The sequence below is a fragment of the Molothrus ater genome, chromosome 6 (assembly GCF_012460135.2).
Source record: "Molothrus ater isolate BHLD 08-10-18 breed brown headed cowbird chromosome 6, BPBGC_Mater_1.1, whole genome shotgun sequence".
In the NCBI taxonomy this organism is placed as follows: domain Eukaryota; kingdom Metazoa; phylum Chordata; class Aves; order Passeriformes; family Icteridae; genus Molothrus; species Molothrus ater.
In genome coordinates, this window is record NC_050483.2 from 1,177,986 (window position 1) to 1,321,272 (window position 143,287).

The 143,287-nt window shown below is 44.6% G+C and overlaps 3 protein-coding genes across 13 annotated transcripts; 1 reads left to right on the top strand and 2 right to left on the bottom strand.

Annotated features, from left to right (window-relative positions):
- Positions 1-22,718: 22,718 nt before the first annotated feature.
- On the top strand, positions 22,719-73,662 carry BMAL1 (basic helix-loop-helix ARNT like 1). 6 transcript variants are annotated; one of them, XM_036383165.2, is made up of 19 exons: positions 22,719-22,804; positions 48,298-48,421; positions 49,114-49,261; positions 52,049-52,069; positions 52,968-53,006; positions 53,354-53,395; positions 54,545-54,702; positions 56,481-56,560; positions 57,553-57,645; positions 58,631-58,748; positions 61,271-61,420; positions 63,155-63,401; positions 67,476-67,582; positions 67,924-68,074; positions 68,662-68,750; positions 69,576-69,684; positions 71,375-71,468; positions 72,435-72,537; positions 72,965-73,662. In XM_036383165.2, exons 3-19 carry the CDS (start codon positions 49,122-49,124, stop codon positions 73,123-73,125), a joined length of 1,902 nt encoding a protein of 633 aa, XP_036239058.1. In that variant the 5' UTR covers positions 22,719-22,804; positions 48,298-48,421; positions 49,114-49,121; the 3' UTR covers positions 73,126-73,662. The 6 variants fall into 6 exon arrangements, with proteins under 6 accessions (XP_036239058.1, XP_036239060.1, XP_036239059.1 ...); XM_036383167.2 differs by having other exon boundaries at positions 63,158-63,401; XM_036383166.2 differs by having other exon boundaries at positions 49,118-49,261.
- Positions 73,663-73,940: 278 nt separating this feature from the next.
- BTBD10 (BTB domain containing 10) lies at positions 73,941-103,439 on the bottom strand. Of its 6 annotated transcripts, XM_036383174.1 has the most exons (10): positions 103,218-103,382; positions 102,668-102,701; positions 96,269-96,427; positions 82,133-82,326; positions 81,181-81,466; positions 79,465-79,567; positions 78,623-78,743; positions 77,439-77,636; positions 76,746-76,856; positions 73,941-75,003 (listed from the first exon to the last, which is right to left on the bottom strand). In XM_036383174.1, the coding sequence occupies exons 3-10, from the start codon at positions 96,367-96,369 to the stop codon at positions 74,693-74,695; spliced, it is 1,425 nt and encodes a 474-aa protein (XP_036239067.1). In that variant the 5' UTR covers positions 96,370-96,427; positions 102,668-102,701; positions 103,218-103,382; the 3' UTR covers positions 73,941-74,692. The 6 variants fall into 6 exon arrangements, with proteins under 6 accessions (XP_036239067.1, XP_036239068.1, XP_036239066.1 ...); XM_036383175.1 differs by lacking the exon at positions 102,668-102,701 and having other exon boundaries at positions 96,269-96,393; XM_036383173.1 differs by lacking the exon at positions 102,668-102,701.
- A 4,350-nt stretch (positions 103,440-107,789) lies between these two features.
- Positions 107,790-109,971, bottom strand: PTH (parathyroid hormone). Its single transcript, XM_036385053.1, has 2 exons — positions 109,886-109,971; positions 107,790-108,056 (listed from the first exon to the last, which is right to left on the bottom strand). The coding sequence occupies exons 1-2, from the start codon at positions 109,969-109,971 to the stop codon at positions 107,795-107,797; spliced, it is 348 nt and encodes a 115-aa protein (XP_036240946.1). The 3' UTR covers positions 107,790-107,794.
- Between the last annotated feature and the right edge of the window lie 33,316 nt (positions 109,972-143,287).

Below are 143,287 nucleotides of genomic sequence, written 5' to 3' on the forward strand. Positions count from 1 at the left end.
TTAAAAAATATTCAGATTTCAAATTGGAAATACTGAAAATAGTCAACCAAGGAACATAAGATATGAACGGATCTCAAGCATGAGACATATAGATAATTATTATGGCAAAACCTAAATAATTTTATTATTATTAATATTTTTAACTTTATGTAAAAAAAAAGAGCTTATGTAAAAAAAAACGGAATAATACCCGTTTAAATGTTTTAAAATATTGCCATAGAACTGTTTTTCAGTAAATATTACTAATCAGGAATATGTGTGCCAATATTCAAGATCTGCATCTGGCAGTAAAATCAGATGTAGAGGCTGACTACGAAACTTGTGATTTCACAAATCCAATGAAGAATGCTGCTGTCCACATTTCTCAAGATAAAATCAGACATTAAAAAAATGCAAACACAGAGCCTTCAGCATAACAAAGTTTCATATAAAATGCTTATATTCACAATGTATTAGAAGCAATTCAATACTTCCCTCCAATTACTAGACTAGAAAAGACTGAACATTCCCAAGGAGTTAAAAGATTTCACATTATTCTGATTATCACAGATACATCTTTAAAAATTACAATGTAAATAATACTCATTCAACTTTTAAAATAAAGATCATCAAAAAGCAAAATCAAGGTCAATAATTTTAAAATCATATTTGAATAAGTATGAAAAGCAGAGACATGGGAACAACTTCAGCAGTTTGCCATCCAGCATCCATAAAATACACAGTCCATACTTACAGCAATGATTATATTTGGCTTTTTTAAAGTAGATAGCACTTGGTATAAAAGAGAGAATCCAGATGAAAATTTAATTATAAAAAAGTAATGGAATCATTTATCTTTAAAGAAACATCAAACTCAGAAAAGTGGTTTGGATATTAAATTAGTGTACATTCTATATAATTGAGTTTCAGTTTTTATTTTATTCATAGCCTTTAAAAACGTTTCAATATTACAGTAAATACAAACTGTATGATTCATAGGGAATTATTGAAATAATTAAAAAATATTGTGTAACTATTTCTAAGGTTTGGCCACTCCCAATCAGATGACAACACAACTTCATTCTATTATTTCACCCTTAGTTTGAATGCCTGTACTTTCAAAGATGAAGAACTGGCTGAAGGAAGTTACCCCAAAATTCAGACAAGAACAACGTGAAGGCAGTTTTATGAGACTATCAATTCTTCAAATACTGGTTCATGGGGATTTTCAGAACAAATTCAGCGACTTAGGAGCAAAAATCTCCACAACTGAAGAGGTAAGTTAGATTTGAAAGGTAGAAACTTACTGTACAATTTCATGCAACTCCACAATAGCATCTCATGCAGCTTAGAGGGGAATTTAAATTCTAACTGTTGTCTCTGTGTAAAACATAAAGATCACATTTTATTTTGGTTTATCACTCTGTAAATGGACTCCACCATCAAGACAGTGAACAACTTTCTGAGTACTACCATTTTTTTTCCCAGTAAAGACAGTATAAAATTCAGCAGTGGAGAAATTAATATGCAATGCTCCAGTACCAATTCCAGATAGATTTCACTTTCTACTCAGTGCTTGAGTACAAAAGTATCTCCCCGGCATCCAGGTGGGCAGAGGCCAAAATAAGACATACTGCTGGTAAACAGCTAACATAAACATTAATCACAGAAACAACTAGACTAAAACAAAAAAACATTTAGCATCTGTCTGTTGCTTACAAAAAGAACAACAGTTCATGGCTTTAAAAAATAGAAATCAACATTTCATTTATAAGTACTTGCACACAGTTCTAAATTGAGCACATTAACCAGATTGCAGAGTCCTAAGTTACTTCTCCAGTGAATAAACAATGGAATTAGTCAAACTGCCAATCCTTTTCCCTAAAACAGGAATATCACAAATAAGGCCCTACACTCCCTGTAAGCTCTCAGTTCTCTCGTGCCAGCTCCATTTTGTTGTTGTCTCTTGTGTCAACTTGCTTCATGCAGTGTTGTGGATGGAGCAGCAGCAGAAGAGAGAATGTCAAAGTAGAATTGACCCACCTAAGTTTCACCTTGTTTTCCAGCAAAAAATAGAAAGTGCAGCTTAGCAGAATTGGTCCATTTTTGGTTGATATCCATCCCATCCATAAGCTCCAGCCCAGCAGAAACTGATGGGTCTGCCCAAAAATGGACAAACACTGCAGAGCAGGGCAGTGTGAACACACAAACAATGAGACAGAGGGAATCAACAAGAAGGAAGAAAGTGCAAACAAAGGCTAAATGAAGAAGGAAAGAGAATTAACTGCTTTCCTCTACCATGGCAGGCCAGCAGGATTCTCCATCATGGGCTTCACCTCCTCCATGCACACTAACCTGGCAACTCCAAAAACCTCTTGGATAATTTTTTTGTAGCTGGTAAAGCATTGCCAATTGGGCACAATCATTTCCTTTTGTTTCATAACAAACATCACAGGATCAGCATCCTCACAAAAACTTGAAATTTTGACCTTAACATCCACAAAACCAGAGCTGTCCTAAACCAGCAAACCTCTTGCCCCTCAGAAATGCATGCCATGAAATACAATCTCAAGAAGGAAACAATGCCAGCTTGGAAATCAAAACATCTGATCCCAGCTGGAGAGATGGTGTGGCTGAGCATAAATTGTGAGAGGTGATATTATTCAGGAGGCAGAATTACAGATAGTCGTGGGCAAATGATGACAGAAGGTGCAGCACCCTTTGAGCTCATTTAAACTCTTGGAAATTTTTTATCCTTGCAACACTTAAGGAGTTGGGAGCTGAACAGGCATCTTGCTTTTGAAAATTAAAGGCTAAGAACTGTCCACAAAATTAAAACAAAAATAATTCCCCACTTCATGTAAAAAATGATTAATTAATTAATTAAAACAAAAATAACTTCCCACTTCATGTAAAAAATTATTAATTAATTAATTAATTTTAATTAAAACAAAAATAACTTCCCACTTCATGTCCCACTTCAAGAAGTAACACAAGTTATATCTAACCCACAGCTTCAGAAATTCAACCCTAGTAAAATTCAATAAGCCAAAAAAAAAAAGAAGCTCTCAGAGGAAACTTTTCTGGACAGATAGATACAGATTCTTTGTTTAGCTACAGAATAACACAGATATTTCCTAAAACACCAGGGGAACCAACTATTCTTTTTAGAAGTAGCAGAAATTTGTAGGTAGAATTCTGCTCTTTCTTGCTAGAAGTTCATAAACAGGGAGATGCAAACATTTTGATCTCTAGCAATAGGACATCTGTTTGTTTTCAAGATACAGAAATAAAGAGTCCTATTATCTAAATAATTAAAAAATATTGCATAACTATTTCTAAGGTTTGGCCACCCCCAATCAGATGACAACACAACTTGGTTCTATTATTTTACCTTAGTTTGAATGCCTGTACTTTCAAAGATGAAGAACTGGCTGAAGGAAGTTACCCCAAAATTCAGACAAGAACAACTTGAAGGCAGTTTTATGAAACTATCAGTTCTTCAGATACTGGTTCATGGGGATTTTCAGAACAAAAAAAACCTCTTATCTTCCCAAATAAGAAAATAATCAACATTTTCATGTGACAATGGACAACGCCAGCTTTTGTCTATCGACCACTTATTTGAACCAGCTCTTGAGATACTGATTCAGAAAGAAAAATCCACTCTAAATATAATCTGCATTAGGTTTGAAGCAGTATTCAATGTGATTGATGTATTTGAGAATAAACCCTGCAATTTCCACCCAGTCAAGAAGCATTTCCAGGCTGTTTTGGAAGAAGTGACTGAAAATTGGCTAGGGAATTGATAGTCACTAGTAATGAACTTTTTCCCTTGTGGAGAGACCAATGAGTTTTATAATTCATTGTAGTACAAATCTTGAGAATTTTGAAAGAAACATGGTCTCAGCAAGTTAATTTCTCTAAACTTTATTAGTTTACATGGCAATTTACCTGACAAAGGACAGCATGAGAAGAAATGCTTGAGGCTGTTCATAAAATGGCAAAATTCCAAGCAGGTAATGTAAAATATTCCAGATTACAGGTGAAAGTAAATTGAATAATCGACCATAATTCTTAATGGCTTCAAACATTGTTCATTCACTAACCATAAGTAGTAGAAGGGCATTTTGAATGAGAAGTCATGAATGAAAAGATTTACATAGGAATATCTTTACTTGTATGCTACTAAAATTATAGTCAGACTGAAGGAGACTAAAAAGACAAGAGAAACTTCTACCTTGTGTTTTTTTCTCTAAGAAAAGTGAAACAGTATGTAGAAGATAAGACTAAAAAATTCATCAGATTCAATTCTCAAACCAATATTTTTAGGCAATTACAGCCTTGGCTTCATCTGTTGATCCAAATCATCCAGCAAGTTCATCCTGACAAGTAAAGCTTGTATTTATTTGCCTTTCAAACAGCTAAAAATTAGCTCAAGATGCTCTATTTATCTGGATCCTTACACACAGATTTTAGTACAGGGCTATTTTGGCCTTCAGAGCACAACTCCCGTTGAAAATGTTACACAGGAAGTTGGAAGTTCTGTCAGATGAATTTGCCAAGGAACAGAGTTAATATTAGAAGCACTTTTAGACTTTAGCTTGATGTTTTTGTTCAAGTGAGTTAAGTGAAAATGAATGTGGGCACAAGAATAGTGAGGTTTGGGTTGCCAAGTTCTCCTGCTGAGAACCAGGGGAGGATGTCCTTTCAAAATGTTTGGCTTGCAGATGCAGAAACACAAATCGCATCAGTTACACTCAGGTTTTCAAGATTTGTCTCCCACATAGGAACACTGCTGGGCCGAGCAGCTGGATCCTGAGGCATGGTGCTACAGGAAAATGGGCATTCTGTGCCTGCAATATAGGAAATATCTGAACTGCTTCACATCACACAAGTGCTGGGTTTGTGCTTCATAGCCACACATGTTCTTCAACGGGGCTGGTATAAAAATACTGCACAACTATATGAGTTTATCACGTGAATTCCAACAACAGAGGTCACATAACTCATCAAAAGTCAATTTATATCAGGAAGATGTAAGTCACAATGCTAGCAATAATTTTATACGTGGGAATTATGGCACTCCTCTAACTCCAAATTATTAGATGGTATCTAATAAAACAGCAAGGCAGTCAGAATTGCTCATATTGCTCATACAGATGGCACAGTACTGGTCCAAGAGCCCAGATGACAGGGTCTGAACTGAGAACGCTTTGGGGACAGAGATTCTGGGATCAAACTTCCTTGCAGCTGGATGAGGAGACAGCTCTTGGGCTGAGACAGCCCCTTGTGATCTGCAAAGTGTGCTTCATGTCAAAGAGTGCACTCCTGAGCCACAGCTTTAAACAAACACCAATCCTCTCTTAGTTCACACAGAGGTCAATATTGATTATAGTTCCTAAAACAGCACTTCTGCAATAATATTGGTACTTTTTTTGCCTGCAAAAAAATAGTTTTGCTTTTACTGTGAGTGATTTAAGCATCCCCCAAATCCTTCTGCCTGCTTACCTCCAGACTATGATGACACCATTTTAGCCATTTCATTTTGATGATATATTGAGCCAATTACACTTTATAAATCTCAAGAACTTGCTTAAGCACACTCCAGTCATTTTTTAAATAAACAAAAGAAGGCTCAAACACAACCCTAGTAGATTAATTATAAAATAAGGTTTATTACAGCTACTTATCATTAGCATGAATAATTTTATTGCAGCACAAATATTAGGATTCTTTGATTATATCTTTGATTCTTTAATTGCATCTTGGAAAAAAAAAGTAGCCACAGAAAAGCTAGCAAAAGACTCTACAATAATAAAGCAAAAACTGTATCAAAACAGTGAGGGTCCCTGTCACCTCAGTTGTCCTTTGCCCCTCATTGTCCTCTTCCCCAAGTCCTGCTCTGGTTCTGTCACCCCTTGTCTTTACTCACCTGTAAACCATTGGGTAAGAAGATTGGCTTTTGTTCTAAAAAAACCCCACAATATCCACAGCCCAGTTTACCCAAAGTACATTGATTGGTTTAAATCACTCCGACTGAGTGGCCTTTAAATCAGGTTCTCTACAGAAAATAGAATTAATTCTCTCATTCCATTCAGGTTTTCAAGAGAAACATTGATTTTAATCTGTTTTACACCTAATATGGCCAATATTTTACAGTAGATATTAAAAATAGGCACTTTGGTTTAGAACATTTTATTCTAAACCTAAAGAAAGGAAAAAAATATAATCAAATGATAAACCAAACTATAGTTAGGGGAAAAAAAGCGGGGGGGGGGGGTGTGGAAGGAAAATAAACTGTATTTACAGTAACAACAGTGAAAATGATAACTCTGTTTCAAGTGGACTCTGAATAACCCAGTTAAATGCTGCAGCTCCCCCTCACAGTGCTATTAATCCCAGAAATTTTTTTCCTTCAGAAACATTCCTTGGCATCAGAGCAGCAATGAAACACTTATGTAGAAAATACATAATTTCTGAATATCCCAGTAATTGATTTTAGGTGAACATTAAATAACAACTGCCTGCAAAGCCGTTCATGAACTGATTTCTCTCCTTTAACCAAAGACCTGTGTAGTTCTGCCCTCTCCTGGTGCACCCAGCCCATGCAGCAGACACGGCAAACACACAGAAAAAACAACTTATTGTGCAGCAGCACCAAGCCAGGCAGACTGAGCACAGGAGGAGGTTACCTGCACTGAACTGTCCTACAATCCCTCCCCTGCGTTCTGATCCATCACTTGTTACGTGTTTATGGATAGAAAAGGATCTTTCCAAACACAAGAGAAATGAAATAATTTATTTACACAATAAAATATAATGCAAATTTGGTTTTGCTCTCACTTCATTTGTAGAAAGATCTTAATTAATGCTTTACTTTAGAATTGTTAAATATTTTTTCTCTTGAACCAAACGAAGTTTCTCTGTGTTAACAGCTATAAATATTTAGATAATGAGATAGTTTTGAGAGACATGCTCAGGTCTGACTGGTATCTCCTGATTAGGTGAGTTAAAAATCTGAAGTTCCATTTAATTTGATATTTTCTTTTATCCCAGCACTATGATACTGCCTTGTCATGTTCTTTCTTTTAACACACTTCTTGTACACCCTTGACAAACTCTAGGCTTGCTACCCAAAACTGCAAACATTCAAATATAAAAATGTTCCTCATGAGTTAAAAATCTTAAGAAAATTTGCCAAAAATCTCCCTTGTGGCTTCTGTGATAGCTTTTCCACCTTCAGCACCAGAAATGAAACTCTTGGATAAGCACTTCAGGCATTTTTAGGACATTTGTGCAGAGTGAACAATGATAAGGGAAACTTGTCAAAACGTTGTAGAATAACAAGAAAGCTCTTTTTTTTTTTTTTTTTTTTTTTTTTTGGTAAGAAAAGAATTCCTTATTTTCTGCTCCTGCTTCCCTGAAAGTAACCCTACAAAGGGATCATTTTTGGGCCTTGGCCTCTCACAGTGCTCCAAATGTTGCAGCTGAATTTAGAACCTTAACAAGATTTTACAATAAAATACACATCTGACTCCCCCTAAAAAGTTTGCTTTCCAAACAATAATAGCTGGAAAAGTGAAGAGAGATTAGAACAAACAAATGTTCTTGTGGGCACCAAAGAACAAATTTCTTCCAATTTGTAATGCAGGTACTCTAGAAAAAGGCTCATAAACAACTAAACAGCTCTTCACAGAGGGACTTGGCCCAAAGTGTTGGTAGAATCAAAAACTGCAAGTCTGTAGAACCCAGGGAAGGATCAGCTCTAATCTCCCATCCCTATCTTTGTTTTTCTATGAAATACTTTCAGTCTTATCCTTGCCAGAACTATGCTAGCATAGTCTAGAAAGTAGAATTTTCTTAAAACCAATTTTTATCATATAGATGGGTCAAGGATCTTTCCCAGGCAAATAGCAAAACTCGTGCTCTGAGAGGAAAATGTATATTTATACATACACATCCACAAGCCACACACAAGTTCTACTGCAGTCAGTAACAGTTTTAGAAGCACTGATGTAACAATGTAAATACCAGAATAAAATAAAATAAATTTTAAAATATATATAATAATATTATAATATTAATAATATATAATACATAATATATTATATATTATAATGTATATAATATATTATATAAATAATTATATATTATATAATAATATAATATAATGTATTATTTATTATACAAATTATAATATATAATATATTATATAAATAATTATATATTATATAATTATATATTTTATATATTATATATAATTATTATATAATTATTATTGTATATATTATATAATAATTATATATATTATAGAAAATAAATAAAAAATAAAATCAATAAAATACCAGAACACTGTAACCAAACATGAGGATATTCTAGTTTCCTGATAGTAAGTTTACAATGACTTCATTTCTGATTGAAATTCCAAAGGGTCGTTTTATTTTTCTGGAGACAGAAGAATTGGTTTGACATATAATTTGTATTTATCATGCCAATTTACAGGATCCCAGAACGATTCCACACTGATTATGCATCTACCTAATATTTTCCTTTTCTAACTTTGTTACCTTGGCAGTGACTGCCTGAACACTCTGAGTATCCTGTTCTGCTGTTCCTACAGACACACTGCCCAAGAGTTTGAACCAAACCACTCTGTTTCAATAAAAACACAGGCACAGAAAAAGTGAGAGGACATTCTCATCTCTTTGTGACTGCACTGCTAGGAGGAAACTCTGTGATGAAGGGAGCAGCAGCCACCAAACTTAAATTGGAAATTTAAATTGAATTATTACTTGAAAAAGGCCCAAACATACCTTGGGAACAAGGAAGCTCCTAAGAATTTTAAACCTGGCAGAAAGAAAATCCTGAGGTCCAAGAGCTGCCATCTCCTGGCACCTGATCCACCTGGAAAAGTCACAGGTGGGTCAGAAATGTGCTGTCAAAATTCTCAGCAGCAAACCCTGTTCTTTGTGCTGTCATGCTCCTTTCCTGCTGCTTGGTGGCACTTGTGGCACCCTGCCACAGGCCCTGTCAGGCAGGTTCACGTCCCCAGTCCCTGCTCCCTGGGCTCCCAGCTGGCCTGGCTGCCAGGCTGGAAGCAGGATCTTGGTGCTTGTTCTGCAGAATTGCTGTTTCACACCTGTGTGAAATGGTCATTGGCACCCAAAACATCCCAGACACAGACACTGCCTGACCATCTAACCTAAAAGCCACCACTGTGAGGTACCAGTGGGGAGTAGCCAGCTCCAACACCACTCCAGAGGGTTTCCATTTCCCAGTACTTCATACATGGATCATGTTTCTGCTCAGAAGTGTTTAAATCTGTTTTATAATAAAATATTCAGCATTTCTGACACTTTATGTCTGAATATAACCTGTGTGCCAATGCACTCCGCTGCCATTCTGAACACTCATTACCATTCATCATTCACTTTGAGGATAAAAACTGTTCTCTTGTACTATTGTCCATCTTCCACGTGAGTAGATAGAATATAATGGGTGTCTTTTGGTCCATTTCCCCCAGTAATACACTTCTTTCTCCTACACCTGTACTAATTAAACATCATTTTACTGCGTTACCTGCTACTTTACCATAGAATCAGCTTATGCCTCTCCTGGCTTGGAGATTTGGTAAATGTAGTACCTCCAGCTAAAAAGAAACCTGCCAAAAAGAAAGAAAAGAAAGGAAAAGGAGGCATTTTCTCCTCTTCAATTAGGAAGATTCTTTTGCTGTGTGCATTGAAGCAGTAACTCTGTAAAGGTGGTAAGAGAGTCTCAGAGCTTTCTTTCACTCTTTCTCCAGTTCCAGTCAATGCTTCTATCACTGTACAAAACCTTTTCAGTAGACAAGATATTCTCTTGCCATTAGAGACTTTTCTCCAGCTTTCCTTTATCACTCCCTCTCACTTCCCTGCCCTCAGCAGCTCACTGCCTGTTCTGTCCAGGGAAGATGCAGAAACCTCCCTTTGATTTGGAGCTCTTCAGCACAGGATACCACAACAATTCACAGCTACCTGAGTCTATTCCACAGAGAAAAACCTGCTATTGCTTCAGTCTGGGAAAGCCTCTCAGAAAAACTGCTGTTCCTTGCAGCTGCCTTCTCCTATTAAGGGTCTCTCACAGCTCTTTTCCACTCACAGAAGGTGCAGCTCTCTGCACTTGATTTTCTGGGAAGAATCTAGGCTTTAACAAGAGGTGAGATCTGAAAGTCAGAGGGACTTTCTGCCAGTCTCTTGTTAGAAAGAAATGCAGCAATTTGAGATCTGAAAATCTGATGTGATGTGGCTACATCTGTTGGATAATGCTCTTTGCCTGACCCAGAGATGGGGCAACTGAGAGACATTTTAAAAACTTTTACTCCATTTTCAGTCTCATGAGAAGGGTGAGAGAGGATACAGATGAGACAATACAGATGTTCTAATTCTATGTTACAATCTCTCATGAGACAATACAGATGTTATAATTCACTCCATCACAATCAGAAGCTAATTATTTCCTAATTACAGTACACTATAAGTGTCTCTTGGCCTGTCAGCTTTAGCCACACCATGCTGTAAATGCCTTAAAGCCAATCACCTAAAATTGCTCCTCGTGGGTCCCACTACAATGCATCTTTCACAGTTCCATTTCTCCAAAGTATCCAGTCTTATTTGCAAGGCCATCTTTTGAAACTTGTTTCTAGCTCCATTTCTCTCTCAACAATATCTCTCCTATTCCATGGCATTTCTAAGTCAGCATTTCTTGTCTCAAAGTTTGCACACAGATGCACACTGTGTGAGCCTTCTCTCAGGCCCTGACAACTCTCTACAAATCCATTTCCCACATTTCCCCCTCTCTCTTGAACTGAAGAACCTTCTTTGATAGCCTTGATCATCATTCCCTGTGCACAGTGAAGGCACTATCACTAACAATGCCACAGTAACTATCAATGCATATAAACCTATTTTGCAAAGCTCCTTTAGCCAAGGTGCAAAACTCCATCCTTCAAACAAGTCATCTAACCATGATCCATCGTTTGTTTTAATTTGATTTGTCAGATCTCTCAGTTTTTGATGTTGTTTGTGGATGGACACTGCATGGTCAGACAAGTTCATACAACACAGCTCTTTTCCACTCACAGAAGGTGCAGCTCTCTGCACTTGACTTTCTGGGAAGAATCTAGGCTTTAACAAGAGGTGAGATCTGAAAGTCAGAAGGGACTTTCTGCCAGTCTTTTGTTAGAAAGAAATGCAGCAATTTGAGATTTGAAAATCTGATGTGATGTGGCTGCATCCATGCTCTTCAGCAAGCTGAAGTGCTTCTTACCTCCACTTGTTCTGTTTTTAACAATAAGCAATAGTACACACACTGATGGCTAGTGGTCAGTGGTCACTGCTGATTATTTAATCACAGCATAGCTCTGAACCTGCATTGTTTGCCCTAAACCCGCTGCTGTAAAATCAAAATGGGCTATAAATCCAATCAGATTTAAAAGGGAAAGAAAAAAGAGCCTTCAGGTTTTCAGGTAAAAACTCACGTGTACAAAAAGTGTGACATAGCCATAATTGTGGCAAAAGGCTCCAACACTTCTTGAGTGAGTGAAAATTAAAAGTTTTTATTGAAGTGTTTCAAACAATCTTTTCATAACTACAGTCTAATTTGTTCATTTTATGCTTATGACAAAAAAAAAAAAGAGACATAATCACTCTGCCTTTGGGGGTTAACAGAACCCCTGTGACTACTTGTAACCATGGAAATATGAAGAGCTACTCAGAGCGCAACATCAAACTCACAGAGGTGCTGGGAGACAGAAAATAGATATATGATGAATTTGCTACACATGAAAGCCCATTGAATCTGTACCACCTGCATTAACAACATAAAAAACAAAGTCACAAAGCCTTTTAATTGCTTAAAAGCATATGGCATTTACCATGGCTTCTCACAGGAAATGAAGGGAAAGACCTTTAAAGGTTTGTTTTTCAAGCACCGAGTGCTCTGAACTAGTTTAAAAGCAGAGACAAGAGGTAAAAATGGTTACTATGTGAATAGCAAGAGTAACAATATGCATGAAAAGACTGGAAAAGGCCCCTTTGAAGAAGCAGGGTTTTCATGGATTGCAGTTGTGGAGATTACGCAACACGTGGCCAGTGACATCTGAGTTAGTCTGCACCAAGCACCATCAGAGTGTTTGCTCATCCTCTGCTGGCAGCCCCAGTTTAACACACACTGAAACACCTCACACAAGGAAACACTCACCTGATGATTTACTGACCTATCTGCTGCCCTATAATAATAAGGCATGTGCATATTTAACTGCCTTGCCTGGGACAAGCCACAAAACACTGTTTAACCAAGCACAGCTGCAGTCCCCAAACACAGCCATCCTCAGAAAGAGACACCCTTGAGTAAAAAGGAAAACACAGGCATTCCTTGAGGTAATCAGCAAAACAGGACCAACAACAGGAAAAAATCTCTTCAATAATTTGTCTCAGCAAATTACATTACTTGGAAGACATAATAATGAATATAATAGGAAAAAACTCTACAACCTATGTGCACACTGTGTGCATTACCCAGGTGCAGGGTGACTCAAAGAGTCAAAATTTGCCAGCACAATCAGACAGATACTGTCTCACTCCTGTAGCTTTGGCACCATCAGACAAACTGCTCAGACCTCACTGTGTGACCACTTTCTTTCCTTTAGCTCACTTCTTTTCTTTATCATCACTGATAACTGCAGAATCAGAACTGCCTTCCAGGACTAATTTTAGGTCAAAAGTGAGACATTCTGGGTCCATGTTAGCTGAATGAAATACAGACTTACTGTCTCTCGCAGCTCTGATTTGTTCATCATGCCATCATCTATTTTCCCCATTTGCCACAATTGTTTTTCAGGTCTTCACTAAATTTTAAATTCAATTTTTAAAACTAAATTTAAATTTCAGGATCAGGTCAATGCCATGAAAAATGAAGATACCACCTGGACAACATTTTCTTGCAATTTTTTGGTCATTTTATTTGTACTTTCATTTTCAGAGCTACCTTGCATGCCTTTGCAGATATGCTGAGTTAGGGTACATTCATTACACAAACCCTCAGATTATTACAAAATCCAAATGGATTCCACAGGGTTACACGAGATATGCAGAATGCATTTCAAGTGTGCCAAGAGAAGCTTGGCTACCCCTCATATTTCCAATAAGTGTGTGATTTCTTTTTTTAGTCATATTTGGGAACTCAATACTCGTGAGAAATACCAAATGCAACAGGTAGAAATGTCTGAATACAGGCCAAGTATTAGAAGTCTGTGGTTTTTTATTAATGCAAAATCTTCACATTGGCCAATTAATATAATTACTGATTAATTTACATTGCTATTTGTGGTGTTTTAGCCTTTTACTCTCTGAACCTCAAGCTAGTACCTAAAATCACAAACAAAAAGATAATGTGAAAAAAGAATTAGGTGTACCACAACAGAACTGGCAAAAAGAGCAATGATTTTCATTTTTATCTTGTATTGCAGTGGAGAATCCTGAGAGACTTTAAAAATATTTAAAAGGATGCTTTATGTTGTTTTATGCCACTGACACGATTCAGCATGACACAGCATAAGGGTTATGGAAGGAAACCTAAGGAAACTCAAAATAATTGGCTACTCCAAGCTGCTACTTCCACCTTGGAGTTAGAATTAATTAAAAGATCAAGCATAAAACAACAGTAGAAAGCCACATACCTAAAAGGATTACCCTCCTGAGAAGGCAGGAAAGAATTTTAACATAGAATTTCTTTCCATAGGTGGAAGAGAGCTGTGGGTATCACACCAAGGCTGGGCTCTCTGGCTGAGGAGCCAGCAGGAGGAGTGGGTGAGGAAGCACAGAACAGGGTTTTATTTTGTTGGGTGTTGCATGTTTGTCTGTCATTAAGTTGTTGAGACTCCTCTGTAATCTCATGCATCACTTCTCCATCTCTGTTTCAAACATTGGTTTGTAGGACATAAAGCTTATAAATACACAACCTCCAAGGAAGCAAAGAAATGGACAGGGAAACAAACAGGCTAAGTGCATACACAGAGGATCTTAAATTTCACTGGCATCACGTGAAAATCACTGAAGTAATACTGGACAAGAAGTGAAACTGCCCACTGGCATTTCTTATTGAAAAAAAAATTGCATTGTTTTGGTCATTAGAATGTTCTGATTAACATATTCTAGAGAAATCTGTAGCACTCAGAGCAAGACATAACCATCTGCTTAGAGTGTACCCCCTGCCCTGCCCTGGACTCCCTCACAGCCCCTCACTTCTCTGGCAGCAGTGAATGCTTTATGATGCTCCCTCCACTCCCTCTGACTCCATGGTCAAGCTGCTGGGTCACACTTTGAAGAAACATCAGCAGAACTGACTTAAGAGCAGTCTGCCTATGTTCCAGACTAGTCCTTCCATGCCCTTCTTGTCTCCAAACACATGGTGAGGGCACAGGTCTGTGTCATGTTTAAGATAAACAGTGTATGTAACAGGTTGCTTTGATGATCATCTTTTTGCTCACCATGCTGAGAACTACTGGGATTTTTCTCTGAAGTAAAAAGAAAAAAATAATTGCTCACAAAGCACAGAATAATACGTTATAAAAGTCAAAATCATTGTATAAAGGCCTTAATTTTCATTGTTGCGGTCACATATGGAAATATAAACATCCCCTTGATATCAAAGAAGTGCAAGAACAGTTCACACTTGTGCCACGCCCAGCGATGCGTATGTAATTAATGAGCAGATTCATGAAGCCATGGGGTGGGTATGGAGAGGGTGGGACCTGGGTCAGACGTTGGAGGGAGCTTTGTAGCTTTACTTTGAGCTCAAACTGTTTGGGCAACTGCAGGAGGAACGAGTGGTGGCTGCAAGTCCAGCACAAAAGCAAAGCTGAAGGACTCCAGTGGTGCAGAACCTCCTGGCCACCATTCATGGGGAACAAGGAGTGGTTAAATCTTTTCCTTTGTTAAATCCCTCCCTTCAAACCCAAGGGACTGTAGCAGCAGTCTGGGTGAGAATACATCTAGTGTGACATCGGTGCTTAAGATTTCAAGAAGCAATTGAAATCTTTAGTTGGCTAAACACACAGAACACAATGGATGCCAGGCTGCTCACGTGGGAAAGAAAATGTGCGAAGAAAAGCAGCTTTCCACCTTTCCTAGGCAAGTTTTGCTGCTGAGAAGAGTCAAATCACCCTTCCAGCACCTGAAGTCATCTGTGGGACATCCTGACACCTCCCAGCTGCAGTTTGCAGTTGACAACCCCAGAGCACAGCTCCTGAGCAGGCAGGTCAGGTGATGGCAGCAGGGTCCAGGGGCTGGGGGGCCAAGGGAGGGTGTAAAAGGTGTGGGATTCAGGGAAAAACATCACAAGGGAACCCCACTGGACCAGGGTCCAGTGCCTGCCACCCCTCAACAGTGCCTTATTTTGTCCTTTCTCCTCATCAGTCTTGTTCCCAAGCATCTCCAGGAACAGGTAACTTCAGCTTCTCTTAGGACTATTTTGTCATCTGTTTAGAGCTGACTGGGATTTAAAATCCACAAAGATGGAAAAGAGTTTTCTTTTTGCATGGACAGATAGATGAAGTCCTAGGACTTCATGGCAAGAGGCAAACTACTTGATAATTGTTGGATTTTGGAATTAGGTTGCAACTTGGCATTCATTTCATCCTTCACGATGTAAATATTTCCAAGTGAATCTAAATCATGCATGTAGCTCATCTTTGTATATAATTATTAATACATACAATCTTTTTTGTTATTTGTGCTAGTTGCTGGAATTTATCCCTAACATATGTTACTATGGATTCCTTTTCATTGCCTTTTGCAGTCATCAAAATGGCACATCCATTTTATGACATATGCTGTATATATATATATTTTTGATCACATCACCACAAAACATCCCTTTAATGCTGTTGATACATCGACCATTTTTTAACCTGAAATGGACAGAAAATGTCCATGGGGAAAGAGAAGACATTAAGGTGAAATATGAGTGACTGAGCACAAGTATGAGAATAGGTTTTACAGGATTATGTTAAGTATCATTTAGACTGTAAAGATGTCAGCTAATGTAAAACTCTAATGTACCAGCTGCCGTCCAAATAGATCACAAAATGAAAGCCCTCATGCTGAGCAGGGCTTAAAATAGAGCAGCTGATGAGTAAGACACTCTGTCTTATATAAACTTCACATTTCATGCACTAAGACATTTCATTGTCAGATATTCGTGGGGTTGCTATTTTCCATGAAAAATCTGCAGTGGAACAAAAGCATCAAACTGTTTCACTTCTCAGGCTCCAAGATTGTTATTTTCATGCCACACAGAAACTCCCATCTAGTCTGCTTTGTGATTCATGTGTTTGGCTGAATAACTTTCCTGGAACTCAGAACAAGAGGGAAACCTTCCCTAAGTACTTCCTGTCTTTCTACATGTACTAATAACAAGACAGAGTCCTCCCACCTTTCCCATTTACAACACTCCAGGCACACCTACTGGTTGATATACTCATAAGTCTCAGAATTAGTTTGCTTTTGCTCTGGTTTTTAAATAGCAGCTTTTTCTCTAGCAACAAAACTGGTTTTTTGTCTAACATTAGTATGTACCAAAGCACTATTAATAGATTGCTTAATTAATAGACAACGGAGAAGTTGTAGCTTAGCATCAAACATGAAAGATTCATTGCTGTTTCCCTTTTGTCCTGGCTACAGCCACTCATGGCTTTGAAGGCATCTTAACCTTAGAGCCCTGGACAGAAAGGTGTCATGCTGAGGGGAAGAGCAGCCTGTGCCATGTGTTTAACCCTGAGAGCTTGCAGGCCTCACTGCAAGCATGAAACCAACACTGAATTTCGACTGTGTAAGAATGAAGTAAAAACTCCAGAATAAGGTCTAGAATATTTGCAAGATGAAACACCAAAAAAATCAAGTCACTGTCCCACTGTCCTCTTACAGCCTGTGAATCTGGAAATCCATCCTCCCACCATGGATTGTTAAGCTCCTATTAGAGTTATTAGAGCTCCTATCACCACTAACTGAAAAGAGAATCAGGCCCCTAACTTTTATAGTTTGCAAAGCTTCTTTACAAAATATGCCCTAAGCCTCAAAATTTCATTGTGAAAGTAAAATGTTTTGTGTAACTGATATGGAAAACCAAGTGGAGGTGCTGAGTGACTCCCCAAACTGTTTAGAAGGCTGCCATGAGTTGCTCCAGTTCTAATTGTGGTTTAATATGTGGGTGTAATCCTGACCAACTCATTAATCTCCAGGCCTGTTTTCCCAATCTGCAAAAGGGAGGATACTATACTTATTTAATTAATACAGTGTGTGACTGTTTAGTTAAAAAATACTATTTAAATGACATTTATAATCCCAGCTATACTTTTCTGTTCAACTGTTTCTGCTTCTTATTTACCCTTTAGAACAAGCAAATTGAGGCTGGTTGAAATCCATTCTCTGTTCATTTCAGTACCAAAAGGAAAAGTTTTGGTGTTTAATGGAACTTAGAAAATTTTAAGACCCCTACAAAGAAAAGACAGCAAAACTCTACCCTGAATGTCCTCAGTAAACCCTGAAGAAACACTGTCAGCAATTTTTAAGTGTGTCTTTGGCCCAATTCTCTTCTAACAAAAAAGCTTCTGGAATTCTTTATTATTTTTGTGGAGGGAGGGAAGAATCTCACACCAGCCAACTCTAGGTTTGTATGTGATGCATTAAAAAAATCTAAGCAATAAATATGGTGTTGACTCAAAATTACTCCATGAATGAACTCTAGGAAACATTTTAACAAAATCCCAGGAAAAACAAAACAAAACAAAAAGCTGCCATATGAAAAGGCTGTAGCCTTCTAGAATTTTCAACTTAATATTTTATATTCACTAAAATTTTCTTAACATATTTACAGTTTACCATGTCTTCTTCCAGTTCAGCCTTCCAGACTTTGAGATACAAACTCAATTCCATATATGTTTAATAAAGTAGAAACTCTGAAGTGCTTTAACCTTCATTAGGGTCAAATCCACATAAAGATAGAAATTTTTTGTCCTGAACCTTCTGTAAAGATCGAAAATATATTGCAAAGAAGTACTTAAGAGTTTCTTAATTCCCTGGCTTTAGCCTCATTTTCCTCCTCAGATTCTTTTTCCTGTTCCTGCTATGCTGCCAGGCAGTGGATTGCCAACTCCTGGGAATTCCCATGGAGTCTCTGGATATTAATTGGTGCTCTCAGAGACCACAGGGCTGAAATCAATGGATTGGATAAGAATCTTCTCTTTTTGCCTGAAACAAGCTTTTAGCCCTTTAAATTATGATGAAGGCCAGGAGGAAGAGGGATGAGTTTAAAAAAGCTCAGAAGGAAGCAGGCACATGAAAAAGTCAATATTTATTGCTTTATATTTATGAAATTAATGCTCAAATGTGGAAACATTGTGGTAGGATGTACACCCTTTAAAGCAGCAAGTGTTTATACAAACAAAAGCAGGAAAACCTAATATTTCCCTAGCTTAGGTTTTGTAATAAGTCAAGAATCTGATGAACTGGGAAAAGAATGGGTCTGGAAGAGCTTATTTTGATAAAGACTTTATTTTGAAGAGGTCTGAGCCAGCCACACAGGAGCTGTGACAGACCACAGTCAACAGGTCACCACTGCGTGATTTTTTGCATCAGTCTGCAAACAATTCAAGCCAAAGTTTGCAGCTTCTTCTGCCCTCACAACTGGGTTGAAGCAAGGCACCAACTCTGTGTAACAGGGTCAGAAATAACCCAAATAATCTCTGGAGTTTTTAATGTACAGACAGAACAAGAGGTCCAGAGAGTCAAATTAAGTCTTGATAATTTTCCGTGAACGTTGACTTCTCAAAGAAGATACAAGATCATAGCTTGTATGTCTAGAGAGAAATGGAGGAAGAGGTTGGATAAAAGGGTAAGACAGGTTAATTAATCAGTACTAATCAGTATTTCCAGTAATTAGTCAGTATTTCCATGGCTGAAAACTGATAAACAAAGAGCAGCTGGTTAAAACGCTCTGAAGCAGTTGGATCCACAGCTAGGTGCTAAAATAGATATCCTATCTTGCACATATTTTGGAAGATATTAAAAAACAAGCACACATAATTGTATCTTCAAGCCATTTCACAAAAATTCACCCTCCAAAGACTCAGAGATCTGTGTCCTCTGTGCCATGAACTGGGGTCACGAATCAAGCTTGAGAGAAAACAAAATGAAAACATCAAAGAACTAATTTGGCTGGTTACTTCTGAACATCTGTGGCTGTTCCAGAGATATATCAAGACTGCTTGAAGGCAACCCAAAAAAATCCAAACAAACAAACAAAAAAAAAACAACCCCAAAAACTATCAGTTTTTGGGTTATCAGCCGAGAAACCAGAATCCTTTTTCTGCAGGGAAAGAGTTACCTGGATTTAAAACCTTGCAGATTCTAAAGTGAAATCACTGATATGGCCTTAGCATACCTTAGGTAGGCTGCATTTAATGGAGATCATATCTGCCACTCTTCTTGACACAAAATCAAAATCCTAAGACATGGAAAGTTTTTACTGTAGCATTCCAATGTGAATACAGTAATCAGTTGGAACATGAGCTACATTTTCCAATATTCTATTAATAAACCACAATTTGCAGTACAACTGCCACATAGCACACCCTTTTCCTGCTTTTAAATTGTCATTGTAAGCCAAACATGAGTGTAAATGTTGGTGTTTAAACATGGTGTAACCATTAACACATTAACATAGCTAAGCAGGCAGCTCTGCCCAAGATGTAATTTACTACATTCTTAGAAAGAAAAAGCATAAATTCTGAAAATGAATCAGGTGAGAGCGGCATGGGTGAGGAAATGCTTCAGCTCTTGTATCAGACACACCAGCTGAGCACAACTGAGCTGGTCTGCCCAGCAGCTCCCACGATTTGTGGGGTGCTCTACTTCAAGTACCTTGCAAGGAGAAAATACTCTGCCTTTGGTCAAGCCTCACCTCTCCTGTTGGCCTTTTGTCTCTTGAAACGTGTGGTAGAAGGGTGGTGCAAACTTTTTTGGTGTCAGGAGCTTTTTTTGGTGTCAGGAGCTGTCAAATTTAAAATTGTTGTTTCTTAGCTCCTCACCTTTAAAATTTCAAGGTATAAGATGTCTGATTCACCTGCAGATAGAAACTGCCTGCATTCACCTGTCAATCTGTTTCAAGGGAAGTCACAGAACACAGGACTGATATACATCATTATATGGTGAAATTGGGAATTTGATTAACCAGATGCTGTTATTTCCTTTAATATCTCACGAATAGAAACTACGGTGTTGAAAACAACTCAAAACAATGTCTCACTGGGAAATCTGACATATGGCCTGCTAAGCTGCTCTCCTACAGAAATAGCAAAAGATCATTACTCTTGGCATCATTCCCTACAACAGGCACTGGGCTCATTAAAACAGACACTATGTGACTGACTCCATAAGGAAGATTATTTCTATAGATGGGTGGAAACAATGGGCAAAACTACAAAGGCTGAGTTGAAAGAAGTAGTCAAGGAGACTTCTCCACCTCCATAACTTCTGTGTGCTAAAACAAATCAAAGCAGCACCATTTTGCTGGAAATAAAAGGATGCATCTTCTCCTCTCTCTTCACGGTACACATTTCCATCCTGCTCATCTACGGTGTTTCACTTCGTTCTGCTGGAGGGTTTCTCCCGAGTAGGAGTACCCTGGTGTGAACAGAGAGTTTGTATCCAGCAGGGGCCACTTGTTGCCTGTGTTTAGTCCACACTCAATGAGGTGGAAAGGAGCTGCCGATGCTGTCCCGGGCTGAGCCCACGTCCTGCGCCAGTGGATTGGGATAACCACAACCACGCCGTGCTGCAATCCACTCTGCCCCGGTGATGTTACCCTGGGAAACGTAAACCAAACCTCTGGGACGTGGCATCACAGGGCAGGAAATGTTAAGACAATGAGGATGTGGCAATGATAATCTGATGCAGCGATCACGCAATCACGTTTAGCAAATATTTGCATTTGAAAGCAGCACCGCTGTGATTATGCTCTTGCAACACATCTCCTGTACGCTGCTGCGTGGATTGTCTAAATTTAGACCGGAACATGGTGCAGGGGATAGCTTTTCACACTCACTGCTGGCTTTTTGCACACCCGAACAGAACGGATGCCCTGAGCAGCTCCGGTGTTGTGCCCCATCAGTGACAGGGACGCTGTGCCAGCATCGCACACCAAGCCCAGCTGGAGGCCGAGGGCTCGAGGCTGCGGTGTGTGAATGCCCTAGGGTGACATTGTGATGCTTGTATCCCCATTCCTGTGTTCTGTTCATGCTGGATATCATGTTCTGTGCCTTCAAGGCTGGCTCTGAAGAGCCAATGTTTTGTTTCGGTTTTGCTACCAGCCACTCCCCCACGGCTGGCGGGACACACAGACAGGGCAGTACATGGGTGCTGCTTTTGCTTTTTGCTTGGCTTTTGCTTCTGCTTTGCTCTTGCTCTTCGCTTCTGCTGGTTAGTTTAGCTAAGCAGTTCAAATTTTTCCCTGGACTGTTTCTCCTTTCCCTTTTTTTGGAGCCACTCAAGCCTGCTCCGGACTGGGACCTGGAAACACCGAGAGTTTGCACCTTGTGGCTGCAGCAGCTGCCCCAGCACAGGAGGGACTGAGAACAGAGCGATCACCCCCAAGAGAGACTTTCTGATTTTGTTATCTATTTCAGAGCAGTGACAGAGTGGTGTCATCTGGTATTGTTCATTTTGTGTGCTGGGGGTGCTGTGCCTGTTAAATAAACAGGTTCTTTCCACTTGTCTCTGAGGAATCCTTCCCGACCTGGTTGGGGGAAGGGGCCGTGTGGGTTTGCTTTCTGGAGGGGCCCCTTTTGGAGGTTTTCTCCCAGATTTGCCCTAAGCCAGGACAGTGACGCAGCACAGCCTCCCCGGCAGGGAGCTGTGACCCCCGCACACCCCAGGCGGGGCTCCGCGGCACGGGGGACCGGCGGCTGGGCTGAAGGGCACCATGGCCGCCCTCAGGCAGGGCGGCTCGAGGGCGAAGGGCCCGTGCGCTGAGGGGACAGAAGCTGACTCTAAAGGCGGACGGCGGCTCCCAGCACGGCACCGCTCCCCAAGGCACCGGGGCGGTGTCCAGGCGACGTTCCACCGCCGAGGGAAGGAGAGGGACGAGGCGCGGGGCCGGCGGCCACGCTGGGGCAGCGCCGCCATGACCTTCACACCTCGCCGCGTGACGTCACGGCCGCGGATGACGTCACGCGGCGGTGACGCAGCGGCACGGGCGAGCCCCAGCAGAGGGGCGGGCAGCGGGCGGTACCGCGGGCGGCGGCGCCGCCGGGGCAAGCAGCGCGGGCGAGGCCGAGACCTCCCCGCCGCCCCGGGCACCCCCGCCGCCCGCCACCGCCACATCCGGGTCCCGGCGTCGCCCCCCCGCCGCCCCTCAGCCCCGCCCCCGGCTGGGGGGCGGGACCAGGGCCGGGAGCCGCGCTTCCGATTGGCCGCGGTCGCGGGGCCGCCCGGGGATTTGCCGGCGCTCGGGGGGGCGGGCGTTGCCCGCTCGGCGGCCGCCCATTGGGCGAGGCGGGCGCGGAGCCGCTCTGCCGTTGGCGGGCGGGCGCGTCCGGTGCGGGGCCGGGGGAGGGTGCCATTGGCTGGAAAGTAGGTTAGTGGTGCGCCGTCGGGTGGCAAGCCAGGCGGAAAGTAGGTCAGGGACGGGGGCTGCCTGCGCCGGGCGTGCGGCGCTGCCGGGGGGCCGCGACCCCCGCCCGCCCTCCCTTCGGCCGGGCGCGGCGCGGCGAGGGGCGCGCGGAGCCGCGGTGAGCGCCAGGGGCGGCGGGCGGGGGGCGCCGGGGTCGGGGGGGGGTCGCGGGCAGCGCGGCCCCGGCGGAGCCGCCGCCCCCCGGGGCCAGGGGGAATCCCGGGAGGGGCCGGGGGCGGTGCGAGAGGACCCGGCCCGGGAGATGGCGGCGCTAGGACCCCCCCGGCGGTGGTGCCGGGCTGTGTCTCCGGGAGCAGGGACCGCGGCGGGGGCCCCGTTACGGAGCGGCCCCGGGGCGGGCTGGCCCGGCGATGTGGCGGCACCGGGGGCACGGGGCCGGCAGGCGGGCCCGGGCCCGCACCCGCGGAGGGCAGAGCCGGGCCGGGGTCCCGCTCGGGCAGGGGCGGTCGGGGGGCTGGGGGGGCGTGCCGGGCTGTGCCCCCTCCCTGGTGCGAGTCGCCCCCAGGCGCGGGGAGGCTCGGGCGGCCCTCACGGAGGGGACGGAGCCCCTTCCCCGGCCCTGGCCGAGCGGGGCCCCGGGGTCTCCGCCGGCCGCTCCGGGATGGGGGAGGCCCCGTGTGGAAGGCAGGAGGATGGCGGTATTTGGGAATTCCCCGCTCGTGTGGCGCCCTGGCCCGTCCCGCCCGCGGGCAGGTGCCGGCCCGGGGCCGCACGGAGCATCCCGGGCACTGCCGGGGCTGTTCCCTGGGGATCCCCCTCGGCCCCCGGCGCTCCCGCTGCCCTGGCGGACACCTGTGTGCCCCTGCCTGTGGCAAGGGAAGGAAGGTTTTCCTCCAGCAGAGAACGAAGCACAGCGGGAACACCGAGGCGGCTTCCCGAGATCAGGATTTTGCGCTTGGGGAGGCAAGGGAATCACTTTGCATTTTGAATCGCTGAGGTTTCTGTTACTCCAGTGCCTCGATGATAACAGTTTTGGGAAGATTTTCGTGCTTGAAAAACAACGGTGAAGGAACAAGTGGGTGTGTTTTCTTGCCTTGGAAGCAAATATGCCTACTGAATTTTAAAGTATTTCCTTAGTGTGTGAGGTAGAAAGGGTCAGCTGCAGAGTGTGATCTAATCTCTTCAGAATTCAGTCTTTAAGTAGATTAATTTTTTAAATTCTGGAACTTCAACATTCAAAATACTACATTTCTTTTTAAACATACTCGTATAAACCTGTCCTGCCTGTTTATATCTTCTTTTATCAAAAGGGCTTTTTAAATGTGAGTGACTGATAATACACAGGCTGCAGCTAAGTCTGTAAGGGAGAAAAGAAAGCGTGTTTGTTCCAATTAAGTATTAATTCTAGCTAACTGTGTCTGTAAACGGTCTTGCAGAAGGCTGAGGTTAAACTCTGCCCTCTCCATAATGTATGTTCTGTATCCTCCAGGAATATGCAAATGTAAATAGCTCTTTGAAGCATCAGGAACTACAGACCTCTCTCCAGTTACTCTAAACCACAGCTGCTTATTAAGGAGAAAGGCTTTACTCCTCCTGACTTCTGTGGGTTTGTGCTTCTCATGACCATTCCTGGGTTTTTATCCCTGCTTGTAGAAATTTAGCGTGTAAAATAATCTACAGCCACAGCATTTCATTGGGGTTTTATGCTGTTTTATCCCATATTCTCTTCCACACGTGCATTTCCATTGTCTCTTTCGGATGCCAGCTGTGGTGTGTGGGGCTGTGAAGGATCAAGCTCCGTGAAAGTTCCTTGGGAGAGCAGACAAGCGAGAAGCACCACAGAGAACACGAAGAAAGCTGCTTGGTTTGGTGTCAGGAAGCTGAGGTGGCTGGAGCTGGGATTCCACAAAGCCACAGCTGGAATTAGGGGCTGGTACCACGTCCCTGTCACCACGTGCTCCTGAGAGACCTGCTGTGTTTGGGGACCCTTGCTAGGGATGTATTAGGAAGGTGATGTTTGTAGAGGGGCTTTAAAGGAGACTTGTTTTTCTCCTTCATATACCTGCTCTCAAGGATTGTTTTGGGCAACCAGGAGTGAGAACAGAGAGCGTTTATTGGGTTTATTTGGTGGAGCTTAGAGTTGCACAGAGTCCTTTGAAGCTGTGCAGGACTGATGGCAAATCTGAGACTGTGAGAGCTGCAGGTGAGGAAGGCAGGCTTTCCAAGGGAATTGATATCCAGGATGCTGGAAATCCCAGGAGACATGTAGGTTATGTAGTTTACATGAGTACAGAAGTGCTCTTTCCATGCTCAAATGTAACATTTTAAGCTGTTTTCAGCATGGGGCCCATTGCCTGAGTTGTTATACTTTGACAGGAGCTACAGGAAAACCTCAAGGAATACATTATTGTTAAATGAAACAAAGTAAATTTGGTGTGCATCCTGTAGTGACTTTCAGTTCTGTAACCTGCATGCTTTTCATTCTTAACCTTTACGCTCAGTTGTATCCATAGTTCTGTTTCTAAAAAAGGGAAGAAAAGTAGTGAAAGGCAGCTGCTTGTATCCCCAAGTGTAAGGAAGTTCTCTGAAGTTAGTCTTCAATAAAAGCTGTATAAAGGCATATCATGTGCAAATGACTGCAAAGAGAAGCCCAAAATAACTACATATTTTTAATCTTGTGTAGCTTTTTGGTTCTCACTAAGTTTACAGAATGCAATATTTAAGCTTTCTCTATTTACTTTGATACAGTAAACATGTTTTGAAACTTTAACTTTTGGCTGTCATCATATTTTGAGAGCTTCAGCCTGAAATAATTGATTTTGATAAATGCAGTTGCTGACTGGATGATGCTGACTGGAACTCAGTTACCAACTTTTGAAATTTGGTTATTGAACATTCTGCTTATGAACCCACAGAAATTCACAATCTGTGTTTTGGAGGTGCTTGAAGATGCAAATGAGGTGGTTGATGGCATCTTCAAACCTGGTGAAAAAGCTTTCAGTGTCTCTAAGAGTTGCTGTAGGTAGGTTTAGGGCCGTAGATTGATGATGGATGAAGCAAAGCAAAGGAGTGCTCTGCCTGTGGGGTGTGTGTATGTCTATATGGGTGTGGTGGTCTTGCACTGCAGTAGGAAATGTGTTCCAGCTTTAGTCACATCAAATCCAGACTGGTGTTACATAGTTGAAACTCAAGACATTGAAGCAGAAAAATTATGCACTTGAAAAATCAGAAGGCTTTTCTCTCTAAGAGTTGGTTTATTGGGTTATTTAGAAAGCCTATTTAAAGTTTTGAGGGTTTTTTTTTTGTGTGAGGAAGAAATCTCAGTTGTGATTATCCAATTAGTTTTATTTGTATTTAATGACTCTGAACCTTGTCAGATAACCTGTGATGTCTGTTAAATTGAGCTGCACACTGAAGGGGGGGGGGTATCAGGGTAACTCACTGCCATTAACTGCATATGGCACCTGCCTTTTTTACCTCAGTTTGTTGGAAATATGCAGTAAGGCTACTTATCCAAGGCCCAGACTCCATCTCCTTGGAAACCTGATCTTTCACCAGATGTTGAGAAATGTAATTTCTTTTTTAATCCATTCTGCAGAAGAATACAGATCAAAACAGTATCTTCAGGCTTTGTTAGTCTGGAATATTAATTACCTAAAAAAATAGTCTGACATTTCAGTCTCTGCCCCAAAGAAGATTGATAGTTTCTGTTGTGTTTGGTATTATTTCAAATTTATTTTAGCTGATGCTCAAGTTCCTGGTTTATAGTTCAATTTGATTCAAGAGCTGCCTGATAGCAGGTTCTTCATGAGTAAAGTACAGGATTGTTTGAGGACCCATGCCTGCAAGGATTTGTCTTTCTCCCCTCTCTGTTCAGGTCACACTTTCTCTTTTGCACTTGCAAAAAGATATTTCTTAGGCAGCGCATTGAGAATTTGTAACCTTTTCAGCCTGCTGCCATTTGAGAAGCTGTTATTCAATGTCTGCTGTGTCAGATGCACTTGTGGGTCAGCTGCTGATGTCAGAGCAGCTCGTGGCCCTGTGCTGGAGTTTACTAGGTTGGCCTTGTGCAGGAATGGTGCCAGTAGGCTGCTCAGAGAGCAGGAGATCTCCTTGGGAGGGGAGAACTCACAAGCCAGTCTCTTGGGGCCCAAGGCGCTGACGTTCTCTGCTGCCTTTCAAGGGGCCCATTCATGAGTCCAAGCAGCTGAGGCAGATGGTTGTAGTGTTTGGGGTGGGTTTGGCTGGGATTTCCTTGCAGATGCTGGTGGGCTCTGTTTTCCACAGGTACAAGCTCAGTGCAGCAGGCACATTGCTAAATCCTGAGCAGTTGTTCCCTGTGTGGCTGGGATGGAAATCCATCTTCCCATGGGCAGTTGCTGTAGCACCGGGAGGGATGTTGGGTGATTCCCAGGCAGCATCTTTTGGCACCATGTCTCTGAAATCACTTTCCTAGGGAGGTACTTTATAGCAATTCTGAAGTGCTCATTCAGTTGAAGCCTTTTGCCTTAATTCCTTTCTGTGTCAGCTAAAAAATAAGTGAATGGAATCCCTGTATTTTAAAGATTGGATGTGTTCTTGATACAGGGCTACTCAGAAAACTCTAAAATTTTTATTACCCATTTGGGATTGATGCAGGATTTCAAGGGTGAATGAAATAAGACTACCAGAGAACTCAGAAATCACTATTATTCTTGATCTCAAGTTCTTTTTAGCTTGGAAACTTCCTTCAAGTGCCTTTACCTTTTATAATTTGCCTGACCAAAATGGACAAAATCAAAAAGACTGGTAGAAATTTTTAAATAATACTGTACTGCAGAATATTTATCAGGTGAGGTGAGAAGGAAAAGTTACTTCCTAGAAAAAACAGGAAAAAATAAAGCTAATAAACTTTTATTTTAACTTTTTTCCTTTTTTTTTTCTTTTGTAAGAATGTTTTTTCTGTCTTCAAAGCTGTTATTTTATAGTTTCCTTGAACTGGTTTGGTTAGTTTTTTTTTCCTTAACTTGTTGTGAATGGATTTCTTTGTCATCTGTGGATTTTTCTTGGAGCATTACACAATTTAGGAGTTCAGTTCCAATTTGAAGCAAAATCATGTATTAAAATATCAAAACTTTCATCCTTTATGTTGTGCATACGTATTGTATCTTTGAGAGTGGCAGCAAGTTGGCTTTGGTTTGAGTGCTACTGATATTTTTATCTTTCATTCAAGGACCTCTGATAATTGTATTTTAAATCTCCTTGAGTTTTGGGCTTTCTGCTGCACTTTGGCTACTGGCTTATTAGTTTTTATATAACCTTGGAAAATAATATTTATTTTGCCCACAGACTTGAATGGCCTGGTCATTTTTCAGGGATAGAATCTGTGGTCTAGAATAGATTGCAAAAAAAAAAAAAAAAAAAATCAGGTGTTTGTTTTGGAGGTTCATATTTTTTTAACCTGGTCTTGACCAGGTTGCAGTTTCCAGTTTGAAGTTCTAGAATTGTTGACTAAGAAACAGGAGGCCCATTTATTCCTCTGTTTCCTTTCCCAATGTGTATTGTTGCCAAGGCATTTCATGTAATCTTGGCATTTGCAAATTGCTTTTTTTAATTGATGAAATTAATTCCATGAGTTAAATGGAAAAAACTCAGTATCAACACTGTGCCCTCAACATACTTAAGAATATTTTGGTGTTATAGTCAGGACATGGCCCAAATTAATAAATCCAGAAATTTACACATGTTTGTGATCTTAGAAGCCTCTGATAACTGGAATAGCTTTTTTCCTTATCAATCTGATAAAGTCCCAGAATATTAGGCAAATTTGCTGCCCTACAGTAACATTTTCCTGTGTTTTTAATCTATACCAAATTTACTATGGCTTGGAAGTTTCTATTACAAAGAGTGTTGTTTTCTTCCTGTTTTTATAGAGTTTCTTCTTTATTTTTTCTTATTTTAAAATATATTTTCACTACAATGACCAAACCAGCCTCTGAATATTGTAGTTTATTTTAGAAACCTGTCAAGTCAGGTTCAGTGACTTCTTAGAGGGGCTTGTCACATAAAACATTAGAATTGCTGGAAATATGCTGTAATTAAAGAACAATCTGTTCAAAATGTTGTCAAACGCTTTCTATGCAGTTTGGGTCCAAATTCTAGAAGGACTAGAAGTGATTTATGATTTAGAAATACAAGGCCAGCAATTAGATATTCCTATTTTAAGTAGAAAGATAAAGAGTTTGTGCTAGTTTGGGTTCGTGTTGGGATTTTCTGTTTCGCTTCTGTTAGAAAATTTAGGAGTACTCACTTTGTGAGAAATAGAAACGTATTTATGTAAATACATTTTTCTCCCTCTGAGACATGTGCAACTTGGTCAGCTTGTCTGGCCAGGAGACAGTCTGAAGAAAGATGGGTATTTCCCTGTTAGGGCATTTTAAAATCTAGTTCAGTCTGTTTAAACTATCCCAGCTGGCAATAATGAGATCTCAATTACTGTACTTGGCATTATTTGTTGAATGAGGTAATTCCTGTCCTCATTTATCTGACTTGACCATGAGACTCTTCCTTAGCAAATGCCTACTTTATTTTCTTAGCTGGAGTGGCTCTTTATTTGTCTTACTCAAACGCTTTTGTCATTATCAAGAGTAAGATGATGAGGGGAAAAAAGCCCAGCAGAGGAGAAGATTACTGCAGTCAACTATTGGAGAAACTGTTTCTACATTTCCATTCCTGGTGGGGATTATCAACTCACCATTTTAGAGCAAATTTTAATAATTGGATACAGCTGATGCGATTGTGCAGCTTTTCTGACTGTCCTTTCTCTGTGTGTTTCTCCCAAGAATTCTGCTCTGACTGATGGATTTTTGCAGGTTTTCAAGGAACACGTAGGAAACGGGCACTGTTCAGGGCAGGATCATCAGGGCTCTGCTCTGGTACCTTGACAGGACAAAATGCTGGGTTTGGTGCCCAGCAGTTTGGTTTATAATGACACATGAGTCCTTTGCATCATCTGTGGACAGCTGGATGAGTTTGGACAGCAGTTTTGATGATCATTGGAACTGGGTTGCCATGGTCAGTGCTCCAGGCCTTTCCTGGCTGACAGTTTCCATCTGTGTAACCTGTCCCTCTGCTCTATGGTGGCATTTTATGTTGGGGCAAAGATCCAGGCCTGGGGAATCTGCTGTGTCTGAAAGCTGAGTATTTGCCCCAGAAGAGTGATTTGGGATTGCTGATGCCATACAACTTGTGGCTTCATAAACATTTCTGCTTTTGTGGGTTAGGAAGCAGCTCACAAAGTGAGTATTCCTGAAGGAGAGGTGGGAGAGGCAGGAAGTGTGAAGAGTGCTGTTTTCAATGTGTTACACTGCAACCTTCATGTGGAAGAAGAGACTTTGTGACAGAGTATTTTTGGATTAAGCTGTGTTGGGTCATTTCTTTCATAAATCTACATAAAAACTTGATGAAAAAATCTGGCTTTGGCACTGAAACCCAGAAGCCAGAAAAATAAGCAACTTCTTACTTTCATCTCTGGAGCTATACAGTGGAGCTTTTCAGTATTTATTGTGCCATTAAAAAAATCTCTTTTATAACAAAGAAGAGTAACTCAGGCAGACCTCTGACTCTTTTCCCTTTCCCCTTGCTGGCCCATGTGCTCTGGGTTTCCAGATGGACAAATATAGAAGTGTTTCAGATACAGAAATCTCTCAGGAACTCATTCACCACTATCACCTGACTTTGCCAGAGCTGAACACTTACGTGTCCAAGTTGTTGTCAAACTGATAATTTATGTAAAATTGGCAGAGACCCAGCAATGTCTCCAGTTAAACTTGCCAGGAAGTGGAATATAGGAAAGAGACTGAGGAGAAGAAGAAGATTTTTTTTCCAAGACAATACATGGTTTGAACTCCATTAATTGTGCACACCTCTGCTGCCTTTGAGGAGGGCACATGTTTGTGTTAAAAAAAAAATAAATTGCTGTTTAAGAATGATTCTCAAACTTGGCGTAGATCTCATCTTGCTGCCAGTTGGTTTAAATGTTCTGTTTTCAAGAAGCAAAGCTTTCTAAAGCCTACCCAGGCTTCCATTCAGAGAAATATTGGCACCATAGTTTGTTCTTGATGTTCTTATCAAATAGCTGTTCAGGAGAATTGTTCTTGTGTTCAGTGGCATGAAAAACTTTCTAAGACTGTAATGTGCCCTTATTAAAGAGATTTACTAAAATTTTTGAACTTTATTTGGAATATAAATGGAACATAAGACAAAGTCTAACTCAGCAGATAACAGGATAATTCATGCCTTCTACTTGAAGTGATTCTAGTTTTTCTTTCCCTAGAGCATATGAACACTAATAAAGACCAAATAGTTGCACACCTTGGAAAGAAGCAGAACAAAAAAAGTCTTCCATGTAACAAAAAAGTGAGCAAAAAGTGCCCTATTGGTATCTCATTAGAGACCCAGGTAGTGTTGTAGCATATTGATGATCATTATTCCATATTTTAAGATTCTTAAAGTTCCTTTAAGTGCTCAAATTAAGTGCTCAAGCAGAGGTCTTGCTGCTTTTTAGACAAAATGAACGTGCCTTTTAGAGCAGGATTTGCTCAGGCAAGTGCTTAAGCCTCCATGGATTCATTCATGGTGTGCTGTAACACTTGTGTAATCTACTTTCTTTGGCACACATTTCGGGTGCATACTTCTTATTTTTTAAAACAAATATTTGGTCACTTGTCCAACTTGTCCTCTACTTTTAGGATATTTCTGTGGCTTGCTGTTTTCCTGTAGCCCCAAACCCACTGGAATGGTGGTGTCCCTTGACAAACCTGGAAAAGTACTGCTTTCTGTTATTTGTCAATGGAACCCATTTTTCCATTTTTCTGTTGAATTTTGTTTGGTGACTTTGGAAAGCCTGCTAACTGGTGTCTCAGCTGGCCTCTGACTTTATTTACAGATGCAGGCACTCAAGAATTCACCCTTGGAATTGGCTGTGTGTGGCTCTGTCCTTTTGTCTCAGTTCTGTGAGCTCTTTGTTTGCTGTTTCGTGCGTGTGTGTTTCGTGGTGGTGACGATGTTTTGGAGTGATGCTGTGTTGGCAACCTGGTCACAGAATAACACTGGGGCAGGTTCTCACGTTTCCTGGGGGAGTGGCTGGCAAGTGGATTTCAAAGACTTGCAGGAAGCAGAAAAAGAAACTTCCCTGCCCTTTCAACACCTGGAAGACTCTTGATGCACTAGCTTAAAGGAAAAACATTAGGGATAAGTACAGCTAACTTTGATTGCCCTTTCTAGCAGACCTCATTGCATGTGGCAGTGAAGGATTAGATTTTCACCTCCAAATACAGCCCAGCATATCCCCTGTAGCTCCTCCCTGTGACGGAATTTGGCCAAGTCTTTGTTTGGCAGCAGTGGATGAGTTTCTCTTCAATCATCCCTCACGGTGTAGTTCTGTATTTTCCACACATCCTTCCAGAAGTGGACTCATCCCAATCATTTCCACATGTGAGCTTTTCCTTGTTTTCCACCCTTCAAAGGGCTGGATACTTTGTTCCTGGTGGCTCCTTTTGCTGTGCTCTGCTTTTATCTTCATAGTTTTCACATTCCCACTGCTCAGGCTGTAGGCATCAGTCATCTCAGTGCAGTTAGATTTGACTGTTCCATGTGCCATCCCAACCCAGAGCAATGTTTCTTAATCCTAACTAGAGTAGTAACATTCATCCAGATTCTTTCTTGACTTGCTGTTGGTGGGAGATGGATTTCGCTTGGGTGTTGATTAAACAGCTTTCTACAAAAGGAGCAAATTTATCCAAAGCAGTAGCTCACAAACAAAATAAATACATTTCAGAGTGTTTCTTGAATGCTTCTATTACCCTGGAGGCTTTGTAGGGCTATTTGAGCTGTAATCTGCCTTTGAGAGTTGACCTGTGTGCTCCCACGTTGAGGTGTGTGTTTGCAAGGGAAGTTAACTGGACACTCAGTGGTGAGCTCATCATCTCTCCCCTCCACTGTACAGTGCTGGTTTCTGTTTGACTTCTGAATCACCAAGCTGTCATTACTCAGACTTGTAGCTTTTTTAAAAATTACTTCTTTACAAATTAGGTTTCATCTATTTTGTATCTCTGAACAGTTCAGTGTGGGGTTAGGTAAGCACCAGTGCTGTATGGGAGTACCCAGCTGAATGCTGAAGCCAGGAGGTTAAAAGCCCTAGCAGTTAGAAAGGATTAAAAGGTTAGATTTCCAATTTCTCAACTAATGAAATAGTGTCAATTCTGTCTACTGAATCTCCCAAAGAGGAGTGTGTGTAAAAACCTGTAAAAACTGCACTGTAAAAACCCACCTAGCCCTGTATTAAATAAACTGTTGGACTGATTCATGGTTACTGTGTGTGAGCTGAGTAAGGATTAGTCAGGAGCGTTGATTCTGGCAATTTCCACTTGGCTTGCTTGGGAAATATATGTGACCTTTCTAACTACAGCTGAGTCCTGTTCTGCATGTCACCCTTGCAAGAGGAAGTGACTGAGGGTGGAAGGACTTTATTGACTGGCAGTTCCCAGGGCAACATTAGAGAGGTGCACAAAAGAATCCGTGCCTTGGTAAACAAGGATATCAAGCTGGACTCAAAGGGAGGTTGATCTATGTAGGATGTTAATTATGTCATGGCTTTAATACTTTCTCAGACTTGATAAAGTGTGACTAGAAAACTGAAAGGAGTTCAAGGAATGAACTGTTTTGCAAACATAAATTTAGTGTCAGATCAAAGGAACACAACTAAACTCACTTAAAGGAGGAAAAAACAATTCAGTGCATTAATCCTTCAGTCAATGAGCTGATAACATTATCTGGTAGGAGAAAATGAAATGAAGTTTAATAGCAGATAGGTGACTTAGTGACATTGAGGCTAGAAAAGTTGGAAGTTAGGAGCAAGGAGAACTAAGCTTTGGAACAGAAAAGGTGGGAGGCGGGTAAGGGATTCTTACAACACATTAGGTCTTCCAGGATATCTTTGTAAAGTAAACTTTGACCTGAATTACAGCATATCAGTGTGTCCTATAAAAGAGTAGATGAGGTTGCCTCCTGTTGCAGCAGAGGAGAGCAGAACCCAGGATTATACAAGGGAACAGATGAATGAATCTGGTATCAGTGTTGAGATAAAACTTGCCTGCTTATCTGTACTCTGTGTTTGAGTAGGAGGAAGTGCAAGGACATACAGCTTTTACCAGGCTGAGCAGGACAGGGAGGGCCAGAGAGATCTGGAGAAGAGAGAAGGGGACTGCAGAGACTCTTGCAGCAAAACAAGTCAAAAGATTAAAAATACTGCAGGGGGTTCTTGTCTTGTTATTCTCTAAAGCATGCATAAAATGTAATACCCATTAGTTTTGTTCCGCAAAGCAAACACCACTTTTGGTCTGTAATCTTAAATGGATCAAAATATAACACTTTTTTATTTTGGAATAAGAATGTCAATACCAGAGACAGAATATGAATACCAGTGTTTTGCTATAAGGTGAAATTTGGAGCACTGATACTTGAGGGAGGCAAAAGTGGGACAGAAACCTGAGGAGCTCATACTCATATTTAGGAAAACAAAGATGGAGTGATTTAACATGAAGGTAATGAAAGTGCCTTTACATTTGTCAGTTAAGTTGCTCAGGGTAAATATTTTGTGTTTAGTCAGTTACTCCAGAATTTAGAGAATATAAATTTAAACTTGTACCTTTAGGGATAACAAATAAATTCAATGCATGTGGAAGAGGAGACAGAACCTTTGAAGAGAGCTGAAGGGACTTGAACAGATAAAAAAGCATTTCAGTTGAGCACCAGATAAGTGACTGAAGAAAACATACATACAAAAAGTGTATGTATTTCTCTATTAAAGTCAGGGCACAAGAGTGCATGAGATTGAAGTGAACATTTCAGAAAAGTAGGACTCTTAAAAAAAGCCAGAACTCTTTGTATCTATTGTTTAGTCCATGGTCCTTTGAAATATATGATTCTTTTCTGTTCCAAGCATTTTTGTCTGGTTGGGTTCTTCCCCATGTGTAATCAAAGGTCAAAGGTTGGGCTTGATGATCTCGGAGGTCTTTTCCAACCTTAATGATTCTATGATCAGTAACAGTTTGCTGGCTTTAGTGGCTCTTTGGCCTCTTTTTAAAAGAGAATTAAGAGTTTTACTTAATGCTAGGAAAGATGTGGCACTGTAGGGGAGGTTTGAGGTGAGTGGGGCAGTGTGTATGTGCTGAGGTGCTCAGCAAGGTGAGGCTCAGGCCTGCCTTTCTGGTGTCTGCTTTGGGTGGTTTGTGCCTGCTGACTTTTATGGGGTTCCTTGCTCAGTGCTGTTGATTTTGGCTGCTGCAGAGGACTTCAGCTGTTAAAACTGGAATTGAAATTCCATGTAGGAAAGCAGACACCAAGCATATAAACCTGGCTTCCTGTGTTAGACTGGGGTTTTTTCTGATAAGCTAAGCTTTTACAAACTGCTTTGCTAAACTTGTGATGTCTACTGATTCAGTTCACATGTTCCACCTGGTGCTGAGTGGTGGTAGGGTGATAATTGCAGGTGAGTTAACTTAAAACACAGCTGACCTGGAAGGGTGTTTTGAGGATGTTGTGTATTTCACACTTTCCCTGTCAGTATGCTATGTATATCATACTTGTAAATAGAAGTTTCTCTGAAAACTTAGAAATGGAGATAATGTTCTTTTACTGATAGCAAATGAAGGCAAGAGAGACCACTGTGTGCCATGAAGAAGACCCAGGTGCTGTAGAGTTGTGTCTCCAGCAGGGCTGTGAGTTGCTCCTGGTGAAGGAGTGGGATTAGGGCCCGCAGTTATTTTCAGCTCAGGGACTTCACAGTGCTGGTAACCCTCAGCAGAATCCCTGTCCAAGAGCTGTCCTACCTCTCTGTGCAAACCATACAAACCACAGGAGCTCCTAGGCCTCCTGTGGCCTGGCTGAGAGTTTCCAGAGCCTTTCCACCTCATGTGAAGGGCTGTGTTGTTTTGAGCCTTTCAGCCAGCCTTTGTTTGATGGCGTTTGATGAGTTTGTAGATCTTGGTCCTGCCAGTTTTCTAAGCTGAAGAGGACCAGTTTATTTCATTGTTCCTTAAGCAGAACTCATTGCCTCTGTTGTTCTACTGAGTGAAAGTAGAAAGTTTTCCATTTTCTAATAGATTTAATTGCTGGGGATTTGTTGGATGATATCCAAGCCATCCTGTGTTCAGGAGCTGTGAATAATTACGAGCATTTGTAAGTGCTAACTAAGGGACTGCATTATTAATATTTGGCACAAGTATGCTACTTGCAGAAATAAAATCATCTAAACCTACTTAAGCTTTTTTGAGAAGGAATGTGAACTGTCTAGTGATCCTTCCTAGGTCCATTGGGATCAGACTGCGTAGGTCGTGGAATGTTCTCTTTTGGAATTAAAACAATGGCTTGGAGAAACTTCTGGTTGCAACTGTTTGTCAGATGTCTCTTTGCTCTGTGTTGCATCCCTTCTTGGTTAGGTGGGGAAGGAGGTTGTTGTGTGGATGGATCTTTGCGTCAAGGATAAGAAATCATTTTTAAAAAAATCAAGCATGCAGCCTTCAGTTTTATGAACAGTCCATTTTTGGGGTTGGGTGGCTGTGATTTGTTGTGTTGGGTTTTTTCTGAACAGGTTGTCTTCCTCAGTTACCCGTATTTAGTCTTGGCAGGATTTTTTTATCTCTTGGGGTTTTTTGTATGTGTATGTCTATTGCACACTGTTCTTCCCAACTTGCATTTCTGTTATTTTAAATTTTTGTAATGGTTGAGATGTCTGCATAGCAATAGAGATCCCATTAAGTGAATTGCTGGTGTTCCCTGATCATTCCTTTGCCTTTCTAAAGGCTGTCATGATTTGAAAACTTGAATCTTTGTTCCAAATACAGCAGCAATTTTAAAACTTTTTCAGTTTCAGTTGTAATGTAAAAGTATGCATTCAAACTCAACTGTTGATTTAAATTAGAAATCATGGATTTAAAAGCCTGTCTGGAAAATGCAAAGTCTGAGGCTTGTATCCAGCTGGATCTCTGGCTGCTGAATGTCACAGGTTTGGAAATGTGGTGATTCTCAACATCAGTGTGAATGTACAGAGGCACAAAAAAGGAATATCTTGTATCAGCCATTTCTCTACAGAGCTGTCCTATTGCTGTAGGCCTTTCTCCAGAAAATAAAGCTTATAGTCCCACTGCAGCAGTGACTGCAGAGTGGATGGAAATACTCCTCTACTGTGTCTGTATATTAATAACTTGCCATTCACAAAAGAGCAGAGAAAATGTCACAATGCAGATGTGGATCAGTGGAAAGGTTTCAGCACACCTTGTCTTGCTCAAACCAAGGAGGGATTTGTGTGTTGAAAACAAATCCTGTGGGAGTGCTGAAAATATCTTGAAAGTGCAGGAAGGCTGTAACAGGGTTATTTTAACTGCTTACTGTAGTTGGATGGGACATTTCTTCCCTTACCTTTCTCTGGCACATCTCCTCCCCTTGCTTTGAGCTGCTTCTGGGTACCATCTGACCTTTCAGCAAGGCACTGGAGATTCCTGAGCCCCCAGAAGACTGTGCTTTCTCTCTAGTTATTGTTCAGCATGATGAATTCAACACACAGGATGGGCAGGCTCTGAGGATTTCATTAAAGTCTCTGCTGGAGTACTGGAAGGGAAGTCTGGGGGAAGAGTGACAAGAGACTAAAAAAGGGAGTAAAGCCATCCCTTTGCACTAAAGGTGTTCTATCAGCTGTTCTGTGAAACTTTGCTGTGAGGTTTACAGCAGTATCTCGTGCTTATCCTGAGCTAGACAAATACAACGTTTTCCAAGCAATATTCTGATGGCTTTTCCCTAAACTGTCACTTGATTTGCTTCATCAAGTCTTACTTTGAATGCTGTAATTACAAACCCTCAAAACCACTCAAAATGGTGGCTTTAGTGAGGTTCACGCTGTAGGGTGTTTGGGTCTCACCTTAAACACGTGTCAACTGCACAGACATTCCATTTTATCCAAGGAAGAGAGAAGGAAGCATGAAAAGTAGCTAGTGCTGCAGCAGAAGCCAAGAGCATTCACTTGAGTGTTCAGTATATGGTGCAATGAGACATCTAACTTTACCTTTAATGTCCTGCTGAAGGACTTCTTTGGGATGGCATTGTGGTTTCCCTGTCCTGCCATCCCATGCCTTGTTCCATAGCAGTCCTGAGCACAGCTCTGCCTGGACAGGGAATTGTCAGCTACAGCAATTCTGCTCCCAATGTGCTGTGTCAATATTAGTGCTGGCCTGGGGGGCCTTGGGAGCTTGCCCTACTTCTCAGTGTTCTCTGTGGCTGCGCTTCCAGCTGCTTGGTGTGGCTCTCTGCAAAGGGCAGAGTGTGGGGTAATGCCCACTGGCAGCTGTCATGGCTTGGAAAGGCTGCCATTCTCAGCCTTAGCAGCAAATCCCTCCTTCAGAAACCTGGATTTCAGGTATGGCTGGTGGTGTTACCTATGGAGCATCAGATTGTGTTCTTTTCTGACCCAGAGAGGTGTTTTGAAAACTTTTATTCCATTTTCAGTCTCATGGGAAGGGTGAGACAATATACATATTATAATTCACACCATCACAATGAGAAGCCAACTACTTTCTAATTACAATACATTATAGGTGTTTCTTGGCCTATCAGCTTTTTTGCCACATCAGCTTTTTGCCAGTTTACTTACATATCTATTTCCCACACTGGAGTGACATGTGTATCATTTTCTAATGTGTGTTTCTTTACATGTTTTCCATAGAACAATTTAGGAAGTGCTGAGTTGTTGCAGTGTCAGGGTTTCACTGTTTGATTTGGATTTAACTGGCAAATAGTGTGCCTTCAGGAAAGGAAGCTGCTGAGCTTATTCATGTCAGTGTTTATTGTTGCTCCACCAACAGAGGGACTCCAATTGCAGGTGCATGTGTGGGGAAAAGTTTTCTTAAAACTGGAAATTTGTCAATAATTTTAGAGTTGCATATTTCTGTTTCCACACAAACTTTAGTGTATACAGTAGTTATGCCATCATTGTACGTTCTCTGGATTTATTTTTTTGTACCAGATTCTGATTTGTACACTTAATGAAAAGCTGTGATGCCCTCTTATCCAAAAAGCACTGGTAGTGCAGGAGAACAAAAATTAAGTTGAGCCTCTAAGATAGTCTGAAGGAAGAAATGTAGACATTCACATGGATGTGATGCATTTGTGTTTGACAGCTGATTTTGTGTGAAGTAAAAAAGAGCTTGTAAGAAACCAGTGGGGGGAAATGAGCCTGTGGAGGATATGTGAGCTAGAGGAAATGGTGGAGAGGCAGCCAGGGTGAGGAAACCCCAGCTTGGTTCCAGGCAGGGTGAGAGTTTCTTCCTTTTCTCAGGGCTTGCTTTAGGATGGAAGGAAAGTGACAGCCTGTTGGCTTTGTCAGGCTGGCAGAATGCTGAGAGCAAGGGTGGCTCCTTCCAGCCAGAGATAGAATCCAGCAGGACCAGAGGGAATATGCAAAAACTGGAAATGAAAGTATCAGCTATAAATAGAACCACCTGTCTTTGCTCCTTCTGGTGATATTTTTGCCCTCTTGTTCCAATGCTTTGTTCCCTGAAGATATAAAGTATTTAGCTGCAGTTTGGCAGTAGATCTCTGAATGAAAGGTCTGGCACGTGCCAAATGTGTTTGGGTTTGTTGTAGTAATAATATGACTGGAAAACAGCTCTGTGCAATATCTTTAAAAGTATTTGGACCAGGTGGTTCAACTCAAAGAAAACTGGGATTTTTCACCTTAATATATGCACTTCAAAGGCTGAAAGAAGTGAGTAGTGGTTTAATCTATTCAGCTGAAAAACAGCTAGCTTCCCATAATGCATAAACTTTAAAAGTCAAGTGAGAAAATATTACTTGGGTAGTATTATTCATGCCATGGCTTGAATGTATTGTCTGGTTTGGATGCCTACAGTGCTGCAGTAAGAGGAGGGAAGGCAATGAGGACCTGACAAAAGCCCAGAAGGACTTGGTGGCTGGAAGCTGGAGTAACTAATGGAGTACTAGGATAGTGCTGTGCCAATGAGAAGATGGCTTGAGTTAAAGCTTGTGCTCACTTGAAATGTTACAGTCAAGAGATCCTGTTGAAGTACAAGCAGTAGTTCTGAGCTTGAGCAAGAAGCTCTGGAAGGGTTTCCATGGTGTGCCAAGTCACTGGCCACAGGGTAAAATTCTACTTTTGACACAAATGAGGAAGTGTTTCGCTAGGCTGCTGATTCATTTAAAAAACACATTTCTTTGAACTTCTGAGAATTTTGCCTTCCTGCCACTGAAAGACAACTTTTGAGATTATGAACTACAGGAGAGTATTTGCTGGGCTGTGAGGATCCACGAGCTTCACTGAGCTGCAATAAGGAAATTAAATTTGCCCAGATCATATCACAGTTATAATAATACTTACAGTGTACAGCTGGGCTTTATTCATCATCTCTAGATTAGAAGATATGCATTTAAACAATATGAAACTTACTTGTTCTGTTTGGCTAATTAAAGTCTTTAAGACCTATGTCTAAAACATCCGTCTGCTGTAAACTGGTGCTAATATTTAGGAGCTGGAAGAAATCTTGAAACAAAAAGCTGCATCTTTTGGACTGCAAGTGCAAAAAGGAGCCATTCCCAGCTGTGAGTTACAGAGGCACTGATTGTAAATTCCCTCTGTTTGTATAACATGGGGAGTGAGTTAAGTAGCTTGCCTACTTGTTATCTTGTATGCTGCTCCTGCTCCAGAAATGTCAGTCCAGGTTGGGTACAGTCCTCTTACAGAGAAATTTCTAATCTTCTAAAAGTTTTGGCTTTGAAGTCTACTCTGCAGTGAATCTTCTGTTGTTGACAGATCAGAAGTAATGTGTACAACTTGGGAGACTTCACAGAACCACTGCCTCCTCAGCTGAGAAGGTTTTTGTTGTTTTGTGGGTTTGGGTGTGTGTTTCTGATCAAAGCATGCTGGAAGTACATGAGCTATTAAAGAAATCATCTTTGGTGAGGTTTTTCCTTGAAGCCCATTAATGTTGGGTAATTGATTTACCCGCATGGTAGGATGGATTTTCCTGTCTTTCACACACCCTGCTCTGCCTCCCACCCTCTCCAAATCCCTTGGCTGGCTCAGGGTTGGTGAGCAGGACTGCATCCTGTGCTTGTGAAACAGCAGGTCCCTCACACGTTAGAGGCTGGACCTTGCTTGGAACCTCAGGACTTCAGCTAAGTTTAGATTGCAGCAATTGAGGGGGTAGATTTATTTTGTTGTGCCTGGGTCTGTTTCTTTTAACTCTGTCATTACTAAAAGAACAATTGATTTTGATGTCAAATGAGCAGATTGAAATAAGTGGCCCAAAGGACTTAAAGTTTCTGTTGTCTTTTGATTTTAAATCTTCTCATTCTCTCCAGTCTTGAAAATACAATACCTTGTTTCTTCTCACACATACACAAAATCTTCTGAAGGATTGGAATAAATAAATATTAAATATCACATCCTAACATAGATTTTTGTCAACTTACTTTACCACCATTTAACAGTAGTGGACCCTATTTTTAATGTTACTTTGTTCCATAACTTGTATTACAGAAATTTTGGGGTGCTGTGTTGAACAACATTTTTGAAGCATTTTTTAAAGTATGTTGGCTTGGGTGTCTTTGATTTAAATAATTTAAACCTTTCTGACATTGGGCTCAGTCCTTTTTCTACTAGCAGCTGGATTTCTTAGGAGACTGATTTATATTCTGTTTTATGGAATAATGGCTGTATCCCTTTCCAGTGAAATCAATCTGGATGTTTTAGAGCAGCAGGACCTGTTGAAATCCTAAGACATCCAGAGGTGTGTGCTGATTGAGAGTAGATCTTTTGTTGACAGATAGACCTGGGTGTAATTCTTAGTGTAACTTTTTTTACTTTGTAGATCAGCTGTTAGCTTACAGGTTGTGTGGCAGCTACACTTTTCTGCTAAAACCCTCCTTAGTGTATCCCTGTTGACATTTGAGGTGAAATATGAACATGTGCTCCTGGAATATCTGTGGTGATCTCAGTGTGTCTGTAAAATGTCACGAGGCACCCAGTAACACCCAGGGTGTGCAGAGCTCTGGGGCAGAATTCAGTGGTTCCTGCTCTCAGTGGAGACCCCTGCAGTGCTGGTTCAGTCTCATTCTGTGTGCTGGGGCTGAGTTCAGAAATCCCTGCAGCACTGGGAGCCCTACCCAGTATCTGCTGATGTGAGCACCAGTACTCCTTGGTTCCAGTAGCCTCTAGAGAGACTACGGTTTGCTTCATGTGTAGAGTTTCATAAATCCCTTCAAGCCTGGCCTTCCAAGAAAGGCAGGTCCCTTTCTGCTTTCCCTGTGGAAGCAGTTTCTTGGAACCTGAGGAATGCATGTGCTGGCAGATTGATTATTGAAGCAGGCCAAATTCCTTTGGTAGCAGCAGCATGTTAGTGCTGATTTCCAAGAGTGTGCATCCCCACCTTTTCACAAGGGCTCGATCAGTTCCCTTGTGATGTTTCCTTTTGATGGTTGCCCAGAATGAAATATGCAAACAGGGCAGCATAAGCTCACTTCAAAGAATAAGAGCTCAAAGAGTCTAATCTTGGCTGAGGAGAAGCTTACACTAGATCAAGCTTTCAGTAATGGTTGCAAACTGGCAAGCTTTGTTGAAACCCTCTTGCAGCTGGGATTCAGTGGGTAGGTAGAGAAGAGAGGCAGACACTCCTGAGATGTGAGGGGAAATGAAATCTCCAGTGGCTGAGGTCAGCTGGATAATCAGGATGCTGGTTCTGATGATGTCTCCAGTGGCTGTTCTGTAGAATTTTAAGGTAGACCTTGAGCTCTATCACTACAAGTATATCCAAGTCCCCTGTTAAGGAGGGAAATACTACATGAACAATACCAATACTTAGCACAGCTGGTCTAAACAGGTTTGATTCCTGGAGGTGACATGAGCTGGCTTTGATTTTGATCCATTTTTCCTTTTCTGCTTTGAAGGTGATCCGAACTTCTATCCACAAGGCCTTCCCATGTGACCACACCACCTGAAACACATATTTGTTTGCTTCACTGAGGAAAGAGCATGAGCTAGGATTTTTGGAGGTTAATTCTATTGGGTTCTCTTTCCAGAATCAGCCTGTTTTCATTTTCTTCTATGCTGTCTGAAATTTTGTACTGAGAGCTGCAGACAAATGCAAACCTGGGAGGGGTGTCTGAGACACCACATGAGTATGCTACCAAGCAGGGGGATCTCCACAGACCAGAGAAAAGGGTCACCAAAAATCTTAGAAAGAACCTTAGGAAGTTAGCAAAGAGAAATGCCAAGTCCTGCACCTGGGAGAGGAAAAACCCCATGTGTCAGTACAGATTAGAGACTGAATAGCTGGAAAAGAGCTTGGCAGAAAAGATATTGATGGCTCATGAGGCTCCAAGGGTGCCCTTGCAGCAAAGAGGGCCAAGAGCCTCCTGGATTGCATCAGGAGTTGTGCTGCCAGCAGGCTGGGGGAAGTGATCCTTCCCATTTACTGAGTGCTGCTGGGACACTTCTGTGTTCTGGGTCTGGTTTTGAGCTCCCCTGTGCAAGAGGAAGTTATTTTAGTTAGTACTTATTCTTGGTTTTGAGGCAATGAGAAGTCCTTTGTTAAAGTAGCTGGAAGTAAAGACTGAGGTACTTTCCCTCATAAACAAGGAGAGATAGGAACCAAGACCCCTCTTGATCTGAGTCTCAGTGTTGTGGGAACAAGATAAAACGCATTGTTGTGTGTCTCCATCAGCACTGAGAGAGTCTGAAAGGCTGGGAGGTGATGCCATGATGTGACCTGTTCTGCCTTTTCTCAGACACTCTGCTGATGAACAGATGCTTTTGGTGTGGGAGTGTACCTGGACAGATTGATCTACTGAGAAACTGCATGTGGAGTTATTCTTCTGTTTATTGGAGACTTTTCCCCCTGCATGTCAAAATTACTTGCCTTGTAGCTTTGTGGCTGGTTAAAATTCACGGACTGCTTCCCTCCAGCCTGCTGCTTTTTGCTTAGGAAAGGTGGGGAGCAGCTATTGGAAGAGGGGGTCTCTTGGGCAGGTGAGGGCTGTGCCTCTGGCCCCTGTGGTGAGGGGCTGCAGGAGGCTGAAGCAGCTCAGGGTGTGTGGTCAGGCTCCAAACATGATGTCAGGAGGAGTTCCAAAACTCAGATGTGAATCACAGGCTGCCAGGGACTGATGGGTATTGGTTTCTCTGGGTCTGCATTGAAGGCACTTGAGATGGTATTTCATGTTCAGACTCAGTGTTTATTATTTTTTATCAGTAAAACAGTCTCACAACCACGAGTTCTGCAGCTTTTCATTAGAAGGCACAAAATGGCCAACAATCTCTTCTTACAAGGTCTTTTAAGTCTAAACTATCCAATTAAGAACTGACACCTAGATTATTTTCCCTTTTAACCCAATAACTGATCCCATAGAGCTACAATGGGGACTTTTCTGCCAAATTACAAAATGCCATCCAAAGCCAGGAAGAAGAAGGTGAAGAACAGCCTGCCTCCATCCTAAAGCCTCCATCTTGCTTCATATTTATTTCTATATTCTGAAATCCCAAACTCTGAGTTTTCCACCCTGTGATATTTCACACTTCTAACCAACTACACACCCATAATCCCAGTGCTATCAATTAATTTTGGGAGCCTTCTCCATGGCCTCAGGTCAAATGCAGTGTTGTCTTGTGGGTCTTTGCCTTTCAGCCCACAAAGTTTAAAATTCTCAGCATCCAGGATTCCAACAGATGAGCATGCTGAGGACTCAGTGGTAGGAGGGTGACCTCAAAAAACACAGCAGGGTAAAATCCCTTCTTTGCACCAGAGAGTGGTGAGATGCATCTGCATGTGAGAGGAAGCCACAGGGCTTTTTTCTGGAAGTGCAGAGTACTTGCAAATAGTGTTAGGGAGCCATTAGAACCAAACAGTATCAATATATTGGGAAGGTAGGAAGTATTCTGACTTAGGTATTCCTTAAGTACTGAGGGCAAAGGGAACTACCCTGCTTTACTTCAAAGATCTTCCTGTGATTCCTATGGAGCATTCCATAATAAAGGCTTGTAGTCATGATATTTTATGAAAAATCCTTTCTTTAGGATTTTTTCTCCTGAGAAGCTGAGAAGCTTCAAGAACAAAATGTAAACAATGATTATCTGCTGCTGTGGAATGCAACAGGTGCATCTGTGATTGGTCTCATGTGGTTGTTTCTAATTAATGGCCAATCACAGTCAGCTGGCTCGGACAGAGAGTCTGAGCCACAAGCTTTCGTTATCATTCCTTCTTTTTCTATTCTTAGCTAGCCTTCTGATGAAATCCTTTCTTCTACTCTTTTAGTATAGTTTTTATATAATACATATCATAAAATAATAAATCAGCCTTCTGAAACATGGAGTCAGATCCTCGTCTCTTCCCTCATCCTCAGACCCCTGTGAACACGGTCACAAAGGCTCTGATGTTACTTGCAGCATTGAGCCCATGGATGCTGGTTTGCATCTTGAGATCATCCCGGGGACATTTGGAGTCCTCGTGCTGCTGAGCTGAAATCTCCCCACCACTGAGTGCAAGTGTGCTGGGAGCCTCCAGCGGCAGCAAACTGCTGCTAGGGAAGATGAAAACCTCTTTTTCTGTTTTGTACCAGCTTGTGCTGTGACACTTAGCTCCAGCAGTGGACTGCTGTTGTGAAGGGAAGTAAGATGGTTTCCTTTCTGGGGCTGTTTTTGGTTCAGTCATTCCCCACAGGGACAGTGAGTATCTTCTCAATGACTTCTTCAGGAAACCACACCACAGTTTTCCTCTGTCATTGCGAAACTGCGCTTTGAGATCTGAGAAATGAAGTGATTGATGAAGTTAGGAATTGCATTTCTTTTCAGAATAAATCCCTGCCTGCCTTGAGCACGGCTGCCTCTTGCCTGGGGGAACCAGAGCTGATGGGGCTTGTGGAAAGAGGTCCTGACTCTGGGTGTTGACCTACTTTAGCAGTGACCTTGATTTGCTCAGAGGTGTTTGTGTACTCGTGATCAGCTTTGCTGCATGATTAAGCTGGTCACGTGCCATCTCACTTTTTTTTTAAGGGACTAACAGTAAGATTTATTTTTGCTGTCTCATTAGCCTTGTTTCAGGGGATCAGAGGAAGAGGAAATGCAAGGAAGGGGAATCCCAAGGAGTCCCAAAGTACTGTAGAGACAAACTGTCATGGATACAGTGACAAAATACCGTTTGATTCTCCTCTGTAGGAGAATTCAATCAGGAAGTAGACTCCATGGCATTTTTTTGAAGTAGGTCCTTAGAGTACTTTGGCAACAAGTTTGGCATCATAAATGGAAGATTTTAGCTTGGCTTAAATATATGGGTAATTTTTGTGGTCCTCCTCAGAGAGAATTTCTTTTAGGCATTGAACATCCAGCAAATGGAGGCTGAAAAGACAGAAAATATTCAATTTCCTAGGATTTTAAGAAAGCCTTGTGAAAAAACATTTCTCTGAACTGTTCACTATTTAGTGGGGCATGCTGATTTTTGCTCTGATCATTGAGTTGACATCTTCTTAACTTTAAAACTCATTTCAAGAGACATGCATAGTTCTTAACTCCTGTGATGCTAAAATGTAGGACTCTGATTGTTAGGACTGGATGAGCATTTGGGACAGGGTAGAGAAAGGGCTGACTGAAAATTAAATTGAGAATTCTGATCTTTATGTATTTTTTTCTGCTCAAATGGTCAAGACACTTAAAATAGCTGCTTTGAAACTATCAAATATAGACAGGTATAAAATAGCACAGCTGAAGGGATACTTGATTTAAATTTTTTTTCTATAAATCTGATATGAAATTTTTGTTTGAAATGAACAGCAGTTTGGTTTTTGCATTAGTGCAGGGTGACTTGTGCAGTGTTCTGGTTCTGAAGCTAAAATGCTGACTGTTGCAGGCATTCCTAAAGAGAGAGGTCTGGGGTCAACTTACAAACCCTTTTTCCTCCACCCCCTTTTTTCTTTGTTCATTCCAGCTCATCCCAGCCTTCTGCCTCAGGTCATCATAGGTGGTCCATGAAGTTTCCTAATGCAGTAAAATGTGAGTTCAGCCTGCACCCTCACATAGAGAGGTGTTCAGAAACACACTAAGTTTAGCTATAACTAATTTCTGCACATTGACTGAGAGAAGAGGATGGGTTGGGTCTGAACCTAGCACAGATAAATAGCCAGTGACTGGTTTTACTGGTAAATTGAGATGCAGCAACCTCATCCACCACAGAAACACCACTGAGTCTGTAGCTGTTGGGCTGCTGGGGCTAAGAGAGACAGCTGGGAAAATAGGGAGACAGTAGGGCCTGACCTACAAATAGCTATGGGTGTGAATGAAAGCCTTGCTAAACAAATGTGGTTATGGATTCAATGGCATTTCATAATTTGACTTAATTTTGTACTGATTTAGCTTTGGTCAGTTCTGGTGCCAGCTGGCCTCTTAATGTGCCTCTAGGAGTATGTCCACACATTCTCAGAAATGGAAAAGGGGTTGGGTTATTTATTTGGGAAAGGAGCACAGAGGAGTTGTTGGGTGAGATGGACAATGAGCCCTCAGCAACACTTTGGATGCTGTGCTGCTGGGGCAACAGTGATCCTCCCTTCAGTAGCTGGTGGTACCAAGACAATGACTTGCCTGACCTTACAGTGCCAGGAGCAGAAATTTAGATAATTTAAGCTTGTGAAATTCTGAATTTGCTGTTCTGGCAGAGCTGAAGAAAATGATAACAAGCAACTTTAGATTTTTTTTGGCTAATAACTTCTATCATGTCTACATACATGCTTCAGCAGAATTGGTTACAGTGTGATCATGTTGACAGGATGTTTGGCTTGTAAACTCCTGAGAGTGCCATGGGAGCTGCTTGTTCTGTGTACTTGGGCAGTTCTACTGCTGTCACAGGTTGGAAAGGCAGTCAGGATGTTCACAGGTGCATCAGTCAGAAAACTGTGTGTCCAATGGACTTTGGAAGTTTCCTTGCAGGAGGAAAATATCAAACAGTTTCTAAATCTTCCACATTAAGTTTTGCTGAAAAACTTGTTTTGTGACAGCAGTGTGGAAGGGAAGGGCATCCGTGTGTTTGTAGTATAGTTGGGAGACACATCTGAGGGCTTGAGTTGCAGTGTGGGATGTGCATTTTGTATAAAACCTGAAGCCTGCACATGTTTAACCCCTGTCCTTCGAAGATGCTAACTGCTGTTACAGTGGAAAACAAAACAGTGAGCCAAGCCCAAAGTTAGGACCACCCTTAGCGTAAGGCAGTCAGGACTGAAGGGTAAGTCTGTCCTTTGCTCTTTGACAGCAATTTAACTCGTTCTGGCAGCAGATGTGCTCATGATTGTCATCCTGTGATCATTGTGAGCAGAGGGGGTTTGTGCAAAGACCAGAGCATGGTAAAAGGACCAAATAGGAGGTGGTGCCAGAGATTCCTTCTGCCCAAAGCCATTGGAGAGGCACATCCCAACAGCTAACCCTTTGGTGGGATAAAGCTTCTACACTTTGTAAGGAAATGAGTATTTGATCCCTGAGCTGGAAACATCCATTGCTTTCGTAAACTGTGACTAAACTAATTGTTTTTAAGGTGTTTTTTAAGCTTGCTGGTTTTTCCTCCCATTCAGGTTTTTGAAAGTATTTGACCAACAGAACATGAGGCATGGAAGAGTTCTAAGGTTATCAGCTGCTTTGGGCTGAGCATCATCATCTTTGCCCAAGTGGATTTAGGCTTCCAAGACAGGCCTTCAGGTAAAACCTCTTCTCTTTCACAGCTGATGCTATTTAGCAGGGAACTTTTCACAGGGTTTCTTCCAACAGTGTAATTATTTGCAGTCTAGAGGATTAAATAGTGAAGATTTGAATTAGTTGCAGTCTAGAGGATTAAAAAGCCAATTAGATTAATTTCTACCTTTAACTAGACTTCTGTGACCACCGTTGGGTTTTAATATTTTTATTTGTGGAGTCTGCTGTGCAGAGTGTTTATTTCTGTGGAAATGTTCTGAATTCAGTGGAAATTGAACTTTAAAAGTTTGTGAGCTCTTATATGACCTTCAAATGCAGAGACACATTAAAACAAGTGTTCCCTGTCAGAAATATTCCTGTTAGGAAGAAGCAATTGGCTGGCCAGGTAACATAAGAGTAAGCCAAGATCATTCTGACAGATCTTTAAAGACAATTGTGTTACATAATGTATTTTGAGAATGGTCATGGTCTGTGTGCAATACTCTATACAGCCATAACTGGAAAAGGAGAAAAAAAAACAACTGCTATTTCTACAGCAAGAGGGAAAAATAGAAACTGAATATTGCAGTTTTTAAGAATGCTAAGTTTTTAAGAATGCTAAGAGATAACTTTTTTGGTTAAAAATATGTAAGTGTCTGCTTATATTAATGCAGTGGTTTTGGTTGGGGGGTTGTTTTTTATTTCTTCCCTAATGTTAGACAGTCCAATGGCAGACCAAAGGATGGACATATCTTCTACAATTAGTGACTTTATGTCACCAGACCCTGCTGACTTGATCTCCAGTTCCCTTAGCACTTCAGGAATGGACTGTAATAGGAAAAGAAAGGGAAGCTCAACCGATTATCAGTAAGTTGGATTTCTCTTGATTTAGCACTGCTAAAAGGAGGTGGTAACACAACAATACAGTGGGGAAGACTATAGAAATATTTATAGCAGTTTTTAAATAACCTCTGCTTTACAACCTGCTTCAAAGGTTTTAATAAAGAAGAGAGCTACTGTGCACTAAGAGCCAAGTTCATTATTTAATAATAATAATAATAAAGCTGTCACCTCAGTGCAGCTAGAATTGAAGGCTATCAAATGGGGTAAAGCTGAGAAGAAAAACTTCTGGCTGTTGGGGGAATGGAATTAGTACTGATGAAATGTACTGTGTGAAGGTTGATTATATATTGACCATTTACATAGGAAGTACAATGTCTGACTAACAGAAGGGGAAGATAATAAATTTATTGAAAAGTGGAAGCAAAACTAGGAGTAGTTCCTTTTCTTCACCTATTTTTTGCCTATTTAGTCACTTCCTATCAGTGTGCTGCCATCCTTTACCTGATGAAGCTATTTTGGTCTCTCATTTGAATATGAATCTGAATAGTCTCTGGTTTGAGGTATTAGAGCTGTCTTTCTTTTAATCAACTGGCTTAATCTTGTAGTGGTTCTCAGCTGTAGAAGGTAATCCCACCACCTCTGCTGTAGAGCAGTGAAGGGCACAGCAGAGTTTGCCAAGCCCCCAGACCAGTTCCTGCACTGGGAGCAGCAAGAGCAACCTACTTACTGCAAGTGCCTGTGCAAGCCTCCTCTGCATTGTAATTTTACAAAGTGTGGCTGCAGGGGAACTTGTGAGTGGCCACATCCATTATTCATTCATTCAGCCACAGAGTCCATTTTTATGTAACTTAGCACAGATTTTATTGCTGAGGGCCTTTGGATTGTTGGCAGCTCTTTTTACGAGGAGGAGCAGAATTTTTAATCCATGCTGAGCATCACAATTAAGAATTAGATTCTTTTTAGGAGAACATAGGCACAAAATATTTAAATACCTCTCTGAACTGCCTTTAGTCTCCCTGAAAAGCGCATGTGTCCCTCTAGTTGAATTGAGTACTACAAAATTGAGTGAACAGCCTCAATCCTACCAACTTCCTCTTCTCTAGAAAGAATTTCTCCATTTTTATTCCTCTGGGTAGGAAGCATTACTCAAGTCCTCTTTTCCAAAAGACAGCTTGTTCTTGTAAGATATAATTCTGCCCTTTAGGTTTTGTCTGCATTTTTTAAAATGTGTGAAAACTGTTTCCTTGAATCCTTAGTAAAATAACTTTACTTATTTTGTAGTCATATACTACATACCACTACTTATCACATAGTCATACCATAGTTCATTTTGTGTTGCAAAGTAAATGGTGGATACTAAATATTCCTCTTGGAAAGCAGAATTTAAGGGAGGCTTCCTTGACCCCTCCTTATACGTGTATGTATGGGCAAATGTTCAGAAATGCTACTGTTCAACTTCTGTTAATAGTTTTGTTACATCAATTATCCAAGTGCCCAGTTTGATGCTTCCTGTACCAGTGAAGCCAGGGAATAAGGGAGGCAGAACCAGTGTTTTAGGGGGGTTCTTTGATCACCTCTGGAATACAAGCAAGAGGAGTCATCAGCTGCAATTTCAGCTCTCCACAACAGCTTTTTAGTTCTTTCTGCTGCAACTGCTCCAGGAAAATCCCTGCCCAACTTACTGCTGTCACTTGAACAGCACTTCACAAATGCTGTTGTCCAAAGCTTCATGAACAGGACTGTAAACAGTGAATTTTGCTTGGGATTCATGCTTTCAATTGAAATATTACATGATGAGAAAATAAACTGCCCTGTTGCATTAATAACTTACCTTGTGCCTCTTCTAGATTTGGCTTTCTGGGGCTTTTTACACACAAACATCCCAGAGCTAAAGGTGGTGTCACAAGGGCTGTTAAATTGTGAGCATCAGCAGTCAGTGGCTAAGACAATAGCTCAGGTGTGCAGACTGGGAGATGAAGAAAACATTTAGCATTATTATTAATATTATTTTAAAGCTAATCACAAAGATAATTTATATAAGAGTGCAGTAATACTGCACTAAAATGAATAATACTGCACTAAAATGAAAGGCTGCCATGTTTATTTTTAAGAGGGCTCGTGTCCAGTGTTGAACAGGAATAACAGGCATGTTATTGGCTGAGATGAGAAGACTTTTTCATAAGGCTTTTATAAAACATAGCCTCTTATCATGGTAAAGCTCAGTGCTATTTCAGGTCACTTTACAGTCTTGAAGTGATGCCAGCAGTTGGTTTGCATGTAGAAATTCTGTTTAATTTCCTTGTGATATCATAAAGTCTGTATAAAGTTCAGCTTGGGACTTCAGACTAAAGCAAAATATGCATCTATCCTGCTGGGCAAGAATCAAAAACTGAGAAACTTGGGATACTTTATTTTTATTTTTATGTTTTATTTCTGGCCTTAGAGTCCTCTGAAATCCCATTTATCTAACCACAAGGACAACATGCATAAAGCACAGATCTTTCCTTTCTGAAGATGAAACAATATCTCAATGATTTGCATAACATAATTTAGGTTAGTTATTTTATTAGTTTTTCACATTAAGTGTAATGAACTATGCTCTCTTTTCTTAAAAAGCAGAATTATTCTTTCAGAAAGCAGATTAATTTGAATGAGCTTGTTTCTTTAGAAAACGCTCTCTGCTATTGTCCTGTTTTCATTGTGCTTTTCATTTCACATAGAATCTGAATTAGCTTGAGAATTTCAGCAGAAAATGTAAGACATTGTTCTTATTTCCTATATATGGTGTACTTTATTTTTCTTTCTTTTCAGACTCGATGGCTTTCCTTTTGAGTAAGTATAAATATTTTAGTAATTGGTTTCACTTGAAAAAGATGCCCAGTGGTTTTTTTTCCCTGCCTTTTGCTTCCATAGACCTAAAATTCACAGGTAGAAATTAAACCAGAATGAGCAGGCCTAGGAATGTCCATGTGAGCACAGTTGTACAGATTTATGTAAACCAAAACATTCTCTCCTAGTTATCTTGTCTAAAAAAAGATGTGTAGTCATGAGCATTTAGCTTTTTCTACCAAGTGCAGCTATGAAAACTTTTATACTCTCCTCTCCTGCTTAGTTGTACACATGTGGCTACAATATTGAATGTAATGAGGGGGATTGTTTCTATTTTTCATGCCTTTCTCCTTACTTCTTTTCTTCATGTTGAAACAAAAGCAAACCATGTATCTACCCTGAAAGTTGTACTAATTTCCAGTGTGACTGGTTAGTTTCACACAGACTTTTATTCTCTCCTTGCATTTGGCCATCTCCAGTGGTATGTTAATTTAGGTTATTACCATTTTCTACCCCAAAATCAACTACTATAAGGCAAACTGAGCTATAGAACATAAAGGCATCTGCACATGGTTGGGTTTTTTCCCCCTCCTGTAGTTAACTGAAAAACATTTTTGTAACAGATGATATCTTTGAACTGCAGCATGTTTTACTGTCAAACACATCAAACTGTGCCATTTAGTGAGTTCTGAAGGAGACACAACTAATTTAAGAAAATGTTTTAATGTTACAAAACCACACAGCTTCCTTAGTCCTTCCAGGTTGTTGTTTTTATACTCCTATTTTTGTGTTTGTGATTTAGAGGTGGCAGGAATACTTGATTCTGACTTTATGGTGGTTGGATAACAGTTCTGCAAGTCCTGCTGAATTTGTGATGTGTTGCTTTGTTCTGTTTCTGCAGGGAAGGTATGGATACAGATAAAGATGACCAACATGGAAGGTACTGTTGATACAGTCAATGAAATCTCAGTTCCACAGTTCTGACACAGGATCCTGACTGTGGATGCCTGTTCTCAGTGTCACTGTGGTCCCAAATTATTGCTTTGTTGGGATGAAGCAATAATCTAAACAACCTTAGTTTAAACAACATGGAGCAGACAAGCTAAAACACCCCCAAGTCTGAGGTGCAATGCTACAGATCCTGATCTTTGCTGTAGAAAGGTTAAATAAGCATTCAAATTCCAAAAAAAACTGATATTAATGAGGATCAGTAGGATGTGAGATGCAGTAAAAGAGTTGGGTTGAGTTCTTTCAACACTGTAACTTTGTGATGTCATTTCTTAACAGATTGGAGTATGCAGACCAACAAGGCAGGATAAAAAATGCAAGGTAATGCTCTAAACAAATATATTTAAAAGAATTGTCTCTTTCTTTTTGCCATGTATGAATTATCTGTGCATGTTTCTTCTGCAAATATCTTTTTCTAGCTTTGACCTTCCCTTATTTTTACATATCTTTGCATTGTTGACATTTTTCATTAAGTTTGCATAGAGTGAAACAACTAATTTGGTGAGTAACTTGGTTTTAGTCACCTCATTGCCGTTGAAATTGAAGCCAGAAATGTTTCTGGTAATGTTACATTCTTCATCATTCTTCTTCCAGACTCCATAGTGGGTTGTGAAAGTGTTAGCAGTGAATCTTAATTTGGGAAAATATAAACCTGACCAACACTGGGTGTGTTTTCTGGCAAACCACAAGCTTGTGCTGCAACCTTTCCCGTTGCTTATAACTGTTCTTTACTCAAATAATTCACAACAAATATCTGAAGAGTGTCTCAAATATCTGCAGAGTGTCTGCTGTCCTTTCCATGAGGATAACAGAGTGGCTCCCTCACCCTGAGGAGCTTGCTTTGGGCATTGTTCCTTGTGCTTCATGTACATCAAATATCTGAAGAGTGTTTTGCAGAGATAAACAAAACTCTGCAACTTTTGTGAAAGTTGTAAAGCCAGTATGTTTATGACAACACTGGACACATGTGGAGATTGCTCTCCTTAAAAGACATGTGTGCTTCTGGGAAATTCAGGTCCCTTTTTATCCCCCTCTCAAATACATATGCATACAATTTCACAATAGGTTCATACATATTCATTTTCACGAATTTCATGTGACGTTTCCTGCTAGTTCTTCTTTATCAGAAAGAATTCCGAGGTCAGGTTGACCTGCTCTCACAGCAGTGTCTCCGTCTCTCTCTATCACCCTCTGTCTCTCCCCCCCTCCCCTTATTTCTGTCTTTCACTGAAGCAGTTTCTCTGAGCCTAGGCTTTTTGCAGCTAGACTACACAGCAAACTACATACTTAAAGATGTACATTCTACTTAAATCAAAATGGATTTCTACCCTGGAAAATTTCTACTCTGCCTCAAGAGTGTCTGCTGTCCTTTCCATGAGGATAACAGGGTGGCTCCCTCACCCTGAGGAGGGTTGCTTTGGGCATTGTCCCATGTGTTTGACGTGCCCTGCTCTGTGTGTGTGTGTGCAGGGAGGCTCACAGCCAGATCGAGAAGCGGCGCAGGGATAAGATGAACAGTTTCATCGACGAGCTGGCCTCGCTGGTGCCCACGTGCAACGCCATGTCCCGCAAGCTGGACAAGCTCACCGTGCTCAGGATGGCTGTCCAGCACATGAAAACACTTCGTGGTGAGTTCCCTGGGGTTGCAGGGCTATTCCAAGTGGCATTTCCCCAAAGCCACACTTTTCCTCTCCCTTTTTTGCCCTGAAGGAGTAAGTTAATTTGTCACATCCACGTTCTCCAGAAAAATCCCTTTGCCCAGGATTTTTCTCCTGGGAAGCTGAGAAGTCTCAGAGAAAAAGGAAAACAGTAAATGTCTCATTTGCTTCTCCTCTGTTTTGCTCGTTGGAATGTGTTTGGAGATTGTTTACCACAGGTGATTGTTTGATTGGATTCTGGTGTGAGTTGTTTTGACTCTGGCCAACAAGTGCCAAGCTGTGTCGGGGCTCTGGGAAGTCCTTTCTGTATTCTTTAGTATAGTATAGTTTAGTATTATTTAATATAATATAGTATCACAAAATAATAAATCAGCCTTCTGAGAACATGGAGTCAGATTCATCATTCCTCCCTGCCACGAGGGTCCCCACAAATACAATATTAATTCATTTTGGGAGGATTCCTCCCTTCTCTTAGCATCTGATGCTCAGTTTTCATTCGCAGCTTACTAGTTCATGGTCCAGTAAATACCCTGATGTGGCTGGGGGAACCTGGGGATGAGAAAAGGATTATTTTCCATCCATTTATCACTACTGCCAGACTCCACTGCACCAAGGCAGCTGGGGCATGTGGGGAGAGGGAACAAAGGGCTTAAGGGCAGTGCACAGTTGATTGTGGTGCACTACTGAGCACTGCTCTAAGCAGGCAATGTACCAGGTTGTTGGATAGAGAGGTTAGATTTTAGGTATGATATTCCCACAGGACTTGTAAGGTTTTCTGTTTGTACCTTTAGGTCTGTGTGAAAAAATAGAGAGTACTTTGAAAACTTAATTTTGGTCTTTTTGACCAGTTTCTGTTGCAAGCACTTGAAGGGAAACACACAGGTTTGGAAGAGTTGAGGTTGTGAGAAATCACTGTGTGTTCCTAAAGCTTCACATGACTGAATCAGTGCCTGGGTACAATTGGTGCTGTTGTTCAAAGCTTTAAGCCTTCAAGAAATGCATTACTGAGAAGAAAAAAGGGATGCAGCTAATGGTAAAGAAGATCCTGGTGATTGTTGTCATTTCTAGGAGAGCTGGTGCCTTCAGTCATATTTAGCCTCACAGTTTTGGAAGGCTTAACTTTCCTGCCACTGTCATTTGATGAGGTTAATACTTTATAACACTTCAGTGGTTACTAATCTGACTCTCCTCTGCCTTTATGAAGAGAACAGAATGAGAAGAATTACTCCTTAATAAATAGCTGCCTCATTTGTTGCCAATTTTGGGGTTTTGGCATTGTAAGATGATGTCATTGTAATGCTGGGTTTTATCTTTGGCTTGGAATGAGAGAATTGATTTGTAAATTCCTCAGTGATGATTTGTTTACATAACCTTGTCATGTTTTACTGAGTTATAAGGTGAAGAAATAGTTTGAATGTTTTTATTCTTTAATATCTTATTGTTATAATTTCTAATTCTGAGACCAGGCCATTAATCAAGGACAGCCTTTGGGTTCAAAACTATGGAATACTTTTATATCTCAGAGGCATTTAATTTGCATTTCTAATGCAGTACTTGTGTCTTAGCAAAAAAAGCTTCATCCTTTTTTAAGTTAATACCAACAGAGCTCGTGTTGATAGTAAAACAAAAAAAAGTTCATTTTGAAGAACTCCTGCAATGAACAGCAGCCTAAGAAGGAGCCAAAGGAAGATTGCTCATTTAAGTGTGTAATGTTGGTGATGTGGGAATTGTTTGTTTGTTTCCTTTAGGTGCTACAAACCCATATACAGAAGCAAACTACAAGCCTGCTTTTCTATCAGATGATGAATTAAAACACCTTATTCTCAGGGTATGTTCCAACTTTTAATTAAGAGATATTAATATCTGTGACTATAGCTCTCCCAAAGCCCACCACCAGTATTTTTCTGCCTTGTCTATCAGCTTAAAAATGTTTTGATTATGGAGGATAATTAAGAAATCTGGAGCCTACTTCACAGAGTCAGTGTGTTTAATGATGACTAGCATTTCTTAATTTAAGCAGGAACGTTGAAGAGGGCAATTTAGATGGGAACCATTGGAATCTTCAGTTATTACATGTACAAACCACATGAATAGTTTTCTTGTGGGCTTGCTGCCCTTGCTTACCTTGCCATGATTTTCAGTGTACAATGATACAATGAACACCTTTTTATTGAGGTTACTGATGTAACATGACTTAGTGTGTTTGGCTGCCTGCTGTTACACTGCTTTTATAGTGTGGGGAGCTTCTCTCTTCTCTCATTAGTCAGTAGTTAAGCTTTTCTAGTGGCTGTGTAATTGTTGAAGCACTGCAGTGTCCAGGTGCAGCATATGTAGAATTTAATTTCTGCAGCATTGTGGCTCTGAAGATACATAATTGGGGCCTATTCCTGCATGCTTGTGTGTGACTAAAAGACAGTACTTGGCAAATAGGAATTGCTTGCCTCTAGGCACAGAAATAAATATCCAGGTTACGGTTGGTTTCTAAAAGAGGAGCTTTTTTAAGTACAGTTAAAATAACATTTTAATTTGAAGGCATTATTAAACATAATCATAATATTATTGGACAAGACCTGGGTTCTTTCTTCTCCTAAAAGTTATTTTACATTCTGGGCACAATGCCCAGAATCGTGCCAAAAAATGTTTGCAGATGCAAAAAACCCCTTCATTGTAATTCACATTTTTTCCTGTTGACTCAGTTACTTCTAAATGTTAAGACAGCTCTCCTAGTGTAGAAATTCTACTGTACACAAAGTGCTTTTAAAGGTTATAATGATGCAATGTGGATGTATAACTTGGGATTTCACTTCCCCCCACAATTAGGCAGCAGATGGATTCCTTTTTGTTGTGGGCTGTGACAGAGGAAAGATACTGTTTGTTTCAGAATCTGTCTTCAAGATCCTCAACTACAGTCAGGTATTCCTTTCCATTTTAAGTACATTGGGTCTTAAAAGATTTGAGAGCTTTTTGATGGTTATGCCTTTATCTGGGGGGGTAGGGAAGAGTCTGTCTTGAAAGCTGAGAGGTGTTGCAAAGAGAGAGAGCTTTCCTCTGCCATGTCATTAGAGAAGATTCTTTCTGGTTTCCATTCAAAGCAAGAGGTGAAAAGGAACTAAATTTAATTCACTGATTGAGGCATTCTGCTCAAGGATTTACCCTCAGGCTTGCAAAAGCATTACCTAATTGCGAGTGCAAGCAAATATTGAAACATCAGTCTGGGGTTTTTCCAGCAGCATCACATGGATTTTTCAGCTTAGTTTTCTTTCTACCTGTTCTGGTTTTGCTTGCATACTTACTGATGGAAACTGGAAAGCAGTTATATCAAAGCCAGGTTTTTAATATATGCTCAACATAAGGCTTAAGTTGGACCATGTATTGTGTAAATAATCTTAATTCTTTCTGTCATCTGCACTCCTCATCAAATCTGAACCTGTATTAGCTTCAAAAGTTTTCCTCAGACAGCATTTAGTCAGGTATATGCTAAATTCATATGTAAATAATGAAAGTGAACATTTGCAATTAGGATTTTTCTTCATTCAAATGTGTGGTAGAAGAAGTAAGACTTGAGTAGAAACCAGATATTTGGTGGGGGAGAATTGAGCATGCCAATTCATGCAAAACTCTTACTGAAAATGATGACAGGAATTACTGTGTAATGTAGTCATAACTTCAATACACAGAGAAAACCTTCCATCAAATCATTTAGCACTAAAGTAGTTTGTTTGGAAGGGACCCTTGAAAGGTCATCCAGTCCAAACCCCCTGCAATGAGGCTGGATCTGGATGTTTGGTATTCCTTGGTTACACCTATGTGTAAAAGGATTGTTCATACTGGATGCTAAAATGAAGAAAACATACTGAGCCATTATTTTACTTTTTGACTGAATGTTCAATCTCTACAGAATGATTTGATTGGTCAAAGTTTATTTGATTATCTCCATCCTAAAGACATTGCCAAAGTGAAGGAGCAGCTCTCTTCTTCTGACACCGCGCCACGAGAAAGACTTATAGATGCAAAAAGTGAGTGTTCCCAGCTTTGGGAAAAATGTCACCTAGAGTCACTGCTGCTGGGGCTTTGCCTCGTGTCATGAGTGGGGATGTGGGGGGATGCTGCCTGGATTGTCTCATGCCAAGCAAGTTGTAGCTTAAAGACAGCAAGAAACAAAAAAAGAAAAAACAAAGTGTGAAACAAGTTCCTGGAAGCTGTTGGGTTTGGCATGCACTGTGGCACAGAGGCATTACTGGAACTGGCTTCACCTGTGAGTTGTCCTCTCTCTTCCAGGCATCAAACCTTTAACTTTTTCCATTTCTTCTAATCCATCATTCTAAATGGTCAGAATACACTCAGTATTATCTTGGTAGTCCTTAGCTGTCAGCCAAGATAGAGGATTCATTTTATTTATCTACTTATTTATTGCTTACTGCCATCAGTGACCCAGCCTTTCTCTCAGAAGGTTTTTAACTTTGGAATCATTTCCTGCCATGTCTCTTAGCTCTGTTCCATTCTGGTATTTTCAAGTAGTTCTGAATCTCTGCTGCTCTTGGGGTGAGTGGGTGTTTAATTCCCTCTCATAACAGGAGTCTGCACTGCTTAAGTGGAAGGTGGTATCTTACAACTGCAGATTTCCAGGCCATTAAGTCTCATGCTTGTCAGGAGCAGAAATCTCCTGGATCTCAGCTCACAGAAGCCACCAGCTCAACTTCAGAAACTGAAGTTGGGGGAGATCATTTGAGGGCAGGGAGCCTGGAGGCTTCAGCAGAATCAGCTGAAGTTTTTTTCTGGCTCCTGGTTTCATTGGTTGTCAAGCATGAATATCCAGTGCTGCCTCCTGGTTTTTTGTTGGGTTTTTTTGTGGTTTTTTTTTTTTTTTTTTGTATGGCTCTGACAAAGTTAGGGCAAAAATAAATACTATGAATTACAGTCTTCCCATCTGCTATGATAGACGGATTGGTAGAGTTTCAAGAACTCATACTGGTGAAGAGTATGAGGATGTATGCATGTATTTATTTTTGTCTTGGCATGAGTAACTCAGCACAGCTTGTACTCACACCATGGTGCAGCAGTGTGGAGGCCATGTGGTGCAGGGCAGCCTGACCTCCTGGAGATCACCTCACTCCAGTGGAATTGTAAGGGAGGCACATTTTCCACTAAAATATTGGAATTACGTTAAAAGCCCACAAGGCCTGAGAAGTTTTTGTTCATGTTGACAGCTGCTTGATTTTACATATCCCCATGCAGTCATGGTTAGAGTGGATGGCAGGCTGTGGAAAAGCTGCTGTGTGAATTAAATCCTCCAGCAGCCCTTGGAGCACTGGCCTTGCTGATACCTGTGCTCCTGATGCATGCCATGGAAGCATTCCATGTCTTCCCAGAGCCCTGGTGGTACCAGCACTCTGCTGGTGGCTCAGACTGGTGTGTTTTGGTTGGTTTTCCCACAGAAAAGAATCCCCTGTGAGAATCTGATAAAGGTCAGGATTTATTGTTAGGGCATGTCCATGTGCAATTATTTCTGCAAGGCAAGAGAGACTTCTGAGACATAACTGGAGGTCTTGGGGATTTGCAGTTCCTGTGTGGGTCCCTGCTACCTTTTCTCCTCCATCTCTCCCTGGAGTGTCATTTGGACTCTTCTGCTCCATATGCGCATGTTTTCTGGGAGGGTGTTGTGATAGAAAAGTGCCAGTCTGAAGGGTCAGGAGCCTCCTGAGTGCCTGTGTATGGAATTCTGAGTAATCTCAGAATAATAATAGAGTAATCTCTCTGTTTTTAACCAGTTCAGAGAAATGGCAGTGTTTATCACAGGACTTGTGTGGATTTGTCCAATCTCTTGCTGATCTTTGCACTCAGAACCCTGTGTTCTCCAGCCTCAGTGCTCTAACAGCAGAAACCAGAGTCAGAAGTTGCAGTGTTGGTATTGATGCCTTAAGGAGCTGGAACAGAGGCAAGACAGAGTTATTGGGAATAAAGTGGATATTTGTTGAAGAGCCTTCAAAGGCCACACCCTGGCAGTACCCAGATGGCTCTAAGATGGAAGCAAAGGAGGGCTTGGTCACGAGAGCTCACATTTTTACCAGTTTTGGTCCATTAGCATATTGGAGCTAATTATCCAACCACAGCTCCAGCCCATGCAGTCCCATCCTTCTTGTTTTTTCTCTCTTCAGTCCACGCTGTTTATGCTCTTGGGCCTGAGATCTGGATTGGCTGTCCTTGGGTCCCCAGATAGAGAAGGAATTGCTGTGTCTACCTACTCTGTGAAGAGAGCTTACCATCCCCTTACATGAAACCCAGACCCACACCTTACTATCCCCTTATATGAAAACTCACACCTTAGTACCCCTTATATGAAACCTACCACCAAAGCAGCACAAAATCGAAAAGAAAGAAAAAATAAAAAGCTAAAACCCGAGGTATCATGATCAGCTGGGTCCTGCACAGTCACACACATCGAAACCTCAGAAGCAGGAGAGGCAAGGCCCGGTGGGGTTGAAGCACTGTGGGGTGGGGTTTGGGGTGGTTCCCTCTGACCCTGCCTCCTCGCTCGCAGCCGGACTCCCGGTCAAGACAGACATCACGCCCGGGCCCTCGCGCCTCTGCTCCGGGGCACGGCGCTCCTTCTTCTGCAGGATGAAGTGCAACAGGCCCTCTGTCAAGGTAGAAGACAAGGATTTCCCTTCAACCTGCTCAAAGAAGAAAGGTAACCATCATGCTTTTGTTGCCAAGGCTGTCAGGATTTTTTTTAATGCTGCCCATTCACAGTGGTTGCATTTTTTTACATTTGTCAATGTTTCTTAGTAAGATTCTGAGCTATGTCTTGGTCTGTTACTTCTTCAAACTCCCTCTCGCCCCCCTCCAGTATCTCTTACACACCTGTATTAGCATTTAAAGCCAAATTCTCCACTCTGCTTTCTTGAAACTTTCTCAGGCAGTGTGTGCCAGCAGCTCTGGGGGGTTATTGCATCATCTTCAGACACTGGTCAGATCACATTCACTCTTGACCACCTGGCCAATGTCTCCAGTAAAGGGGAGCTGTTCCTTGTTCTCTGCCCAGGGATGTGTGGATGGATATCCACCTTAAAAAATGAGTGTAATTCTAAGTTCATCTGTGGGTTTGGTACATTGTGAGTACTGGAAACGTGGTGTTTCTACACCTTTTAGCATTAGCAGTGTTGGTAATATTTTCTCCTCTGCAGCCTATTGTTCTAAGCATGTTGGAATATATATTTAGCCCAAATGTGAAGGTTTCTTCTTTGAGTACTGTGAATGATACATTTGGTTTAGTTAAAGTGAAAAGACAAACAGCAAGAGAGCAGAGGCAATTTTGGTGCATTCTTTGGCTGTGGCAGCTGCCCCAACTCCCTGTGAGGTTCAGCCTCAGCCTCAGCCTTGGATCCTGCTTTTGTGCTCTCTGCTGAGGTTTGAGTAGTTGGCATTAGCCTTTTACTCCACCTATGAAAGTCATCTTCCTTGGAGTTTTCAGGCCTGCTCAGTGCTGAGGAATGGGAATTCTTTTGGATACTGACTTTTACTGGCCATTGCAAATCTTCATCACCCCTGTGTGCCCCACATACCCCAGAGAGAGTATGTTCTGCCAAACATGGGGTTTGTAGGAGCCTCAGGTTAAGATGAAAGAGGCATCTTATTTATTAATCTACTAATTTCTTCATACGTTCCTTGGGGTTATTTGCCTCTTTCGCTGAAATAATAAAATGTGATGCAATTTCTGCTCAAAATTACCAAAAGCAACCTTGGTCTGAACTATGTGATGTTTCTCCTAAACAGTGGTTTTGCCAAGATAAATTGTTTATTGGATTATCTCAGATTAGCTGCATTTCAGCAGGAGTGCTGAAAAAGCCCTTGGAATCACAGAGTCGTTAAGGTTGGAAAAGGTTTCCAAGATCATTGAGTCCCGGCCTTTGAGCAAACATCCCCCTGTCAGCCAGGCTGTGGCACCGAGAGCTCTGTCACTCCTTGAGCACCTCCAGGGATGGGGACTCCAGCACCTCCCTGGGCAGCCCCTTCCCATGCTGGACAATCCTTTCTGGGAAGCAATTCCTGCTGATGTCCAACCTGAACCTCCCCTGATGCAGCTTGAGGCCGTGTCCTCTCATCCTGTCACGGCTGCCCGGGAGGAGAGGCTGATCCCCGCCTGGCTGCACCCTCCTGTCAGGCAGTTCTAGACAGTAATAAAGTCACCCCTGAGCCTCCTTTGCTCCAGGATGAGCACCCCCAGCCCTGCCTTAGAGAAGAGCATCCCACATTTCCTGCATGAGAGAGGGGGTGCATTATTAGCAGAATTGAGTTGAAGTTCTCCAAAGCTGTACCCACGACCTAACTGCTTTCTTGGGTTTTGTTGGTTTGTTTTTTTGTTTTTTTTTTTGTTTGTTTGTTTGTTTTTTGGTTTGTTTTTTTGTTTGTTTTCTTTTCACAGCAGACCGCAAAAGCTTTTGCACTATTCATAGCACAGGCTACTTAAAAAGCTGGCCTCCAACAAAGATGGGCCTGGATGAAGATAACGAGCCCGATAACGAGGGCTGTAACCTGAGCTGCCTTGTTGCCATCGGGAGGCTCCATCCCCACGTGGTGCCGCAGCCGGCCAACGGCGAGATCCGGGTGAAGCCCACCGAGTACGTGTCCCGGCACGCCATCGACGGCAAGTTCGTCTTTGTAGATCAGAGGTGAGGATCCCCCTAAGAGCTTCCACCCCGGCTCCCTGCCCAGCGCCGCCTCAGCCTCAGCTTGCCTGGCAGCACTGTGTGGATACCGTTGGGAAAAGGAGTTGCTGCCCTTTTGAGCTTTTTTTACTGGGTTGGCTTTCAGATGGAGCTCAGAGATGTTACTATTGTTATAAATAAGAAGCTTGACTAGGCCAATATTCCAGCAGCAATCAATTTATTAATTAGGATGGTCAAGTATGAGCAATACAGCGCTGGGTACAGTGGGGGAAGTGTTCCCTCCAACTGCACACCGATAGTTGAGGCTTACAGGTATTTGTAGGTGTACTCATCAGCTTTCTCAGCAGTTTCTATTCCCAATTTTTACTCATCAGCAGTTTCTATTCCCAATTTTTATGTCACAATTCTATACACTATTGTGATTTAGTTTCTCTCAGGATGTATCCCAGAAAGGAGTATCCCAGATGGTGCTGGTCTGGTTTCTGAAAGAAGAAAGACGAATCCCATCTGGTGGAGTCCAGCTCCCCAGATGTGGGTCCACCTTTTAATTGCAAGGACTATAGATCTCATAACAGTGATGTCCAGCTTCCCTTGGTTGAAACTATTAATCCTTAAGTTGATCTTCATCTTCCTTTGTCAAGCTGCTTTTCTCTGTTTTGTTAAGGCCTGAGATAAGCATATTTCCTTTATATATATTCCAAAGCTATAGTTTCAAGGATACAAGCAATATTCTAAAATTAAACTTCAAAAGGTTGTTATTGCAGAACTCTTTAAGGCTTAACTACAAGCAAAGAGCAACATCCTTAACGCTTTAATTCAAATGCTCCTAAATCAACTAAGGTTAATTGCGAACAAAGGACAGGTTCAAAGGCCTTCTTCCATGCTTTACTTTCTCAGTTATTATTAGAATTCGTCTTTATAACTGTCCCATGGTCGGTTTCCACACATATCACAATCACAAATACACACATTGCCTGCATGTACCTGACACGAAGCACAGCTTTGTATTTCACATGAATACTATTGGGAAAAGGAATTGCTGCCCTTTTGAGCTTTTTTTTACTGGGTTGGCTTTGAGGTGGAACTTGGAGCTGTTACTATGCATTAATTCAGCGTGGCTGATGAAATTTTTTAAAAAATCCCCCAAACTTCCAAAAATGTGGCAGAATAACGCCAGGATCTTTTCTGCCAATTCATTAGGGGGGTATGTATTCTGTATGTGTGTAATCTTCAGAAAAAAATGGTTTGAAACTGGACCCTAATTGCTCCCTCTGTTACATGAAACCTCTTGCAAACACCAGGCTGTTGAGAGGCTGCAGAGCTGGGTTAGGCTTTGCTAGCATGTACACTTACATAACTGTTTACTAGGACACATTCTGCTGGATTAATGCTTCTCTCTGGGACCCTTTGTATTTGTAAGAAGGAAAGCTTTTCATAAGGGTTATCTCCTGGAAACAGTTTGAGAACTTGTGCCCATGTGGTATCTGCTTTCAAACATCAATTTATTATCTAAAAGGGTCATTCTTTCCTTTTCCAAAAGAAAGGCCTTGAATTTTCTTCAGTAGCAGGTACATATGACCTGAATCTTCCTTGAAAATTACTGGATGGTGGAGGGAAAAGTAGGAGATTGAAGGATGTTAATGGAGAGGTTATGCTGGGTTGGTTGGAGAGGGATGCTTGGTTACCTTCCTTGTCAAGAGGATTGAGACTGCCCAGATGAGCCTGCTTCAGTTTCCCTGTGGCTTTGCCTCAGCTGCTTGAGACACAGAAAAGCCCAAACTCCAAACTCGGACAGAATCTGCCTGCTGGAATTGGGTTCAGGGGAGACTCAGCTGATCTTTAGTGCCCTTTGAAAGGAAGCAGAGGATAGTCATGGAGGAATTCAAGTGCAGAGAATATTTATTTTTTTATATTATTTATCTGTTTTGGAGTGGTTGGGTTTGTGGGTTTTGGTTAGGTTGGGATGTTTGGGGTTTTTTTATTTGATAGAAAGCTTATGAAAATACCAACTCCTGAGTGCTCAGAGCTGGTGCTCACTCTGGGAGCTGTGGGAGCATTCAGAGCTTCCTGTTGCTCAGAAAATGCCATTCTGTCTTGTTTATAGACAAGTTTTATTTTCAAAAGATCAGGCTTATTCCCCTCATGTGTAGTTTGAAGTCATTTTTAAAATAATGAGACTCAGAAAATATTGACCCATTGGATTTAAGCACATATGCTTTTACTGAATTGTTTTCCAGCTGTTGTTTACATCCTTGGGCTGTCTATGCTACTTCAAAGAACTCTTTGAAAGGGAATTTATTTAGAAGAAAGCCTCATCTGTAGGCCTGAAGCTGACATCCAATGATCCTTGCTTTTCCTGGAGAATATTTAGGCACCTATAAAAGTTGAAAACAATTTATTTCCAAGTCAGGTTGTTTTGTTCATATAGACTTGCACTGTTCATTTATCATCTGTCCAAGGAACTCAAGAAAGAAACACTTCCTAAACTCCCTGTGACCTTTTCTGTCTCCATGGATTTCATGGTCCCTGGGGAAGCACAGCAATGGATTAGGTACCAATTAGCTGGGCTGCCTCAGCCAGGGAGCTGCTGAACAGTTCTCTGTTGGAATGGCAGCTACACTGAGCAGAGTTTTAGAGAGAATCATCTCTCCTCTTACTTATTCAGGACTTCTGATGGGTCTGCATGCTGAATTTGAGAGTAAAATTAAGTTTATTATCTATGCAGATGTTATCAGATACAGCTTCAGGATTCAGAGCTGCCTTGTTAAGTGGGAGAAGCAAGCTGAGGAGAAAAGTAAATACAGGATGAAATTCCAGAAGGACACAAACAATTTCCTTCCTTGCATCATAGAACATGGTCAGATATTGAATGCACCCAGTCTGTTGGTGGCTGTAATTTGGTGCAGATTCTCCTTTCCACAGCACCTGCTGTGAAAAGAAAAGGCTTGACAAATTCCCTGTAGCTGCTCATGCTGGTTGTTCCCCCTCTGTGTGGGGTGTCCCACCACAGCAGTGCTGCTGAAAGCCTTGGTTATTAAAGTTCTTGGAAATATACTGGAATGAGCTTGACTGGCTTCCCAGCTCTTCCATTTTAAAGACAGGCTTGGTTTTGCTGCTTTGTGATTCTGTCAGAGATTGCTTTGATGATTCCTTGGAGTTCTAAGTGGCCAGGCATAAGGCTCACCCTGCAGAAGTCAGTTTGAATTCTTGTTTCCTTCTCCAAGGCTGAGGGTGTTGGTCTCCCTGTCAAGGAGGGCTTGAGGTGTCTTGTGTTTGGGAACATACAAAAATGCCCCACATTGAAATACTATGGATTTGGTGCTTCAGCTTTTTTCCCCTCCGTTCTTATTCATAATTGTTAATATGTACTAATTTCTGCATTTTATATTGTTTAATTTGGGCTTTTTTGAGATTGCAGACGAGATGTTAATCTACCTGGGTTTGTTCCTTATTGCTCTTCATGTTTAATTTGAATTGGAATGGTTTGGAATTGTGACACTTATTTCAGCTTCTTCAAGGAATCTTCACTTCTCCCTCAGTAATTTTCTTCTGAGAAACACAGATTATTTTCTAAGAAAATTCTTCCAGAGAATTCTTCTAAAGAATTCTAAGAATTTTCCTCTAAGAAATGTACAAACTCCAAGTCAAGTTTGGTGTGGTGTTGTTCTGTCCCACCCTGGAGTTCTCCAAGCCTTGGATGTTGTTGTGCAGGGGCACTTGGTGCAGAAAGCTTTGTGTTGTCTCGTGGCTGCTACAAGGCAGCTTTTTTCAGGCTTCAATTCCCAAAATTACAGCAAATCTTCAAAGCTATTTAGAAAGACTTACATCCCCACTGGTGATGGTAGGTCAAATGTAATACCTGAGGGCTCTGGGTGTTAGGTACTTTTTTAATTACCTGAGAATTAAAAATAGTATTAAGGATTTGGTTTTTTTCCTTCTAAGCTGAAAATTCCTTTCTGCATTACTTGAGCCTTTCCCAGCCTCAGTGTGAGCTTTAGGAATCTCTGACTAATACTTCAACTTGAAAAGATTTTTTTTTTTTTTTTTTAATTTTCTTCCTCTCTCTCCCTTCCCCAGGGCAACAGCCATCCTGGCATACTTACCCCAGGAACTTCTAGGTACTTCATGTTATGAATATTTCCATCAAGATGATATAGCACATCTTGCAGAATGTCACAGACAAGGTATGGCTCTTAATAATTCAGGAAAGAAATTTTGTTCAAAATATTGGGAACAGTTATTGTGTATTAAGGAAACCAAATACTTGAAAATATTTGGGTATTGCTGTTTGCAAATGCTTTAGTCAAGAGCATTGTGCTGTGTGTGCCAAACACTGTGATTACCTCAGACTTGCATGGATTTGTAGGGAATATTTGAGCTTCAGGATGGGTGAGGGGGATGAGGGAGGAATAGCATTTTTCTTGAGGGATGTGGGGAGGAATTAACTGGGTTTTCCCTGAGAAGGGCTCTATTTATGTTGTGGTGCCTGCTTGACACTAATGAATTGCTTTCTGCCTGTCTTCAGTTTTGCAGACAAGAGAAAAAATCACAACTAACTGCTACAAGTTTAAAATAAAAGATGGCTCTTTTATTACGTTGCGGAGTCGCTGGTTCAGTTTCATGAACCCTTGGACCAAAGAAGTAGAATACATTGTCTCCACAAACACAGTGGTTTCGTAAGTGCTTTTCCCCCAGCAGGTGCCTGGGAATGCCCATTGCTTTGCCCTTTTCTCATATGAGATTTGACCTAAATATGTGCACACCTTCTGTATGGCAATAGCTGTCTTCTCCAGACAACACCCCAGGGAGTTAAAACAACCCCAGGTTTAGTTTAAAAATTGCAGTAATTTAATTTCTGGTCGTTGAAGCTTGCAGAAAATAGAAATATGTTCTTTCTTTGGGAAAAGCTGGGATTTGGTCTTTGTAGGAACTTAAGGGGCCTGCATTTCTTTGCTTTGGCAGGTATTTCCCCCCTCTTTTCCTTTCTCTTGAGGTGACTTCTCAGCAGAATAATTCCTGCAGAGGAGTTCTGTGCTGAGAGAGGCTGTTGGGCTCTGGCACTGCACACTTGGAGGTGGAACAGGGTGGTTGATCCCTGCTGTTTATCCAGCCCCGGTGTCAGTCTCAGAGGTGACACTGCTGAAACCCTGAAGCATTCCATGCTGAAACTCTGGCTGCATGACCTGGGTTGTAATCACTGGGAGGCTTTTCTACCTCTGTAGGGTTTTCTCTCCCTGATTTTTCTCATCCTTGCCCTCCACAGCACCACGGTCCTGGAGAGCGGGGACGTGGCGTTTCCGCAGCTGGCGGCGTCCCCACACAGCATGGACAGCGTGCTCCAGGCTGGAGAAGGTAACTCCAGCCTCAGCCATCCCTGCCTCTCCTGCCTGGACAGCAGCTCGTCCTGCCTGCACACTCATGCTGCCCTCCTGCACTGAGATTTGTTCATATCCTAAGGAAAATGAGGTTTAGCTTTGGGTCTGAGCCACACCTGCTGAGGGTGGCTGTTGGTAAATCTGCATTTCCAGAAGCATTATCCATTCTGGGTAAGCAATGCTGAGGCCTTTCCTGCCCTCTCACTGGGGGCTTTTCTCTGCCTGGAGTATATCAGGCTCTTTGCAGGTGCTCCTCCCAAGTGGAGGTGTTCTTTCCAACCTCCCAAGTGCTGTGCAAGTGTGAAAACACATTACAGAAACAGCTCCTAACTGCTCACACCTCACTTTTCCCTTCACTCTTATATTCCTGCAGTCACCTGCAGTCATCAGCTCCCTTGGGTTTATCTCATATTGAGTGGAGTATGCACTGGCAAGTTCTTCACACAAAGCAGAGAACAAACATGTTTGGAGAAGGGCCTGTTTAGCACAGGGTCTGACAAGGCCATGCTGTACCAGCTCTGGACAAGAGGTAGCACCAGATGCTCAGTTCTGAAAGAGAACAGCCAGATTCTAAAAGAGTTGGGGCCTGTCCTGTCCCTGCTGGCACAGAGGGACATCTGAGACCCAGCACAGCTCAGTGCAAGCCAGAGCTTTTCATCCATTTGAAGGCACTCAGCAGTTGGTGGAACTGTCAATAAATCCTGTTCAGAAGGTCCTGCAGCCACTCAAAGCCTAAACACAGTTGCCTTGTGGAGAAAGTTTGCAAGCTTTTCTCTGACCTTAACATTTCTGCTCATTTCAGGTGGCCCCAAAAGGACCCATCCCACTGTGCCTGGAATTCCAGGTGGAACAAGAGCTGGGGCAGGGAAAATAGGGAGGATGATTGCTGAAGAAATCATGGAGATTCACAGGTGAGAGAAAATGGTGTGGAGTTGAGTTCTTTTATTCCTGTTCTTTAAGAGGAGTTAGACTTCCTTAATTTCCTCTGCAAGAACAATTTATTCAAGCTGAATAAGGAATGATCCAGCCTTACTGAGACACTACAGATTCCTGTTCAGCCTCCCTGAGGCAGTCAGCCCACAGGGAAAGCATGAAGAGTTACAGCCTTCAGCTTCCTGCTGCAAGAGACTGATTTCTGATTCCACTACTGGCATGTGTTTGCAGTGGTGATGATGATGGCCTGTTTACCAGAAAGAGGAGTTAAAAAGAGCAGCTACCTAGAAACAAATCCATTCCAGACTGCTCTTTTCCCAGTGACTTGAGGCTGTGAGTGGCACAACCTCCAAATGCCAAAGCTATTGACTGTGTGCCAAAACAGCAATGTTTGTTTTCATGCAGTCCATTTGCTCAGATGCTTTTGGGATTGTTAGATGTGCATGATGAGCTTTGCAGTTCCCCTGCAGCTCCTGGGGCAAGGACACAGTGCTGGGGCCTTCCCATGGCAGTCAGGATGTGGGGCTGGGTCAAGCCCAGGGTCACCGAGGGGCTGTGGGGATCCACAGCTGCTTCTCGTGTTCTCACCTGTGTGAGCAGCTGCTTTCAGGGGGTACCACATCATTTCTGTTGGCTAAAAATCCCTGTTCCTCACTGATTTCCTCTTGGGAACTGTTTCCTTTCCTCTAAAAGGGGTCTCACCCAGCAGGTGTTCAGTGGCAGCAATTTAACCAGGCTGAGCTGCAGTCCAGGAACACATTCAGTCTGTTTCCCACAGTTTTGTTCCTGCTGCAGGCAGGAGACTCCCTCTGTCCTCACTTGAGGCAGCTGCAGACCTATGCCTGAGGCTGCATTCCTCTCTGTAGGAATAGGAAAAAAGAAAAACATGGCTGAAATGACTTTGAAGCTTTAAAACCATCCCTTTTAGTAGCTGTGAAACATTTGATTAGCCCAAGTGAGTGTAGTAGTGCGGTTACCACCCATGTTTGCATTTCAGTTCGGACCCTGGGTTAGTTCCAGTCCTTTTTCAGCAGCTGTTACTATTTTCCAAAGCTGCCTTCTGTTCAGCTTTCCCAGGGGAACTCTGCCAAGGAGAAGAATCCCATTTCCATTGCTTTTCTCTGTAACTACCCCTCCTCCCTTTAGTCTGGAGATTCGTTGGTGCTACAGTCAATACATTATTCATTATTAACGATGTTTGATCAGGCTATGGAAAATGGAAGTGAACAATGTGGCTTTGAGCAGTTACAAACAATCCAGTGTCCAATGGACTTCTGGAGCAGGAGCTCACTGGAGGAGTCTGGGTTACTGTGACTGAGGCAGCTGGAACTCTTAGCTGGTGGAAATTGAAGTAAAATACTCAAAAACGAGGCTTTCCTTAGCAGCCAGGACCTTTTCCTTCTGACTCTGTGAAAGCTGCCCAGGAAAAAAAACAGGGAGGAGGTAAAGCTTGCAGATCAAGCAGGCTGGATTTACACAGGACTGTTGGTCTGGCTGCAGATAACAGCATTGCCGCTCCTGCTGGCGTGAGGAACACAAAAAAGGGAGATGACAAAAATGAAGCTCAAGCTTTTAGCACCTTATGGCACCTGATACTGAAGTCAGTACTTAAAGCTCCAGGTCTCTGAGTTGCTTGTAAATGCATGCCCTGTTTTATGCACGTTTTAGGATAAGAGGATCATCACCTTCCAGCTGTGGCTCAAGTCCCCTGAACATCACCAGCACGCCCCCGCCCGACACATCCTCGCCAGGAGGGAAGAAGGTGAGAATGAGCTTCCCCCAGGCTGGGCCAGTCAGGGCAGGGAATGTGGGACTGTGCTCAGGGAACAGCTCCTGCCTGCTGGGCTGGAAAAGGGGCCCAGCCACAGCACTGAGGGGTCACAGCCCCTGTTCTGAGGGGCAGCCAGCAGCGTGTCCCAAACTCCAGCAGTGTTTGACACCTGCCCTGTAGGTTGGATGTTTGCAGCAGAGCTGCAAGGAACAGCTCTGCTCATCTCTCCAGCCTCCAGAAACTCTCTGACACCCCGTGCTGGTGAAGGCTGGCACTGCTGGCACTGCAGCACTGGCTGTGCCCGAGGAATGCCACCACTGAGCACAAACCAGCACAGCTCAGTGCTTGCCTGGGCACTCAGAGGGTATTTTTAAGTCAACACCGTGCACCTGCCTTGCTCTGAGATTGCTGGAAGCAGCCAGGACAAGAGTTCAGGTGGCTCAGTGCTGGTAATGGCACCTGAGTGCTACTCAAGCAATCTCTAAACGCTTGTAGAAGTCTTATCCAAAGCATATCCAGATCCTTACGCACTGCTTCTGACTTACTTAACCTTTTTTTTCTCAGAAATGATGACTTGCTTGTAAGAATTGCTTGTACTGGAACAGACAGTAAATATTTCTGTCTATTCCCAGCTCTCTTTGTTACTGAAATAAAGCTCCAGGTTGGAACAGAGTTACAATTCTGGTAATAGTTATTCTTTCTTCTTCTGCCCTACAGTGCTCAACATGCCCACAGAATAGGGGCTGCTGGCATGACATAAAGGAAAATGCAGGTGGAGGGCTGGGGTGTTTTCAGCACCCCCTTGATATTTCTCCTTCTTTAGAAGATTGTTTGTTATAAACCACAGGGTTATTTTGGGAAGTCCATCTGCCCTATATTAAAAATTCCAGTATAGGACAATTTAAGACTTAACGCACCATTTCATGCTGCTTTAGAGCTTCTGTTTTGTCTTTCAAGATCTTGAATGGTGGCACTCCAGACATTTCTTCAGCTGGGCTGCTGTCCGGGCAAATCCAGGATAATTCTGGGTACCCATATTCCGACAACTCCTCTATCCTGGGTAAGTGAAGTCACTCACGAACACCCTCAGTGCCAGCTGAACACACATGGACATTGGTTGCTTTTAGCAGTAACTTGCTTTTACCTGCTGAAGCACAAAGCCCACAGCTGAGCACTGTGTGCCCCAGGAGGCACCTGGCAGCAGGTGTTTTGTACCTGTTTTGTAAAGTTCCTTCATACTGAAATGTCCTTAGGCAGTGCTTGGAAGCCTCTTTTCCTGAGTCAGCGTGAAGCAGCTCAGCAGCTCAGCTGCTGCTGCAGCGCTGTGTGTGCACTCTGGCACTCAGGCTGTCCCTGTGAGCCGCGGTGGCCCTTGCTGGGGAGTGACCCAGCTAGCAGGGGTGTCCCCAAGGCCCTGGCTGTGCCCCAGAGGAGCAGTGCAGGGAGGGGGCAGCCCCTGAGGCGCTGGCTGTGCTGTGTCCCTGCAGGGGAGAACTCCCACATCGGCATGGACATGATCGACACGGAGCAGGGCTCCAGCAGCCCCAGCAACGACGAGGCGGCCATGGCGGTCATCATGAGCCTGCTGGAGGCCGACGCGGGGCTCGGCGGCCCCGTGGACTTCAGCGACCTGCCCTGGCCCCTGTGAGGAGCCAGCAGCCAACAGCCAAGTGCATTCACTGGTGGGGCTCTGCACTCTGTGAAACCCGTGGGACTGAGAGGCTTTTATGTGGGAACTTCATAAAAGCTGCGTCAGAATGCAACTCATCCTACCATGTGTAACTTCAGACAAAGTGGAATAACCTGCTACAGTGTTCTGTGTTGATTTGGTTAGCTGTGTATAGCTTGCAATACTTGTATATTTTGGATTCTGTTGTTTGAAATTTTTTTTAAATCACTGTGCAACTCACTGGCATCAGTGGTAGCTTTTATATGCAAATGACCATTTCAGATGTATGGTGTGTTTTTACACTGCAAAACAGTCCCCATGTGGATATTTCTTATACTAATTGTACCATAAAGCCGTTTATTCTTTCTTGTAAGAATCCTTTACTATAAATATTGTTAAAGTGTAATGTATTAGACAGTTAAATATTTTTAAAATAAATGTTTCCCTTGTTCTAAGATGGAGTATTTACTTTGATAAATAAATTTGATAAAACCCTGCTGAAGGTGCATGCTAGAAGCACTTGGTATTTATCATTTCTTTAGCCTTGGGAGAAAAGGGAGGAAAGCCAGTGCCTTACCTACACTTACATTCCTTTGTCATGACAATATTCCCAGAGAAGCTCTTGTTACTTACTCCTAGATCCATGTTGATCCCGAGAAAAGCACAACAGGCAGGTGCGTTGAAATGGGCTGATTATCTTTAAGAAACACTTGTTTTTCACTTAAACATCCTTCCCCCGAGGAAAGAAAAGCAACTACTTGCAAAATTCATAATTCACAGATAATTCAAGCCCATTAAAATAATGGAAACTTTATTTGCATGAAAAACTTGTTTACAATCATTAATAAATGAAGAATGAACCATTTGCATTTTCCTATTTCATGACACTTATGAAAAATGTATTAAATAAATATTTGTGAACAGCTTAAGGTAAGGCAAAATTTAAGATAAAGCCCCTGTCCGTTGTTCACAATTTTTGAACATGGCTCACGCTGCAAACAAGTGAAAAAATTCACTAAAGAACTTGAACAAGATGTTACGTGGGTCATTGAATCACGTCCTCAATCCAAAAACCCAGGAGTAAGTAGTTTTGTGCTCAACCATATACAATAACTTCAAAAGGGTCAATCTATTCAGAGCAAAACTATGTACAGTTAACACCTTTGATAGAAGCACTTTGTTAGTATTGTGCAATACATTTATAAAAAATGGCTTCAAATTCCACTTCTCAACCATTTGTAAAGTGCTACTATCAATTCCCACTCTGCTTCCTAAGGCCGTGCCACCGCGGGGCCGCGGAGCCACGGAGCGGGGCCAGGCCAGCTCACGGTCACCAACGTCACAACCTACGGTAAACACAGACACGAACGGCACCGAGCCCAGCGCCGGCTGCGCTCCTCCCCGAGCCACCAGGCATGCCCTGGGGCCGTGCCAGGTCCCTGCTGCAGTATCCTAAACACCGGGACACAATGGAAAACTGGCGTTGCAGTGCGGGATGGGCTGGGTGCAGTCACTGCAGGAGCATGCGTGCGGTGGGGCAGCGCGCTCAGAGCGGGGGGTTCTGGCCCTCGGCCTCGGGCTCGCTGCTGCTGGGGGCCGGGTGCATGGGCAGGATGTCCAGCTCGTCCACCTGCGGCGTGGGGTGCATCACCACCAGCTGGTCCTGCGGGATGTCCGCTGCTGCCGCCGCCAGGTTGGTGATGGATTTGCTCTTCACGCACTGGAAGTCAACGTGCCGGCTCTTGCCCTCCTCCTTCTCCCAGGACATGCGGATGAACGGCCTCTGCACGTAGTTGTAGATCACCTCCGGCCGCCCGCCCGGCCGCTTCTTCACCTTCTCCTTGTACGTGGGGTAACCTGGCAAAGGCAGGGGCACAGCAACATCAGAGCACAGCCCATCAGCACAGTCCTACAGAGCACAGCCCCTACAGAGCACAGCAACATCAGCCCTGACTGTACAGAGCACAGCCCATCAGCACTGCCCTACAGAGCACAGCCCCTACAGAGCACAGCCCATCAGCACAGTCCTACAGAGCACAGCCCCTACAGAGCACAGCCCTATAGACCACAGCCCTTATAGAGCACAGCCCATCAGCACAGCCCTACAGAGCACAGCAACATCAGCCCTGACTGTACAGAGCACAGCCCATCAGCACTGCCCTACAGAGCACAGCCCCTACAGAACACAGCCCATCAGCACAGCCCTTATAGAGCACAGCCCCTACAGAGCACAGCCCTACAGAGCACAGCCCTTATAGAGCACAGCCCATCAGCACAGCCCTACAGAGCACAGCAACATCAGCCCTGACTGTACAGAGCACAGCCCATCAGCACTGCCCTACAGAGCACAGCCCCTACAGAGCACAGCCCTATAGAGCACAGCCCTTATAGAGCACAGCCCCTACAGAGCACAGCCCTACAGAGCACAGCCCTTATAGAGCACAGCCCATCAGCACAGTCCTACAGAGCACAGCCCCTACAGAGCACAGCCCTATAGAGCACAGCCCTTATAGAGCACAGCCCATCAGCACAGCCCTACAGAGCACAGCCCATCAGCACAGCCCTACAGAGCACAGCCCATCAGCACAGCCCTACAGAGCACAGCCCTACAGAGCACAGCCCATCAGCCCTCCTGGGACACAGCACAGCAGCCACTGGCACTGCCAGTGCAGATGGTTGTGCTGTGTTCGAGTCACCTCTCCCTGTGCCCCAACAATAATGTCCATTTTGCACATTACTGCAGGGCACCAGCATCACAGTTTGGTGCCACAGCTGTTCCTTGTCAAACCAAGAAATGCCAGCAGAAATAATCTGCTATTAGCCAGCATTACAGGCAGGGCCAGCTCTTGTTTAGCTGAAAGGCTCCCACCTTGTTCAGCTGAAATTAGTTATTTTAGGGCTCACCAGTTAAAAGCATTTGCTTTTTCTTGGCAAATTACAAATGTAACTATGACAACTTGGTGAGTGAATGATAGAAATCCTGCTAATTATAAACGCTGGATTCTAAAATATCTGGGTCAGCAATCAGAAGAAAAATGTAATGCAAAGAAACCCACTTCTTACATTCATGATAAAAATCAGATTACTCAGTCAGATATTACAGAGCAGCCTCCTAACATACATGATGTTTATTTCAGATCAGTATTTCTTTGCACTTCACTGATCCACTGGATAGTTTTGTACTTCCTGAAAGAAAATGTCTGCCTGCCACTTAACACGACATTTTTCATTTCACACTCTGGAAAGGATACAGCCCAAGAACACAATCTCCAGAGCTGTACAAATGCCTTGTTACCTCAGACAAAGCACAGAGAAGCTTTTGTGTGGAAACTAAAGGGCAAAGGGCATGGGATGCAAGTCATGAAGGCAGTAGAAAGCACCTGAGTTGTGTGCACAGAGCCCACAGCTCGGACACCGGTCTGGAGCCCACAGTCAGGTTTTCCAGCTCTGGCCATTCTGTCACCCAGCCTCAGCAGGAAAGACAACACTGACCCCTTATTTTCCAGCCACAGAGAAAGGCACACAGCAGAGAAGAGCAGCAGACCCTGAAGGCCAAAGAGGAAGGGAGGGAGGGAGAGCACAAGCAATGCTTCTCTTACCTTCGATGCCCAGTCGGATCTTCTTGAGCCCCCTTTCCTTCAGAACTGATTTGGCCACGTCTCTGTTTTCAATGTATTTGAAGAATCTATACAACTTTGTGCTGTAAATAACTAAAAATACATTTTAATGAGAAAAAATCCCTGTATTCAAATATTAACCTTCTAGCCTTAAAACACAAAAGTTTATCTTTTCCACTGTTTTTGCTTTACTCCAGTATTTTTATTTCAGAAGAGGAGAAGAAATTCAAGAACTCCAGAGGAAAACAGCTGAAGATACTGGGGAATGGGTTGGGTGCACATCTTGCAGGGAAATACAGCCCATTTACAGGTGCTTAAACTCATCATCCACACAACTGTAATACTCCAAAAATAGTAACACTTGGTTTTTTCCACAAAAAAACCTCTAGTTGCTCTCCCACAGTAAACATGACTCCTACCCATTTCCCTCCTCAAGCTCTTTCTAAAGGAGCACTTTATTCCTCCTCACTGGCTAACAATACCTTAATAATAAAAATTAGCTTCTCTTTTTAATGACACTTGAACGGAACAACCATAATATGCTTCTGTGAAACAAAATATTAAGCAGAACTAGTCAAACTAAGAGGTTTATTTCTGTACAACAACTATAATCAGTACATTCACTGCTACCTCTACCATGGCATGGCTTGGTGGGAACAATGAGGATGAACTTACTTTGTGAATACTCCTCTCCCATTTGGGGGGGATACTCTTCATCCCAGTCAACAACATCATCATCTGTCAGCACAACAATGTGACACTCCCTCTCCCCACTTTGGGCACTGGCTACCATTAATGGCAGAATCATTTCTTCCAGGTAAAACTCAAATTGCTTGCGAGCACCATCATTTGACAGTTCATGCATGAGAGCACCTAGAAGAAAATTTTAAGCATAGGCACATTTGAGAGCTTGGTAAAGAGATGAGGGCAGCAATAAGAAAGAGTAGATCTGTTTATCTTGTAGTATTACTGCAGACAGGTGTATGGACACTTAGTCTATGAGCTTATGTAGGTTCAGACCTCGTTTGAATATTTACCAGCCTGTCCTGCAGATATTAACATAGTTTTGGGCACTTTGAGACCTCCTGAGCGTTTCACTACTGCTAAATATTTGATAATTGTGCAAGGGTGCTCTGGTTTTCCTAAAAGAAACATCATTTAAGCCAGTTGCTGGGAGAGCAGAGCACACAACCCATGTTTCATAAGCAGCAGCTTACACCCAAAGCTTCTCAAAGCCCCCAGGGCAGGAGCTGCTAAATCCCTGCAAGGACAGAGAGCTCGGGCATGGGGCAGGGGGGGGCCCTGCCAGGGAAGGCCCTGGGGTCCATTCCCAGCAGGAATGCCACAGGCTGGCCCTGCACTGCACACACACAGGGAGAGCACAGCAACCAGAGGCACAGGCCAAGGCTTGGGCTGTGCTCAGGGCTGAGGCAGCTGGAGAGAACAGCACGAGCTGGGAATCCTGGAGCAGCCCACTCCACCAGCAAAGCTGTGCTACTGCCACCAGGGAGACAGCCCCATTCTCCTAAGCAAGGAAAAATTACCCTCCCTGTCCTCTTCAGAAAAAGGTACCACTGAATGTTACTGTATCTGTACTGCAAATGCAATCATAGAGCTAAGTATTCCACAGGGTGACCACGGCACAGAATCAGATGCTGAAATATCAGACATCATTTTTCCAAGAACATAAATCCATTGCTTTTAAGGCTTTATTACATAAGAGATAAAAAGGGATGGATTTTATTCATGTAGTGCCAGCCATCTTCCTTATCTCAATAAAGGACATGATTTAGAATTAACACACACACACTTAAGTCAATTTGTATAATTCAAATTATTTTGATAAACTCTGTACTTACTCAGATCTCTGCATTTTATAGTACTATACTCAAAGGAGATACAGAGATAGTCACATGCTTCCCTCAGTTCAGGAATAGATATCCCATCAGGACAGCGTATCACCCCAGTCTTGTAGTAATCCTGCAGGAGGCACCAAGAAAAAGCACAATGCACAACATCCACCAACAGAAACGTTGCATCATTTCATTCATGATGCCTTCTCCACACAGAAAGCCCCCAAAATGTAAGACAGCAACAAATGTTAAACTTTGTGAATCTTCCTGTCCTCAAATTTATCAGTTTTCAGAGCTGCATTCAGAGCAGTGAGTTCTGGTTAAAAATGTCATTTAAGTGACAACTATTAATACTGATAATTTTGCTGTCTTTTATCTGTACTTCACTCAGCTCTTCCCATTCCAAGGCTGCTGACAAAGCAGTCCAGCAGCCCTACTTCCTTGTGTGGATATCAAATAAGGGACCATTTCCATCTTAGACTGAAGTTTGTTTGACTCCTGTTAGCTGCGTGAAGTTCACTTCCAGTATTCTGTTTCACCTAATTTCAGCTCTAGAAGGGCAGAATATACTTGAATTTGGTGATGCACAGGAATGCACAGGAAAAGGTGAACTGATTGCTGGTAGCAGTAATTTTTGGTTTCTTCCATGAGTTCCACTTTCTCTCTCCTAGACATGTTCATGTCTAAGAAAAGGGGGTTCATAGCAAGCATCTTCCCCCCTCTACTAAACAATATAAAGAGCAGTATCTATGCCATCCACAAAATCTAGATATGCAAGTTGGGTTAAACCAAGAGGTTTTACTTCTTAACAGTGCTTGTCCTAACAGTATTTGCCCCTAAAAACTCACCAGAATAGCACGAAACACAGTAGAACCAATTCCTTCAGCAACTTCATACTCTCCTTTTTCATTGGGCCGTGTAAAGTTGTGTTCTCTGCCTGATCCAAACATCCTGCTCAAGAATGAAAGTAATTTGGGTTAGAATTCCTCACTATGGTTTTCTTGTTTGTAAATAAGAAAAATAAAATGCAAGAATTTGTACAGATACTGCAGGGGAAAAGCAGTGCATTCTGTTCAGTTGGGATTATGTTTTTCACCTCATGATCTGACGTGCCTTTTCTGACCACTCTACAAGAAATAATATTTAGAAAATCACAGCCTAACAGGATACAGGCTCAAGGCAAATAGTACATTCTTATTATAGCTACTTTTACCTCCCAAGCTGCTCCTGCTTACTGTCCTGCAGACTGGCATTGAGGGAAAGTGGGTTTATAAATAACCTGCATGCTGGAGCACTATTTCTGTATCTTTATTAACCTACTTTTCAATTGGCAAAAGATAAAATAAGCTTGTTCCTTGAACCAATCCCAAAGGGAGAATAACTCAGCATCACACATGCACAAAAAATCCAGTGCATTATGTGGCACCACTTACTCTGAGGCTGGGCATGGAAAAGGAAACTATTTCATTGCTTCTTTTCAGCTGATACACTTCCAGTCTGTCTGGATATTTATATGTATGCGTGTATTGTATAATATACAAGTGCTTTAAATCAATTATTTAATTCTATTGATTCTTACTTCCATTTATTTCTTTTGACAGTTTAGACAGAGAAGCATTTCTTGCTTTCTCTGTGACTCACCCAACTTTTCACAAAACAGGGATCCAAGGTACTATTTATCCCACATTGCAGTGATTTAAACAGAGCAGAAATTGTGTAATCACATTTATTACCTGTAATGTGGCAAGGAGATTTATATACGTGTATTTCAAATATGATTATATCCCTGTGTGCTGTGAAATAGCTGTATTTTAATGAAAAAGCCAAATCCAAAGTGACACAGACAAACCTTTCTTTTCTGTCTTGAAGCAAGATTTTAAGTGGTGCCCTCTGCATTTGGACAATGCAAAACCAACTCGAATTTGAGCCAGTCAATTATGGAATCTTTTCCCACCAAGCAAACATGTTAAATATGTTGCTCATTATAGTTTCTACAGAAAACATTACAAATATATCGCAGACTTGCATTCAAGTGTTGATCATTTTGAGTATTCAGCCTCTCTGCTGAGTGGCTCAGGGCAGTTACACTGATTATTTGACATTTCAGAAGATAAATGGGCTGAGCTTGAACATTGTCAGGGTAGGCCCACTAAGCAAAATAAATTCCTTCAAGATTTTCCTCCTTGCTGTTTTGAAAGAGACTGTCTACACTCGCTATGCCACTTTGTTTTATGAAGCACCTAGCTTGAAAAATGAGGAAGAGTGAGGCAGATTGAACAGAGAAGCAATGCCCAGGAAGACAGAAAGAAATGGGAACATCATGAAATGGTAATTTATTTATCAGCTGTCATCTCTAGGTAATAGACATCTCTTGGCTTTCCTGCCAAAACCAGAGAACTTGCATTCAATTTTTACTTAAAGACATTTGTAAACTGGTAATATTTAACATTAGCAAGATCAGCTGCAGCCATATGAGTCCAACAGCTATTCAAACAGTTTAAATATCCAGCTCTCTATAACAGTTGGGGACTAAGGAAAAAACCAAAACCAAAAGAGATACAAACCTGCCCAACATTGTGTTAGGTTGTGCAGTGAAGATGGAAGGATCTACAACAAATCTGGTGTTGTCGACGATGAGCGTCACTCGCTCGGAAGTTCTGACGTTCCGAGCTCCCTCTTTGCCATTTTCATACACAAACACCATTTCCCCACCAGCCTTGCAGCTGCCATCTGAGCTAGACTGGCTGCTGTTCCTGCTGCTGGTGCCCATGCTGACAACAGAACCATTGGGGGATGTCTTCTGGGGCCGGGGGCTGCTGGGCCGAGATGAACTGTGATCCTTCTCACGATCTTTGGTGGAGATGAGGTGGAAGGAGAAAAAACAAGAAATGAAATTAGATATTGATAGGAGTCCTATGTAGCTTGTGTCCTTCTGGGCACAAAACACACCCATTTGAGAAGTTAAGTACAAATTATTTTGGTTAAATCTACTCTGGTTAAAGAAATCTTCAAAAATAACTGCCCATTTATGAGATTCCAAAGTCTGCATCACCTAGACATCAAATCCACCTCACCCTCCCCAAAAGTCTTTACAAAGAAAATTTACTACTCTAGTACTGAAAAAGGAACTCAACATGACACAGAAGCCATTGCATCACAGTTGGTGCCACAGCTCAAAGAAACAAACCATATTTTGTCACTTAGAAAAATCCCTATTTCCTCTATTTCCAAATACCTAGACCCTACAGAGTAAAGGGGATGTTTTCAGTCAATTATCTATAAAAATTAGATTGTTCTTGTGATTTGAACTAAATAAGAGCATCATGTAGGAATACACACAGCAGACTGGAAAAAAAGTTACAGCCTATCAAAGAAGGGTATTCCCAGCTCAGGGCACATGCAAGAAATCTGTATATTGTGCCATCAACAAATAACACTTTTTATTGTATTCCTTTAACAAAATAGTACTAAGTTTTGGAGAATTTTAGTCCTGCAATGGCAGAGATCTGCACACACCAGAATGATACTGTCTTGTTGGTGAAGTGACATTCCTGATGCATGGAGTGAGCTGAGACTCTGCTCTCTCGTGGGACGAGTCCCGAGATCTGTCACTGGATCTGCGCCTGTCCCTCGATCTCTCGTGTCCGCCACTGGCCCCATGCAGGCTCATTTTGGTGTAGTCGATTCCTTTAGCTACACGGGATGAGGTGCTGAAAGCAGAAATAAGGCACAACCTCAGCATTTCTAAGTTTCAGAGACATTGCACAGCTAAATTTTCAAGGCATTCACACTCCATGGAGATGTTTCCAAGATTAGGATAATCCAGCTCCATTTTCTTTGTTGTACTCATGTTTGTATTTACAATTGCTTGGAACATTAAGTGGGCAGCAGGAATTACCTGTTTGCTGCTCTGTGATTTACAGAGACAGCACCTGCTCAGCTGAGCCTGCCTGTGAAGATGCATTCACACAAATATCTTTCAGAATGGGTAGGTCAAATATAAATGAGCATTTTATTTTGATTCTTACTGTTTAATTAAATGCTCTCATCAAAGAATGAAATTAGAAGTTAGGGATCTTTTTTTTTCCCAATGTAACCTATTTTGGCAAAAACCCTCTCAGGCCACAGGCTGAATTTACACTTCTCCTGCAACCTGCCCTTTGCAAAGGTAGTCAGTCTTAAATGAGGGGACACATCAAGACACACCAGACAAGAGTTTGTTCCTGCACATTCTGTTTTAAATTTTCACTTATTCTTAAAAAGAACAATAGTAAGCCATACAACCTGGACATGAACTATACTATCAAAGCCACCTACCAGCCTGTCAGTAAAAAGTAGCGTATTTGTTCCAAACCAGCAAATTTAATATAATAGTTTAAGATGTTTTAGACTGTGATTAAGTTACATTACTCAATTTAAGATATCAATTACATTTTACAATTATTAAACCAACTAACAAAACTAAGCAGTTTTGAGATCCCACAACTTGGGAAAATTCCCAAGGAATTTTCCTACTCATCCGAACCCATCCCCTATTCAGCAACAACCAAACAGAGGACAAAAACGATCTAAAAATTAAAAATCAACATGCAACAGCTTTTGTTGAATTTACCAAAAGTCCTTTTATCTTCTATTTATACTTTTTAAAAGAGACAAATTTATGTCTGGACAGCACAGACACGTCTGTGTCCTTGCATCCCACCAGAATTCCTAAAGCAGACCTTTGCTGTTTACCTTTCAAGTGTGGGCATGACAACACTCTTTATTTATGGGTTTAACTGAAGAAATTCCCAAAACCTCAGGTAGTGGATAACCCAGAGAGACACCTGCACAGCTACAAGCTCTGCCAGACAAAGCAGAGTCATGATTTCCCAGAGGAACCCCAAGGCCCCACTTGCTTGCAGCCTGCAGATCCCATAACTCCTAGCAAGAGGCCTGAAATCATGACTGCAGGAATGCTGTAGGAGAACAGAGAGAGCCAAGAATGATGGCCTGCCTGAGACAAGACAACCAATAGAAAAGCATTCACTGGACAAGCACACTGAGCAGTGTCCTCTTTTTAGGTTGCTTAGAAGTAATGATAAAAAAAAAAATCAAGGCTTTCTACTAGCATGAGATGTTGCAGTTTCAGGTTTCAGAGATTGATAAGAAGAGGAGCTTAACTGAGAACAAAAGGGCTGTGACAGATGAGTGTTTAGCACAAGGCAAGGAGTCAGAAATGTACCTCTCACTATGGCACACAAGCTTCTCCCTGCCCTGCTGGAACGAGGGCAGGATCTCCTGTTGACAGAGCACAAGTTTGGTGCAGAGGGAATCTACTGCAATCCTGTTTTCTGCCAAGCTTAAAATATGCTGCAGTAAGAAATGCATCTTTGGGATGTGGAGTCAGCCAAAGGTCTATTGAATCAGGGAAAAGAACTGCAAGCCTTGCTTCTGGCTGAAAACGCTCATATTTACAGTCCAAGAATAATGATCCAAGCACTTCCATTAAAAGGAAATTTCCTGAGGACTTCCAATGAAGTTCTGAAGGTATTAAAATTTATAACATTTCAGCACAGCTAACATGTCTCCTTACTTGTTTTACCTCTCTATTAAAGAAAGGCAAATTCTTTATTTTGAAAGTGAATTGTGCAAAAGTTTGAAAGAGTGAGATCTGCAAACCTCCAAACAAAGCCAAAAACAGTATCAACAATTTAGAAAAACCTTTGCACCTTTCCTTTGAGACAGATATACACATACATAATGTAACAATTTTAATAGATACAAAATATGCCCATAAATGATTAGAAACATGGATTACAGTCTCAAATTCAAGACCAAAGTCTAGCCCCAGTTTAAACATGACAATGTTCATTGCTACTACAGCTAAATTTCCAAAAAATTGTGATTTTTTTTTTTTAAAGAAGCTCTGTATCTCATCTGTGCATCTTTATATTTGCATGCTATGGTATAATTAAGGGTGCCACAAAAGCGGGTGTGTATGTGTGGAATACTCAAACACCTACGTAGCAGTCTGGTGACAAAACATCTCTGCAAATCCCAATAAAGCCTCATGTGACCAGGCCTCTGTTGAAGCACAGCTTTGATCCTAGACCTGATAACATTTCCAACCATGCTGTGAGAAAACAGAGTTTTGCAGGTGTTACATTTTATAGTATCAAAATGCATGACTCACAGTTTCTCAGCAACTAAAGAGCTCTATTTGCTTTAAATAAGGGAAACACGCTAGAAAATGAAACTGAACCACTGTAATGGGATGCAGGCTTATCACACATTTTGGCAGAGCAAACACAAATTCCCCTTTAACAGAGAAGGCAATTAAAATGTGATTCTTAATCCAGAAAACCATCTAAAGCCCCATTAGCCTCCAAGCAGTGAGTCAGAGTTGCCAGTGAAGCAGGGCAAACCCTAGTTAATAATCTCCTCCAGGAGCTGGCAAGAACAGGTGCTACAGGAAGCGCCACTGACTCAGCTTCCTCCGGAGCCGTGCCCCAAGGAAGGGCCATGGCAGGCACAGCTCTACCTCCCCGAATGCAACTGGGGCTGCTTCTGCTTTGCTGCCAGCAGCCAGCAAGCCTGGAGGAGAGGGGCAGTGCTCAGAGATTATCCATCCTGCTCCTGCTGCCAGCCACAGCCATCCCTGCGGAGCCTGGGCCATCAATTCAGCTCAGCACAGCACACTGGAGAGAGGCAGAGGCTGCCAGCTGGAGGAGGACACCATCCTTGAATAGTAAATCAACTGCTTCTGAAACAGACAGCCTGGTGGATGCAGGAAAGGCTGTGGATGTGTCTGTTCAGACTCCAGCAAGGCCTTTGACACTGTCTCCCACAGCACATTCCTGGGCTGGAACAGGAGCACTCTGTGCTGGGCTCAGAGAGTGGTGGTGAATGGTGCTGCATCCAGCTGGCAGCCAGGCATCAGGGGTGTCCCTCAGGGCTCTGTGCTGGGGCCAGCTCTGTTCAATATTTTTATAGATGACATGGATGAGGGCATTGAGTCCTTCATTAGTAAATTTGCAGATGACACCAAGCAGGGAGCTTGTGTTGATCTATTGGAAGGAAGGAGGACTCTGCAGAGAGACTTAGATTGGTTGGATGGATGGGCAGAGTCCAGCAGCATGAAGTTTAATAACTCCAAGTGCTGAGTTCTTGGGGCCACAAAAATCCCCTACAAGGTTCCAAGCTGGGGACAGTGTGGCTGGACAGTGCCAAGGCACAAAGGGACCTGGGGGTGCTGAACATGAGCCAGCAATGTGCCCTGGTGGCCAAGAGGGCCAATGGCTCCTGGCCTGCATTAGGAATGGTGTGGCCAGCAGGAGCAGGGAGGTCATTCTGCCCCTGTGCTCAGCACTGCTGAGGGCACGCCTTGAGTGCTGTGTCCAGTTCTGGCCCCTCAGTTTGGGAATGTTGAGATGCTTGAGCACATCCAGAGGAGGGCAACGAGGCTGGTGAGGGGCTTGGAACACAAAGCCCTGTGAGGAAGGTTTGAAGGAGCTGGGGTTGTTTAGCCTGGAGAAGAGGAGGCTCAGGGGTGACCTTATTGCTCTCTACACCTTCCTGAAGGGAGGCTGTAGACAGAGGGGGTTGGTCTCTCCCACCAGGCAGCACCAACAGAACCAGAGGACAAAGTCTCAAACTGCATCAGGGAAGGTACAGGGTGGATATTAGGAAAAAATTTTTCGCCAAAAGAATAATAAAGCATTGGAATGCTCTTCCCAGGGAGGTGGTAGAATCACCATCTCTGGGTGTGTTTAAAAAAAGACTGGACATGGCACTTGGTGCTATAGTCTGGTTGAGGTGTTAGGGCACAGGTTGGACTCGATGATCTTAGAGGTCTCTTCCAACCTCATTATTCTGTGAGCCTGTGAATCTTCATTCATCTTACTAAGAGCCATCTAAAATGTCAGTCTTAAATCTCATCACTGTTGAGTCACAGGTCACAAAAAACAGTTCTTTGATCTGTTGGATATGCAGCCAACAAACCTGAGGTTCCATGTGTTTAACAGCATGAGTGCTCAGATCAATGCTACCCTTAAATACAACTTTGCTCTACAATGAACAAGAAAACTAACATGAGCTTAAATCTGAACAAAGACAAAATACAGAGGTGGAGCTTAGCATGTCAAAATAGACAGGCATATCACTGGCTTTACCCTGTGATACCTGACCAGAAAAGCTCTGTCCCTGAGCTGCTCTATTGTTACTCTGAAAAAGGAGCTCATTTGTGGCCAGTACATATGAAAGAAGACCTGCGACTTTTATTTTCCTGTAAAGAAGCTTTAGAAGAAGTTGCAAGTGTTCAAAGAAAAAGGAAGACATCAGAATTACCAAATAATTTTAATCTATTTGATAGAAGGACTTGGTCACCTCCTCTCCTCTTCTGCCCCTCTAACAAAGCCAGTGGGTCAGAGGCTGTTTCTGCAGGGAGCACACAAAGCCTTCACTGCACACCAGCACTGTGAGGGACTAAGGACACACCTGGTCCCAGTGAGGAAGGATGACAATTTGGCATTTACTGGGAGTTCCACAGCTGTGCTGCTGCAGCTTCCATCCCATCTACACCAGTGGAGGTGGGATGGGCCAAAGCAGAGCTGCCCCGTTTGAAGAAGAGGCAGACAGCAACTCCTGTGCTCCACAGAAGCACCACACAGACCAGACACACCACCAGGACTCCTCCAACAGCAGTGGAACACTGCAAGTTCCAAGTGCCAGGGAGCCATGGCTGCCAGGCTGTATTCACCCCAGATCTCAGCCACAGCACCCAGTGGAGCCTGCACAGAGCCTGACTTCAAGCCCCCAAGAAAGAGACCTGAAGCTGCAAGGACCATCTCACCCTGAAAGGAAGTGTTGGCAAAGCCAGCTTTCGATGGATTCCTCAGCTGATGACCAGCACCTGCACTCTGGGCTGGGGAAGCCATAAGGCACTGCCCCAACCCATAAGCAGAATTTTCTCCTGCGTGCTGAAGGACACATTGCATTTAATTTAAAAGTGTAAGAGAGGAAAAAGAACAAAGAAAACACCATTTTAAACCCTCATCCCTTCATTCACTAAAGCTGGAAAAAGCCCCACATATGTAAGGCCACCTAGTACCCAAAAGTTTATGAAAGGAAGAACATCCTGCTTTATCAATTACTTTTCTACAGGGAAAAAAAGAAACAAACCCCCCCCACTCTCCCCAATAAACAAACCCAAACCAAAACAACTAAACAATCTCATGAATATTCATGTCTTTTGGCAATATTCACAAATTCAATACTCATTTTTCCCTGGTTTCAAAGGAACATTGGAACATGTGCACTACACCCATTCAAGAACTTTAAGGCAGTCATAGAAATTATTTTCAGTCATAGAAATTATTTAATTTAATTAAATTCCCTTCAAACAGGGATCAAGGAAGCTCTGTCTTTGTAAGGGAATGAGGCATTTTCTTTAAAAGCAGTTGCCTCATGAAGAAAACCAGATAAACTCAAGGTTTTATTTAAGCAAATCTATTTAATATGATGTGAAGGAGGGAAAAAAAAGTACCATGAAAATGGCAACTTGTCATACTGGTAATGCTTCCTATTTTTGTAGTTAAGGGAAGAGCTGTTTTTAAAAAATGTAAATGCTCTTCAATTTAATGATGCTTTGGAGTCATCTGTGGAAGGAGAGCTTCAGTTTGTCTTTATACATAACAACAGATTGCTTTGAATATATTACTAATTATTAGAAGAAGTCATTAGACTGAATTAATTCTACTGCCAAAACAATTAGCTTGTACTCCAACATAAAAGCTCCATGTGCATCCTACTGAATACTGCCAATAAATATACTTGTTTTATACAAGCAGCTCGTGTCTACACAGAATTATGGTGCTTAACCAATATATTTATTACTCCCAAACCCACCCTAAAACCTTAAATAAATGAAAAGAACACAGCAGTGGAAAATTAACCCAGACTTTTACCATTTCTCCCTACCCTCCATCTATTTCTAAAACTTATATTAACTCACCTTAAAATATAAACTTAGATCCATCCTTTTCTAGGGTGATTCCCATAATCAACACTTGCAGAATCAGGCTATAGAGCTTTATCTGTGCACTAAGTTACAGCTGCCATGCTCCGAGGCTTTAGAAGAAATCCCTTCTGCTCATCCTGCCAGGACTTACACAACGACAGCGCTTATGCCCCTCTTCCTCCCCCTCAAGCCTGTTCTTTGTCAGCAGACATTTCAATTGACCTGTGCACACAAAGGACAGTACTCTGCCTTTTCCTCATTCTTCTCCTGAATAATGCCCACACGTTATTCCTGTTAACAAATACGCACCTTCCTCTCGTGTCTATCAGGGAGGAAACACAGAAGCATGGGAACAATTTTGGAATCAGAGCACAAAGGAATTCCGTTCCTTCCAAAAAGGCAGTTTTGAAATCCAGATCAGCATCCTTTGGCATTACTTATTAAGTTCAGCATATTTGATATTTCCATCATATTTCTTCAGTAGCCCACGGCACCGTCAGCGAGCCTTACTTTTCCCTCCATCACATCCGCTCGGGGATGAGCGGCCGCCGCTCTCACTCAGCCCATGAAGCGCACTGAGCGCGGCGCGCTGCCCGCGGAGCGGGATTGTGGCGGAGCCTGACTCAGCCGTGCGTGCTGCGCGTGTGGCTGACGTGTGACCCCGCAGCTCCGCGGGCCCGCAGCCATTGGGCCGCCGCCGGCACCGGGCACGGAGGGAGGCAGCGCCGGCTGCCGCAGCTATGCCGGCCCCGCACCGGCCCCAGGCCAGCGCCGCTGCGCCGGCATCGGCCCCACAGCAGAGCCATGCCAGCCCCGGGCACGCTCCGGCCGCTCCCGCAGCGTCTGCCTGCGCTCACACTGAGCATGAATGCACCTGACACTCAGGTCATCAGCGCCTACAGCAAGGGCCTTTCCACAACGAAACAGCACCACCTCCATTTTTTAACTACAAGCGCCCCTTTTCCAGCAAGTTTAAGCTAGGGAAATATTACTCTCCTTTGAAATAACTTAAACATCGTTAGTGTGAAAAATGCATATATTTTATGATTGCATTTTCGCAAATATTGAAATGAATATTATATGTGTTGTGTTAGAAAGTCATGCTGTATTAATTCTCTTAAGTAGTGTGTTAAATATAGTTTTAGGTTAAAAAAAAAGTTAAAATAGAAACTATGCTATGTAAGATACTTTTTTTACAGAAAGGACTCGCAGCGAGATAGCAGCCACAGGACACCTGAACCTTTCAGAGAAAGAGAATTTATTGCCCCATTATCAGGAGAAATGAACTTCTTCCCGCCTCAAAGGTGCTGTTAAGATTTGGAGAAAGAAGCTGACACTGACCAGACAGAATCCTGTGTTTGAATGGAATTTATGCATCATGGATGAGATGTATGGATATACAACAGGCTGTTGTTTTTAAGGGTTAATCCTCTGTTAACGTGGGTCCTTTTTCAGGCTCCTGCTGCCCAGAAAAAGGTACCCAGACTGTCTGTAACCCTTTGTTTCTATTGTCTCATATTGTCCTAATTAAAATTGTCCAAATTATTATTACTCTAATTGTATTACTATTTTTATAACCACTTTATTACTATTAAACTTTTAAAATTTTAAAAACAAGTGATTGGCGTTTTTCACAATTAGTATATAATTATATTAATGTGTACATTTACTGATCAGAAATCATTGTGCATTTTCACATCAACAGGTCATCAAGGTGAGCCCACCAAGCACAAAAAGCAACACAGCAAATAAATCCTCAAGTCCATAAAATTTTCTAAAGATTTTTTGGCAGGATGAGACACTAGGCACTATGAGACAGCTTTCTTTAAATGATTCCTTTTAGAATGTCTGCAGGCTGTTTTAAGGAGTCAAAGCACACTGGAGGAATAGCTTAAAAGTAAGTCCTACAATAAATAACAATCAAGATGTCGTAGGGTGGAAATTAAAACACGATGCAAGCTGAAGAAATGAGGAGGATTGTTCAGCAAATGACTGCTGTAATAAAGAGGGAAGTCAGTAGGAAAAACAAGAGACTTGTGATTAGAAAGGCAGGAGAACATCAGCACTCCAGGCTGAAGAGTCAGCTCTTTACACATGGAAGGAAGATTTCTGCTCATACAATTTCAATTACCCGAACCAGTGAATTTTCTCCTGGTTTTAGGGTCTTGTGATGGTTCACACAAGCACCCTCCCCATGCCCCAGGGGAAGAATAACCATCAACCTTGTAAGCCCTTTCTTCCCTTCAATATAAGCCAAGGAAGACATGGCTATAATAAGCTGCATGAAAAGCATGCTGGAAAAACCTCTCTCAGGCACTTTCTGCCTCTGATAGAAAAGTCCCCCAGCAGCAAGAGAAAGTACCCTGGTTCCCTAAATGGAGTCTCTTCTCCACAGCAGAATTAGGATGTGTTTTCTTCTTTACTCCTACATCAGGCAGAAAAATCATGCCATGGATGGATTGGCTCCCAAATCCCACAAAACCACCCCTCAGGACAGGACATGCACCCATGAAAATCTTATGGAGACCCAGCCCAGAAACCACATTGACTTGGGGCTCCATGGAAGGAAGCCCTCAGAAAGAATTCTCACTGCTTAATCTGGGGGCTGCCACGGGATCTTCCTTCAGCTCGAAGCAGAAACTCTGTCAACACTTTCCACCCTCAAAATTCTTTAATATTCACATAATTCTGGTCTTCAGTGGGTTCTCTCAGCCATGAGTAATGTACTTCTTAGTAATGCTGTTCCATTTCAGGAAAGGATCTCATGAGCAGAGTGTTCAGTTGCCAAAGGGATTTCTTAAAGCAGCAAGGACTTAACCTTTAGGAGGGAACACAGTCACACCTTATGACTTCTACCAAGCTCCCAAACACAAGACTTTCATAAAAGAATGTTATACCAATTTCTGCTGCATTTTCAACATGGAAGTTAAATAAAAATCAAACTAAGAAACTCAGAGCAATATTATCCACCTTAGACCTGGAAAGGGCTTCCATTTGTTAAAAAACAGCTTTAGAAGTTCAAAAGAACTGGGACCAAACACAAACTACGTAGCCATTACAGTTTCCGTTCTCAGAGGTACAAACAATGAAGTGTTGTCCATAAAAAAAATTCTAGTTCTGAGCATAATCACCTCTAAAGTGCTTTGTGTCCCAATTAACTGTGCCAAAGTCCACCACAAATAATATCTGACAACATTTGGGAAAGGCAATTTGGGTGCTGAAGAAGTTCAGGAGGATTTAGTGTGTGCTTTAGCCCTGGAAGTCGCTAGCTTTCCCTTCTCAGCAGTGTCGATAAGCTGTCATTGCAGACATGAAGGATGTCAAAAGGGAAATCAAAAGCCCAGTCCTCACAACTCTAAGATCACTCACTATACATTGGGTACCTTGCAGAAGATGAACAGAATGGTGTTTTTGAAAGCTCTCACTGAGTGCAGCCCATTTTTCTGAATTCCAAGACCAGCTCTCCCCAGCCCACCTCAGTTTCTCCTCAGGGCTTTCCATCCTGGTGCCTACAAAGCCCTGATGAGGAGATTTTGATCTGCCAGTGCCAGGCTGCAATTTAGGCATGTTTGCAGAGACTGAAAGCAGGTGATGCACAGTATGACCTGAGCCCCTGGTAAATCAGGCCTCATTATTTTCATGCCATGCCTTGTGCAGGCCTGCCCCATGCTGAAAAATATTCAACTGCAGAAATCACAGGAAGAGAAATAAAACCCGTCTCACAGTGGAAAACAGATTATACATTCTGATATCCTTCCACAGATGAGAAAGGAACTCTTCTGGTGATGCTTCATGTACTTCACAAAATGCTGAGACACGTGGTACTTCCATTCACAACCCATGAATGCATCTTCCCAGCAGGCATAAACAATATTGGGGGAAAAAATCCCAGCATTTAGCATCTGCACAAAAACTTCTCATCTATTTACAAGATTTAAAAAGCAACTGAAGATTTTCCAAGATCCAAGAGTCATGGCAACAGAATCAAAGCAGAATCACATTTTGTTCATAAATGCAGTAGTGCAGGCAAGACTTTGGATCTAATAATATCCAAACAGAATGAACAAATAAGAAACTGTCAAAAGGGACTAAAACAGAAGCAGACTTAGAAAAATCCAGGACAAATCTTGAGGAGGCAAATTTAAGCCAAAGGTTTTTCACTGCAACTCTAGAAAAAGCACTCAGTGCAAGAGAATTAGAATTAACGTCTTCCAACAACAAAAATTCCAACGCTATAGAGAAATCACAAGTATGTAACTAATAACTGATGAAAATTAGAATAAAAAGTACAGAAAAGCAATATCTAATAATGAAATGAATTCAGAGACCATTTATTTAAACCTTCACCACTATTAATTCAATGTATGGTTCCTGAACATTTTCTTCCATCTTATTCAGGTACTTAAATAAAAAGCATCTGCAAGAATTTTCTGTGACAGCTTAGACAAACAAGACTGTTTGTATGATTATTTAGTCATCTCTAACACCATATAAATTCATCCTGACAGGCTCTGCAGATTTATACCAGGGATCATATGCATTATATTTTTAGTCCTAATTTTCCACATCTCTCCCTTCTGAATTTTCCATTCCATTGCCCATCTCAGAACAAGGAGAACAACAAGAAACAGGAGGAGAGAGAACAACAGTACAACGTGGCAGGTTTATAAAACTGGACACTCACTAAACTAGAAAGAACAGGATATAATGCTGACCTGTACAAGGATTCAATCCATTCCCCTTTGGACAGTTCTGCCCCTTGTCCTTGGCCCCAAACAGACCCGTGGCTTTCCTTGCTGCCACACAAGCCCTACACACAGGGCTGCTCACAGGCCTAGATTATGTTTTCTATGAGTCAAGAAAATTATCTAAGCTATTTTAAGAATGTTAAGGCTGAAGGATTAAACACTCCAAAGCACCAAGAAGTGACAAGCTAAGAATCTATCTCCTATATTGCTCCTTTGTTGAGATTATTTATTACAAAGCTCTTATTTCACCATTATGTTTTCCAAACCAGAAATATTCTCTTTCTTGATGATAACAAAGTGTATTTTGAGTAAGACAAACAAGACTGGAGTACTCAAACCTTTTAACATAACAGTTCTAGTTATACTATTACAATTTGTGCTTCCAGATGCATTTTTCCCCTCACACTGTATTTTTCACATAGACTTTCACTTGTCTGGATGAAAAAGTCTCAAGTCAGAAACTACAGTAATATGTCCATATTCAACCACACAAAATCCAATTATTTTGTTCAGGCTTTTGAATAAAGTACACCATTTTCCAATAATTAGATTCTCTGAAGTAATCCAGTGTCTCAAAGGAATAAGGTAACAAAATATTTATCCTTTTTTATCCCTTATTCCATTACAATGTCAAACTATTATTTAGATTCTCATTCTCAAAGACTTCCAAAACCACTTTATTTGGGGAAAAAATTTAAATGATCAGATGTTAGCTTGAGTTCTATATCCCTAGCATACAGTTTCCATAAAAATGCCGTTCAGCATTGGAAACAAATTGTGTTTTGCCAGAAATAGTCCAATAGCTGCAATTATCTTTGAGGCTTCCTACCTTTTGATGTGTGACCCTTGAATTCAGATTGCATTAAAAGATCAACAGTAGCTTTTCCGAAAAGCACAGACCATGGATGTCCTTGAGTTAACTCCTACCTGCGTGAAATAATCTTTGCAGAAAGCTGCAGAGCTTTTTATTGAAACATTTCTCCAGCATAGATAATCCACCCCAGACCACACACGGTCAGACATGTGTCCTGTTCCTCTGGGTTGGATTTACCCAGCTGCAGCTCCCAGCTACCACACTTTAGTTCAAACTTGCCTGCTGACTACAGCTCATCACCCTCATTTCTGTGACTGATCAAGAAGTCATTCTTTTACCTTTGGGTTCCTCCCTGTCTCAAAGATACTCAGTAGCTTCTGGACCTTCAGGGAAGCTGTTGATTAGAGGCAATTCTGAACTGCTGACACCAGACTTGCAGTAACTCCACTGCCCACATGTTGCTGGAGACTTGTGATCCGCGCTCTCCCTGCCGTGGCAGTGCCATGTCCTTGACAGGTGACAAACATGGCCATGTCCTTGGCAGGAGACAAGCCAGGCCTGTGTCCTTGGCTCCCTGCTGATTGGGTCACACAGAGCACCTGGGGGTTTGCAGGTGTCAGACCCCTCAGACCTCGCTGCCCCTTTCAGTTCCCAACAGCCCCATCACGGCTCATCTGTCCCGGAACAGCTTCAGGTTCTGTTCCAGAACCCTGGTCACCACCTGGACTGGGCCCAGCAGGAACCGTGGGGGCACTGCCCAGCCCTCCCTCCACACAAAGCCCATGCCACCCACCCTGCTCACTGCCGAGGCTGTGCCACACTGCAATCCTAAAAACAGAGCTGCATCAGCCACCCCCAGACACCAGCACCTGAATAAAAACATCAGTTGCAGAAAGCTACACTCCTCAAACCTACCCAAAAACATCAGCTGCATAAAACTACACTACTCAAACCTTCCCTGAATAAAAGCATCAGCTGCATAAAGCTACACCCCACAAACCTACCCTGAGTAAAAAAATCAGGTGTATAAAGCTACACCCCACAAACCTACCCTGACAAGAAGCACCAGCCACCCTCCTCGGGTCTGCCTTAACCACTCCATTATTCACAGCATAGGCCTCTAATTACATGGGTCTCCCTGTGAGCCTTTTAATTACTGCTGCATTCTTTAGTCCTGCCCTCTTGAATTTCTCATAATCATTCAAGAATTAATGGCAGGAAAATAACCCACAGTATTAATTGCCTAGAGAATACTTTGGACAACACTTGAGTCCAGTTTATCTGCATCTATACCAGTAAAATGTGAAATGAGTTGCTGGTATTGAATATGCTCCTTAGCTCTTTCCCTACCATCTTGCCAGTAGGAAAGCTTGAATAACTAACAATTTTAGCTCATTTACAGAGACATTTCAGTTATATTTAGCACTTCTAAAAGGGCAAAGTACTTGAAAGATACACACTTATTTGGATGCTTAAATATCTTTCCAGCAATATGTTTCTTCTCATGTATTTGCAAGGTGACTAACTGCTTTGCTTAGTTCATTTTTGAACACTGTACACTGGAAAAACACTAATTAATTTCATCATTTTGTCAAATCAAGAAGCATTTAAAAAAAACATTCTTACTGTGAGGGATGCAGGCAAAAGCAAGATATGACACAGAGCTTAACAAAGAAAGTGCTACAGAGAGTGATACTAGCATGCAAGCAGCTATTAGTTCTCACCATGGACTAGTTGCACATATTTTTAGGGATGTAACTCCTAGCAAGCACACCCAAAAAATTCATATATTTAATCACTCAACCAGTGTTTTGATATGCACACAAGGCATTTAGGTTTGCTTTTTTTTTGGTGTTTTTTTTGGTTTTTTTTTAAGGACTAAAATGCAACCCATGGCAAAACAAATCTAAGCACAGATTGGGGAAGCTGACAAATCAGGTCAGAAAACACCTTTTAAAATAATTAAGAAGCATTCTTTGAAGAAGAATTACAACGTTTATGACAGGACTTGCCACAACCAGATACAGTAGCCTTTAGGATGGACTTTGAGTGTAATTTTTGAGATGCAATAGATGGGACACAGCACCTACCTTGAATGTTTACAAAGTTTACGAGGTCTATTATGCAATTTCCGATCCCAATTCTCTGGATCACTGGAGTTACTGTCATAAGGATGAGGCCGTCCTGCCATTCCACTGCCAGCTTCCTCACACTACTGCTCTGAAAAGCACACATGCAGCACTCACAACCTACATTAAGAGAGCAGTGTTTACCTTTAAGTAATGCCACACAGGAAAAAAAAGTCAGACATGCAGAATTTAGTGTTGTTAGGTTTTGATTTTGTTAATGCAGATTACAGAAAAACAGGATACACTGAAGCAGAAATTGCGTGACAATAATATTTTACACGTTTTGCTGATACCTGCACTAAAAAGAGTATTTTGTTATAAAAAAATATAGTTCTATAAATGCTGGCAGGCAAATTCAATTTTGCAACAATTAAATTCACTGTGTCCAAACAGAAAAGTCACTGGTTATAAAACACAAGACAAACATATCATGATTTTCTTTCAAATGTATAAAGTTAATTCAAAGGAAGATCCCAAGTGGAGAACAGAGACCAACAGTTTTACAATTTGAATGGCTGACCAAGAGGAAAACAGAATTAACATTTACATCTGAGTCCTCACTACAAAATGGAATTAACAGCAATCCTTAGAGACACTCGATGTGGTCCAGTTTCACTGACTTTTGCAGAGAAGTCACAAAAACTTAATAAAAATAGATACAATAACCACCCTTGCTCAAGTGGGGTCTGATGTTATGTTCAACTCCCTTCAGAATTCTCTCCTAGCTCAAACCACCCTGTGACTGTCAGCAGAGACAGCCAATCTCCACAGACTGGTGTTCAATCATAGCTCCAAGTGACACTTGTGGCAACAGAGCTGGAGAATTCAGAACGACCTGGTTACAAAAACTATAAAGCAGCCACAAGTGAGCAGCTGGTGATTGCATAACATCTGGAAAAAACTGAATTACAGATAGATAAACCCTCCTAGTAATGGGAAGTCTATTATGTTTCTTTACAATTTTAAGCTACATATTGTAGAAACATTGTCTCTCTACCTCACCCCACCCTTACATACTTGTATTACAGTCAATAAAACTTCTCCCACGTGGAAGTGAGTCCCAAAGCAACTGAGATCTCTTTAAAACAAAGTTACTTCTCAAATAAACTGTCCTTTAAGTCATGGAAAATGAAATAGCTCTCCTGGCAAATATAGATTCTCCTCGCTAAATTTAGACCCAAAAGTTTTTATTACAGGGGAAGAAGAGAACAAGCTTCTTAAAAATGTTGGTTGAATCCAAGTTTTGCCTTCATGTTCAGTTTTACCCAAGCAAACAGGTTTAATACAAAGTATACAGTCTTTACCACAGGGTTGGGTCTTTTTCCTGTTACAGCTTCTATAATTAAATGCACTTTGATGGGAAGACTCCTATGGTCAGGTGTCCATATAGAGTCAGGAAGAGGAAAAACCATTTTATTTAAAATTACAGGAAATATTCAACTTTCTCATTAAAAAAAATAAAAAAATCCTGATAAGCATTTCATTGTGTATTACCTGGAAAGTCAGATTAGCAAAGCACAGTCAATATGTGAGGATATTACACAGAGAAGGTTGTAGGATCTGCACACATTTATCAGGAGAAACAAGGAGAAACCTACAACCTGTGTCAGAACAGAAGAAGTGTTATTAAGGAGACTAGGGGAAGGGAGGCTGGTTTCTAAACCCAGGAGCTGTGCTTCCCAGCCGGGGTGCAACACCAGGCACAGGAGCCCTGGGAGAATAAAGACACTTTGTATCCTGAGCTGAAACAAACTGTGTTCATTAGCTGGGGCCTCTGCAGGCAGGTACACAGCGAGCCCGGCTGCCCATGGCAACAGCAGCCTGCGCACACCGAGCCAGGAGCAGCAATGAACGGCAGGGACAGCCCGGCTCCCACTGCGCCATCACCCACCTCTGCCGGCCCTGCTCCCGCTCCAGCCTTCGCCACAGCACCACAGCAGCTCGTGGAGCATCCCACACTCCTTTACAAGCTTTCCTTTCTTTCCACAAACCCTCTCTTCCCTTTCAAACCATCTAAGAGCTTTAGAGACACCTCACCCTCTCAGGTACACGCCAAAGCAGGTGCCAAAGAGGCACCAGCACCCAGTTCTGATTCTCTGCATAGAGGGCAATATTTGAATTTAGCTTTTGTACTCAGAAGATGTGCAAAAGCAGCTGTTTTTATGAGAACTGCAGCTGAAAGGCCAATTTAAAGCGATTTCCTTAAATTGTCTCACACTCTCTGCCTTGTCCCCTTCTTTCTTACAATGAAAGTTCAACAGGAAGATGCAGGTCCACACACACTTCAAGGCAAAAGCCTGTTCAGAGCAGGATCAGCTCCTCCACGTGCTTTGCTCTGCAGCTCCACGCAGAAGCCCTCACAAACAAGAGATGCCAGACAGAAACAAACAGATGGAACTGCTTCCCATGAACAGCAGCACTCCCAGCTCCCAGGGAACCCCAGCAGTGCCACTGATGAAGTGCCAGGCTGGCACCCAACTCAGAACCAGGGCACACTAATGGAAAGAAGGGAAACAATCCCAAGTGTCCAAAGCTACAGCTCGTGAAACTTCTTGTCTAGCTCCAAGCATGTCACACTATGAACATGTTCCCTCCATCCTCCACTCCAAGGCCCTCAGCAAATTAACACTGCTATAAAAAACAATTTGCTGTAACACAGCCAATTTTTTCTCCTTGACCACTGCTGATAGTGCTTTTGTGCAGATTATAAATAAATGTACTTCTCAATTTTAAGTTTTAACAAACCTTTAGACTAAAGACTATAAGCAAAGAACTCTTTTGTTTTGCTCTGTTGAAAAGAGTTTCTTTCTCCAATTAGAAAATGCTGTATAAACTCTGAAGTAACTAACCAGTCATCCTGATTAATATTTAAACACTTCTGCAAACCCACTTTTTCCTGCAGCAAAAAATAATGTTTCAGCTGTGGTTTGTTTTTTTGGGGTTTTTTGGCATGGATTCACAAGGCAGGCAATAAACAAAGCATGTTTTGAGGAACATTCTGACCTTGTGTACAAGAAAAATCCAAAAACAATCCCTGCAAGAGTACCTGGCCCCAAATACTATTTTAAACCTTCCATGAAAACAAGGAAGCACATCTGAAATGCTGGTGAAGGTGAAAAGGCACTGGGAGCACATGAAATAAAGAATCAAATCCAAATACCCTCAGCAGATCACACAACACTGGCCTACTAGCCAAAGTGGTTGACATTCTGATTAGCTAATTAGTAATTCTCCAGGTGTAAAGAATGATTTCATACCCTTCTGCAGAAAGCAAATACTCCAGAGAATCATCACAGGGAATAATAGGAAATCAGGAAGCAGACTTTAATTTTCAAAGCTTTCAGCACAGACAGCTAGAACACTTCAGATCTACTAACATCAACTTGAAGCCAGAATCATCACTAATTTATGAAAGTTGCAGGCTACTGAAATACAAGGGAATTGTAAAGACTCAGTGGGTTTGACAAGTGAAAGGTCAATGTGGTAGAGCCACCCCAGACATTGCAAAGTACACTAATTAAGGTGTTTACAGCACTACTTAAGGAGCTCATGAAAGGATAGGTCATACACTAATTTGTGATAGATGTTGGACAGATTATTTTTGATAATACTTAGAGCATATTCAGTTCTGTGCCATGACCAGATAGAATGCACAAAGGTTGCTGAGCAGATCAAGCGAGATTCAGCCATCAGGTGCTGGACAGAAGTGGACATGCACTTCTGAGAGATGCAGGACTTGCATTTTTCAAGGCACTGCAGGCCAGGAGGGGGTAGAAAATGCTCTCTGGAAATCTTTCAGCAAAGAAGTAAAGCTAATCAAAACCAACATCAATGCATTTCCAGCCAGCCAGTCACTATGTAATTGCTGAGGATACCTGTAGGCTGCAAAAATCTGGAGTCTTACTAAAAATGATGATTACAGTACCCTGCAATTTTGAGGCAGAGAGCCAAGATGTCTTCTGGCCACCAGCTCATCAGGTAGAACAAAGATCTGATGGCTCCTGCTGTCAGTACTGAGGAAAACATTCAAATAACTACCATGTAATCTACCAAACTACCAATAACTACCAAATAACTACTTCAGGCATCTACTCAGCTCTGAGCTTTGGTCAGAAGCATTTCCAAAAGCAGGACAGGTTTCAGAAGTTCCTCTGCTCTAACCTGTTCCCTGGAAAGGAGACCCAGGATAATCAGGAAGCTCCAACACACAAGTCACCAGCAAGGACAAAACTTGGCATTAGTTGTGATAAAAAAACTTCAAGGCTCAGATTAAATATTTAGATTTTCTGTAAAGGTTGACAGTCTGCTGTTCACTGCCTCTACTCATCAAAGCACAAAAGCAGCAGCAACAAAAAGGAACTTCCAAGTCAGATTTACTGGGAATGCAAGCACGGTGACATTACATCCTAATTAAGAAATCCAGTTCAAAGGACACATGCTCATAATGCAAACACCACATACCATGGAAATCCATACCTGTCAAGTGAGTTTCTTGCAAACTAGTGCAGACACTAGTCACAATTCAGCCACATAAAATAACTTTATAAATCATCATCACTGAAATGTTATCAAACTGACACTGATTAAAGCACAGCTCAGAGACATCCTTTGCAATACATTAACACAGGCTCAACATTAACACAGCACATCAGGATTGAAGCTCCTCTTAATGAGCAAGTGGGGAGAAAAAAAAAAGGAAAAAAAACCACCTGAGCAGTCACAGGAAGCTGGTGGTATTCCTATCTACAGCAGCATAAACAACAGATATCTAGTGACCAGCCTGCAAGCTTTAACTTTTTAATTCCTAAGGGGAACAGGATGACAGAACAGCTGTTTGACACTGGAAGCCCAAAGAGCAAGAGGCAGATGACTGCCAGCTCCCCCTCTGTACTGGGCTCATTGTGGGAAACCTGCCCAGCTCCACCTGTACAAAGCCCAGTGGATGGAGCAGCTCCTCTCTCCAAGAGCAGAATCGTGGCTCTCAGTGCAGCAAAAGGAGCAGAACCCAACTCCTTGCACTGCCACTGGCCCCACCAACACAGGCAGGCACAGGGCTCCATCACACCTGGCACCAGGGATGAGATGCAGGGCACCAGAGCAGCAACCACATTTCCTGAAGGAACAAGCAAGGTCTGCACCCATGGCTGTACCCAGAAGAGACAACACATCTCAGCGAGCAAGAAAATTCATACACACAGTTTTTCACAGCTGAAATGAAGTCTAAATTAGCTTTTATAGGTATTTTAAAGAGATACATACTTTCATGGATAAGCAAGGTTGCTAAAGGAAAGCTGTGCTGAAAGGAACTGGCACAGAGGGAGCCTCTGATCTTTGTGTATGAATACAGGACAAAGCAGCCCCAGCCTGAAGCACACAAGCTGCAAAAACACACAGTTTATAACAAAGTGACAGAAAACCCAACAGTGATGACATCTGTTACTAATTTAACACACAATGTCATCCACACATCAGCTGTTCACCATTTTCAAATGCAATTGTGCCTAAAAGGAAAAGTGGGCTTTAAGAAGGAATTTAATGTGGGATGTGAAAGCTGCTTTAGCTTGCCGTCTTTCTTAACCCCCGGGTTCCCTGGCATTAACACACAAACACAAACATGCTGGAAACACTTCCCAGAGCAGCCTCACACAGCACCATCTGCACAGAGGGCAATGACAAGCACAGGCAGGATGCATGATGAGGTTTGGAGACAGAAATGGTACAGATCCAGGGGTAATACTCAAAGGCTTTTGGCAATCGGGGTATTAATAGGAAAAGAAAATAAAATCTCTGATGTTTTGCAAGAGACTCAGTCCAAGACTCACTGACAGACCTGCGAAACACAGTGCAACAGTCTTCCCTAACCACAGGGCAATGGATAAGAAAAAAGGAAAAGAAAAATCATCCAGTTCCTTTTGACTGTACTTGTGTTCAAGCTATAGAAATTCCAGGCATCCAACACCAGATGACGCAGAGACACGTGTTTCAGCTCAGAAAAAAGATAACAAGTATGCACCACCAGGTTATGAACTCTCAATAACGAGGTTGATAATTTGAATTGCTTCTCTGGGACACTGGGGTTCTCTGGCAAACCTAGCAGGAAAAGAAAGTATCTTCCAGGGAAAGGATCAACAAAGGTGAGGCAACAACAGTGCTCTTCAAATGAATCACTGAAGGTGATCCGTGAAGAATACAGGCAAACAGAAGTAAGGAGAACAGTGTCAACAGTCAAAAGGCTACTGAGAAGCCAGATTTTAAGCATGTATTCAAATTTGTAAGAGGCAGCCAACAATAAAGAACAAAAAGACACAAGGCTCAACCACTCCTTTGGACAAAGAAGCCAGACAAGTGACAGGAACAAACCTGGGAGAGGTCTATGATGAGCTCGATCCAAATTCTGAAAGAAAAGGGTTCTAAAGTGACACATTGGATGGGACCAGAGATGAAGAGGAAAAAGATGCAGACATGGTAGCTACAGACAAAAGTGAATGTAAAGAAAAACAACTTATGACAGGCAACTGCAACAAGTAATTGTACTATGACAGATTTATCGTATAAACAGCTGATATTTTCTACAAATAAAATATGGTGACACCGAAAAAGAATCATAAAGATACTGGACTCATGATGAAATCGTTTGAGAGGATAAATGACTGCTCAGGAATTACACGACGGCTGTCAGGCACCACCACTGTCTCTGTACAGGCCTCACAGCGACTGCAGGGGCTACTGATAAACAACACAAGATGAAAACCGGGGATTTCAGCCGTGCCCAGCCTGCTCACGACACAGAGCAGCCGAGGCACGGGGCCGATCTGTCTGCGGGGCTCTGGGGTGCGAACCCCGCGGCGCGGCCGCCGGCAGCAGCCGGGAGCTGCCGGAGCCCCCTCCTCAGGAGACACCCCCGACCCACCTGGACGCGCCACCTGCTCCGCGGGGCTCGCACTGCGGGATCTCCGGCGATCCCAAAGGCTCTGCAGCAGGGGAAGCGGCGCCGGTCCGGCCGGCGGGAGCCCCGGGATGCCGGGCTGAAGGGTGCCGAAGGGTGCCGAAGGCCCGCCAGCCGCGCTCGCCCGCCCGCACTCACCGGCTCCGGCGCGGCCGCCTCCCGCCGCCGCTCCGCCAGGCCTGGCACCGCCGCCAGCTCTCGCGAGAGCCGCCCCCGCGCCGCGGAGGAGGCGGTGGCAGCGCCCGCATCTCGCGAGACTCGCGGGGCGGGGCGGGGCGCGCGCGGGACGCCGTTGCCAGGGAGCTGCCGGGGGCTCCTTGAGGGGCCGTGGCCGCGCCGGGGAGGGGGGTGAGAAACCTGCAGCCTGTGAATAAAAACCCAGCGGAAAAATACCGTGGAGAGTGAAATGAATTAACAACCCCGAAATCGCGACAAGTCACGTAGAAAAAAGCTACATCCCCCGCGCAACCTTCCGCCGAGAGGGGCCGGGGCGGTGCTGGAGAGCGAGCGCCGCCCGACGGCCGTGGGGAACGGCGGGGCGGGGAGCCGGGATCTCCTCCGGGGAGCCGGGATCCTTCTTGAGGAGCCGGGATCCCTCCTGAGGAGCCGGCAATCCTCTTGAGAAGCCGGGATCCCTCTTGAGGAGCCGGGATCTCCCCTGTGGAGCGGCATTCCTCTTGAGGAGCCGGGATCCGTCCTGAGGAGCCGGCATTCCTCTTGAGGAGCCGTCATCTCCTCTGTGGAGCCGGGATCCCTCCTCTGTGGAGCCGGGACCTCTCCTCTGAGGAGCCGGGACCTCTCCTCTGAGGAGCCGGGATCTCCCCTCCGGAGCCGGGATCTCCTCTGAAAAGCCGCGCTCCCCCTGTGGAGCCGGGCTCCCCCTGAAGAGCCGGAATCTCCTCTGTGGAGCCGGCATCTCCCCTGAAGAGCAGCGCTGAGGGGATAATGGCGGGCCAGCTGCCAAATAATACAGTTTATATCTAGGTGAGCTGGCGTCTCTGATATCTCCATTTTCATGCAAAAACTGATTCCAGATTTTAGTTACAACTCTATGTTTGTACAGCCCTAGAGGAAATGCAGAGCCTGTGTAATCTGCAGACTGTTTAGGAACACAATTAGTAGACGTGGCTGTCATTCCATAAGACCCCAGCAGAACTATCCTGTCCTGCAGTTCAAGCAGCCTCAATGTACTGAAGTGTTACAGATGGCACTAAACCTTTCCCACCCCTCATGGCACAGAGGAGGCAGAATAACCCAATACTGAGCAATACTCAATACCGAGCCCCAGATAGATTCAAATCTAAAGAAAACATTTGTCTTTTTTCTAAAATATTCTCTGATGCATTGTTATTAAATACAAGCAGGTTTGACTTCCATACCCGGGGAAAGGACTTTAGAAATCCTCATGCACATTGGGGACAGGAGGGGAAGAGGGGACAAGAGAGCAAGGACTTGTGCCATATCCAAACACCCCATAAAGGATGGCAGCTTTGCTACAACAGACAGCAAACCATGAATCTGTTGAATGAATTCTCTTTTCTATCCTTTAACAATGGCCAGAGAGACAAACCACCCAGTTCTAGAAAGCCAGCAGCAGAACAATGAGGGGCAAGCAGCTGGCACAAAAGCTGTCAGAATGTGCAAACAAGGCAAGGAGTCAGATGCCACATGCCCGGTGGTGAATAAGCAACACCAAACACAAGCATTTACAGCAGGCATGGTCAGGAGCACCTTAAAAAGCCAAATCAGTCAAATAGCCAGCAGGAGGTTTTACCTACAGATCTCACAATCTCTCTTGTTTCTATTTGACTTCTTGTGATTTTGGCCTTGCTAAATTTTCATGAGCTTGTTGGGGTTTTTTTCCATGTGCTACTGTTTAGTTTCCCCAGTGGATCAATACTGATATTGGTGGGTTTTTTTCAATGAGGCACCAGTGAGAGACCAGACAGATTTTCACTGAGAATTCTATAAAAAACAGGTGTGTACAGTCAGTATGCATCTGCACAGGATAGGCCAAAAAAGCCCTTTGGCAGATTACAAAGCAAGGTGATCCTTCCCCTCTCCTCAACCCCAGTGAAGCCTCATCTGGACTGGTTATTTGATATACCTTTATCATGCCACTTTTATTTCTTTTCTGACTGCTGTTGTTACAATTTATTATGATTAGATTTATATAAGTGTTTCAGTGACCCTATAATTTCTCACCATCCTCTTTCTGGTTCCCTCAGTCTATGAAAGAGAGATGACCAAAATTGCACATTTGTCCAGGTGAAGATGGATCTTTGCATTTTTTTGGTATTAAAATGTTTTTGATAATATCCTCTGCCCCATACTGTACCTTTTGCTGTTGCAACTGCTGCCACACTGATCAGAAGTTTAAGCTGAAAATCCATAACAAATCTACTTTCTAGATAATTAGTAAGTAATTATATTAATATTACATCTTCTTTTTAATGGGCATTACCTAGCACTAATTAATCTGCCAGTATGTTGTCTCTAGTCCTGAAAAGTCATACTGTAACTGTACAGAAAGTTTAAATATTTCTGTAATCAGCATTCATCTATTGGGTAGCTGAAGATTAGGAGGAATTGTGGTTTGGAGGATAGAATTTTTTTCTTTTAGATCAAAATGAAACAGGTTATGATTTTTGCACTTGAAGACTATATAGTTTATGCATGTGTCATTATTGCAAGGAGACATCAATGGGTTTGTGCTAGATAAACACTTTTCATTTAACCACTATTGTGATTTTGTATGCAGGAAGAATGGAAGAGAAAAATAAAAATTACTCTCATCATTACTTTTGTGCTTATTTTGCTGTCATAAAATTAAATGGCTTCATAGTCTTACCCCAAATTGTAAATTATATCAAAACAGTCACAGGCCAGTCAGTTCTTATGCTTTAAAATAATGTCCAAGAGCTTTTGGTCCACTTTATTTGGTAATATAGAAGTGAGACATAGGTATAAAAATGCAATTTTATTTTCTGAAGTTAGCACAGATGCCTGATTAAAGAATAAATAGAAAGTGCACCTTAAGGCCTCGATCCTACAAGCAGACAGTTGGCACAGAGCCCTTGTACATCTGCTCCCAGCATCAGGGCCTTTGCATTGCTGCAAGGATGGCCAAGAGGATGGGCCAGGTCTCTGCTTACAAACACATCTCCAGGTCGCATCTACATTTGTGGGGTGTTAGGAGGGCTTTGTGAGGCTCCCCAAGGCGTGCCAGACATCAAACAAACAAATAAGAGCCAGCCTGGGAACATCCACTTGGGCTTAGAGAGCAATTCCTCTGGGTCTGAGCTCTGCCAGTGGCAAGTGTGGAGGCACCCACTAGCATTCCTGCTGGGAATTCCTTCTTATTCATCAGTAATGGCTGGGGCTCCTGAGCACATGTGTGCACACACCATGCAAAGTCATTTTGTATTTGCTGCTTTTTAAAACCATCGCCATAATTGATTTTTCCCTATACAATTCTTTCTGAGTCCTGCTTGGAGTTCAAATGTATTGCAGCTAATGGTTCCTCTCCCAGGTTGACTTCTGCATGTTAATGGGTCTCCTTCTGGAGGTCTGGAAAACTGAGATCCCAATTCTACAATAAATTGATTAGGGAAATGAGTAATTGTATTCATGAGAACCACTGGTCTCATAAATAAATTACACATGAGGCCTAGCACAACATACAGAAGTTCAAAGACAGATAGTTTATAGAGAAAATGAGGGACAAAAAGTATATATCACAAGATTTTTGTTTCAGTTGTAATTGTCTGGTGTAGAATCCTTTCCCAGTTCTATAGTTAGGGCCAGACTTACAGATGTGCTACCATCTCTGCTCCCACTGTTTCTGCAGTTAATTATAGGGTTTCATCTTTTGGAGGAGGAGAAGGTAATCAAACCTTCCCTTTGTTTCTGTATTTTGCAAAGTTCTTCAGAATTTGTTTTAATTTTATCCCTTTGTACTTTAATCTTAAGCTTTGCCTTCCTATCCTATTTCTTTCCTGTTTGCAGTCTTTAATCCTAAATTATTATCATGCAGCTTTTGGTATGTAATTAATGTTCATCTGATTTTAGGCCTTCTTCTGAAAATAGATGTGGGTTTAATTTATGTATTTCCATTAGTACAAAGTTAAACAAAGTTTAACCCTAGGCCCTTTTCTGGAGACAGGCTCCCCTGCATTTATTCCTTCCTGGTTAACAGTACAAGCAGGCCTGGTGATTACACACAAATGCTGCCCATGTAAGAGTTGTAGAACTGGTCTCAAATGGTTTTCCAGCTTTCTTACTGATTTGGGTTTCTTTTTCCTTTTATGCTGGCGATTTACAAAATACATCAGCCAAAATGTACCCAGCAGTGGTCCTGGGTAGCCTGTAAATACATTTTATTATTTGGTTGTGAAATGTCTCACTCAGCGGGGCTACAGCCTTGAACAGAGCCTTTAATCCTTACTGCAGCTGGAATAAATATGAATGAAATGCCCTACTTGATCAATGCTACACAGACACGTGCTCACGTGGACAGACACACGCTCTGGCTGCTCTCACTATGGCTTTGTTTTGAAGAGGACATCCATGTAAGCCTTGTCCAGATCCAGGGATTTCTTCTGCGCTGCCGCCCGCAGGTGCTCCGGGAGCAGCCTCCGGCCCAGCACGACGTCGTCCTTGCTGCGAGGCCTCTGGGTGCGAGCGTCCTCCAGGGCACTGTGCACGTCCTGCAGCTTCATCTGCAGCCAGTCCTGCCTCTCCACCGCGTGCCGGTGCTCGCCCAGGTTATGCATCAGCTGCATCTCGCTCACCGACCTTCTCCTGCAGCAAAGGAGAGCAAAGACAGAGGCCCATGGGAGCCCTTCTTGGGCTCCAGAGCTTGGCCCAAAGGCCCAGCTTTGGGAACTTTTGTTAGGAATCACAATACATAGCTGTAGGAGCTGCCTGGCTGATCTGTAAGGCATAGAATGACATCTGGAGAAGAGAGGGATGTAGTAATTACATATCTGTTGTAATCTCGAGATGCTCAGAGTGACCTCGAGAAGAGTTCAAAAGTCTCTTTTCCCAGCCCAGTGCATGAAGAAGGAGCCAGAGCTCTTCATTTCTCGGTCTCAAGGTCATTTATTGTGTCTTATCTATAAAATTACTTCTCCTGGCCTGCCAAGGTCCATTCAGCAAGACAGCCCAAGGCGCTCTGCCTCCCCTGGGCAGTGTTATGTCTTTATCCTAAGAACTACGTGTACAATGTTTACAATAACTTGCCAATACCTATCACCTGTGTTAGACAGTGAGCTTCTACTCTAAACCAATTCAAAAGTGCCAGCATCACAGCAGAAGATGGAGGCCAAGAAGAAGAAGGAGAAAGGCTGGACACGCCCAGATCCCTCCATCTTGGCCCCCTGAATCCCCATTCTAAAAATCCCAAAATCTACTTTTTCACCTTGTGATAAATTCACTATCATTCTATTTAATTTGTCATGGCTTGCAGATCTTCATCTAAGGTTGGTAACTTGCTCCACAGATCATAATCAAAACCACAGGCATCTTGGGCTCTGTGCCAGGGTCTCTGAGCCCCTGGCCGGGGTCTTGGCTGCTCAGGACAGCCAGAGAGATGTCCTGGGTCCTCACACATATCCTCTGAACAGAGAGAGACATGGTTCTGCCAGGAAAATCCTGGGAAGCTGTGTAGAAGCTGTGGGAAACTTCTCTGAAAGAATTCAAACAACTATTATTTCTCTTTCTGTAACCTTTGTTTATAGATATGGTTCTGCAGAGTGTGCTATTCATAGTTCACCAATAGTGTGAGAGAAGATTCCTAAAGGCCAATCAGGTCTTAGATCCACCATTGTTTCTATAAGAACTGTAGATTTCTATTAATAAAGTGCCTTTTCATGCCTCCTGATGATGGAGTTTCTGTGTCACCTTTGGCTGTCCCCAAGGGTGATACCTTCGGTGATAGAGAGAGAGTGGGGGGTGATTTGTTCTTGGTAATGAATATGTCAGTGAGAAGGCATCACAAGTGGGAAGTAGTTCAGTTTTGTGGCAATGTTGTTCCTATAATTTAGTTCAGCTATTGCAGAGGAGCTTAGGGCTTTTATAATATTAGGTAAGTGATCAATGAAACTATGGGATTTATATAGTGGTAGTTTCCTGTGATCACTAGAGCTAAGGAAGCATGATTCCATGTGGATTTGTGTCTCAGCTGGTGGGTGTTAGTGTCTAAGTGTGAGTTACAGCTAGATTCTTGCAGTACAAAAGATGTTCACCTGTGTAGACCCCCAAGACGTGGAGCTTATCCAATTTGAATAATAAGAGAAGACTTCCAGCATTTTTACCCCTCTACTCAGCTGCCTATTTTCAATATACATATATATTTATATACATATATAACTTATGTTATATATATATATGTAACATATACACTCAGAGTAATGTGTATAAACATATACACATTATATTATATATATATATATATGTAACATATACACTCAGAGTGTCTGAGATCTCTAGAGCTGTTTCTAGAGGACAGAGTTTGGCCAGCTGAGCCAAGGGGTTCAAAAGCAGGCACAGAACTCACAGACACAGGCACAGACAAACCATCACATTCTCAGGAGCAGCAAAAGCCATCCAGTGTGAGATAATGTACTTACACCATTGGTCTTCCATCAGAGCTTGTAAAAAAGCACATGGCACATAAAATGATTGCAGCCTGGGCCAGATTTCTTATAGAAGTCATTTTGTCTACAAAAGTAGAAATTAATACACGTAAAGTCTGTAGTTCAAGTTATTTCTGTTTGTTCCAAACAAATTTAAATTAGGGAAAAAAACGTTGAAAAACATCAGGCAAGAGTTTTTGAAAAACCTTTTGTTCTGAAACTGGTTAGAGAAAGGAATGCAAATGAAGGATTTATTTCTAATACTAATTTTGTGAGCAACTTATATTTACTCCCTGGGCAACTCCATGAATTTTGGTCAGCTTTAGCTGCCCTGCATCCTCATCATCACCATCATTATCATCATCTAGGTACCTATCTCTTGCATAATTGGGTGAAAAGCATCATGTTCTTCCATTATTACTATTATTATTATTGTCATAATCATCATTATGACTTTGTAGCCTTCAAGTCCAGTGAAATATTTGCGTATAGCTATCCAAATGAAAAAAAATTATAGAATAAAACTTTCTTTATTTCTCTATTTCTTTTGCATATTCTTTAGAATGAAGAAGCTGACACTTGCCCTGACAATTTTGCACAGAGGCATAACTCTACTGAGTTATCCCAGCCACTGCTGAGTTACAGAAGAAAAATCAAAATTATGTCCTTCATTTTATCAAGGATAATCCTGCATTTCTTGTATGAATTCCCCTCTGATTTTTACATCATCATCAGAACTGCCATTTGGAATATATTTCGAAAATATTTACCACTGATGATGCTACAACAGGAGAAAACAACCCAGTTCCAATATCAGTTTCTAGTTCTGGATTTTCAGTATTGGCAGGCAGAAAAGGCATCTTTTTATTACCACTTAAGAAATTTGATACAGAGTAACTGAAACCTAAGAGATCTAAAACTCCACAATGCCATTTTTTGTAATAGTTTCTGCAGCTTTGCTCTAGGTCAGAAAAGCATTTGTAACACAGTCTCTTACATGACAGTATCTATGAGGTCCTGGCAGTCCATCTAACCCAGGATTATAAATTTAGGACTTGAATTCACTTCAAGATATATTTCTCACTCACTGTCTCTCTCTGACTTTTTCATTTCACAAATTTAGTTCAGATAACAGAACAGTTTGACCTTACTAATATTCACTTATTTTTTTAAGATAGTCTGAAAAGAAACTAACACAAAAATGAGTAAAGAATCAACGATAAAATATTCTCAGAAGTCTTCCAGAGAACTTGGAAAAAAGTAGAGTACACTTACCAGACAGAATGTTTTAAGAGATTTCTGGCTTGGGTATGTCAGCAGATGACTGTCTCTTGATGTCAAGTATATTTAAAGACCACTGAATTGGTTTAGTGGACCCCTTAAATGTAACTTTAAAATAGAGCTTCTAAGTAACTTGGAAGCCCTTTTATTGTCTCAGTTGATGTCACTGTCACACACACCCTCCTGACCCTCATGTACCCACCCTCAGATGCTTTTGTTGATTTGACATTTCATTTACAGGGTAAAGAGGCCTCAACAGAAAGTCAGTCCTGGGAAGCTGGGAGGAAGATTGACTTTTAAATTCAGAATTGTGCCCAAGATAACATGAGCTCTGAAGCTGTTGGAAGGAATTGCAAAGAAAACTTTGAGTTGTTAAATGCAGGCAGGTAAAACTTAAGTGAGACAGTAAGTGATCTAGAATTACAACTAAATATTTTTACAAAATGCTGAAAAGATAATACTTTTAATATTTGTGGGAAATAAGAGTAGTCACTCAAGGTCAGATATAAAGTTTATTTACTAGTAAGGAGCAGAAGCCCCAAGAATGAAAGAGGATCAAGTTTTTAATGAGGAGCTGGTACCACTGAAAAGTTGCTGAAATCATGTTAGACCCTCACTGCTCTGTTTTACCTATAACTGTGAATAGCCCTGAATATCCCAAATGTGCCAAGTGGAATGAAGGCATTTGAAGCAGCTGAGATAAAAATTAGGACTTTATAAATTTTGGGAAAGAAATATAGAATTCTGCCTGCTTTCTAAAAAGTGAAATGTGTAAATCAGCAGTATTTTCCCATATGCATGAAGAAAGATTATTTTTGCTGCAAGATATTTTCCTGTGTTAGATTCTTCTTCTGATTTCCAGTGTATTTCTCCCCAAAAAACTCAAGCAAGCATCCACAAACATAAAACTGTTTGCATTTGTACATTGTTACCCAGAATTTGTAAGATATTATTGCTTTTACCATGAATGCTTTTTGCTTATGTTATGGTCCTGTTATATCTCATAAAGAGTTGTAAAATTACATGGGGAAAGGGAGGGAAGAACCAAAAACTCCAAAAAGCTCTAGAGATCTCATGGTTCCCTCAGTCTATAGATTAGTGAGTAAAGTGAGAATTAATGAAGCAATTCACTTGAACAAGTCCAGGAAAACAGAGTTAAGACAGCTTCCAGCATGATATTGTCAGCTGGCAATATCCTTCCCTTGAATTAGCATCCAGGGGTTCATGGGAATATGTTTTATTAGGAGATTTGGATCTCCTGGAAACACCAGGATATGAACCTGAAGGTTAAAACACGACTAAACTATTGCTAAAGAATATTCCTAGGCATAATGTGACTAAAAATGTACAGTGGAATGGCATAACAGGCAAGGATTTTAAAATCTCCACACAGTTGGTAGTGGAAAAATCTTCTTTTAGATTTTACTGTAATGTATGCAAAACCTTTGATGAAACTCTCAAGGTAATTTTTTTACAGAGGCCTGGCATTCATATGGAACCTTCAGCATGTGACAGCAAAGGCTGAAGTAAAGGACAAGTGGTAGAAAATTTAGTGTCATTTTTATTCAAAGGTAGTGATGGGTTGTACCTAAAATTTCAAACAAAGATGACTTAACTTGATACCTTGAAAAAGATGCAGTTTATTTCAGGAGAGTGAAGACACAAAAATAAAAATATTCAGTATGTGCCCATTATTTCTAGACAAATAGAGCCTGTGATGGTAATTAAAGAAATTTTACATGGCAGCTCAAAATGAGCATTGCTTTACATGCAGAAAAAATAACTTACTTGATTTGGATTATTCTCTGTCATACCCAGAAATTATGTTATTTGAAAATACAGCTGTTAATAAGTTATGCAATGTCATCCCTGTTTGCTAAACTTGGCATATGAAATGTGGGAATGTCAGATAATGGACCAAGTGAATGTAGTTTTATTACCACACACTGTAATTGTTTGCACTTTTGTTTGGACACAGTGTATCCACTGTTTAATAAGGAGCTGAAAATGGTATTGAGCTCTTTCAATGTTTCAGTCAGAGGATGCTTCATGTTCAGATTCAAATTTTTCCCTGTCTTAAGCATCCTTTTAATAATTCTGATCTCTTTCGGGCACTACTGAACTGATCCCAGGAAACCAGGGCTAACAACTGCTGAACTGCTGTTCAGTAAGAGGCTTAAAACTACCCAAATTTATAGACACTACCACAAAAAAGAAACAACAGACAGAAAAAAATAAATATTATCTCTTCAATTGAAAGGCATTTCATGATATTTTGTAGGTATAACACTGTGCACATAAATACAAAGTATGGATGAAAAAATCTGGAGGTTCTTAGGAATTTTTTGTGCCTACAAATGAGACCTGACCTATGGAAGACAATTTTTGCTGCTCTTGGAATAAGAAGAGGGAAAACACAGTGGATTCTGAGTTTCCAAAGGGAGCATGGGCACCTTTTTAGGCTGAAATACAAAAATATGTAGAAGACTTTAGTTCACATGTGTGACTGTTTCTTCATGCACAACAGCAAACTTTCTCAGGCTAGATCTAAGCTTGAGTAGGGTGTTCTCTTCTACCTTCACATAAACTCACAGAATGCTCTATGAGGATGAGACAGTATAATAATACATTCTCAAAAGTTTATTACAGGAAAGGCTTCTCCATTCCAGGAGAAGACACCAGGCAGGGGATGCCACTTCTGAGGATGAAGGAGAGGCCTGAAAACCCAAAGGTGCTGGAACCACAGTGTGGGAGGGAAGAGCTGACCACAGCCTTTTCCTCTGACAAGAGTTTTTCTTGATCAGCCAGCACCCACCCTTCCCTGACCTTCCCTTATAGATTGTACAGATACCTGAACCAATTGGGCATGAAGAAATCTGTGTTGCTTTGTTTGCAGCTGCTGTGCCACTGACGTTGAATTTGTGCCATTGGATGTAATCAGACTCCAGGGCTGAAAACAAGGGGAAAGCAATGAGACAGATTTTACAGCCAGGTAGATGAACAATGACCATATTGCAAAAATCCTGAATTATTTTTAATTTTTTTTTTTTGCATATTCTATGCATTTTGTCATGGGAAAATATTATACTACATCTTGAAATTAAACCCATCCTGAGGTACATCACTGGAATATTGTTAAAGGACACAAAACTTTCTAGAATTCTACTGTTCAGTGACTAAAGCACATTTTCAAAAATTATTGAGGTAATCTGGTGTATTAATATTCCTACAGAATTCTCTATTCTCTAGATTTAAGGCTTCAATGCTGCAGTGAGATTCCTGCAGTGCTATTTCCAACAGCAGGCTTTTCCCACACTGCTTCTTGCAGAGGGTAGCTCCAGATAAAATGCTTTCTAACTGCAGCTATGGCTTAAAGAATATTAGTAGGTCATTGAGCAGGGAAGCAAAGTAATTGATGACACTATGGATGACTGGTGAGGCAACTTTCTAAATGTATCCAAGGAATGTTTCTGTCTTGACACAATGAAGAGCCAAAGTGACAGTCAGTAAACTCATTAGAACTTCGTTTGATTGACAAGATTTGTGGCTTTTCAAATACCAGAGCAACATGTTCAGCAATTTATGTAAGCAATGTTGGGCATCTTCAGGTGGGTTTTGGGTTCATGCAGCCAGATGAAGCTTCAAGCCCATGACAGTTTCTAACTGGATAAAAAACAGCAGAAGGATTTCTCAAAAGATCACCTATCACGGTTCTAGTTTGTGTCCAGTCTTCATACAATTTGGTTTTAGCAGCTATTGGTAACTGTGCATTTGGCCATAATTGCTTACCAGTTTGGCTTTTCTCCAGTTACATAAAATCTTTCACTTGAGAATCACAGTATTCCTGAAATTCCCTGTTTTCTTTCTGATTAAAGTATATACTGATGATGCTTTTTTCCTAGGCTGTGGACATTTAGACCAAGATGGATTAATTGCAAACATCTTAATTGCAAACTGAGAGAAAGATCAGAGAGGGAACAGAGGCTGGTAGATTCTAGTCCCAGTCACCTGGCTTCAAGTTCATTTACCTGGGGAGATGTACTGAGCACTGTCATGGTAACTGTGACCCAAACAATTCCTAGAGTTAAAAAATTCAATTGAACACATGCAATGAATGGACACTTCCTTTTGCCCTGAGTGTAACTCAGCCATGTCCAGTTTATCCCAGAATTTCCCTGTTGACCTCTCATGGGCATGGCAGGCCTTGCTGGTGGGATCAGGAATGCAGGAGTGCTCGCTCTCTGCATGCCACCCTGTAGGATGGCTGCCTGGAATGTCACAGAGCATTACATGGCTCTTTTGAAGACCAGATGGAGGCTCCTGCTTACCTCATCTCTCTCTCATGAGAAGAATCTGAAGCTTGGTGAAGTAGCCCAGAGCAGCCTGGAGGAATGCTAAAATGGCTGTCAAGGGAAGCCATGAAGGAGAGCTACCTCTGAGTCTCTACATATTTCACTGGTCAGTAACAAAAATGCTCTTGTGCATCCTGAACAATAAGAAAAGCCATAGGTAGTTTCAACGAGTACATATTGGCACATTTTTAAAGTTTTATTAGTGAATTGTACACTAAATATGTAAGTATTTATAGAATTGCCAGTGTAAGTCTAGGTTTTGGTTTGGATTTTAAAGTTCTGGTAAGTTATTTTACAGTCAGTAATCAATAAATATTAGCCCAGATGACTCTGAAACACCATGCTGTCAATGCTCTGCTGAATGCAATGCTATAATGAACAAAACAGTACTTAATGACTTTTTCCAGTAGACAGGAAGCTGGTACAATACTCAAAACTGCTGTTGGCTCATTGGATTTTAGGGATAATACCAAACTGGATTATGCACATGCATACTCACACACATCCATATATAGGCCAGAATATTTCCAGGCCCTTGCTGGCATTGAGTGCTTTGGGCAGGCCTGAGTTCCCTTCCAGTGCCATGCAAGGCACTCGGAGCTCTAATGAGGGCTCAGGGTTCTTTTGTGTCATCCCTGAAACCACCATGGCATCCCTGACAAGCCACACAAGGACAGCACATCTTGGAGCACAAGTAATCCCAGAGGGCAATGATCTAATATTGAAATGGGGATGAATCTAAAATCCACTCCCATTCCTTGGCCAGTCTCAAGAACTTCACTCAAGACTTTGGGATTCAGGAAGGGAAAAATCTGTAAAAAATCTTCTTAAGTAAAAATCTGCACAAACAATCACATACATGTACATTCTATAAAAATCAACATTTAAAAAGCATTTAGGACATCTGCTATAAAAGGTTTGAATAGTCAATATTAGGAGCAGCAGATACCTGCAAGTGTCAGGTTTGACCTACCAAAACTAGTGTAATAATGATTGTGCCAGCTCTGCATAAAAGAACCATGAAGACTCAGGAGGATACAGGATAAACCAGAGAAGGACTGCAGGTTTTATGCAGGTAGCCATGTATTTTTCTATCCTCCCTCCTGAAAAGATAGCTCAAGTTCATATTCCCTTATTTTTGCAGCCACTGCAGATGAGCAGATAGCACCCAAGCAAGCAGTCTGGAGCCTGATGAAATCTCATGGGAATGATGAGTGCAATTCACAAAAGAATGATGACATTTCAGACCTTTCCTGCAATCCAGTGACTATCCTGAAAAAATCTTAGTCCACAGACTGCTGAAAAACTCATAGACATACAGGACTGGCATAAATAATTGTTTAGGTTTTGAAAGAAAATACTGTGCTATGCAGGAGATACAAGGAGATGCAGACCCTCTAATAATGGTGATACAAAGAATGAAAAATATGTTGTATTTAATGCAAAGCTTGTCATTATTTGAGCAATAATTTGCAGCAAATAAAATGCTTTATGTTCTATTTTAAGGACCTTGTCCCAGAAATAAACCCCTTTAAATGAAAACTTCTAGGTGAATACTTATCAAAAATTAACTCCAAAGATATATATGTTGACCTGATGTTTCTTCGTGATAATCTCTTAATGTACTTTTACACATATTTTTATTATTTACTAACACATAACACATTTTCTGTATTTTTCCTGCTCTATTTAATATAGCCTTTTCATAAATTATTGCCTGGACTATTAATATTTGTCAAAATCAAATTCTTCAACTAATCGTTTTCTTCATTTTAAATCCATGCATATTATTTTCATTATATTTTTTAAAAATATCCCTGTGTTGATCAGAAATTTTCTCAAAACGATTTTTTTTCCTACCATCTCCTGAAATATCAGTACTAACATGAAAATCTCACAGTAATTCTGACAATCTAGCTCACCAAGAAGTATAGCACCTTATATGAATGCTATACAGACTATCTCAATTTAAAAGTTTTCATCTTTAACTGTTTTTTCTTTGCTTAACCTCCACTGAAATCTATTCATAGGTTGTGGCTCCTTCCATATGACATTCCGTCTCTTCATCTTAATTTTCTCTGCTTTTCATAACAGGCCTAGATCATCACTTGCATGCACTGCACATTGTCATTTTAATCTCTGCAGTTTGGACTAGGTAAAAAATCAGAATTTGCATAGCTTGCACTGGGCATGAAAAACAAACTAGAATGATGAGTAATTGAGGACCTAACCCTGTATTTCTGCCCTCATTTTCTGTTATCCTTTTTTCCCCTATGATCTCCCTGTCTCCCTGAGGGTAAGAATTAACCAATTCTGCCCGAGCAATCACTTCATTTTCCATGGTTCCTAGTCATTATTAAAATGGCCAACCATATAAAATCCAGTCCTTGTATTATTTTTTTCTGGGTAAACCTCTCTTAGGAACAGGCTTTTCACCATTACCCAGATAACTTTCCTCCTATTATCTCCTCTGCCCTTTTCTCACTGCCCACTACCTAAACAAATGGCTGGTTCTCAACATTTAAGAAAAGATAACAATTACTATATATACAGAAATGTTTATACCTAAAAAATAGAATCCATAAGAAGCAGTCCAAGCCTATACAATCCTTCTATAAACTGTTCCTTCTTTTCTTGTAATTTGTACAATTTTGTATGACTTCAAGATTGAGGACTCTGAGTACAGATTGTAGTTTTTCATTAATTCTGCACAATTATCATCCTGTAGCAGTAACAATGGGCTTCATACTTTTGCAGTGATCCTATAAATGGATCTTAGAGAATGGTGTGAAAGAAGGATCCTAAGCCAGTTTCCCTAGCAGCATTGTGAAATTACAGAGCAGAATAATTCAGAATAATTGCTGCATTAGTTTTCCCAAGACTAGTGTCCCTTCTCCTCTTTCCTACATCAGGAAACCTGAAAGGAATCTTTGTGTGTGTCTGTAATACAAATGACCTGAAAAGCCAAGGCATGGTCAGAAGCTGATAGGAAATAGGGCATGCTAATGTGCCAACAGATGCTGAGGTGGGAATGCATCCTGGACCCCTGAATCTCTTTGTATCTGAGAGATCTGTAGACATTTGTGAGGTATAAATTCACCTGGGGCACAGACAGGGTGGCTTGAGCTGAATGTTGTTCTGTGCTGTAACTGCAGGAGCAGACTCTATAAATAGCCCAACCCAGTTACCTTTTCCAGAACTTAAGGGATGGCTGATCCCCAAAATAGATGAATTACATAACTCTCTTCTCTAAACATCCTCATTCACTCTGCACATTGGGTTCTTTGCCCACCACTTTAAAATTAGTGCATCCCTCTGGTTTACACTCAGCACTTGCTGGAGCAGCTGTGAGGTTGACATTGACTCAGAGGAGCAAATGCTCATTTTCAGCATCCGAGGATTTGGGCGTTGGTTACAGATATTTATGAAAAAACATTTAAAAAGAACAGCAGGTCTGAAATATCAGAGTATAACTCTGACTCTAAAGTGCAGCTGGGTAGGGTCAAAAAGGCACATTTTTGATGCACTAGGCTGGATGCACATGGTTGAGTTAGGGAGCAGATATCCAAGCAGAATGGTGCACCTTTGCAAAGCTGGCCTTGAACTTAAGGTTGCCTGGGAAGCCAGTGGAGTGTTTTTTCCTCTGGAAACCATTAGTATTTAGCAAGCATCACATACTAAAATGGAAGATTTCATTCTGGAGCTCTGAAATCTGTCCTTAAAGGAGGCACCGGACCTAGAATATGCTGAGTGAAAAAGCTGTTCTTGAATCAAATCCTAACTCTCTGAAACTCTCAGGGCCTTCTAGAGGGGAGCTGTGTGTTGAAGTGCTTGCAAAGAGAACACCCCAGGAGTCCTTAATGCTCACAAAGGTGTGTCCAGCTCCTGCCTGCTCAGGCTGAGCAATCAGGGTGGCCCAGCACCCTGGTTAATGTAAGGAGAGGACAGAGCATTGGAATGGACAGATCTGTGAACATGCTCAAATATGACCTCATCACACTGAGGACATACTTAGAGAACAGGATCCTTCTGGAAAGGGTGCCCTACAGCTGTGTTGTCACTAATGCCACAACAGGTAACTCTCATCATTGCTTGTGGTAACTCTCATCAAACTAAACCAGGAAAAGCTATGTGCACAAGTCTCAAAGCTGAAATCTCCCTTCAATAATAGGAAATATCACTCAAGTGTCCCTGCATCATTCCTGTGGGAGGAGATACCTTTCCATGGCATCATGGAAAGTTGTGGAGACCAAAAGCTGAACCTGGTTTGGTGGGAGAGGTGGCATTCCAGCCATGGGGCTGCCAGTCTATTGCTGCTCTGCTATGTAACGTGCACCAGCTTTGGCCAAGGGATCTGGCACCTGCAGGAGCAAAGATTTCCCACTCTGCCAGGGCTGCAACCTCATCTTGTCTTCCCTGTATTGATATTCACAGAGCAGTTAAACAAAATTTGCAGGCTGGATTTTTAAGCTTCTTGGGTGTTACTAGGTTTTCACTTTATGTGTGTCAATGTTTTGTGCTCTCCAGACACACTTATTTCCTTTCCATTAGCCTTCACTATTTTATCCATCTCTGTTGGGGTTCTCTCTGGGATTTTTATTCCTAATTTATAATCAGCCCTCTGGCACACTACATACCATATTTCCAAAGAAATATGAATAGATATTGTTCTGCTTAGTTTATAACTGCTCTTTTGAAGCATGATGTAAAAGCTTTTTGCAAAACTACCAACACTGATTGGAATGATTGTCATTTTTTGGATTTTTGGAGAGTCTCTCATTGACAGCTGTTATTTCTGGTGCCAATCCCACCTCCATGTAATAAAACACTTCTCTGTATTATCTCACTACACAAGTATGATAAATACTTTGTCACAGGCATTTACTTGCATCCTAGTCCTCCAGTGATGGTGAGACACAGGTGTTAGTTCAGCTTCTGTGCTGCATTGTAAATAGCATTAGACTAACTAGGTGATGATATCACATCAATATTTTGCATTTCCACAGAAATATCTCACATTTCTATTTTTTTGAGTATAGACCATGAAAAAATGCAAAGGGCATTTAAAATTTATCAGTGTTTAGAAGAGACCACAGTCACTGTAACATCTTTAAAAGAGGAGGCTTTCAACTATCTCATGTTTCCAGAAACACTTCAATACTCAGATGTCCTGTAGCACAAGTGTCTGCCCAAAGCAGGGTTGACAATTAATTCAGAACCAGCATGCTTTATTCAGTTGGGTCTTGAAAATCTGCAAAGAAAAAGATTCTGGAAGCTCTCTGGGCAACCTGGTTAATTGTGTAACACTTTTTTCCTTAATCAGAATCTCCCATACATCAAGCAGCAGCGATCTCTCCTGGCAGTCCTTGCCCAGCCATTACTATGGCAAGGTGAATATCTTGCACTAGTCCAGCCCAAGCTGTGATTGTACAGGAACACTGAAAATGTTTGACTTGCAGTTTCTGGGCCCATCCTTCTTGAAGTGAAAGGAAAAACCACGTGAAAGACATGCAAACAACTCAGAACCCAGTTTCCACCGTGTCTCTGAAGCAATTGTTGCTTTTTTTAAAGCATTCTAGGCTGAGGTAGTTACATAGCAGCTTCCAATGAAAAATAAAAAGCAAGGGGGAAAATAAAGCAAATATCATGTTTAAAGATATATAGAGTGAGGTTGATTGAAAATAATAAAGTTTTAGCTGTACAAGGGAAACTGAATTAGGCATTTCAAATGCCACTTGATTATAAGCCAAGTGATACAGCAGCTAGGGAAAGAAACAAGTTATGTAAGGTAGGTAGAGGATCTTCAGTATTTAGTTTTGTTTACACTAAGCAAAACATAGAATAGAAATAGCCTCTGTTCCAGGGGACAGTGAGCAGGTTCCATCTCTCTTTGAAAAAGGCTCTTTGGGTAATCTGGTGTGTTATACAACACTAAGATTTATTTAGGTACATCGGTTGCCTGAATAATTAAAATGGAAATCGCTGCAAGAATAACCAACATAAACAAAGGAGTTCCTGCCTCACTCATCTCTCAGAATTATTTGAACATGCTAATAAGTGGCAGACAGAGAAGATGGATCTTGAATATGACCTGATTTATATATTTCTGTATTCCTATGAATATCACATGTCAAGAGGTATCATCCACCTGTGCATGAGTTTCCCAGAAGGATTTTGTCCCCTCACTTTCTGTTTTCATCAGAAAAGGAATCCAGACATGGAAAAAAAAAATTATGGGAAAGTATTTATGTAAAGAACACTTGTGCATTTAAACAGCTTTTCCATCAATATGTTTTACCTCTTTTAGGATTTTTATCATATATTACTTTGGCTGTAAGTTTGTTTTGGCAAGTTTCATAGAAAACTACTGCAGCTCAAGGAGTTTCAGCAAGCACTGGCAAAACATTTGAACACAAAAGCTTTTGAAAATCTGATGTATTTGCAGCAACAAGTGCTGCATTATCATTAAAATGATGCCATTAGTCATGAATATTTGCAATCAAGGGCGGATCTGCTGAGGTGGAGGTATCACAAAGGTCATTTTTTGCCTACCATGCACTTTTCTTGCCTCATCTTATCATTACATCTGTACATCTAATTGATTTTTCCAGATATCTCTTTCAGAACCAGAAAAACAAAGCAAAAGTACAAAAGATTATGCGGGAGGAGGTGTAGCTTGAATTTATCACAGCAAATCACACACGCAACAAGGAGAAGCAGCCCGTTGTAATGCTTCTCTCTTTGCTCAGTGTATGCACACGGTGCCTGAAATGTTGAATAATTAAGTTTACTGACCCAAAACAACTGTGACAACACCTCCAAGAGTTCAGTGGCAGTGGCTTCCTTCAGTGTAAATTCAATGGACCAAATTTTCCTGGGTGGTTCTTGAAACCAAACTGCCAGGGTGCTGGGGTTTTTTATTGGTACAGTTTTAAACAGACTCTTGTGTGAGGTTCCACTGCTCCCACAAGCCTAACATTCTTGCTGGGAAATGTTCTCTGTGCCAGTGATCTCAGAAGGAGAATTTGGCCTACAGACCAATTTCCCCAGCTCCCAGCTTTCTGTTTTGAGAGGCAAGCAGGCATTCCCTAGTAAAGACAGTTCTTTAAATGCTGTAGAGGCAGGGGTGCACAGCAGGAAGCTCAGCCTCGGCAAAGGGAGTTTTTTATTAAATCCTGATATCTGATGTGAGTGTGTTGATGTCATCAATGGACTCACATTGTTCAAAACTACACAAGTTTAAATTTAATAAAAGGTCTGTAAATTGTGTCCCTGAGGAGCTGGTGACATTTTAGGGAGGACATGGGTTTCTAAGAAACTTCCACTAACTCTTAGATATAAGTTCTGGAACTTAGGGTTTAACTGGTGTTTGGCCTAGGGACCTTCTTTTTGATGGTTTTTTCTTTTGATGACATCCACAATAAAAGTTACAAGAATCCCATGTACTACCAACAAGGATGGGGGTTTACTTGCTGGGGAAATGAGGAAGAATAATAAGAATCTTGAGGGGAAATTGCTTATCAGCTTTACATGGATATTCTTCAATTCTTGAATATATTAGAAAGATATTTTTCTATTACTGCTGCCCTCTCCTGGGCACGGGGGACCAGCAGGTGCACAATGAATGGGTTTACTTCTGCTACTGAAACTAGTAATATTGGGTTCCTTATTCATGCCATTGAGAAACAAATCTCTCACATTTGTGAGAAAAAAACAGATAGTCCAAAACCCTATTCCTAAGAAAAAAAGAATCTGAACAATTTGCTCAAATAATACAGAATATAGAATTATAGAATCATAGTATGGATTGAGTTGGAAGGGACTTTTAAAGGTCTCTAATCCAAGAGCCCAGCCAAGGACAGCGACACTTTCTACTATCACAGGTTACTCTGTGCTCCATCCAGCTTGTCCCTGAGCACTTGCAAGGATGGGGCAGCACCAGCTTCTCTGGGCAACCTGTGCCAGTGCCTCACCACCCTCACAGGAAGGAATTCCTTCCTAATACCCAATCAAAACCTGCCCTTTTTCAGTTTGAAGCCATTCCCTGTGTCCTGCAAATATTCTTTCCCCACCTTTCTTGCAGGATCCCTTCAGGTACTGGCAGGTTGCAAGGAGATCCCCCCAGAGCCTTCTCTTCTCCAGACTGAACAAGCCCAATCGTCTCAGCCTTTCCTCACAGGAGAGATGCTCCATCTCTCTGACAGCGTTGGAGGCCTCTCTTTGGACTGGTTCCAGCAGGGCCATGTCCCTGCAGTGCTGGGACCCCAGAGCTGGATGCAGCCCTGCAGGTGGGGTCACCTCACTCAGCCTGCTGCCCTCGCTGCCTTTGGTACAGCCCAGGCGTGAAAGAACCTTTACACAGTCACTGTGACAACAAAGAGAAACTGGGCCAAGTTCACCCTGCAGGAATCCTGACGGAGCCAATGAGCTGTGGTTGCACAAAGGCTAAATCTGGACTGTGATGTGGCTAATCTCTTGTCCAATTGAAGGGTTGACAGGTGAACTCCTACGGATTTAGAAAGAGTGCTTTGGGATGTTACCACCTCCCTGTTGATTTCTCCTCACAGCTGGGTCACTACCACAAATACTGTGCTGCACTAATCAGGCATAGGAGTATTTCTAATCAGCTGCAGAGCAAAGACTGACAGATTCCTGGACAGAAAAAACCAGCAGAAACTGGGCCTATATGAAAAATTGTGTAAGCATTTGAGAGAAATCAGGTGTAAGGAGCAAGATGCAGTGATAGTGATTCACACAGCACCTTATACAATAGCACTTACATCAGGATACCGATGCAGCAGTGAAGCCTTAACCTCAGAAATCAGCAATATCCAAAGACCTGTTCAGTCTGAAACAGACTGTGCCAAACTGTTCCTAATTCACAACTACCACATAGTTTTTGTGAAAATATAACTTTTAATACTTTTAAAGCATGCAATTAACAAGCTTTTGAAAATGTTTTTTTCTCCACTTTTTTAGGACTTGAGCTATATAATTTGATCCAATGTAGAAGACTTGAGAGCCACTGATCTATGTTAAAGTAATTTTCCCACTTTCTTCTTGGCTACTCCTTAGTTCCAGTATAAAAACCATCCCCTAAAACGCAAGGCATGCAAAAAACAAATATCCTGACAGATTTTTGTTTCTCAATAAGAATAAAATTTTAGTTGCATATCTTCGTGCTGGTTTCAGCTAGGGTAGAGTTAATTTTCTTTGCAATGGCTGGTGTGGGGCTGTATTTGGATTTGTGCTGAACACAGGGTTGATCACACAGAGATGTTTTTGTTGTTGTTGTTGTTGTTGCACAGAGCCAAGGCCTTCTCTGCTTTTTGTGAACCCCACTGCTGAGGGAGCTGGGGGTGCCTGGCAGGGTGGGAGGGGACACAGCCAGGACAGGGGACCCCACTGACCAAAGGGACATTCCAGACTGTGTGGCATCATGGTCAGTGTATAAAGTGGGGGGAAGAGTAAGGAAAAGGGGGATATTTGCAGGGGGGGACATGGTGTTTGTCCTTCCCAACTCACTTTTACTCATGACAGAGTCTTGATCTCCTGGAGAAGGCTGAACTCCTGCCTGTCCATGGGAAGCAGGGAACTAATTCCCTGTTTTTCTTTGCTTGTGTGCATGGCTGTTCCTTTCTCCATTAAAGTGTCCTTATCTCAGCCCATGATTTTTGTAGCTTTTACCCTTCTGATTTCCGCCCCCCCCAGTCCCACTGGTGTGGGAGTGAGCAAGGAGCCGTGTGGGGCTGGGCTGCCAGCTGGGATTAAACCATGACAAACTTTTATGTTGATTTCCCTGTGGAAAGCCACACATATCCTTGGGGATATAATCTGATCCTTAGAAAATCACAGAGTGTCCTGGATTGGAATGGACCTTAAAGATCATCCAGTTCCATCCTGTCTGCCATGGCCAGGGACACCTTCCACTAGACCAGGCTGCTCAGAGCCCCATCCAGCCCGGCCTTGAACATTTCCAGGGATGAGGCAGCACCAACTTCTCTGGGTAGCCTGTGCCAGTGCCTCACCACCCTCCCAGTAAGGAATTTCTTTGTAATAGCTAATCTAAACCTACTCTCTTTCAGTTTGAAGCTACTCCTCCCTTGTTCTGTCACTACATGCTCTTGAAATAGTCCCTTCCAATGTCTTGTACTGGAGACCCTTGGTCTCAGTGATCTTCTGATATCATCAGACCTGAAATTATCCTTCAAACCTGGAATTATCCTTCAAGTAAATTTCAACTGCCATCCCAGAAAACACTTAAATCTCCTGCAACATTCTAAGGTAATTTTATTCTCTGCTGGAATTACCAGGAGTGGGGACAAGTGCATGTTTGACATTTTGTCAGGTGACGTTTGTTCCTAGCCCAGGAAGTTAAATCCAGTTTAGCACACATTGAGGTACATCTTCAATCCTCTGCAGGTGCTGTGTGCAGGTCACAGGATTTCCAGGCACAAAACCTAAGAGAAAAAGAAATCCATGACCACTTAGATCTTATCCTCCTTAGCAGACACTTAGGAAGCACTAGAAGTACAAAGTGTAAGTAATTTAATAATTGTATTAAGACCTTTCCTACCTTAGGAATTCTACATTACTTTGTGATGGCAGAAAAGGAGATACTGACACCCCAGAGGATGGAAACAAGAGGTTCAATAATTCATCCCCCATATTTAGAGGAATCTTCAAAACCACTGAGAATTGCTGTGTCAGTGGGAACACTGAATTCATAAAGCAGACTGTAATGCCATAAAATGTATATCTAAGGCATCTCTGCACAGCTAGGTGAAGCTGAAAAAGCAATAAAGCTTCATTAAATAATCCAGCTACTTAATAAAAGAAGCATGGTGAAGGCCTTGGGGCACGAGCTTCACCAGGGCCTGGCAGCTAAAAAAAAAGATCTCTTCAGATATTCCTATTGATGCCAGGATGGCTTGAGCCAATCATTTCTAGCTGGTGTGGATGAACCTACCAAGCTGAAATGACCCTTACTCTGGCTGGATAGCTATAGGTTGTCGCAGACATCTTTCATGAAAAATCCTTTCTTAGGATTTTTCCTTGTGAGAAGCTGCAGTTTCAGCAACCAAAAGTAAACAGTGGTTATCTGCTGCTGTGGAATGCAACAGGTAGAGCCGTGATTGGTCTCCTGTGGATGTTTGGATTTCCTGACCACTCATGGTAGAGCTGGCTCTTGCTCTGTCTGAGACACAGATCTTTGTTATTCATTCTTGTCTATTCTTAGCTTAGCTAGCTTCTGAAGAAACCTTTTCCTTTCTATTTCTTTTTAGTATAGTCTTAATGTAACATATATCATAAAATAATAAATCAAGCCTTCTGATCATGGAGTCAACATTCTGGTCTCTTCCTCATCCTGAAAACCCTTGTGACCATGGTCACAGTAGGTAACTGGCTAATTGCAAACATCAAACAGCATTGTGATTGCTTGAGAGTGTTTGTCAATTTGGGAATATTTATGAAAATTTTATTAAACATTATTCTGAAAGCCCCTAGAATTCTGAAGGAAAACATAATTATCTAAGGAATTAGTACAGGTTTATGCTACAGTTTATGTACTTTGCCTCTAGATGGTGCTCTCACATTGAGATGAAACAGCTTTTTATCACAACTCTCAAAATTAATGAATAATAGCTAAATATTTCTCTCAAAGTCAAAATTGTCAGTGTTTTCAAAAGAGCAAGGAAAAAAACTTGCTGGAATGCATACGAGTGTGCCATATGGTAGTTTCAGATCACTGATGTCCCCCAGATGGCTTGAGGAAGGGATTTTAATTCTAGGAAAATCAGCACTGAAGCCACACAATACTTCATAAAAAAGGTAAAAATTCTAAAAAAAATTAAAGCATTTGTCAAATAATACCTTTATGGTTAAATAACATAATTCCAAATGGGTGATCATCCAGCATTACAAACTGGAAAACAAAGGCAAAGGGGATTTAGCAGTGAAGCTCAATGTTTTACTGTAAGGACAAAGCCCACTGTTTCCTGTGTGGTTTGTGCATATTTCTACTCAACATTGCCCTTCACATGATGCAAGCATTATGCCAGAAATTAGAGGTGATTTATGTGTCTCTCAGATTTCTCACCATGTCCATCGTGTTTGAGCAGGAGGCAAGTTTCTACATCATTTATAAATGATGTGAATTCTTCTGGACCCTTTTCTATTTTCAACAAGCAAGTTACCTCACTCGTGCACATTCCTTTCCAGGTGTCCTTCACCAGTAAGACGCTCTCTCAGTCCCACCATTTGCTCCCTAATTCCTCTGCCATGTGTACTGTGACACACACAGGAGCATTTTGGTTAACAATGAAACAGAGGAACATTTTGGAGGCCAGCACTGTCTTGCTGATAAGTCTGAAATTGAAATTGACTCTTACAGTGTGAGAAGCTTTGCCTACTTTTTGTAGTTACTTAATATACATCCTGAACTGTTTTTTGTCCTCACAGCCCAGTACAGACATTTATGCAGGGCTCCTCTGGTTCCTCTCCTTGCAGATTTCATCCGGTTCCCTTCCTTCTAGGCCCACATTAGACCAAGCCCTGTTGAGACACACCATTCTTTATTCCTGTGCTTCTTTTCCTGCATTTTAAGTTTCTATTCCTACCAGCTGCTCAAGTTCCAGGTAAAATGCAACACCCAATTCCTAATGATGAAGACCAGGATAAGGCTGCCACTGTTCCCACACATAAAGAGTCTGTTTGCTTTCAGGCAGCACGAGATCAGAGCTGTAAATTATACAAAGCGAGCATTACTGTTCACTTAAACTTTAACACACACGTGCATTGAACAAAAGCAGCAGACACTCCAGTCTCAGCAGGCAGCTGTACTCAGGCCACAGCCAGTAAACAGCAAGGCCACCAATTTTACCTGGGAAACAAAACTCACCAGTCCAGATTGCTGATGTCAGTTGGCAGGAAGTGCTTGGCACTGCAAAGCTGAACGAGGCGGCTGTGGCGGCAGCTTGAGTCTTGCCTAGAAGCAGCTGTGTGTTCATCTCGTGACCTGGATTCCACAGGGCACATAGGGAGCCCTCTGATTTACCTTTTCCCAAGAGGTTTCTTTAGCTGAAGTTGCTGACAGGGACCAGGCTTGAGACGCCGCAATGCGTTTGTTGTTGTTTTATTGCTCGGGTCCTCAGTCCTGCGTGGGATTCTGTAAGTGGGTGCTGCAGAGGCTGCGGCAAGGCGTCAAAAACGCCTGCCCTGCACCCAGGGGTGGCGCAAGATCTCCTCCAGCTCCGGCCTGTCCGCGGGGTTCTTGGCCAAACAGCAGCGGATCAGGTGCTGGCACTCTGGGGAGAGAAGGCAGAGAGCGCCGGTCACTGGCAGAAGGCTCCTGACCAGGTGCCCCTGGCGTCCGTGGGGCCCGGGCCGCTCTGCGTGTGCTCGAGGCTGCGGCGGCCTCCCGAGCCGCTCTGCCCCGCGGGAAGAGAGCGGCACGGCGGGACACGGCCGCCTCCTTGGGCCGCATGGGCCACGCTGACCCCGTGGGCACGGGCCACCTCCCGCGGCCGGCCCTGGGGGCAGATGGACGGTGCGCGGAGCTGCGCGAGGGCCGCGCCGGGCTGCGCGCCCCCCGCTGCCAAAGCCGCCTTGTTGGGGCCGGAGACCAACCTGGAGAGACCTGCTGCCAGAAGAAGAGCTGCCCCAGCACGATGGCATGGTCGTCCTCGAAGGGGAGGGTGCCACAGACCATGACGTACAGCAGCACGCCCAGGGACCAGACGGTGGCCGCGTGGCCGTGGTAGCAGCCCAGACAGATCCACTCGGGCGGGCTGTAGGCGTGCGTTCCTAGGGGAGACGGGCGGCGTTGTCCAGGCGCGGGCTGCTGCCTTCCAGAGCCCGGCGCCAGGCTCCTGGCTGAGGCAGGGGCTGCACCCGCGGCCACAGCTTCCCCCCCGAGGCCACCCCGCGTCCCCCAGCCAGCTGGCCAAAGCCAAGGAACCATTCTGCCAGGCCAAGAAGGCCAGTGGAGCAGCCCGCGCCCTTGCTGGCCTGCCCAGCCGGGAGGCCCGGAGCCGGCTTTTGCCGCCCCCCTCTGTGGGCAGGGCCGGCAGCCGGCTCCCGGGGCACGGCGTCTGCCCCAGGCCAAAGGGCAGCCGGCTGAAGGCCGCACCCTGCAGCCCAGCAGGGAGTGGGCTCCTGCGGTGCCTGGCACGGGGAGCAGGGCCCGGGCCCTGGGCTCACCGGCAAAGCGCGTGTAGGCCCGCTCCTGGAGGAAGGTGCCACAGCCGAAGTCGATGAGCTTCAGGTCGCCGCTCTCCGGGTCCACGAGGAGGTTCTCCGGCTTGATGTCCCGGTGCAGGACGCCGCAGGCGGTGCAGTGCCGCACAGCCTCCAGCACCTGGACGAAAAGCCAGCGCGCCATCTCCTCGCACAGGAACTCCTGCTCCAGCAGGAACTGCAGGAGATCCTGCCATGCCTCCGGACGCTCCAGCACCAGCACGAAGCTGTCAGGCAGCTCGAACCAGTCGAGGAGCTGGATGATGTTGTAGCAGCCAGAGCCCACCTTCTCCATCAGCACGATCTCCATGGGCACGCGGGTGCCGTCGGGCTGCGAGGAGGAGAAAATCAGTGCCTGCGGCAGGCCTGATGCTGCACTGGGGCTGCTGCGCTGCGGCCTGCCTGGGATGGCCCCGTGCCCCCTTGTGCAGCCTCCCTGGTGCTGGGGCTTCCTCCCGCCCAGGGGATGCTTGGGGGGTGCCCCTGCCCGGCCCCGCCGCCGCTGTTTGGCCCGGCCGGGCCCGCCATGCTGCGGCCGGCACGCTGAGCCCACGCCCGCTGTCCCCGCCGTGCCCCGCCTCCCGCTCCCAGTCGGCGCCCCGGGATTCTCCCTGCCCGCCCCGGCCCGCTCTGTCCCGCCGGCCCCGCTCCCTCACCAGCTGGTCCCACTGCAGGACGCTCTCCCGGGCCACGCGTTTGATGGCCACCTGCAAGCCATGCAGAGAGGAGGGCTGAGCTCCAGCCCTGCCCCTCCCCAGCGCTGCCCCTCGTCCCAGGCCCGGCCGTCGCGGCCACTCACCGGGCTCCCGTCGGAGAGGCGGATGCCCGAGAAAACGGTGCCGCAGCCACCGCTGCCCAGCTGCGGGCCCAGCTGGTACAGCTCCTGCAGCTCCTTCTTTTGCCCTGCCAAAGGCCGAGAGCGAGCCATCAGCCCCACGCCCAGGAAGCCCCCAGTGCCCGCGAGTGCAGCGGGCCGGGCCCCCGCGGGCCGCGCCGCTCTCACCTGCTCCCTGCTGCGCGCCGGGCAGCGGCCACTGCCCCGCAGCCGACGGGCTGGCCAGCGGCAGAGCCGGGCCCGGGCAGCGCGCACAGGCGGCTGCAGGAGCCCCGCTGCAGCGGGGCACGGCGGCACCGTCGCTGTCCCCGGCCTCGTGGGCTGGACTCTGCTCTTGACCACGGCCGGGGCTGCAGCCCGAGGCTTCCTCGCCCAGGGGGGTGCTGGGAGCAGCTGCAAAGCAAGCAGGGCTTTCTGAAGCCGTGCCATCAGAGGCACTGGAAAGAGCCAGCAACCAGGCTGCTCCCAGGGGCCCTGGCCTGGCCGTGCCCCTCAAGAGCCCCGGGGGAGCCTCAGACAGCGCCTCGGGAGATCTCACCTGCTATTGGAGAGCCCTTGCTGGCAGTCCAGGGCTCTCTTGGAACAGCTTCCTGGAGATGGAGGAACCTCCTTGGTGTCTCCAGGCTCGTCTCCAGCATCAGGCTCGGGCTGTCGCCGGCTGGCACAAGCGGCACAGCGTCCTGGCAGCTGTGGCATGAGCACTGCTGGCTCCAGGACGCTTGCTGCTCGGCCAGCTTGTCCCGAGAAGGCTCCCCTGGATCGGGCTGGGCTCCCATTTGGACTGCTGGGCTTTCCCCGGCCACGTCAGGGGTCAGGGTTGCGCCCGCCTTGTTGAAGCCCGTGAGTCCAAGGGAGCTGGGAGACCTGTCCACGGGCTCTGCACCTTCTGCAGGCTGACAGGTCTCCCTGAGCCTCTGCGAGGGATGGAGGCTGTCAGAGATAGCAGAGGCTCCTGGCAGGATGCAGGGTCTCTGACAGCCTGAGGTTCCTGCAGGGATGGCGCCTCTCCCCTGCTGTGCCATCCTTGCAGGCCTTGAGGCTCTCCCAGGGATGGAGAATCTTGCTGGGAGCAGCCTCTTGAAGGGATGGAGGCTTCGGGAGGAGCTGGTCAGGCCACAGCAGGGCAGGTGGCCTCGCTTCACCAGCTGCTGCAGTTGTTTCCACAGCGCCTGCCACATCCCCGAGTAGAGCGGCGCCCGTGTCCCCTTGGGATCCCAGAGCAGCCGCATCAGCTCCTGCAGCTCCTGGGCCAGAGCCACGCAGGGGCCGCAGCTGCAGGGCCTGCCCAGGGGGCTGGCGGGAGCACGCGGCCGCTTGCGCCGAGTGGCCCGAGGCCTGCAGGGCCTGGGAGCCGCAGGGGCTCCTCGGTTCCTGCGTGAGCCTCCGGGCCGGACCCCGGGGCGCTCGCTCCTCTGCGCTGTCCGTGCCCGCCGGCTCGGTGGTTGCCGGTGGCCAAGGGCCCACCAGACAGCCCCAGCGGCCAGCAGCAGGACAAGCGCAATCCCCAGGACGCCGCCGTCACACATGGCTCCGGCACGTCCCATCGCAACTGCACTGGAGGCTGCGGGCGTTGGCCCGGCTTATCCAGCGCCAGCGCGGTGATGTCACAGTGCTGCGGCCGGCACAGCCCTGGGACATCACAGCCCTGCATCACGCCAGCACTCAGCCCCTCTGTGACCTCATAGGCCAGCCCGTCTCCGGGAGCAGCAGAACCGGCTGGTGGCTGAAGATGGACGTGGCCAGAGAAAGCTGCTGGCAGCGAGAACGGGAGCTCAGCCTGCTGCAAGGCATCGTTCCCTGGAGCGAGGGCCGCGCCTGGAAGAGCGCTGCTGCCAGCAGCGTCAAGCTCACGGCTCCCGGGACGCTTGTTCCCAGCTGGAAACACCCACTAGTGTGTGCCTGAGAGGATAGATCCTCCAGAGACAAAGGGAGTTGAAGTTCCTCTGTCTCTGGGGAGCTCTCCTGAACTGCCTGTCGAGGGCAGGAAGAGTTTCTTGTTAGCAGCTCACTGACTTCTGCTGTGCCTCTGCTCTAAATAAATCGGGCTTTGCCAAGGAGTGCTCATTGTGCTCCCACTGCTCTAGCTTGGACTGGGATGCAGTTTCTTTCTTCCCAGTAGCTGGCATGTGTTGCGTTTGGATGGGAATGCTGTGCCCCAAACAAGGGTGCTTTGGTTTCTGCTGAGCAAGGCTTGCCCTCTTCAAGGACTTTGCAGTGTCCCTTGGTAGACCAGTGCAATGGTTTCCACTGGGAAGGGAAGGATGGGTGTCGAAGACAGAGGCAACTAATGCACCATAAACACCTTTGCTGTGTCTCTGTCCTTGTTTGGGAGGTGACCATCCACACCCCAGAAGGGAACAAGATTATTTCAATGTCATTTCTGCAATGGGGTTTTTTTCCCTTAATGTATTTAAAACTTCTCTTTTTATCGTGCCCTGCATTTCTGGCCACCTTCATCTCCCGCTGAACTTGCAGCACATCAAATTTCTCCCTGCAGTGGCTAGAAGCATCCGTGTATTCTTGCCCTGACCTGGATTCCACAGGGCACACAGCTTCCTTTTCCATCCTCTTTCCCAGAGAAGATGCCTGTCAAGGTAAGCCAGCCTCGTGCCTTGCCTGCTTGCCTTCCGACATTTGGGCATCGCCTGCTCCTGTGCCTTAGGAGATGTTTCCAAAGCGAGCAGCAGTGATGGACCGCAGTACCTTCCCAACCGTTTCCCCTGGGAGCTTGCTTAGCAGTTCCCTGAGCAGCCTGGAGTCTGCTCCCTTCATGCTCCAGGCTGAGGCTTTGCTGGCCCTTTTCCTCTTGTCAGAGGTTTGAGCGTCCAATTTCTTTGTGGTGGCTGTGGCCAAGAGAGTCCCCAATCCCCGCTTGGCCCAGGGCATGTGGGGCTCAGAGGGCAGCCAGGCTCTAGGGGGGCTGAGCTGGATCGTCCTGGGCTGTGGGGGGCTCCTCCCTTTCCTGGGAGGAGTTTTCCTGGGGAGGAAGAAGGCTCTGGCATGAGCCACGAGGCCTGGTGAGCATTTGCCTGCTGCCGATGGGAGAGAAAGAAAGAGGAAGAGTTGATGGGGGCTCAACGTGAAATGAGGTTCTGCTGCTTCGGGTTCTTCTCAGAGCTTTGGAGAGGAGGCATCTCTGTCCCTGATACACGCTGATCCTTGCAATGCCCACAGGGAGCCTTGTGTCACTTCAGGAGACACACCAAGAAGCCTTTGTCACTTTCAAAGGGCAGCTGTTGTTACACTGTTGCATTTCTTGGCTCGGTCAAACCCCTCCTACCTGCACTACAGCTTGTGCTTGGAGACACAAAAGTAGCAGCCTGGAGGGAAGGCATGGAAAGCTTGACAAAGGCTGAAGGGAGCCCTCTGATTTGCCCTTTGCCCAAGAGGTTTCTTTAGCTGAAGTTGCTGACAGGGACCAGGCTTGAGATGCCGCAATGCGTTTGCTGTTGTTTTATTGCTCGGGTCCTCAGTCCTGCGTGGGATTCTGCAAGTGGGTGCTGCAGAGGCTGCGGCAAGGCATCAAAAACGCCTGCCCTGCACCCAGGGGTGGCGCAAGATCTCCTCCAGCTCCGGCCTGTCCGCGGGGTTCTTGGCCAAACAGCAGCGGATCAGGTGCTGGCACTCTGGGGAGAGAAGGCAGAGAGCGCCGGTCACTGGCAGAAGGCTCCTGCCCAGCTGCCCCCGGCGTCCACGGGGCCCGGGCCGCTCTGCGTGTGCTCGGGGCTGCGGCGGCCTCCCGAGCCGCTCTGCCCCGCGGGAAGAGAGCGGCACGGCGGGACACGGCCGCCTCCTTGGGCCGCGCGGGCCACGCTGACCCCGTGGGCACGGGCCACCTCCCGTGGCCGGCCCTGGGGGCAGATGGACGGTGCGCGGAGCTGCGTGAGGGCCGCGCCGGGCTGCGCGCCCCCCGCTGCCAAAGCCGCCTTGTTGGGGCCGGAGACCAACCTGGAGAGACCTGCTGCCAGAAGAAGAGCTGCCCCAGCACGATGGCATGGTCGTCCTCGAAGGGGAGGGTGCCACAGACCATGACGTACAGCAGCACGCCCAGGGACCAGATGGTGGCCGCATGGCCGTGGTAGCAGCCCAGACAGATCCACTCGGGCGGGCTGTAGGCGTGCGTTCCTAGGGGAGACGGGCGGCGCTGTCCAGGCGCGGGCTGCTGCCTTCCAGAGCCCGGCGACAGGCTCCTGGCTGAGGCAGGGGCTGCACCCACGGCCACAGCTTCCCCCCCGAGGCCACCCCGCGTCCCCCAGCCAGCTGGCCAAAGCCAAGGAAGCATTCTGCCAGGCCAAGAAGGCCAGCGGAGCAGCCCGCGCCCTTGCTGGCCTGCCCAGCCGGGAGGCCCGGAGCCGGCTTTTGCCGCCCCCCTCTGTGGGCAGGGCCGGCAGCCGGCTCCCGGGGCACGGCGTCTGCCCCGGGCCAAAGGGCAGCCGGCTGAAGGCCGCAGCCCAGCAGGGAGTGGGCTCCTGCAGTGCCTGGCTCGGGGAGCAGGGCCCGGGCTCTGGGCTCACCGGCAAAGCGCGTGTAGGCCCGCTCCTGGAGGAAGGTGCCACAGCCGAAGTCGATGAGCTTCAGGTCGCCGCTCTCCGGGTCCACGAGGAGGTTCTCCGGCTTGATGTCCCGGTGCAGGACGCCGCAGGCGGTGCAGTGCCGCACGGCCTCCAGCACCTGGACGAAAAGCCAGCGCGCCATCTCCTCGCACAGGAACTCCTGCTCCAGCAGGAACTGCAGGAGATCCTGCCATGCCTCCGGACGCTCCAGCACCAGCACGAAGCTGTCAGGCAGCTCGAACCAGTCGAGGAGCTGGATGATGTTGTAGCAGCCAGAGCCCACCTTCTCCATCAGCACGATCTCCATGGGCACGCGGGTGCCGTCGGGCTGCGAGGAGGAGAAAATCAGTGCCTGCGGCTGGCCTGATGCTGCACTGGGGCTGCTGCGCTGCGGCCTGCCTGGGATGGCCCCGTGCCCCCTTGCGCAGCCTCCCTGGTGCTGGGGCTTCCTCCTGCCCAGGGGATGCTTGGGGGGTGCCCCTGCCCGGCCCCGCCGCCGCTGTTTGGCCCGGCCGGGCCCGCCATGCTGCGGCCGGCACGCTGAGCCCACGCCCGCTGTCCCCGCCGTGCCCCGCCTCCCGCTCCCAGTCGGCGCCCCGGGATTCCCCCTGCCCGCCCCGGCCCGCTCTGTCCCGCCGGCCCCGCTCCCTCACCAGCTGGTCCCACTGCAGGACGCTCTCCCGGGCCACGCGTTTGATGGCCACCTGCAAGCCATGCAGAGAGGAGGGCTGAGCTCCAGCCCTGCCCCTCCCCAGCGCTGCCCCTCGTCCCAGGCCCGGCCGTCGCGGCCACTCACCGAGCTCCCGTCGGAGAGGCGGATGCCCGAGAAAACGGTGCCGCAGCCACCACTGCCCAGCTGCGGGCCCAGCTGGTACAGCTCCTGCAGCTCCTTCTTTTGCCCTGCCAAAGGCCGAGAGCGAGCCATCAGCCCCACGCCCAGGAAGCCCCCAGTGCCCGCGAGTGCAGCGGGCCGGGCCCCCGCGGGCCGCGCCGCTCTCACCTGCTCCCTGCTGCGCGCCGGGCAGCGGCCACTGCCCCGCAGCCGACGGGCTGGCCAGCGGCAGAGCCGGGCCCGGGCAGCGTGCACAGGCGGCTGCAGGAGCCCCGCTGCAGCGGGGCACGGCGGCACCGTCGCTGTCCCCGGCCTCGTGGGCTGGACTCTGCTCTTGACCACGGCCGGGGCTGCAGCCCGAGGCTTCCTCGCCCAGGGGGGTGCCGGGAGTAGCTGCAAAGCAAGCAGGGCTTTCTGAAGCCGTGCCATCAGAGGCACTGGAAAGAGCCAGCGACCAGCCTGCTCCCAGGGGCCCTGGCCTGGCCCGGCCGCACCCCTCAAGAGCCCCGGGGGAGCCTCAGACAGCGCCTCGGGAGATCTCACCTGCTATTGGAGAGCCCTTGCTGGCAGTCCAGGGCTCTCTTGGAACAGCTTCCTGGAGATGGAGGAACCTCCTTGGTGTCTCCAGGCTCGTCTCCAGCACCAGGCTCGGGCCGTCGCCGGCTGGCACAAGCGCCACAGCGTCCTGGCAGCTGTGGCATGAGCACTGCTGGCTCCAGGACGCTTGCTGCTCGGCCAGCTTGTCCCGAGAAGGCTCCCCTGGATCGGGCTGGGCTCCCATTTGGACTTCTGGGCTTTCCCTGGCCACGTCAGGGGTCAGGGTTGCGCCCACGTTGTTGAAGCCCGTGAGTCCAAGGGAGCTGGGAGACCTGTCCACGGGCTCTGCACCTTCTGCAGGCTGACAGGTCTCCCTGAGCCTCTGCGAGGGATGGAGGCTGTCAGAGATAGCAGAGGCTCCTGGCAGGATGCAGGGTCTCTGACAGCCTGAGGTTCCTGCAGGGATGGCGGCTCTCCCCTGCTGTGCCATCCTTGCAGGCCTTGAGGCTCTCCCAGGGATGGAGAATCTTGCTGGGAGCAGCCTCTTGAAGGGATGGAGGCTTCGGGAGGAGCTGGTCAGGCCACAGCAGGGCAGGTGGCCTCGCTTCACCAGCTGCTGCAGTTGTTTCCACAGCGCCTGCCACATCCCCGAGTAGAGCGGCGCCCGTGTCCCCTTGGGATCCCAGAGCAGCCGCATCAGCTCCTGCAGCTCCTGGGCCAGAGCCACGCAGGGGCCGCAGCTGCAGGGCCTGCCCAGGGGGCTGGCGGGAGCACGCGGCCGCTTGCGCCGAGTGGCCCGAGGCCTGCAGGGCCTGGGAGCCGCAGGGGCTCCTCGGTTCCTGCGTGAGCCTCCGGGCCGGACCCCGGGGCGCTCGCTCCTCTGCGCTGTCCGTGCCCGCCGGCTCGGTGGTTGCCAGTGGCCAAGGGCCCACCAGACAGCCCCAGCGGCCAGCAGCAGGACAAGCGCAATCCCCAGGACGCCGCCGTCACACATGGCTCCGGCACGTCCCATCGCAACTGCACTGGAGGCTGCGGGCGTTGGCCCGGCTTATCCAGCGCCAGCGTGGTGATGTCACAGTGCTGCGGCCGGCACAGCCCTGGGACATCACAGCCCTGCATCACGCCAGCACTCAGCCCCTCTGTGACCTCATAGGCCAGCCCGTCTCCGGGAGCAGCAGAACCGGCTCGTGGCTGAAGATGGACGTGGCCAGAGAAAGCTGCTGGCAGCGAGAACGGGAGCTCAGCCTGCTGCAAGGCATCGTTCCCTGGAGCGAGGGCCGCGCCTGGAAGAGCGCTGGTGCCAGCAGCGGCAAGCTCACGGCTCCCGGGACGCTTGTTCCCAGCTGGAAACACCCACTAGTGTGTGCCTGAGAGGATAGATCCTCCAGAGACAAAGGGAGTTGAAGTTCCTCTGTCTCTGGGGAGCTCTCCTGAACTGCCTGTCAAGGGCAGGAAGAGTTTCTTGTTAGCAGCTCACTGACTTCTGCTGTGCCTCTGCTCTAAATAAATCGGGCTTTGCCAAGGAGCGCTCATTGTGCTCCCACTGCTCTAGCTTGGACTGGGATGCAGTTTCTTTCTTCCCAGTAGCTGGCATGTGTTGCATTTGGATGGGAATGCTGTGCCCCAAACAAGGGTGCTTTGGTTTCTGCTGAGCAAGGCTTGCCCTCTTCAAGGACTTTGCAGTGTCCCTTGGTACACCAGTGCAATGGTTTCCACTGGGAAGGGAAGGATGGGTGTCGAAGACAGAGGCAACTAATGCACCATAAACACCTTTGCTGTGTCTCTGTCCTTGTTTGGGAGGTGACCATCCACACCCCAGAAGGGAACAAGATTATTTCAATGTCATTTCTGCAATGGGGTTTTTTTCCCTTAATGTATTTAAAACTTCTCTTTTTATCGTGCCCTGCATTTCTGGCCACCTTCGTCTTCCGTTGAACTTGCAGCACATCAAATTTCTCCCTGCAGTGGCTAGAAGCATCTGTGTATTCTTGCCCTGACCTGGATTCCACAGGGCACACAGCTTCCTTTTCCATCCTCTTTCCCAGAGAAGATGCCTGTCAAGGTAAGCCAGCCTCGTGCCTTGCCTGCTTGGCTTCTGACATTTGGGCATCGCCTGCTCCTGTGCCTTAGGAGATGTTTCCAAAGCGAGCAGCAGTGATGGACCGCAGTACCTTCCCAACCGTTTCCCCTGGGAGCTTGCTTAGCAGTTCCCTGAGCAGCCTGGAGTCTGCTCCCTTCATGCTCCAGGCTGAGGCTTTGCTGGCCCTTTTCCTCTTGTCAGAGGTTTGAGCGTCCAATTTCTTTGTGGTGGCTGTGGCCAAGAGAGTCCCCAATCCCCGCTTGACCCAGGGCATGTGGGGCTCAGAGGGCAGCCTGGCTCTAGGGGGGCTGAGCTGGATCGTCCTGGGCTGTGGGGGGCTCCTCCCTTTCCTGGGAGGAGTTTTCCTGGGGAGGAAGAAGGCTCTGGCATGAGCCACGAGGCCTGGTGAGCATTTGCCTGCTGCCGATGGGAGAGAAAGAAAGAGGAAGAGTTGATGGGGGCTCAACGTGAAATGAGGTTCTGCTGCTTCGGGTTCTTCTCAGAGCTTTGGAGAGGAGGCATCTCTGTCCCTGATACACGCTGATCCTTGCAATGCCCACAGGGAGCCTTGTGTCACTTCAGGAGACACACCAAGAAGCCCTTGTCACTTTCAAAGGGCAGCTGTTGTTACACTGTTGCATTTCTTGGCTCGGTCAAACCCCTCCTACCTGCACTACAGCTTGTGCTTGGAGACACAAAAGTAGCAGCCTGGAGGGAAGGCATGGAAAGCTTGACAAAGGCTGAAGGGAGCCCTCTGATTTGCCCTTTTCCCAAGAGGTTTCTTTAGCTGAAGTTGCTGACAGGGACCAGGCTTGAGATGCTGCAATGCGTTTGCTGTTGTTTTATTGCTCGGGTCCTCAGTCCTGCGTGGGATTCTGCAAGTGGGTGCTGCAGAGGCTGCGGCAAGGCATCAAAAACGCCTGCCCTGCACCCAGGGGTGGCGCAAGATCTCCTCCAGCTCCGGCCTGTCCGCGGGGTTCTTGGCCAAACAGCAGCGGATCAGGTGCTGGCACTCTGGGGAGAGAAGGCAGAGAGCGCCGGTCACTGGCAGAAGGCTCCTGACCAGGTGCCCCCGGCGCCCGCGGGGCCCGGGCCGCTCTGCGTGTGCTCGGGGCTGCGGCGGCCTCCCGAGCCGCTCTGCCCCGCGGGAAGAGAGCGGCACGGCGGGACACGGCCGCCTCCTTGGGCCGCGCGGGCCACGCTGACCCCGTGGGCACGGGCCGCCTCCTGCGGCCGGCCCTGGGGGCAGATGGACGGTGCGCGGAGCTGCGCGAGGGCCGCGCCGGGCTGCGCGCCGCCCGCTGCCAAAGCCGCCTTGTTGGGGCCGGAGACCAACCTGGAGAGACCTGCTGCCAGAAGAAGAGCTGCCCCAGCACGATGGCATGGTCGTCCTCGAAGGGGAGAGTCCCACAGACCATGACGTACAGCAGCACGCCCAGGGACCAGACGGTGGCCGCGTGGCCGTGGTAGCAGCCCAGACAGATCCACTCGGGCGGGCTGTAGGCGTGCGTTCCTAGGAGAGACGGGCGGCGCTGTCCAGGCGCGGGCTGCTGCCTTCCAGAGCCCGGCGCCAGGCTCCTGGCTGAGGCAGGGGCTGCACCCGCGGCCACAGCTTCCCCCCCGAGGCCACCCCGCGTCCCCCAGCCAGCTGGCCAAAGCCAAGGAACCATTCTGCCAGGCCAAGAAGGCCAGCGGAGCAGCCCGCGCCCTTGCTGGCCTGCCCAGCCGGGAGGCCCGGAGCCGGCTTTTGCCGCCCCGCTCTGTGGGCAGGGCCGGCAGCCGGCTCCCGGGGCACGGCGTCTGCCCCGGGCCAAAGGGCAGCCGGCTGAAGGCCGCAGCCCAGCAGGGAGTGGGCTCCTGCGGTGCCTGGCACGGGGAGCAGGGCCCGGGCCCTGGGCTCACCGGCAAAGCGCGTGTAGGCCCGCTCCTGGAGGAAGGTGCCACAGCCGAAGTCGATGAGCTTCAGGTCGCCGCTCTCCGGGTCCACGAGGAGGTTCTCCGGCTTGATGTCCCGGTGCAGGACGCCGCAGGCGGTGCAGTGCCGCACGGCCTCCAGCACCTGGACGAAAAGCCAGCGCGCCATCTCCTCGCACAGGAACTCCTGCTCCAGCAGGAACTGCAGGAGATCCTGCCATGCCTCCGGACGCTCCAGCACCAGCACGAAGCTGTCAGGCAGCTCGAACCAGTCGAGGAGCTGGATGATGTTGTAGCAGCCAGAGCCCACCTTCTCCATCAGCACGATCTCCATGGGCACGCGGGTGCCGTCGGGCTGCGAGGAGGAGAAAATCAGTGCCTGCGGCAGGCCTGATGCTGCACTGGGGCTGCTGCGCTGCGGCCTGCCTGGGATGGCCCCGTGCCCCCTTGTGCAGCCTCCCTGGTGCTGGGGCTTCCTGCCGCCCAGGGGATGCTTGGGGGGTGCCCCTGCCCGGCCCCGCCGCCGCTGTTTGGCCCGGCCGGGCCCGCCATGCTGCGGCCGGCACGCTGAGCCCACGCCCGCTGTCCCCGCCGTGCCCCGCCTCCCGCTCCCAGTCGGCGCCCCGGGATTCTCCCTGCCCGCCCCGGCCCGCTCTGTCCCGCCGGCCCCGCTCCCTCACCAGCTGGTCCCACTGCAGGACGCTCTCCCGGGCCACGCGTTTGATGGCCACCTGCAAGCCATGCAGAGAGGAGGGCTGAGCTCCAGCCCTGCCCCTCCCCAGCGCTGCCCCTCGTCCCAGGCCCGGCCGTCGCGGCCACTCACCGGGCTCCCGTCGGAGAGGCGGATGCCCGAGAAAACGGTGCCGCAGCCACCGCTGCCCAGCTGCGGGCCCAGCTGGTACAGCTCCTGCAGCTCCTTCTTTTGCCCTGCCAAAGGCCGAGAGCGAGCCATCAGCCCCACGCCCAGGAAGCCCCCAGTGCCCGCGAGTGCAGCGGGCCGGGCCCCCGCGGGCCGCGCCGCTCTCACCTGCTCCCTGCTGCGCGCCGGGCAGCGGCCACTGCCCCGCAGCCGACGGGCTGGCCAGCGGCAGAGCCGGGCCCGGGCAGCGCGCACAGGCGGCTGCAGGAGCCCCGCTGCAGCGGGGCACGGCGGCACCGTCGCGGTCCCCGGCCTCGTGGGCTGGACTCTGCTCTTGACCACGGCCGGGGCTGCAGCCCGAGGCTTCCTCGCCCAGGGGGGTGCTGGGAGCAGCTGCAAAGCAAGCAGGGCTTTCTGAAGCCGTGCCATCAGAGGCACTGGAAAGAGCCAGCAACCAGGCTGCTCCCAGGGGCCCTGGCCTGGCCGTGCCCCTCAAGAGCCCCGGGGGAGCCTCAGACAGCACCTCGGGAGATCTCACCTGCTATTGGAGAGCCCTTGCTGGCAGTCCAGGGCTCTCTTGGAACAGCTTCCTGGAGATGGAGGAACCTCCTTGGTGTCTCCAGGCTCGTCTCCAGCACCAGGCTCGGGCTGTCGCCGGCTGGCACAAGCGGCACAGCGTCCTGGCAGCTGTGGGATGAGCACTGCTGGCTCCAGGACGCTTGCTGCTCGGCCAGCTTGTCCCGAGAAGGCTCCCCTGGATCGGGCTGGGCTCCCATTTGGACTGCTGGGCTTTCCCCGGCCACGTCAGGGGTCAGGGTTGCGCCCGCCTTGTTGAAGCCCGTGAGTCCAAGGGAGCTGGGAGACCTGTCCACGGGCTCTGCACCTTCTGCAGGCTGACAGGTCTCCCTGAGCCTCTGCGAGGGATGGAGGCTGTCAGAGATAGCAGAGGCTCCTGGCAGGATGCAGGGTCTCTGACAGCCTGAGGTTCCTGCAGGGATGGCGGCTCTCCCCTGCTGTGCCATCCTTGCAGGCCTTGAGGCTCTCCCAGGGATGGAGAATCTTGCTGGGAGCAGCCTCTTGAAGGGATGGAGGCTTCGGGAGGAGCTGGTCAGGCCACAGCAGGGCAGGTGGCCTCGCTTCACCAGCTGCTGCAGTTGTTTCCACAGCGCCTGCCACATCCCCGAGTAGAGCGGCGCCCGTGTCCCCTTGGGATCCCAGAGCAGCCGCATCAGCTCCTGCAGCTCCTGGGCCAGAGCCACGCAGGGGCCGCAGCTGCAGGGCCTGCCCAGGGGGCTGGCGGGAGCACGCGGCCGCTTGCGCCGAGTGGCCCGAGGCCTGCAGGGCCTGGGAGCCGCAGGGGCTCCTCGGTTCCTGCGTGAGCCTCCGGGCCGGACCCCGGGGCGCTCGCTCCTCTGCGCTGTCCGTGCCCGCCGGCTCGGTGGTTGCCAGTGGCCAAGGGCCCACCAGACAGCCCCAGCGGCCAGCAGCAGGACAAGCGCAATCCCCAGGACGCCGCCGTCACACATGGCTCCGGCACGTCCCATCGCAACTGCACTGGAGGCCGCGGGTGTTGGCCCGGCTTATCCAGCGCCAGCGCGGTGATGTCACAGTGCTGCGGCCGGCACAGCCCTGGGACATCACAGCCCTGCATCACGCCAGCACTCAGCCCCTCTGTGACCTCATAGGCCAGCCCGTCTCCGGGAGCAGCAGAACCGGCTCGTGGCTGAAGATGGACGTGGCCAGAGAAAGCTGCTGGCAGCGAGAACGGGAGCTCAGCCTGCTGCAAGGCATCGTTCCCTGGAGCGAGGGCCGCGCCTGGAAGAGCGCTGGTGCCAGCAGCGGCAAGCTCACGGCTCCCGGGACGCTTGTTCCCAGCTGGAAACACCCACTAGTGTGTGCCTGAGAGGATAGATCC

Coding starts and splice junctions, on each gene's coding strand:
- BMAL1 (XM_036383165.2), top strand. CDS start 49,122: ATGGCAGACCAAAGGATGGACATATCTTCTACAATTAGTGACTTTATG. Junction 58,749..61,270: donor AAGACTTATAGATGCAAAAA/GTGAGTGTTCCC, acceptor CCTCGCTCGCAG/CCGGACTCCCGGTCAAGACA. Junction 61,421..63,154: donor AACCTGCTCAAAGAAGAAAG/GTAACCATCATG, acceptor TTCTTTTCACAG/CAGACCGCAAAAGCTTTTGC.
- BTBD10 (XM_036383172.1), bottom strand. CDS start 89,050: ATGCCAAAGGATGCTGATCTGGATTTCAAAACTGCCTTTTTGGAAGGA. Junction 79,568..81,180: donor CCTAACACAATGTTGGGCAG/GTTTGTATCTCT, acceptor ATTCTTGAGCAG/GATGTTTGGATCAGGCAGAG. Junction 78,744..79,464: donor CTGTGTTTCGTGCTATTCTG/GTGAGTTTTTAG, acceptor TGCCTCCTGCAG/GATTACTACAAGACTGGGGT.
- PTH (XM_036385053.1), bottom strand. CDS start 109,971: ATGACTTCTATAAGAAATCTGGCCCAGGCTGCAATCATTTTATGTGCC. Junction 108,057..109,885: donor TCTGATGGAAGACCAATGGT/GTAAGTACATTA, acceptor CCTTTGCTGCAG/GAGAAGGTCGGTGAGCGAGA.